This window comes from Diadema setosum, chromosome 16 (assembly GCF_964275005.1).
Source record: "Diadema setosum chromosome 16, eeDiaSeto1, whole genome shotgun sequence".
Lineage (NCBI taxonomy): Eukaryota > Metazoa > Echinodermata > Echinoidea > Diadematoida > Diadematidae > Diadema > Diadema setosum.
Genome location: NC_092700.1, coordinates 15,210,247 through 15,354,425, shown reverse-complemented (window position 1 = coordinate 15,354,425; position 144,179 = coordinate 15,210,247). Strand labels below are relative to the sequence as shown.

Below are 144,179 nucleotides of genomic sequence, written 5' to 3'. Positions count from 1 at the left end.
AGAACAAGCTGGACAACGCTAATACGGAGGATGTGGGGAGACCGCCATGCCATTGGTCGACCGGAGTCCGTTATGAAAATAAATTTATGACAATCAAATAGGATTCATGTTCTATGGACACGCTCGGCTGGGCTTGCTTCGCTCGTCCGTTATAGCTATCATACAGCGATAAGAGGGTCTTGACAAAAGGCTAGCTTTGAATGAGAGCGTGTGAATTACCTCGCTGCAAAGTATCCTGTGAATGGGTTTATAGAAGGAAAGGCAACTAATCTTCAACTTGTAAAAAAAAGAAGTGCACTTTGCGACGAGAAAAATAATAACACACCATGTGTGTTTAAATACACTGACATGTGGAAGCTGTTCGATTGGTTCCATAAACTTTACAAGTGGAAGAAAATTCGGTCGAACTTATCAAGATTCGGCAAATCCGATCGTTTGCCCCATTTCATTCCGTGCAGGGGATTTCGGCGTTATCTTTTATAAGTTATTTGCTTGGGCTGCACTATTATATTTTCCTTTTTCCCTGTTTTTCGGGCCACCAAATTCCAACGTCAGGAAACCAAAATGAAATTTAATTTCATGATTTTGGGACATCAAAAAAAAAAAAAAAGATTTCATTTGCGTTTTAGTTTTTCATTCGACATGACTGTGTAATTTACGGCGTACGCTATATAACGTTCTTGTTACGTTTCCGTTCATATGGCGCTAACATTTTGCAGTTATAATGGAACGATAGTAAATGAACCGAGGGAGAAACGCACAATGCCTATTGCACCCATTCAAAACAAGGACTACAATGCTTCCATTACCATGAAAATTTGGAGAAGAAGAAGAAGAAGAAAAAGAAGAATAAAACGGAAACAGATAATGAATAAGAGATTGGCAGGTACAGGGGAATGACCTCAACGACAGGTTATTGTCATGAATGTAAATAGAATACTTGTAGCAAAGCAAAGTAAGTTGAGAGACGTGGATTTTTTTTCTTAATCTCAGGCTGCTACCAAGACCATTCTATTGATTCACGCGTACAAAATAAAACTAACCACATGAGAAGACAGAGACCTGTCCCCTGGTCGACCGTTTATCGCGTGATAAAATGATTGCATAATACATGAGGTGGTGTAATCGCTCTAAAGCGCTAATCGCTGTAAAGGCAATATTTACCATTTGCAGATGAAACAAAAACTCTGTACCTTTTTGAACATAATGAAAATACCGTGCGTCTTATTAATTGTGATTCAAAATACTGAGCATTGACCGGATGAATGTAAAGCATTTAATCACATAGGTACATGAAGCTTAATGTCAACAACATCATATGAGACATATATAGGCCTATATGTACGTTGCTGAAGACCGGAATCATGGCGAATATAAGCTTCCAATCAAAGCAAAAAGGCAGAGATGGGTACACTATCTATTCCACATATATATTATGTATGTATATATATATATATATATATATATATATATATATATATATATATACCCACATGTATATTGCGAAAGAAGCTAAGCACCAATTTCTCCTTCCTTTCTCATATCTCACATATAAATATAAATATATCAGGTCTGCACTCATGTCTGCTTCATTAAATGGATCTGCCGGTATAATGCACCTCAGCAAAATATTTGGGTCGGCAGTGACGCTAACTTTCGAGAGAAAATTTATTGTTATTTTGATGTAACAATTCATGATTTAGTTTCCTCTCCGTCTCACTTCTAATTCATTTCATTCAAATTTAATTCATTTATTCTGTTTCATTCTACTTATCTTAATCATTCTGGATTACATGATTACATGATTTGTGTGACTTTGCGACGTTGCAACTGTGCAACTGTAGGCCTACCAATTTCTGTTCAAAGAATGATTTTTGATTTAACCCTAAAATTACAAGGGCGAAATCCCCCTCTCCCTCCCTTGGATATAGATTATGTTAAAACAGATGTACAAACTGGAAAATTATAGATGCTCAATGCTTTTTTTAACAGGCTAAAATAAGGTGTCGGATTGATTTGCATAATTAATGAATTTAAATAAGAAATTTATTATTTCAACACTTCTAATACAGAATCTTGATCCCCCCCCCCCTCAAAAAAAAAAAAAAAAATCCCTGCCTGATTAGGGTTAAGCAGCCCGTCAACCTCAAACACACTGAGCAAGGAGAGTTCATAAGTAAGTAAATCTAGCGGTCAAACTACAGAATCAATGTATACTCACATAAGAAACTAATCAAGCGAATATCTACGGTATTAACATACACATACTCGTACATATCTGGTGTTGACCCACTCTACAGGATAATTATCATTACATTGTATGTTATGATTTCTTGAAAATAGCAGAAAAGGTTGCAAAGTTTATCCATTTTTCTTATATCAACAGACTGTGAAATATATATATATTCACACTGTGTGAACTCAGTGTGACACATTATCATTAATTACACTGATTCACGTGTGATTCACAGTATAAACACAATGTGAACACAATGTAAACACAACGTGAATCATACTGTGAACATTACATCCTAGTGTTCTAACAGTGTGAACATGATCACACTGTTTAAAATGCTCAAATTTAACACTGTAATCATTATATCCACCACACTTTCAGCAACCTTATTGTAAAATATTTTACACTGAACTCGAACACACTGTGAAATACCCACTTCACGGTGAAACTCATTCACATCATGAAATATTCACCCCATAATGCAATACACACTGTAGACCACATTGTGAAAGACAAATACCACACTCCGAAATGTACAACGCACTGTGAAACATCCAGCACATAGTGAAAAAAATATAGGCCTATACCACATTTTTGGCACCCAGGAAACTCTGAAATATTTCAATAACACAGTGAATCCTCCAGGTGAACAAAAAGAAAAAAAAATGCAATATTACTTTCAACTCGGTTCGGACTGGTCGCAGTTGCATCCCATCCAGTCGCAGGGAAATTCACGTTGGTGAGGTCCTTTTCAAATGTCACCTTCCCTTCGGTTTTGTCACGTAAAAAACTCGCTTGAAATGACGGGGAAACTTGATTTAATTCTATCCCGCAAAAGTAAGCACCCACTTCTTATCCAGAGTCGATGTCATTGTTAATAGAACTTTCATACGGTTGAAGTTTAGAAATTAAACGTTGATACGATCCAGTGAAACCATTTGTGAGCTCTACGATGAAAGCAGATGCACCGATCAGGACAAATACAAGCGTAGGCCAACGTACTCCATGGAGGCGTATTGTGCGCTGTTATCTATGGCAGTTCAAGGTGCCGGGTATCGTTGTTTATACCCGAAGCTGTTATGTAACAAAACTCATTGTTTGCTCCTGAAAGACGCCGAGGTTAAAAGGGGTCAAATCATGGCTACAATAAAGGAACTATTAATAGCAAGGATTTTAGCTAAAGACAATAATGGGTTTTTGTTTTTGTTTCTTCGTCTGCAATGGCAGTCTCTTTTTAATGTTCTGGTTGTATGACCAGAGATTGTTGGAGTGTTGACCACTATCTCTTCGCTCATTATGAAATCAAGTTGAAACTTTGATGTGGCATTATCGTTGATTGTATTTTAATAACGAACAGATATATTGTAGCCCATGTCATAAAAGTTTCTCCCATTGTTGGCAATGAGAGAATGATAGTTTTTGATATATTGATGTCTGCTTTGTTGCCGTGTTATGATTCATTTTCTTATTTGTCATGATAGATCTCATTTTCTTTGTGTTCGTATATGATAATGTCAGACAGCACATACCGAACAAATACTAATCATCGTCATAACAATAACAGTCTTAGATAGCCATTGTCATGGTGTGAGAGAAATGTCCATACTAGCTTTACTCAATTGCTCACTATGAATTTTGTCGTTCACTTTGTGATCAAGTAGCCACGAGGTGGTCAGTCACATTCTGAAATATATGATAATAGCATGGACACTCTGTGATATGATAAGGCAGTGCAGACCACAAGGTGGTTTGTCACACTGTGAAACACTTTTCGCAGAGTGGCCACATTGTGAAAATGAATTATCTTCACGTTGTGACTGAGTAGATTTACACTGTGAAATCGAACATCATTTTGTGAATACTCTGTGGTAAACCACCCTTTCAAAGAGTTCACACTGTGAACACAATGTATTCACAGACTGTGAAAACATTGTGAACAAGCTGTGAACACACTGTGGGAGACTGTGAGACACTGTGCAGAAGGGCGTAACATCAAACCCCTTGATGTGCGTGTAAGACTCTTGGAGCTTAATTTACCATTGGCTGTATGACTCGTGACCTACAATTCTGTCCACGACCTTTGGCCAGTGGCTAATGTACTCCATTAATAACAGTGCACTTTGGGCATGAACAGAAAAGGTCATTGGTGCAATTAGGTATGCTAGTTTTTTTGTTTTTTTTTGTTTTGTTTTGTTTTTCTAATTCACTGAGATAAGCGTCCGTTATGTTATGATAATTTGTGTATCACAAATTGTGCATGGAAGCACATCCACAAGACGGCCGTACAGTTTTGGTTGAGACGTAATTTCAGGTTTCTGACTTTTTTTTTGGTGAGATAATAAGAAACCTCTTATAAAATGAAGCATGTATTTCTATGAGGAATTCAACGTTTATTTGATTATAATTATTTTTGAAATGACTGAGATATCAAAAAATAGCGATTCTAGTAACTACGATCGCTTTGTTTTACTTTGTTGTTGGATGTTTCAGTCATTCCAAACCCGATTTTCATCAAATGAACTTTGAACTTAAAATGGTATGTTCTGTATTATATCATAAGTATTTTCTTGGTATCTCTCAAAAAGTTAAAGTTAATTATCATCTCCACCAATACTGTACCATCCCTTTAAGGCTGGTATTTGGCAATGTTAATGGAAAAGAGGTTGTCAAAACAGGCAGCTCAAAACAGTGAACTGAATGCCTGCCGAAGTGTCACTCTGCGGACTATTATACTTATCACCTGATTTATACGTAATTTGATATATATATATATATATATATATATATTTCGTTTTGCATAACTTCCATGAATTGTTATGCCGGGCGAGTTTTTGTTTTTATTTCAAAACAAAACAAAACAAAACAAAACAAAACAAAAATCGAATGAAATGAAAGCTTAGCCAATCTAAAAAAAAAAAAAAGAAAACAAAAAAAAAGGTCATTTGTTTCGATGTACCCATGAACTGATTGTGAACTAGCTTATTTGACGTGGATACTCGGCAAGTGGTTCCAGCTGTATCCGCTTTAATAGGCTTGTGTGAGGCGTAAGACTTAATTGTGTATAAACATGAGTGCGGAGGCGGGGACGTGGTGAGCGCTCCGGTCAAAATTCAGTGAGTGCAGTAACGTACGAATAAGTAGAATTTTAACCGTTTTTAGTTACTCACCTGGGGTTAATCATTGCAGTATTGCCTAGTTGATGGTGAGAATGTAATAAAGCTATTGTAAGTAACTATTGTTCTTACGTTCTATGTATGGTTCAAATATTCTTGAAACAAAATTGATTCGAAGTCAATGTGTATTTTGGGCAAAACCATTGAAATCGCTGGTTTACTGTATAATTATACGCATCTTCTATGAACACATTCCTTATCATAATCTCAGCTCATTTTGTACAAATCTATTACTGTATATCTCTACAACTTACCATGTGCTTGTACAATCGCTGTTATTTATACCTGATATACAAAATATCTAAAGGAAAGTGCCACTGAATATTCAAGGGCCTAACTTGGCAAACAATATCACGCACAAATGCGCGCGGAAGATGGTTAAAATTAACTTTTTGTGAGGCACCAATTCAAAGTAATTCAAAGTTTATTTCATTTTTCGAAAAACATATATGTTTCACTTCGTTTGTTAATAGGACATGGTGTAATGAAAAGCCTGTACAATAATTGAGGACCTTATGGTTATCATACATTGCAGTAAAAAAAAAAAAAAGAAACAGGAGTGATCGAAATGAAGTACATGTATAACCTTGCTTAAAGTGCGAAAAATGGAGGGACACACTAAAAAGACAGAGAGACTAATAATTCCTTTTCCAATCCTAGGGTAATGATAACAAGAAGATTCGAAGAAAAAAAAATGAACAGATTTGTTCCGTATCATTATTACCAGCAACCTTCATACATAATGTCAACATTTCCTCTAAAAAACAACCCATCCATTGTCACGCTATGTTAGAACTTCCGAATAAATTTGCACAAATTTCACAGATTTCACTCCTTCTCTCTACACCTCCCTGGTCTGACCAAACAAACAGACACTACAGCAAACATTCCCAACATAGCTCCTCAGTCGAGAGTCTCTCTCTCTCCTTAGTCTGGCTTCCAGACCCTCTGCCCGTACTATTTCGCTATTCAGGATATTGACGCCCTTAACGTCGAAAACTAGTATAGTTATAAGGTGGCTTTGTCCTTCGGCAAAGGCGGCGGCAAAGGCGGCGACTTCGTCGCCGCGGAGTCCAGTTGGCAAAGGGTCTGGAAACCAGACTACTCTCTCCTCGACTGTTGTACAACCGTTGACTTCCTCCCTCCGCTGTTGACCAACGCTTACACTGCTCAAAGACCGGATGCTGAAACCCCTACGACAACTTATCGCGGAAAAATGAAACAAGGTCACGTTCAATCAACTGTCTGATGTTGCCAGCAAAGTGACTAAACTTTGTTATTAAAAAGGTGCACAAAAAACTCTCTCCCTCTATCTCCCTCTCTGCACACATCTTTCTCTTCCATGACTGGAGTTTTAATTCCATGCATATTTTAACGAAACGTTTTGATGGTTCATCACTCGTTAGATATCTGGAACGTTGGAGATTACTCGTGTCACAAATATGATGTTTGGTAAAAGTATAGCAAAAAAAAAAAGGTAGTTTAGAATGATTCAATTTGAGTGCTCGCTTTTACAAGCAGCGTAAATTCAATAAGTTTTTACAGTTCCAAAATCCTCTGGATGACACATTCTATGCAGATAGGTCCTTACAAATCTAAACTTCGGGATAAAGATATTGAGATATCATGTCGGACGATTCTCGTTCCCTTTCTTTAGATGACTTTTACACAAATATACTGCTTGTACCATTTATGTACCTTCTATATTCAAACTGTGTGCTGAGAATAAAAATTAATGTTGGTGGCACAGCATTACACTATCATTGTTTGCTGTTATACTTTCATAATCCTTACATTCAATTTTTCTTTATTTTCATTCGCTACAAAGAGTGTACAAAAAAGTGTACAAAATAGCGTGAAAAACCCCCAATATACATATATTTTTACATACATCGAAATCTAATTTAAACACAATAAACTGAGGAAGAAATAGATTCATGCTATACTGCATGTAATGTTGAAAATATTCAAAAATGAGAGGAATATAAGAACCGAAATTATAATATACATTACCCTAAAAGCCATTATTACTAAAGTGTGAAAATGTATACGTATTAGAGGTATTGATTGATAATGCGATGATGAAATCAATTTGATTTTGCTGCCTAAAAGTCACTCTCCTTTGTGTAAATGGAAGAAAACAAGAAAGGAAACACTCTGCAAATAGAACGCACAAAAAGAGAACTTCGTTATTCATTCTTCACTTCTTTATAAACAAAATCAATGGCATAAGACACTAACTACAATTACGATGAAAATCTATTTCAGTGAAACCTGTAGATCCGATTTCCGTATTGTACTCAATGCAATAAAAAAAAAACAACAATACAGGTGATTTTCAACGAATTCGAAAATCTGAGTGTGGACTTTCCAGGCGAGATATACAATTGGTAGAATTAAGTTCTTTTAAGCAGGATTGCAGTAATTTATGATTAACAATTTACACAGTAGTTTTCTGTTGTAGAAAGAAACTTAATTCTTGTTTGATTCTTCTCAGAAAATATTCATTCTTCTGCTGGTAGAACTGCACTCTTTCTTTTCGAAATAACCTTTGATCTTTATCAAGCGAATTGCCCTTTTAAGTGAGAGACAAGTTTTGCAGCTCTAAGTTTGTACATGCGAAAAAAAACCCGGGAAAACAAATTATTTAGATATTTCTTATGTGTTTAAAGCGAATCGATATAATTATCATGTGTACATTATAAACATATATATACTGCTTTCTTATTTCTGTAACTTATTCGTCTATAGACAGAAAACTTCTTTATAGTATACAATATGAAGCACGGTATAATAACAAAGAAGTGTACAAAGTAAGTCTGGTGAAACGATAAAATATTTCAAATCTGAGTAAGATGACCATTGACATTTTGTTTTTAATATGCACTGCATGTATGAGTTCCATTCTAGATGCTATCAATAAAAGACATAATCGCCAAAAATAACACAGTTATGTAATACCTCTACTGTGCTAATCAAAAGTTTACTTTAAGATTTTCCATTGTGTTACATAGATAATTGATCTGCATGCGGTAAAATGGGACAAAATAAGTTTATTAACAAGATAAACGATAAATTTATTTACTTGAAACAATGTTTTCATTCTATGTTCTCACGTAGCAGAGTCCGAGTGTAAATTTAGACTGATTAGGCCTACAATTATCGTGTAATGTTGTATCAAACTACAAACTCAATTACAATCTCCAGGTTTTGAGACGATTATGTGATAATAATCTATTATTTTTTGAATCTATTATTTTTTGAATACTAAAAACAGAAGGGGTACAAAATATCAAGCCTTGCGATACACCACGCCAAATTCACTAGATGAAGGGCAATTACGAAATAGTGTACATTTATAACAATGATTCAACAGAACTAACAAAACGTCTTTAACCCGAATTTTACTGCGACTGCTCTGAACAATCTACTGGAAAAAATGTGTGTTGCAGGTATCATGGAAAAGATAAGACTGGTATCATGTCCAGAGACATTAACATTTATTCCACCTTAACTTTATAGATGTGACACAAAATAAGAACACTGGAGATTGGAACAAAACCGGCAGTAAAATAAGTCCGTTCTCCCTTGGAGAACACCAGAAATGCCTGACTGTTAAAATTCAAACCTCCCAAGAGGCTTTATTGGCCCTGACAACATCCAATACTTGTTCAAGATTCTTTATGAAACTGTCCGCTTTTTCTTAAAGAGTTGCTGCAATACCACATACAGTATGTGGGGAAACAAACCCAAGGTCTTCTTTAAAATTTGACATCATCTGTTCATCTAAATATCATAAAGGTAATATCTCCCTTAACGCTATCACCCTATAACACTATCTCCTATAGCTGCAAAGATCTAAACTTCTATGCTCTTCTATACAAGTCAACCTGAATCACTGTCAAGATTGTAATTTCACGCTTTTTTTTGGGGGGGGGGTAGTGAAATATCATTGTGATTACGCTAAAATCTTCATAACCGGTAGGGCTGGGTTGGCATTGATATCATGTTGACTCCATGATGGCAATGTGTAAATATACATCTTAGAGATGGCGCCTCAGTACGCGGTACCCCGGGATACCGCGTGGTGCATCGTATCCTTATCGCTTACAGAATATTGCAAGTTGATTTCAAGTCATGAAATAGAATATAATGGAACATGTCTGCAGGTCACTTGGAGCCTTTTAACGTCATGACATCATTTTCATCTCATTTGCAGATGTCTTTTTCTTTCATTACTAATGACCCGTTTGCGAAAACATGTGCATCTTAAGAATTCTTCCACATATCATACGTTTGATATTTCAGATCTCTGCCACAATGTGCAGTTCATTACAGCTTTCTCACTATTTAATCAGTGAGCGGAGTAATGGTCCTGAAGGTGGAGCATTTTGTTATTTTCACGACTTGACGGAGAGTTTTGTTATGTTCTCCTGCTGGAACATATTTTTCTTGTCTTATTAACAAAATTAATGACATACGACACAAACACCAAACTATGACTACCCCTCCTCCTCCCCTTTTTTACATTGGAAATTGTAGATGTTGGAAGTGATATTTTCAATTAATATCAAGGCAACAATAATTGTATTAAGTGTACATTTTTCTCTCTTTTTCCACTTGGTGTGATGTCCCAGATAGATAAGTAATTGATTTTGTTGGTACACTGTAAAAACATCGGTGTTAGCTTTAACACCATGGGTGTTAAATCTAACATCGATCAAACTTCAATATAGGACCACACCCACAGGTGTAGAAAATGTATTGTGACGGTGTTAAAAAGTGTTCGCTTGGCACTTCGTGGTGTTAATTTGACACTGTGGCTGGTGATATTTTTGACACTGCGCTAGAGTTAATTCAATAATGACACCGCATGGTGTTGATTTGATATTGGTGGTGTTAATTTCAATGGTATAACACCCGTCCAGCTTCAATAGGTGACCACACCAACTGGTGTTACTGTGGTGTAAATGTATTTACAGATATTTTCAAAAATCAAGTACTTTATCGGAAAATTCTTTATCGTCTTGTTGAAGTTCTAAATTAACAAGAAGTGCAGTAACTAAGAAACTATTCAAAAAACAATTCTAAATTTTGAAATGACACCCGGAGGTGTTAATCTAACACCATGAATGACCACCGGAAATTTAACACCAGCTCGGTGTTTCATATTTAACACCGGACTTTTTGCAGTGTAGAAAATATTGGCTTATTTAATAACCAAAGGTAATATGAATGCATTTCTTCTCATTATTCTTAGTCGTTTTCTGCGCTGCGGGCAGATGTATGAATGTGAATGTTTTGCTGGGTTTTCAACTTGCCGAAATAAAAGTACTTAACACAACCACCATCAAAATTTAATATCCGTAATTGTTTCGTAATAACTCGTTCTGGTGGACCTAATTACAAGATGCTCCTATCACTGCAATTGAGACTTCTTTTTCATCGTCTGTGGATGCTTGGCGCTTTCTCTCGACGACAACGGCAGTAAACATGAAAAACCCTTGTAGGAGGACAAATGCAGCAAGAACCCAAAACGCCTTGTCGTAAGACTGCGTCCTGTCGTAGATGGTGCCTATTGTTGATGACGAACACGAAAATAATGAAGAACAGAGAACAGAGTGAACTGATGTCATCGGAGTGGTCTGGCTTAAATACCGTTAAACAGAAACAGCTTGATCTACGACACCGTAGATAGTATTCATATCGTGTTTTATACACTTACACATATGTATACATACATTTGTAACATACATGTTACATACAGTATATTCAGATGTAACTGATCGTAAGTCGTTGCAATTGTCACTTTTAAATTCCCTCAGTGTTCGGTTGTATTTTAGCTTACTGCCGGCTCTCAATTCACTCCACTGTGGGAGGAGTCAGTGTCTTTGAATCAACGTTTTTCCTGAGACCTAACATTATTTTCCTTCTTTCTGGGGGATTGCAGAGTTGAGCAATTTCTGCTCATTGAAACTTAATTTTGATGACAATTCCATATTAAGGGGATTTGCTTGATGAATTTCTCTGAAATTTATCAAACTTATCCCAGTTATCTTTCTTCAATTTACTGAGTGGCCCATATTTCTACAAGCTTGTCTTGTACGTGGGCCTCTCTTTCCAATACGCAACGATCTTTGAACAATCAGTTTCATACATGCATCTATATTGTTGTAATACATTGCACGTTTGTTTTCCTTGAACTTGTATCGACCACAAAAAAAAAATACATGTATTACTAGTATTGGAAACAAAATTTCATATGAATTGAATTGAATTGAAAGATAGGAAGAGGCATCAGGCAAACTATACTGAGGAACTTACACAAAAAACACAACACGCACATTGTTATCGAGTTCAATCAAAGTAATACTCAAAATATTCAAAATATTTTGAATGATATTCTGATCTGAATTAACATCGTGTATTCGTTAGATTCCAATCTGTTGCAGAAATCATATATGTGACTGTGCACCTCAAAACGAACATAAAGTCGCACACACTGATTTTGCGTGAGGACTGAAAATAAGTGAAATGGGTCAACCTAGCCGAAATTTACTTTTTCATATTTTCTGAAAGAACGGGTCTTCTTTTACATTATGCTAAAATTTGGTATCATAAAACGGGCAGGAAAGTGTGTTTTTTTAGCAGTTTATCTCGAACATTTTTGGTAGAATAGTGTAGTTATGTGTGTCTTTAGGATCTTTTTTTCATTTCTGAAAAACCTTGTCCACACTCTTCACTTTCAACTCTAATAACTTTTGAAAGGATAATGCTACTGCTTTGAAAGTTGGCATTGATTATGGACAGAATGTGTTAATGAGGCATGCTTAATTTCACCTCAATCTGATAATCCCTTCATTGTTGTTACTCTGGTGGTTTACTTCCTGTTTTTTGTCCCATTCATCGCACAGCCAGCACGGTTTAGTAAAGATTAAGCGCTTGAATAGACACTGTACTTCAGAGCCTCTTTTCTCAGTTCACACTTTTCCTGAGTTTGTGCTTTCTTTCCAATATTTAGATAGGTTAGGAGAGTCCATTTGATTTGAGTTATACATCATTTTAAAGCTTAAAGTCTGCTCTTTCAGAATATGGACTTAAATAAAAATTCATGTCTGGCGACTTTTTGTTTGTTTTGAGGTGCACTGTCACATATATATATATATATATATATATATATATTGGTAAATTTTGTTATTTGTAAATATTATATATTACTGCTTTTCACTAGAATTGCATTATTGTAATGAATAACTAACCGTTATTGAAGCCGTAACATAAAGAACCATTCCAACAAGTGAAGTTTGTTTGTTTGTTGTTTTCATCCTTTTTTTTTTAGTTCCTTCTTCCTGTTAGAGCTCTTTTCCTTTCCCTGTATCAATAATCGCAAATTAGCCAATCAAAGATGGTCTTGTTGTTATCGTCACATTATTTTTTAACTGTCTTTGCAGTTCTTTGAATTATATTGAAGTGTATCAAAAGGTTATTACAAAAGGTTTGACTAAGATAATATTCATAGATTATCACGTCAGTGCCTTACCGAATAGGGCCCCGCTAATTGGTGCTCCTAGGCCAAGGGCGAAAAAAGCCACAGCAACGGACGATTCATACTGATTCGTTCCCAAAAGTACTTTCAATACGATAAACAGGCCTGACACCATAGCACCGTAGCAGAGTCCGCATGTGAAGAAGACAGCAGCGACAGACAACAACGATGACGTCAGAGAGTTGACAAACATGGCGGCCGTTAGGAAGATGCATGTAGTGAGATACACAATCTCCACGCGCACGTTCTTGTGGGAAGTGAAAATTGCGAAGCCTAACCGACCAAGGGCATCTCCGATGCCTTCGGTCAGAGAGACATACACGGAAAGGCCTCCCAACCCTTTGGCTCGGGCGTTCGGAATAATAAAAAGAGTAAGCGCGTTGTAAGTCATACCGAAGAGAATGGTCCCAATGAATGCAATTAGAAAAGAAGGGAACTTATCCTTGAATAACTGAAGGTGGAAAAAACCAGCTACACGCCTAAGGCAACCGATTATGTTTGTTATATTTCCCTTACGTCTTTCAGATACCGTTGTCTCTGTCGATTCTGCTTTGTGAGAATCGTCTTTCGTCGTTTTTGAATTGCTATCGACAGATGGGCAAGTTTCATTTTCTTCCTCGACGAGTACAGTTTCTTGAGTGGAATGGGATTGATCAGTATCCTTTCTTGTAGAAATTTGTCCAGAACTCTCTGATACCCAGATAACGTTTATTCTTGGTTTTCGTTCCGATGCACTATCTTCAATTGTGCTGACTCCAATTTGTTCGTCATCTTCGTAGCCAGGATTTGTATTTCCAGTAGAAGCATCATTTCTCTTTCCCGAAGTCCCCGGAAGTTCCTGCAGCTTGATCTTGTCAACTGGAGTGTCATGTGTAGATGTTAAGTTATTTGCAATGCCTTCCTTTCTTTCACATGTCTGTCCAGACAGTGGCCGGAGCAAAGCGCCAAAGGACACTGAATGGAAATTCACTGCTCCAAGAAGCAAGAGGGCGCCCCTCCAACCGTAAGCCTGTTTCTGTTTCTCCATTATTACAGGCAGGACCAACACTCCAATCGCACCGCCCGACACGGTTATCCCAGCAGCCACCTCGAAAAAATCCGGGAAGTACATTGCAGGAACTGAGTATGAAATCACGATGACATTGCAGAAACCTAAACCTAGAAGCAACGAAAAACGTTGAAACTATATTTTAGGATCATCTTCTCCTTAATTGTTGTCAATTTCTATTTACACACTGACAAGCAGAAGCTTAATTTTGTTGACACTTTGCTATCGAATTTCTCTACAAGGGAAAGTCAGTAACCGACTGAATTGCCTTAGCTTGCTTTATCAGACATAATGGTTTGTAGTTGACAAAGATGGCAAAATAAAATCATTTTAGCATGATAAGTAATCAAACTTCAAGTGGGCTTCAGTTTAGATAATTTTTGATAAGTCGGATATTTTTAATATTTCTCGAATTCGAATTTCTCTCATCCTATTTGTCGTTTTTGAAGATTTCGACTTCTCAGTCTTTGATAAAGAATTTCGTATTTTAACACCAGGTGATACTTTCATTCTGGCAAATTGATTTCAGTAATGAAACATTTTGCTTGTCAAGCAAATGTTGATTTTTTTTCTAGATTTTTACCAAGGGTTATTTACCCTTTGTGGGTATAATTATAATTATTATATGGGCATAATAGTGCACTTTTCTAGTTATGAATATAAATTATATGTACCATAAAGAGTGAACGCTGCAGCAAATTGACCTCCATTCTGAGCGAAAGACGATAGCACCAGTCCAAGCGTTGACAGAGCCCCACCGAACATGACCAGCTGTCGAGGACTAAACTTCCGCAAGAGAGGCGTGACGAATATTGCTGCAGATTAATAACCCCGATTATAATCATGTCAGTCATAGATGGAAACAGCGCCCTCTTTGCCGACATTTCTCTCCTGAGGGTGATTTAGATTTTATTGGTTAATTCTTATGGTTCCAAATATTCCATTCTTATCCATATTGTCATGTCTAATACATGTGTCATGCTCTTCGGTATATACATACATTGTACATGGAGGGACATCAAAATTTTATCCATCCCTTTAAAGATCTATAATGGTGTCTGTGCAGTCGTACGCATAGAACTCTGCGTGTGTGTGTGTGTTACATTACGCATGTTTGTGCTTCATATGGTTTGCAAAGATTTATGCTCATATTTTGGAGGTGAATGTGGTTTCGTTCTGACAACATGAACGCAAAGAGAGAGAGAGAGAGAGAGGGAAAGAGGGAGAGAGACTGCCAAGAACCGAATGAACGGTTGACTGATATCATGCAACGTTGGCACCTAGAAGAGAATAAAAAATAATGCGTTAGTCTGCTCCTTGGAGTGCTAGACTTTGTACCTCCCAGCGCACGTATGCCTTCACCTTAAACATCCATGGTGATACACAGAACGAGATCTTCCCTCCCCATTGTCACCGTTTAAGTGTTTTTTTTTTCTCCACAGGAAGTAGGACTTCTTTTTCTTTTCTTTTTTTTTCTTTCCCATAGATAAATAAGTTTAGCAGGAAACATCGAAGCATTCATGCACTCCATTTACATTTTCCGTCACGACGCTTTTACCGTTGGAATTGCTGCATACACCTTTTAGCTGCGAATGAATTAAAACAATTCAACACAATGCGTGTTCAAACGAACCCATTTGGCTCATACGTCTCTCACGCAGAATAGTGTTTATATTGCCTTCCATGTACTTTACAGTTAAAAACGAAAACACAATAAGACTCAGATAGAGAATGATTTGCCCTTGAAACAGTAACGCAAATGATATGTCATGTTGCTCTATATCCTGAATGAGGACATGTTAACTTCATTCTGATCTTTTATGATTGTTACAATTAGATAAAATTGACTGATGATGTCTAACACGCCTACATTCATCAATAACACTGATGATCATTAAACCGGGACATCTTGGCAGACAGAGCCATTTCACTTCTCAAATTTCACATTTCCCTGCTCTAGGATGTGATCACCGTTCGGTAAAAACGCAATGAACGACTTAATTCGTTTTCGATATCTGATGTAACCATTTTTAACACACCCTCTCACTGTCTACTGTTTTATTCTAATGTATCAAAACCAACTTTACAACAACGGGCATTGACATTTATCAGTTTGTTTGAGTAGGGCACTTGTTGCCAAATTGAGACACTCTCTTACCCAGAGAAAACATGAGACCAGCGGATACCGATATCACCGTTCCCGTAAACGCTGTTGAGACTCCCAGCTCAGCAGTTGCATCGTTGATAATGACGCCCATAGCCCTGACGTTCCCAACTTCGAGGAACGTAACGAACCAAGCGCTGAGCAATATGATCCATCTCCTCACACCTTTGCTACAACAGGCCCTTCGCTGGGATTCCTCTTTACTGTGCCTTCCCGCCATCTTAGAGTGTATCTCACACTATGAGTCAATTAACAGAGGAGAGAACTAAAACTGTGAACCCGTCCATCATCATAATTCAACAAAAATTCTCACTTTTCTCCATTGTTTGAGTCTTAGAGCAGCTTTCAACCTCCTCTTTTTTTTTTTTGAAAATCAATCAAAAATATTCATCTCCAGGGCAGACAACCAATATTCTCTTTTTGTGTTTTTGTTGTTGTTGCTGCTGCTGCTGTTGTTCATTTACTGCTGAACATTGCTGACATACTGTATATTTCTAAACGTAGAAAACCGTCTATAGAAATCTCTAAGGTGATAAAGCAAGGACTATCAAACTGTGTTATCCATAGGTATTGCTTTGTACCATCCATAGGCAAAGTAAGTAGCCATTCTTTACTTACTTTTAAAGAGAAGGTAGCTCACGCTATGGACAACTTTGAACGTACAATTGAAGTTTGTTGGGTTTTTTTTTTTTTTTAGATTTTTCAAAAGCTTTCGACATGATAGACCATGAAAAATCTTCATAAATCGTGTCATTATGGGATCCGTAAGAGACACTACTACTACTACCAATAATAATAATAATAATAATAATAATAATAATAATAATAATAATAATAATAATGATGATGATAATGATAATGATGATAATAAGGTCTTATTTACCCAGGGTATAGCCTCTTCAGTGTTGCCACTGTTCTACCAAAGAGCCCTGTTATCATTATTACCCTAGATTTGCTAGATATTCATTTCTACACCTGGTTCGAGAAGGACATAGTGGGTAAAAACATCTTCTCCAAGGGCGTAAGCACTGGGCGGGATTCGAACTCGGGTCCTCCGTCGGGAATCGGGAGTCTTATCCACTATGTCACAGCGCCCACACAAGAGACCCTTAGAATGATTAAACAACTACTTATTGAACAGACAGAGAGCAATTTGTTAAGATTAATGGCTATAGAGCGACAGTTAAAATCAACTTTGTGTGGGATCTCACAGGATTTCCTTTTGGCCCATCTTTTGATTATCTTATACATAAACGGTCTTCAAAAAATGATCGCGAATGTTATCATTTATTTGTTTTGCTGATGACACATTTTTTCCACAAAGACTCTGATGTATCAATTGAAATGATAAACAGTGGGCTTGGATTTGTGCAATCTTGGATTTATGCGAACGAATTATCTTTTATATAGAATATAGAAAACTCATAGTTTGGTATTCAGTATTTCGTTCAATGTCCTTCCACGTGTTCCAGATCCTGTCAAAATAAATGATATAATATGTTTAACACAGGTTGATAACCCAAAGCTTTTAGAGCTTTGGATTGACAGGGAATTATCATGGAAAGCGTACACTAATCTTGTAAGTAAAATTTTGTCCAGAAATACCGGAATTCTAAATTAACTTAGTTTTTTTTTTTTTTCCAAGTCAAATCTTGCAGAGCGTATACTCTACCTTTATATCTGTACATATTAATCATGGAAATGAGGCGTTGGGAAAAGCAATCAACTCATTCAGTTATTATTAGAGTCTTTCTCGTATTCAAAAACGTGCTAAAAGAATCATAAACTAGGAAGTATATCTATCACATTCAAACTAGAGTTTTTTGTTTTGTTTTTTGTGGTTTTTTTTGTCACCAAAACAGAATCCTGAAAATCTGAGATCTATTTTACTATAATCTTGAAATTTCGATTTACAAACTATCAACCGATGAATTACCAGTAGTTTTTATTCACATATTCAGAAGTAAAAGCTTTATTCATTGTTATCCCACCAACCTGAGTGACGCTTATCACCTTTCCTGTACTCGTACCACCTTCGCTAGGAAAACAATTATGTTTACTGATTGCAGATACTGAAATGATCTTTCTCAAGAGATTAATTCTTCCTTATCCTTATTCTTCTTTAAACGCAGACTATTTAAAAGCAATTACTACTTGGTGAATACACCCTATATACCAGCAACTTAATAACGTTCCCAGTCTCTTGCACTCGTTCTATGTGTTAAGTTACCCAAGAATGGTGGACCCTCTGATCATAGTTCCCAAATGTTTATCATTATTAATTTTCCTTGTCATTGACTATTTCTGAGGCTGTGTCAGCTGTTCTCTGCTCTCCGCATAAGTATTTCACATAAGTGATTTCACATTGCATTATTGTGTCACTACTACGCTATAACTCAATGGTTCTACTATACACCCTTTCAATATTACCTTGTTTTTTATATGCACTGATCTCTGAGTAATGGTATTACATAGTATTTTTTCAAACATTACAAAGCAACATGTGTTTCATTATTTCATTCTTTGGTTTTTATTTCAGTGAATGCAACTAATTGAAACACATGTTGCTTTGTAATGTTGCAAAAAGCTATGTAAACTACCATTACTCAGAGAGCTAGTGACCATATAAAAAAAACAAGATATATAGAAGGGTGTCTAGTAGACACACATTGAGTTATAGAGTAGTAGTACGATATATATACATTTATATATTAAAAAAACATGATTCATAAACATAGACAGTTAACATTTGTGCGGAGAGAACTATGTAAATGCACAACCATGTCTGTAGATTCAAACTATTTCAAGACTCGTCATTAGCGGCAGTGTGGCCGGTGGTCCATGGCCACTAACAATATGATCCACCACTTTTTCTTTAAGAAAATACAATTATACTTCAGCTTTTATGTTTCGTGACAAATGTTAATATATAGTCTTTAATAGACAGACGTGGGACCAACCGTTCAGTGCTTGATATCTGCACAATTACAATTGTGTCATCATTTTAGCTGTCGCGATCAGGGTGGCCAGATCGCCAATCATCATTGCCAAACTTTATATCCCAGATTGGACAAATTATATCTATCCAGTATTAGAAGAAGATATAGCATCATCTGAAATGGAATCATTTCGTGAGCATTGATACTATGTAAACTTATGTTTCCGACCCAATTTGATATGCTATGGTAAACAAGAGAGGTTTGTCACAATAGGCTACAGTATCTGCCAATATTCATTTCATTATCATGATTTGTTTAATCAGTCCAATACTTACTTGATTTTACTTCAGTTTTTGATGTTCTTCTTCTTTCTTCTCAGCCATATTTAAAGCTTTTAGTCGTAGCTGGCATTTCTAACGTAACTGTCGTTTTGGGGGTATTTTTCAACTCATAATGTGCCATTGTCGACAATCCGCGACCTTAGTCTTGACGCGACATTAGAAGAAAATCACTGGTCATAAAAGATTAAGTATATTAACTGATCATGCTCTCGTATGTGATACTTTTAACATTTTTTTTCTCCTTTCTGGGGCCACCGGATTTCGCTGCCTCTAAACTGAGATGAAATTCCATGATTTATATGGCCCAATGGGCCACCAAAATGATCTGATTTGCATGTTAGTTTATCGTTCGACATGTGTAAGATACGCTACCATGACGTTAATGTTATATGTTTATGTTTATAGGTATTTATGGTACTGAAATTTTGCGGTAATAATAGAACGATAGCAAATTAAAAGAGGGAGAAACCCACAACAATTCTCAACTAATGCCTAAGGCAATTATCAAAAAAAAAAAGAAAAAAAAACCACCTAGAATACTTGCATTGCCATGCAAGTTTTGAGAAGAAGAAGAAGACGAAGAAGAAAACTGAAACAATGAAGTGGAATAAGAGATTGGCAAATACACGACATGACCTCAACGAAAGTTTACTGTCATGAATGTACTGATAGTTAGAATATTCACAACAAAGCAAATTCAGTTGAGAGAAACAGATTTATCTTGTTTCAGTCACTGAAATGTTAACGAGTAAGACAAAACGCAAAGTGCAATGCAATTGTTGAGTTACATAGCAAAGGCTGTCCCTTTCTGATCCTTGCTCGAAAGAACTAATCAACATTCCGTGGTGGATCACAAAATACGCCCTCGAAAAAGTTAATTGATAGAAACTTAATTAAGATAAGTTTTCCTTATATCATGATTATTACGAGTCATAATAGCTGAAAGTATCATGCGAAGCGCACAAATATTGCGATTTGATAGACTGCCGAGTTCAACCTGATTTTTCTCAAAGGAATGCTGGCGGGGAATGGGGCTAGAGATCTGGCAAGGTTTTGCACTTTTCTGTAACACCTTGTAGGGGCGTTCTGGTGTTTGTGTGAGTTTTCTTTCCGACAGCGAACACTATCTCTTGCTCAAAATAACATGCTAAAATTTTGGCGATAATCAGAACAAAAACAAGCAAAAGAGTCCATGACCAATTAAAATTAGGAAGACTTACCTTTACTTTTGTAAACGACACGGTGGCACTAACGAATACCAGTTATGACAGGAATAACACCCCAGGGTGTTTTCTTTTTCAGTCAAGAGCAATCTACCCATTTGTGATATCACACTCGTTGAATAAGAGTATATATAATGTTGAATGCATATGGATTGTCATGCATGAATATTATTTATTATTAACGCGACTGGTTCACGATTATGCGTGAGTGGGTGTGTGTGTATGTGTCAATTTTTTCCTGTTCTTTCTTTTCTTTTCTTTTCTTTTCTTTTCTTGATTCCTTCTTTTGTTTTCTTTTCGGGGGTGGGATCGAACGTAAACCCATAAAAGTCATTCTCTCAATACACGTGTGTGAAAACTTAAAATAAAACTAACCACATGAAGAGACAGGTGATAAATGGTTGCATAGTACATGAGGTGGTGTAATCGCATGTAGCTTAGAGACAAAACAACAACATCACATTAGATATACGTTGCTGAAGGCCACAAGCATGGCGAATAAATTCTCACAATCAAAATAAAAAGGGGAAGGTGAGTACACTATTTTTTTCCACATAATAATGAGCATATATTATGAAGAGTTTATTTTCCAAAAGGCGCTAAATCCATTAAAAATGATGGATTTAACGTTTATTCGATGAAAATTGGTATTCAAATGGCTGAGATATCCACAAAAAAAAAGTGATGATAATAATAACAGGCGACAGGCCACGCCTTTTATTAGGATCTCTTTGTTTCACCTTGTTTTTGGATATCTCAGCCATTTCAAAACCATCAAATAAACTTTTGATACCCATTAGAATTGCATGCTCTTTGACATCTCATAGAGTGGTTTCTGAATTTCTCTCAAAACGTTAAAAGCTAGATCTTCACCTTAACCAGAACTGTACACACCCTTTAATATCATTTCGTGTGTGTGTGTGTGTGTGTAAATGAATTCCATGAATTGTCATCCCGAGAAAACTTTTGTGTAAAATAAAAAAAAAAAAATCGAATGAAATGAAGTACCAGACCAATCTCAGAAGAAAACAAAAAGTCACTTGTACCGATGAACCGATGAACGCATGAGCCAATTGTGAACTCGCTTATTTGACGCACGTGGATACTCAGCACGTGGCTCCGGCTGGATACGCTTTAATGGGTTTGTGCAATGCATGGCATTTTTGTACTGTATTAAACATCGGGGGATGTTGTGAGTGGTTGGGTCAAAATTAATGAGTGCAGCAGCATACTCACAAATTCGTGGAATTTCAACTGTTTTTAGTTTCTACTTTAGTTCAGACGTACTACGCAGACAACACCCCCACCCTACGCCCCCCCCCCCTTCCCTCGGATGAAGTTGATGGTAACTATTGCTCATTTGTTATATGTATAGTATACAAATAATGAATGTTTATGAGTGCAACTGACAGAATATTTCATTAGGTGAAAGATGAAATGATCCATTCAACGAGGCGCAGCCGAGTTGAATGGATCGAACATTTCATCTTTCACCGAATGAAATATTCTGTCCATTGCACGAATAAAAAACATTTATTATTTGTTTTATATAACGGCTGAAAGAGATCCTTGTCCTTTCATGTTTTATTAATTTAGAAACAAGAGAGAATCTGAGATCGCGAGGGTGCTCACTGAGTGCTTTAGCCTTTACGCTATTATCAGTAGCGCGCTGTCGCATACATACACTGCAACACGTACACGCAAGCGTATACGCGTAGTAAGCCGGGCTCGCAGTGGTGAGAGTCGGCTTGTGCCGAAAGGGTGGGCTTGGTGGTGGTGCGTCGCGTTAATGGGAACACCACCCTTCGTCCAAAGCCCCCCCCCCCCCCCCCCCGGTTTTGCCGAAAGGGTGCGTTGGTACTTTTTCTCATGTAATATTAAAAGACGAGTTTTCAATTGATATTTAACCTTCCGAGATTGTAAAGCTCGATGCGCCAAAAACAGCCCCCCGCTTCCGCGGCCCCTGAGATTTACAAATTCAAACATCTACAATTAATAAGAAACACATTCTTGATATTGGATTTCATTGGCGAAAAACATCTTCTTACCCATAAAGGTGAGCAATTCCCTCACACACATTACCAAGTTATCAGTATTGATTGAATATGATGCGTAGTCCCACATGTGCAAGTTAATGTCTTTATGTTATGCTTTGTTTTATGCCTACTGATATAACCAGATATCGGCTATAACGAGGAAGACGATTCGGTCCCGACCATCTCGTTATATCGAGTTTCCCCTGTAGAAGTTTGGAAGCCCCCATCGAGTCAGAGAAAACAATTAGAATGTGATACCAAAAAAGCTAAAATCAGTCACACTGCTACAAAGTCACATGACCTTTTGCAAGCTGAGGTCAGTTTGGAAGAGAAAATAATGTTTTTCTCTGCAAACATACAAACATACACACCTGAGAAGCATAAAGTAAACAAACAAAAAAGTAACTTTCTTCAACTTTTAGAACTTTTTTTTTTCAAATAAGCTAAAATCAGTCATACTGCTACCAAGTCACATGACCTTTTGCAAGCAGATGTCAGTTTGGAAGAGAAACTAATGTTTTGCAAACATACACACCTGAGAACTATAAAGTTAAAAAAGTAACTTTCTTCCTCAACTTTTACTACTTTTTTTTTTCAAATGAGCTAAAATCAGTCATACTGCTACAAAGTCACATGACCTTTGCAATCTGATGTCAGTTTGGAAGAGAAACTAATGTTTTACACACCTGAGAAGCATAAAGTGAACAAAGTAACCTTCTTCCTCAAGTTGTACATTGCTTCTTTTTTTAATTCCAAATAAACTAAAAAGTCACATGAGGTTTCATAACATGCTAGCCAGGAAGAAAAACTTCTTTTTCTCTGTGAACCAAAAGTCGTGCAAGTATTAACGAGGAAACCCCCAAACAAGTTGCTATTTTACACACACACACGCAAATCTTGTCCAGAAGAAGTATTTTTCACACATAAGTTAAGCGGCACGATGATCTTATAACATCCCACTTGATCACATTCACATGCTCTTCAAAATGCATACAGGTAAGAACTCTGAAGGAAATTAAAAACACTTTAACAAATAGCATTCAAAAACTGTCTGTCTCTTATCTGATGTTTGATTCAAATACATCACCTTGCACGTACAACATAACCTGATACTGTCCGGTGTTTTTCACACAAAAGTTGTGTTCCGCGTTCTATCGATATGGAAATACACTGCCACATAATATGAATTTTTGCATTTGCAATGTCATCATCTTTGTTCAATGCGTTTTGTAATGAGATTTGAACACATCATTAATCCTCTTCCTGATAGCTACACATTTCTGAACACTGTACCAGATGTAATCAATTCATGTACTTTTCAGGCACAAAATTCTGAAAATCGTCTGCAACACCCGTTTAGCATTAAGACTGAATTTTCAGCACGGGTAAAATCTGACACAGGATTACTTATGTGATCCCATGGTATGCGTGGGAATGTAGGCTGAGGCAATACTGTACAAATTACTTTCTGAATGGCAGATGTACCAGTCCAGTACTCCATTTCTTTGCAGTGTATTTTTCAATGCAGTCGCATTTCAATAAGCACACACCCATCTGTCATAATTATTTCTGAAGAAAATAAACACTAGTCGACTATATATCCAAACAACAACGATAGTGGATAACTAAAACTATTCAAATGAATACCATGATACATACTTCTACATCAAGAGAAGCATACCAATTTTATAGGAAAGCGATAACTTTTCTCAGTACAGAAATTGTCTTTAGTTGTTACCTGTACTTAAGGTTTTCGCATCACAAAATGACCTGTCACTATGCATTGATAAAAAAGAAAAATGATATCAATGTTGATTGCCACAGGCGAGGTCTGATAAGCACACCTCTTTTTCAAAGTAAAATACAAGAATGGTAAACCATAGTATCTGTAACATACAAAAGCTGTCCTTCAAATGAGAAAATGCCCCTCATTTTCAACATCTGATTAAATCATTCACATAGTCCTTCTTACATGTGGTAGCTTCTATATGTGATCTTTATCTCGATCAAATCATGTTGTAAACTAAAGAGGCCAGAAAGTAAACTTGTAGCTATATTATAGCACACAAAAAGCTTTCGACACCAATTGCTACCAAGGTACATACATGTATTTTGAAGGCTGGCTATGTACATATAAGTGTATGAACATAATGTTGTTGGTATTTGCAAAATTTCTCTCAAGAACAAAAATTTAAGCAAACCTCTCACTTCAGTTTTATTTCTTTTTTCTTTAACTATCAAACAACAATGTCCTTTAGCATACAATCTCGGTCAGATGAGCAGTAATCTGATTCAATATTTTTATTTAAGATTGTCCTACAAAGCTTATGCAAAAAAAAGGGAACAAAAAAGAACACTGTCATAATCTCCATTTCAACATTTACATCTGCTTGCCAGAGTATCTCCCTATTGTAATTTCTTCAAAGCCACATGTATGTTAATGGAAGCTTAGGCCAAAGTTGCGTAGTTTAGTGAGATGCTCTTCACAGAGCTGTTCTTTCACTTCATTATACAGTAAGATGTCCTTTATTTGAGTGATGGGATATCTCCTGCAAACACAATCCATCTTCATATGATAATATGTAGGCACCAGGGACTGACTTCTTTTCATTTCTCCAGTGTTCTTATCCACCCACTCTCTGAAATCTAGTTTCCTTAGGATAAGGTCCCTTGGGGGAAGATTCATCTGTTCACTAAATTTCTGCATACATCCGTAGCATCTGCTGATAAGTCCAACTTTCCTCGCCACCGTAAAGGGTTGGTGAGTTTGTGGCATTCTTATTACATTCTTGACCTCGCAAGCAGTAGTATTATTTGCTCCCCTCCTTTTTGTTGCTTGTTTCTTTCCACTACCCCGACACTGCTGCTGTAAGGCCTTGTTTACGAGACTTACTGTGGAGGCACGTTTCCTGGCATTGATTGTTACAAGAAAATCAGCTAGTACACCTCTATGCTCGGCTACTGCCAAGCATTGTTCACAAAAGAGCCTCTCATGAAAACTGAATGACTTGCACTTCTCCTCGCAGATAAATTTTGCCATGTCTTCCTTTTGTGTCACAGTGAAGTTTGATATTTCACTAAAACACACTGTTATTTTGTAGTTGTTGGGAGCATTCACAATGTTTCCAGGTGACTGGAGAATTAGTCCAGCTTTATGCCAAACATCTTGTAGCTGTTCTGAAGTGAAGCCACATACTGAGCTCTCATCACGCCCTTTTGACAACTCTGCATGCACTTCAGGTATCAAATGAGCCTGTTGGAGGACTTCCTTGTGTTCTTCTTTTTACATGTTTCGCCATTGTACCGTTGTTTTGTGTTTTTTTTTTTGGAGATGCTTGTGTTGGTGATCTAGTTTGCATTGATCCACTCCCCTTTTCATGACAAAATTATACACTCTTCACAAAAACTCCTTTCAAATTCATCTTAAAAAGATCAGTAAAATCAGAGCTCTTAGCTTTCACAGAACCATGGCGATACACCTGCTTCCTATCCCTTGGTACAGAGGCAAACGAGTGCAGGTAACTTCCTCCTTCTTTCTCATAGTACTCATCAACAACTTTCTGGGCTGAGGAGCAATGTGAAGACTTCAAGTTTTGAAGAAGTTCCTTCTTAGATCTGATATATGGTCGTTCAGAGTGTTTCTCATTACCATGGGGACTGATGATTAGCTCGGTTTTTTCACCTTTTCACTCGTATCTGACCATGCATATTGGGTGCATAGTGCCCTCCTCTGCATCATGCAGTTCATACAGCATTCTTTGAAAGTTAGGAGTGTCCCTGTGCTTATAGTACTTACGAACAAAATGTATTTTTATGTTACTTTTTGTTTTAATTATTCATTCTTGGAAATCTTTCTTTCCTTTTGTTTTAGCAAAAACCACAATGTTACACATATATACTATTACAGTAGAACTTGTTACCGGTATTAATTGATTGAACCCACATATTGACTACAAAAATCAGTTGTGCATATTACACATCAAGAGTACACGCAAAATACTTTTTATTAAGTAAATATCTGGCACATTTGATTTCTGTTGTCAGTGAATGCACACGCTGGAAATTGTGCAGTCATTTAATGTTTGCAACTTGGCAACTGAGACTGCAAGTATCGCATGTATGGCAGCATTATTCCATAGAAGGTATGGAGCATTGCATTTCTCCTCTGTATCACACCACTAAAGGTTGCATTTGGAGTGTGAAGGTATGTCACATTTGGATAAAATTTATGCTACCAAATCATTTTTTTTTTTTGGGGGGGGGATGGTGTAGAGGAGGAGCCTTTCATTTTTTTCATCTACGGTAAAATACACATACTATTCTGTCACATAAAATTCAGGTATGTTTTTCAACTACCAACCAGTAGGTGCATTATGGGTGCAGACATTTCAGTAGATTGCATGGCTTGGACATGAGAGGCTACTTATTATTTGCCGATTCTCATGAACTGTTTCAATGAGCACCACCGTGACCTTCAAAAATGGCCATTTTATACATTAAATCTAGCAATTTAGACATCACTTGCTTGAAAAACAATATCCCCCCTCAATGGCTTTTGAGCCTTCCCTTATCTAAGATGACAACAAGCTGCCCCTAATTACAGACGCAAGTCTGTCGCGACGGTGCTCAATGCACCAGTTCACTTATTCTCTCATTAACATTTCAAAATGGTCCCCCCCCCCCCCCAACGAGCGCTGCAAATATACATGGATCCACATCATATTTTCTTAGGTTTTTACCACCAGCAGCAGTTCTACAGACACATGTATTGTCCAATAGTTGTGACTTGTAGACAGCTCAGGCTTTTTCTATAACATCTATAGTAGCACTGTTACATGTAATACCTCACCCCTGCCAATAATTTAAATTTAATGTGGTCACATGTGGTTGAGGTGACAAAACTGTACATAATTTATCAAACTCATCATTTGAAAATCAGCAAATACACCACATTATCATCAGGCACAGAGAGTCTCACTTTGTCAACTTACTCTTTATGAGCAGTGACCCCAGATGCCCCCTCTTCTTCCTCAGAAGAGATGACTATTACCCTAAAATAGAATAAAAAGAAAGAAAAGGAGATGATTCCAGTTTACTGGAGGAAAATCAAGGTAAATAGACGAGACCTTTTGCTCATCTTTCTAAAAAGTAGAAATTTAAGGCTTCCACTTCAAAAGTACATTATACATGTGGTCATGTGTCATGAGTTGGCCCCCTTTTGCATTACAAGGTGATAGCAAAAGTATACACTTCCAGATAGGAAAAAACTAAAGCACTATGATGGGGGACCTGTCCGAGTACATGTATCCCCGGAACCCGTCACACATCCCCCATTCGGATAAATTTAGTGACTGCAGCAGGGAGTCCCTAAAATCTGATTTTTCACATCATGTTTTACTGCAACTAAATGCCAAGTTTCGTAGCAATCTGGTAAAAACTGGTTCTAGAATATTTCGAACAAAAAATGTTACCATGGTAACGAAGACTCTACCCATACCAAAAACAATAGGTGTCTTTGCCTTACCATAATGCACCTTTATGCCAAGTTTGAAAATGATCCGAGAAGAACTGCAGCCAGTAGAGTGCTCTCAAGAAAATCTTTACTATTTTCACAAAGTGCTACCATGGAAGCGATGACCCCGCCCACACCAAAAACAGTAGGCTTCTTTACTTTACCTTCTGATATCACTTCTCTGTGCCAAATTTCAAGACAATCAGGGTAAAAACAGCAGAAGTTACAGGTTCTAGAACATTCCAGAAAAAAAGAACATGGTTACCATGGCAACGATGACTACGCCCACATAAAAAATGACAGGCTTCTTCGTCTTACCATTTTGCACCTTCATGCCACATTTGAAGATGATCCAAGAAGAGCTGCGATCGGTAGAGATTTTTGTTATCTTACTGTTTTCATCAGAACTTTTTCTGATGCCCTTCTATGGCAATAAAAAATGGTGTACTTTCGGAAAACTGATTCAGATCCTTACAACGGTGAATAACTGTCTAGGGTTTATGATTGTGTAATAATGAAAAAATCTCAAAACATACACAAACATTCAAAAATAGACAAGAGTAGGTGTATATTAAGTGTCACATTAATTATTGGGTGAAAAACAGTAAAAAAGAGTAAAATGGCTTTAATTTGATGCCTACTTTGTAGTCATTTGCCAAATTTTGACAGAAATATCAACATTCTTCCAGAAATAGCACTAAAATGTGCATTTTCCCATTGACTTCGTGCAGGTAGCACCCCTGGTCTTCTAACTTTAGAATGTTATAACTCCAGATCTATATATCCTACTTCGATGAAATGTTACAGGCAAATGGCATGGTAATACATCTTCAAAATGATACAAAATTTGTTTGAATAGTTGTAATGATTTTGAAGAAAATCTAACATTACTTCAACATGAAACCAAAAAGTGTAAGAGCACCACCATTTTGGGGGGACCAGTTCATGACACATGACCACATATGTGACAGGTTTGAAGTTCTTATCTCCAACCGTTCTTAAGTTATTGAAAGTACAGTGTATGGTCAGGTACATAATGACCCCTTTGCCCTTTGACCTCATGACCCCATGATTTCAACACATGATTGTCACCTTACCAAGGAAACACTTGCTACTTTTGAAGCTCTATATCTCAAATGACTCTTTTTCAAACAGTTAGTAATTTATCACAAGTACGGTGTATTTCCAAGTACATAAGGACAAGTAAAATTGATTCCTAGTTTCTCATCCGGATTTTTTGAAAATGAGGAGGGGGGTCCATGTTATTTGATGTGTGATATTTTTCGGATACACAAAAATGCTATTGGGTCAATCTCAACACATTTTTCACAGATTTAATTTCATTTGTACATGCACTAAAGAGGCTCAAAACAAGGTATAATTGCATCATATTAATGGTTTTGGTATTCCATTGTCTATATGTCGTCATATACTTATTTACATAATTTCAGAACAGAAATATCATATAATACAAAAAAAAAAATTGAGGCGGCCAGAAAAAAAAAAAACGGAGGAGGAGGGGACGAGAAACTAGAAATCATTCTTATTTGGCCTATTGACTTCTGTGAACTTTGGACTCTTGAAAGTATGTAACTTGCCAGGTTTGGTGTTACTAAAGTTATCTCGAGGTTATATACCCTGTCATCTCATCATCAATATGATGCCATGCTTCACACCCATAGAAGCTCTTCAATTCTGTATTTCTTTTGAATCAATATTTTGTTTGTTTGTCTTTTATAAATGCTAAAAATGAGAATTTTTAATACCCACTGCCATACTGTATTCATTTATGGCACTGCCAGTTAGTATCAGACTAAATGTGGCAAGGCTGTCAACATGGTGAAAGTGGAGAATGGAAAGCTTCACTGAAAAATTTACAGTAAAGACTCTACCATAGCACTGATAAAAACAAAACTTACTCAGTTGCCATGGTAGTGATGGTATCACTGATATCACTGGTGTGCTCTGGTATCACTGGTATGCTCTAATGAACTCAATCTGCCTCTAGTCATCAGGTCATGCACATACCACTGTTGAAGAATCTTAAAAAAGTAAACATTAAGTAAACAAAGTAAACAATCAGAAACAAAATCTTCTGTCAAATCTCTCTGGTATGCTCTGGTATGGTTGCCATGGTATCACTGGTAATGTATGCTCTAATGAACTCCGGCTCTGGTCATCAGATCATGCACATGCCACCGTTGAAGAATCTAAAAAAATAAAAGAAAAATAACAATGACAAGTCCAAGAGAATGCATATGATTTTGAGAATTTTATCAGTTTTCATTGACAACAAGCGATGAAAATATCCCCCCCCCCCCCAACATCATCCATGGACCCCTTAGAAGAACAGCTTGTAGCTGAAAAAGGGTGTTTTCCTTCCCATATGTGGAGAACAAATAAATAAATAAATAAAATATGAAAAAAATCTATTCTCAGCTTTCTTTAGCACAAGCAGGTTAATAAGGCTCTATTTTCATGTATCTGTAGAGTTTAGGTAAGTTTATGAAACATAAAACACTGTGCCATAGATGAGAAAGTCACTGCCAGAAGAATTTCATGAGGTAAACATATGTATTAATGGTGCGTAAGATTACATAATTGTAATCTGTAGGCTTAACTGGCTTTAATAAATAGTAATAAAAGAAATAAATAACTTTTTGATGCTAGTGCAATATATTTTTTTCATATTTCTTAAATTTCTGAAAATTGTTTTTACTCTTTTTTGTTGTTGCTGTAGATAGAAATACACACACACCCATGTCATGTACCTCATGCAACTCATTACCATACTAAACTATGCCTACATTACATGGCAATTGAAATCCTGTTTGGCTCACCTTTCTACAAAGTCAGAAACAAAACCTTCTGCCAAATCTCTCTGGTATGCTAAATTTCTAAGTATTATTTTTACTTTTTTGTTGTTGCTCTTATACACACACATACACACCCATGTCATGTATCTCATGCAACTCATTTCCATACTAAACTACTGTATAACTACATTACATGGCAACTGAAATCATGTTTGGCTCACCTTTCTTCAAAGTCAAAAACAAAATCTTCTGTGAAATCTCTCTGGTATGCTCTGGTATGGTTGCCATGGTATCACTGGTAATGTATTTCATTTCATTTCATTTCATTTCATTCCTTCTTTCTTTTTCGTCAAACATAACACGAAATGAATCAGAAGATATAACATAGGCATGTATTCGACTTTACATGGTAGATAATGGTTAACGAAATTATACATGCATACCGGCAAAATACAAAGTTATGTTTGGAGGGAAAAAAAGAAAGAACTGAGAGGTTCACTGAAAAGCATGCTTGTAAATTGTGAACCACTCAAAGGATTCTTGTGTATACATTAAACTTTTTTTTTTTTTTTTTTTTACAAAGGCAGGAGAGAACAAGACAGTAGAAACACAACGACATTACATGACTTTACAGTAGGGTATACCATGACAGTAATAAAACAAAAAAAAAAGAATAATGGAAAGAAAGGAGAGAAAGAAAAAGGAAATGAAAGGAAAAGCCAACACGCTGAACATCGGGATCAGAAGAGGGAATTGAGGTGTTTCAGCTCGATCAGCCTAGCAAAGTTTATACAAATAAGATAATGTAAAAAATACACAATGATGAAATCAATGATTGACGATGAACCCTTAGGCTGTAAAGACCAGCTAAGTAATGAATCGTATATATCTTAATATGAGTTCAACAACAAAAAAATTAACTTACGCTTAAACGAATTCAAAGACAGAGAATTTTTATATCACAACTTAAAGAATTCCAAAATCTAGGGCCAGTGTATATAAATGTATTTTGAGCCAATAATGTTCTCAGAAGGGGTAAATGAAACTCATTTGATCGCCTGGTGGGATAATTATGAAAAGATTGATTTCGTGGAAACATTGAATCAAAAATGCTGGGAAGTGCATTTGTGTTATAATTAAACATAAACTGACCCAGCTGAAAGAAAAACAAATCTTTGATTTTTAAAATCTTATATCTAACAAATAATGGATCTGCATGGGAACATGGAGAAACGCCACAAACAATACGAAGTGCCTTTTTTTGTAATAACAATAATCTATCTAATAAAGTTTGATGGGCACTACCCCATGCTAAGATTCCATAATTTAAATAAGGTAATATTAATGAAAAATACAACGTCAGCAAAGAAGACAACGGGACATGAGATTTAAGTCTATTAATAATACCAATATTACGCGAAATTATTTTACTGATATTAATAATATGAGGCTTCCACGAAAGTTTATCGTCCACTGTAATACCGAGAAACTTTGTATGAGATACACGCTCTAAGTGAACGTCATCAAAGATGATATCTGTGCGTAAAACTTCTATAGACTTGCTGAATAACATATAGTTAGTTTTCTGAAGATTCAGTGATAATTTATTGGCTCTTATCCATTGAGTCACTTTTTTTAATTCAGAATTAACAGTATCGACAAGAGTGATTGGATTTTGGTGGGAGAAGAAAATATTTGAATCATCGGCAAAAAGTATAAAAGAAAGTATATCAGATGATCTACAAAAATCATTTATGTAAATGATGAAAAGTAAAGGTCCTAATATACTACCCTGAGGGACGCCACATTTAATAACTTCAAGACTAGAGCTGTGCTCGTTCAAAGACACATATTGTTTTCGGTTTTGCAGGTAGCTCCTGAACCACTCCAAGGCCTTCCCTCGTATACCATAATGAGACAATTTATGAAGTAAAATTTCGTGATCAATTGTATCGAAGGCCTTGGAGAAGTCCAGGAAGATACCAACAAGATGGGAGTGGTCATCTATAGTATGTGCGGCGTTATCAATAAACTTCAAAAGAGCATGAATGGTGCTATGTTTTTGACGAAACCCAAATTGAAAATTCGTAAAAACATTAAAATAATTAAAAAATTTAACGGTTCTTGTAAATATCAATTTTTCCAAAACCTTAGATAGGGATGAAAGTAGAGAAATAGGTCTATAATTACTTATATCAAAACTGTCTCCTTTTTTGAATAAAGGACACACCTTAGCAATTTTCATACAATCAGGAAAAACACCATGTATTATGGATTTATTGAAAATATGAGAAAGTGGATCAGCAATAGAAAATATAATTCCCTTTATGATAAAATTATTTATATCATCATAACCGGCACTTCGTTTATCATTCATTGCAGTAACAATGTCTATTATTTCATATTTCGTAGTTGGAGCTAAGAAAATAGAACTGGGATTGGATTGACCTAAAAATTTTGCAAAATGCGTATCGGACTGCGGTACTTCTTTTGCCAGATTCTCTCCAATCATTGAAAAATAAGAATTAAAAATATTTGCTATATCACCAGGATCTTCAACAATTTTATTATCAAATCTTATTTTTGTAATATTCAATTTCTTTTTTTATATATTCATGGCCTGCTTTAATATCTTCCATGTATTCTTCACGTCATGTTTATATTTTTCTATCTGAATGGTATAATATTTCCGCTTTTCAGATCGTATGACCTTAATCAAAATATTCTTATATGATGTATATTTATTTTTTGACTTCTCAGTTTTTTTTTTCATTTTGAATCTATAATACAGCTTATTTTTCCTGTTAATTGAACCGAGGAGAGATTTCGAAATCCATGGAAGTTTAGGTGTTGCTCTAATGAACTCTTATGAACTCTTGCTCTAATGAACTCTGGCTCTGGTCATCAGATCATGCACATGCCACTGTTGAAGAATCTAAAAAAAAAAAAAGAAAAATAACAATGACAAGTCCAAGAGAATGCATATGATTGTGAGAATTTTATCAGTTTTCATTGACAACAAGCGATGAAAATATCCCCCCATACATCATCCATTCTCATCTTTCTTTAGCACAAGCAGGTTGATAAGGCTCTATTTTCATGTATCTGTAGAGGATGGGTCAGTTTATGAAACATAAAACACTGCAAATCACTGTAAATCACTGTAAGAAGAATTTCATGAGGTAAACATATGCATTAATGGTGTGTAAGATTACATAATTGTGATCTGAAGGCTTTATATTCAATATTCAATATTCAACTTTATTTTCACTTCCATCAAATAAACAAAGAAATTATATACATAACAAGTAGTAATAAAGGAAATACTTCAATAAGTAGTAATAAAGGAAATAAATAACTTTTTCAAAGTACTGCAATAGTTCTTCATATTTCTTACATTTCTAAACATTGTTTTCACTTTTTTGTTGTTGTTGCATGTATTCAAACACAAACACACATACGCACACCCATGTTAATAACTTCTTAATACTAGTGCAATATATTTTTTTACCACATTTTACCATATTAAACTATACCTACATTACATGGCAACTGAAATCACGTTTGGCTCACCTTTCTTCAAAGTCAAAAACAGAATCTTCTGTCAAATCTCTGGTATGCTCTGGTACGGTTGCCATGGTATCACTGGTAACCTATGCTCTAATGAACTCTGGCTCTGGTCATCAGATTATGCACATGCCACTGTTGAAGAATCTTAAAAAAAAATGAAATAAAAAAGTAAACAATGACAAGTCCAAGAGAATGTATTTGAATTACAACTGTGATAATTTTGTTAGCTTTTACTGGGAACAAGAGATGGCAGAATGTAATCTCTGTGTCTTACATACTGCCATCGGAGTGTAGAGTGGGTATACAGTGTATGACGTAATAAATCATCGTTTTTTGGTGAGTTTGGTAAGAGCATGAAGAGTGGTGTATAGGTCATAGCATTTGATGAACCAGAAATTGAAAACACTGCATCAGATGAGACTGTCACTGTCACTGCTGTCTGATCTGGAGAATTTGATGAGGCAAACCTGTGCATTTGTGGTGTAACATAGTCATTACATAATCAGATTTGTACTATAGGCTTTCATAAATAGTATTAGTATGGTAGTGTGACCATATTTCGCGCATGTCCTAAGTTCGCACATCGGACAGGGCAATATCTCAAAAACTAACCGTTCGAAAGAATTTCTAAAATCTGATAGCACCAATCGATAGAGGAACCTAAAATTACCTAGGCTAGGGAGGAAATTTTCTTTGAAATTGGGTGAGAAATTCTGAAGATATTGACAAAAAATCGGTAAAATTTGCTGCTTTTTGCGTCCGTTTTTCAAAAATATGAAGTTACCGACAAGGGTCTAGAAATCGTCATTTTGAGAGAAGATGTCATCAAATTAGTAAGTAAAAAATCATACCAAATGATGATGACTTGCCTTTCAAATGATGTAAATAGCTTACCTTTGATGGATTGTTATGTTGGATTAATTAGATGCAAACTCGCGTGCGTGAAATAAGGTCTCGTTGTTTTCATGAACATTTTCAGTTCCATGCGCGTAGCGATCCGACATCGAATTTTGAAATCGCCATATTAGTGGGGCAGATATGTGAAAAAGATGCTCACATCCGGCGGAAAGTATGAAATTTTGCATATAGGGGTATTTTGAGGCGCTGATTTCAAAAATTGCCGCATGCAAGAGATCTGACCACGGGGTCGGCCGCCATTTTGAATTCCAATATGGCCGCCGTCAAAGATCCCTATCTTCAGTTCTGAATGACATTAGCCATTGGAATTTGATATATAAAAGCATGGTGATATGATGACTTCAATAACAGACTTATTTGATATGTCTGACAAGCTGCACGGCAGCCAATTTGAATTTTTATACATATTTGCCATGTTGGAGTGTTGAAAATCTCTATCTCGGGTTTGTAAATTAGGCTACCTGATTGAGCGCGCGTTTGTAACTGATAGAGTGCGCGCTGATGTATTTACATTGTGACGTCAGTGAAAGGTGCATTATGCTTCCTTTTTGCTGCACTTTTTGACATGCCCGTGAATGTTAGTCGTGATATTTGTCTTCGCAGCCACATTGGAATTCAAAATAGCAGGCATTGCGTTTGTCAGACACATCACCTCAGTTAATATTTTAACTCAGTATGTTAAAATACTTGTGTACACCTAATTTCAGGGTCACTCACCACTTAGAAATCGAGATAGGAATTATGAATATTTCGTCGAGGCGGCCATATTGGAATTCAAAATGGCGGCCATTCGATGTTTGTCAGACACTCCGAATCAATCTGTCATCAAATTCAATGTGTCAAAACGCTCATGTGTACAAAATTTTGGTGCCACAGGTCATTCAGAACTGAAGACAGGGATCTTTGCATTTGTTTTGTGATGGCGGCCATATTGGAATTCAAAATGGCGGCCAACCCCGTGGTCAGATCTCTTGGATCCGGCAATATTTGAAATCAGCGCCCCAAAATACCCCTATACGCAAAATTTCATACTTTCCGCCGGATGTGAGCATTTCCACCAGTTTTTGTTACATAATTATTTGCCCTACTATATCTCCGAAATTCTTAGTCGATCAGTTTCCTTCTTGTACACATTTGCAGACTAAAATTTAGGTTTCCATTTGGTATAGGCCTAAATCGTATTGAATAAATTACTGTAGAATATGAGAAATTACAGATCGAATGTCACATTCTTAGAAATTTATGTGCGCGAAATATGGTCACCCCATCATATATAGTAGTAAAAATAAGAAATACCTTTCTACTATAAAACTTAGTTGTTAATGAAGTCACAGACCCACACCCATGTCATGTGCCTCAATTTTACGTATTAATAGACCTAGTATAACTACCGTATGTACCTACAGTTTACAGCGGTAAGGTTTCGAGTACTAACGTTAGAGTCTAGACTACTCCCTCCCTGCACGTACAGCTTGAGTGAGCATTACAGTACAAGCAGAAAATACAATAATATCCATAGTACTTACTGAACTCACCAGGAAGATGAATAAATAAAGACAATTATATCGCATCGAAAGTGGACAATAAGCCATAAAGAGAGTTATATCGCATCGAAAGTGGACAATAAGACATTCTGCTCTGACCGTCAGGGCAGCAGCACCAGCACGTACCATGCAGGCAAATATGCATGCATCACGATATCGTCGCGAGCGCGCCAGTTGCATACAGATGTGGAACTTTACTGATAGTTTCGTAGATGTGAAAATTTATTTTAATTTTGTATGTAATATGAAAGTTCACTGACGAAAAAAAAAAATTCATATGAATTCTGTAGTGTTTTTCAGATTAGAAAATAACTTAACAACTTTTTCAAAAGACGTTAAATTAAAAAAAAAAATAAAAATCATTATGTAACCTTGGCCACCTTATCACAACGCATATATTCGGTGAAAAGCCCCCCGGTTGTGCCATTTGGTAGCGTTATCTGAACTAACGCGCCTACCGCTCCCAACGCACCCTTTCGGCAAAACCGGGGGGAGGGGGGGGGGGGGGGCTTTGGACGAAGGGTGGTGTTCCCATTAACGCGACGCGCCACCACCCAACCCACCCTTTCGGCACAAGCCGTGAGCGTGTAATGGAGCAGATCGTATGGATCCAAAATTGCACGGTAAATGGAACCACAATTGCACGGATGATGACGTCATAGTGAAATGGGCCGAATAATCAATGTCTAACAACCAATCAGATGACAAGGATCTCTTCAGTCGTTATACAATACTTCATTTTTTATGATTTTTAAGTGTAGGTGTAGAAACATACTGAAATGAAGTGACATGAAGTGAAACAAAATTGATTCGAAGTCAAAGGTACTTTGAGTAAATTGATTGAAATTGCTACCTTAGTGTGTATACGCATCTTCCATGTACACAATCCCAATCTTGGCTTTTTTTTTTTTTTGTACAAATCCATTACTGTATATGTCGCCCCAATTCACCATGTACTTATTAAAAGTACAACCGCTATCAATAAGTTATCCCATTTTACTGTACATCTATAGGGCTCACACCCGTAAATACAAGGGAATGCCCCAGGCCCCTTCACAAATTCGTACCAAAGATACCAAAATAAATGAAGAAAAAAATTGATTAAAAATCAATGATGTAGTTTGGCAAAAAACTGAATAGCTGTAGATATTGAGTATGAATTCCTCTACAAATTACATTTTGGTTGGAAGATGAAAGCTTTTCTGGTGGAATTTGAGGGGACTATATTTCATTGGGTATGTGTACGGAAAACGGGTGATTTTTTGAGTGATAAGAACTCGTAGTCTGGCTTTGCGGACCCCTGGACAGAATTTGAACTGAAATATCCACCCTGAGAATTTGATGGATGAAAGGGTATATCTAACTTATCCAGGTTAGTGAAGCTGAAACACCTCATTTCTCCCAGCTGTTTTACAGAATTTTTTGAAATTTGATTTTTAACACACATCCCTATGGGGAAATATTTATGCGTGTGAGCCCTATAGCTGGTGCGACACTTGGCGCCCCATACAGCTCACAGCAGCTCGCAAGCTCAGGTCGCACAGTGGACATTGGACTTTAGCCTGTGACAGTTTGAGCTCACCTGACTCGATCGTATCCACAGGCCTTTTGGAGCTCAACCAACGTTGACACTGCTCAAAGGCGACTTATCGCGGAAAAAGAAATGTAACACGGTCACCTTCAATCAACTGCCTGATGTTGCCAGCAAAGGCCAAACATTGCTAAAAGTGTACAAGAAATAAAGTGTTGATGGCAGGGCATTACAATATCATTGTTTGGTACTTATCCTTACATTTCATTTTCATTTATTTTCATTCTTAACAATGAGTGTCAGTGTACGAAAAGAATAACATGAAGAAAGAAACAATGATATACATATTTCACATATATCAAAAAATATGAATTGAAGACAGTGAATTGAGGGAGAAAATGATGCATGTCATACTGCAGAGACATAAAATGTAGAAAATGTTGAAAATGGAGGGGAAGCTGAAAGCGAGAGTGTAATGTACATTACCCTAAAAGCCATTATTGATAAAGTACTAAAAATGTACGTACAACAGCTTGTGTTTTGCAATGCGAAAGATTGCTCGCTGGAGCATGATTCCGAAACACTGTGTAAATAGAACGCTAAAAAGAGAGCTTTGTTACTGAAAGCTATCGGCAATTGAAATTATTTGCAGTCAGGTTTTCTTTGAACCAGGTTCGCAATCCAGGAAACCTCATTCTTTCACCTATTTATATCTGGCTATTATTCAAACAGGATCAATAGTTGATTTTAACGATCAGTCCGAAAACAATGCATATCGTGAATTTCTAAGAATTCATGGTACTGATTTTAACCTTCGGTGACAGTATTCATGAAAGCCACATGTCATAGATAATAATGATTGGACCGTATGCGTAACATGCAAACTACTGAATAATAGCTGGATATCCTTGGAGTACAGTTTTACACCATATTAACACACAAGGGTCTATCAAATAAAGAAGACAAAATTACTAATGGAATAGGCAAAACAAAAAGGGAAAAATGTTATACTATATACAACGATGGCTTTCTTGCGGAGACGGTAGCTCTTGCTGTAGATTACATGCTAACCTTTTTCTTTCATCACAATACAAGTGTACACGTATGCACAGATCAATGTGACGTTTAGGAGGTTTGTAAGTTGATTACAAAGTTTGACTATCATATGGTTCAAGAGGTCTGGGATAAGGTAGGCAATGGTAGGTGCTGTGTTTTGCGTACAGGAGGACCCTCCATATTCACTCACCATCTTTGTACCGCAACTTGGTGTACCCTAGGATATTCTGTATCCAATTGTTTTGTTTTCGGATGCAAGAGGTTACGTATTCTACTTAAGGTTGCGGAGTAATTATCATTATTATTATTATTATTATTATTATTATTATTTCGTTTTATTTATACAGGGTGGCCCCGTCAGTAATCAAGTACTGTTTTCCAGGGGGCCCTGTAAACACATACATACAAGGTAACAATCACAACAAATAACATTTACATAACTCCGAATAGTACATCAAACAGAAGAGAACTGATCATAACATTGGGAAAATGAAGAATGAGACTATATCAGTTTGCAACCGGGATGGAAAAAAAATGCAACTTACTGTCTGAGTTTATAAAGAAAAATGCACCCCCTATAATGAATATAAATATATCATATATATCAAAATATACATGCCTGAGAAAAAAAAGAATTATACAACCATTAAATTTTTTCTATCAATTTACCAAATCAAAAACTATTATCTACACTAAACTCTTCATTCACTTATACATTACTATTCTGTACATCAAAATTCAACATTCATTTCTAACAACAAAAATCAACTATACTCAACATTAATCATCATACAATATCAAACAACAACATACAATCTGCTTCTTCTTCTACCCTCCGCTACAACGTGAGTCAACATCCCGCGAGAAAAAAAAAATGATAAACTTATTTCCCAGAACACAATTTCAAATACTGTGAACAAAAAACGTTCTTACTTTGGGGATTTCGCACTTGGGGTGGCAGGCTATTTCATAGCAGAGCACCGTCAACTGAAAAGGATCGTTTACCACATTCTGTTCTTACTCTTGGAATAATAACACCAAAATTCTCCGAACTTCGTGTTCGATATCCATGAGTGCGGGTTGACAATGTGATTATGTCACATAAATAAGAGGGTGCGCTGTCATTCATGATATCAAACAATAGTTTGCTTTTCTGGAACTCCCATCTTTTTTCCATGTCAATCCATTTCAAGGTACGGAACATGTCGGAAGTAGAAGTGAGCATGTTTGTTTTAAGGACAATTCTTGCCATCTGCTTATGTTGCTTAATCAGGATATCTTTTGTTCCTTTACTGCAGTTGCTCCATGAGATACTGCAATAGTCATAATAAGGGAGAATGAGAGAATTGGCGAGCAGTTTGGCACTATCTGTGGTAAGGTACTTTCTCACTCTGCGCAATAGGGCCAGCCTAGAACCAATTTTGCTTGAAATGTACTTTACATGATCCTGCCAAGTCATGTGCTGGTCCAGCCAGACTCCCAAATATTTAACACTGTTAACCTGGTTTATCGATACATCAGACACATTGATTTTGATTGGTGGGTGTTGCAATTTTGATAATTTTTGTGGTGTTCCAAACATCATGAAACATGTTTTTTCGGTATTCAGTGTGAGGTGGTTTCTTTCCAACCACATTCTCACGCGATTCAGATCGTGATTAAGACATGTTTCAATGTCCCTTGGATTGGAAGCACAGTACATAAGAGCAGTGTCATCTGCATACATGATTATTTTACCATGGTCAATGACAGACGGGAGATCGTTCATAAACAGAGAAAAAAGAAGAGGCCCCAATATCGATCCTTGGGGGACTCCTGATTTTAACATCAGCACATCAGACGTTTTACCAGCAAAGGATGTACATTGTGTCCTGTTACAAAGGTAAGAGATGAACCAGGATAAGGCTTGATCCTTTATGCCATACATTTGTAACTTATCCAATAACAGTGTATGATCGACAGAGTCAAATGCTTTTCTTATGTCAAGAAATACCATTCCAGTCAGCATACCTCTATCCATATTGCTCAACAAGTTATTACTTAAATACGCAAGAACAGTGTTGGTGGAATAACCTTTTCTAAATCCAGATTGGTGAGGGGTTAGGACATGATTATCTGACAAATAATCATGAAGCTGCATGTTAACTGCCTTTTCCAAGATTTTCATAATGGTCGGTATAACTGTTATGGGACGGTAGTTGTTAACATTGCCCTGATCTCCCCCCTTATGAATGGGAGTTACTCGACCTTGTTTCCATTCCGCTGGTATACGGCTGGTTTGGAGGGAAAGATTACGCAGGTAAGTAATATGTGTACTGATAACTGGTGCCGCCAACTTCATGAGGCGTGCGCTAACACCCCTCTAGGCCAGTTGCCTTGTTAACTTGTATTGATTGCAGCTCTCTTCGTACAAAATCCTCATATATGTTGTCAAATCGAAATACAGAGCGACTAGTATCCCTCTGAAATGACAGGTTCATTAGATCAACAGTGGGAAGATTGGCAGCAAGCTGTCTACCAATAGAAGTAAAATACTCAAATCACTAAATTCACACAATTGACATCTAGGTTCAATGGATTGGTAACTTTCTTGGACGCAATCATTATCTCTGAAAAAATGATATTTTCGGCGCAATACATTCTTATGATACGTTCCAGTCTTCCTCCAACTGTCTCCTATTGTCCCCAGCCGAGATAGGCGGCTGTGGTGGTCTAGTGCCACTAAGACAAGTCGGGGCCAAGTCTCTCCCGACGATGATTCCAATATTTATACCGTTGCCTGCCACGAATGATGTCATCGTTCTCAACTTGGACTGTTATTAACTCCTTCATTTATTCGTTCGTCTATTCACTCATTCATTCACGTTTATTTTCATTTCCGAGCAATCAAGCGTGTTGCAAACGATGAAATAACAGTACATTCAGCCCCACATAGAAACTCGTCTTGTTTTGTAGATGACTGAAAGTGAAAGGGGACGCAATCAAAAAGTGAACTTGCATGATACGTAGGCCTACATTACTACGATACATAATGCAAATTAAAATGCAAATTAATGCAAATTAAACAAACTAACTCAACATAATGTAACAGTGAATAGAAAAATACTCTTTATCATTACTGGTAACATGGTGCAAAAAACGCGAACACACACCATCAGCGCAGAACAACACCAACAGAAATCAAAGAAAGACGAAAGGGTGCTGTCACCAATTAAGTAAGGAACGCTATTAAAGGAGAGCGAGGGACGGAAATCGAGTAGAGAGAGAGAAGGAGAGAGAGGACAAAGAATGAGTAATGAGTAAGGCCACGGTCACCCCCACCCGTAAAAAACAAAAACAAAAAATACCAGCCTCCTCGACGGCCATAAGGTGAGTTTTTGGCCAATTTCGGCCGGGCACCGACCGGGCACCACTGAATTTTAGGGCGTCGCTTGGTCGCCTCTGAAGTTTTACCGCGGAGTTCAAATTCCTGCGGTGACTAGCTGCCCAGTTTTCACTCGCCGCCCAAACTCCGCTCGGTGTCCTGGCGGCAACCGCCCAGGCACCGGCCTATCCTGCTATCGCCGTCGAGCGACTTTACAGGAACAAAAGTGACAAAAGCACAAAAGAAAACCAAGGGACCATAAGAGGGGGAAGAGGAGCCATGGCTGTCTGAAAGGCTATTGGAGCTCGGCGAGCATCACTGTTCAGTGGCGCACATGTATGAAGCCACGTCGGCCATTTTGAGATTCCAAATCCCACCACAGTGATTCAATTCAATTCAATTTTAAGTTTATCTATTTTTTTTTTGACAAAAACTAGATTTCACCCTCTTTAGTAAAGAACAATAAGGTAAACAAAATGTTGTACACTGAAAAAAAAAAATCAAATTATTGTGGAACCTAATAGTAATTTCATACATTGTCATGAAAACCGAAGTGGTCGAAATGAAGTGATTCCCACCATTCCCTCGAGTTCTGCCGAACTCAGAAGTTCGCTACGCCCGCTTCTATACTCCAGTCTACACCGTTAACAGAAATGAGCGGGGCCAGCACGCTCATTTCTTGGTATGGGAGCCCGGTAGGGAAGTCTCAAACTGGCGTAGAGATGTTAGTGCAGTGGAATCTCTTTGCAATTTGCACAAAATTATATGTATTTTCTATAGCATGACAATTGGATGCTTAGTGTTTCACTGTTTTTTGTTTTTTTTTTTCTTAGTTCATGCTCCAAGGAGCTCTTCCATAGACTTTGGATATGTTAACCAAAGAAAGATTCTTTATTTTAACCATTTCAAGCTGTATTTAATTTCAATGGAAGTGTTGGAATCCTGTATTGAACTTAGTGGTACAGTAATGTAGGAAGACCTAGAAATAACTTGTGCTTTGATCAGTTGATCATTGTTGATGAAAGCGAGGAGCTACAGTGTCCTGCACATCAGCTCTTTCATGTTTCCCTTTTTTCATCTACATATATTCTTTATATAAATGTGTTGACGTATTTAGAGCTCCAAGAAGGATAACCTAAGGAAAATTATTTGATGTGAACAGAAAATTAGATGGTTTAGTTCAATTCATTTATTTATCCATTCTTTTCCCAACAAAACATAACACAGAATGAATCAGGAATTATATCATAAGCATACATTCGACTGTGCAAAGGACACATGATACAGATAAAGATATGCAGATATACGAGACCGACACCCACGAGTCATACAGAACACGAGTATAAACACAGCCCACAAGTCATACAGCCTACGAGCCATACAGCCCACTAGTTATACAGCCAACAAATTCGACACTAAGTGAACAAAGCCTACGAGTTCAACATCAACTAAAATAGGCCCACGAGTCATTCAGCCCATGAGTTCGACACCAGGCAATTAAAGCGTATGACGCTGTAACACTCTAGCAACTCCCCTTTCCCATCACTCATTTCTTCTTTATGCAACTATTAGGACACTCTATACAATTACGTACTCTTATTTGGTTTGTAGCTGGAGTGGTTCGTCCTGTTGGCCTTAATTGCCGGGGTCATCCCACAAGACCGACACCCACGAGTCATACAGCCCACGAGTTCGACATTGAAAACAGGTTCAGGAGTCATACAGCTCGCGAGTCATACATCCCATGAGTACGACACTATAGATAAAATCAGCCCACGAGTTCGACAGATACAACACGGGGCTTAGTGTGTCGGTCTCGTGGGCCTTGTTAGCTTAGTGTCGAACTAATGGGCTGTATGACTTGTGAGCTGTATAACTCATGGGCTGTATGACTCGTGAGCTGTATAACTCATGGGCTGTATGACTTGTGGGTGTTGATCTCGTGACGTGCACCCTTCTTTGCCTATAGTGTCGGTCTCTTTTAGAGGCTGTCTGGCATGATGTCGGTCTCGTGAGCCTCTTTTGCGTAGTGTTGAATTTAAGGGCTTCATTTGTAAAGTGTCGAACTCATTTCTTTTTTTTTTATATAATAATGTCACCTGCTTATGAAAACATCTGAAACTTCGAATTTCCACAACTTATTGATGTTACGCTCGATTTTTATTACATCTCTACCACTATGTGCAATTATCATTCATTACAGCTAGTCTAGTATTCATTTTTTTTCGTCTTTTATAAACAGAACTAATGGCACAAGACACAAACACCAACGATAAAAAGTTAATTCAATGAAACCTGTAGAACCGATTCCCGTATTGTACTCAATGCAATAAAAAAGAAAAAAAAAATCAAGACAGGTGATTTTTAACGTATTCAAAAATCTGAGTATTGTATTCCCAGGTGAGATATACAATCAGTAGAATGAAGTTGATTTAAGCAGGACTGCAACAATTTACAATTAACAATTTCCGCAACAGCTTCCTGCAGTAAAAAAGAAATAGTGGAAAAATCATATACAATAATGTACTGACTATAATATGGCCATTACGATCACGGTATCTATCGCATTTGTTATGTTCATTTCAGTGAATATTCAGGATGAAACTAATTATTTGCAATCAATACCACGGTAATATTAATCATAATGATTATGGTTCCTTCTGTTCTCTGAATGTGTACCATAGGTAACATAACTATTATGGTGTAAACTCAAGGATTATTTTCTTCATTAAATGGAAATATTTATATTGGATCAGAAGACTAGTGTCAACGTACTGCTAATCAAAAGCAAAATGATTGAATTGTTCTATTCGTTACAGGTAGATCAATAATTGGTGATACGATCCGGTTTTGAAAACGTGATTCAGTGTGATTCAATGTTGTGCGAGGTCTCCCACTTAAACACACACAAACACACACACACACACACACACACAAACACACACACACATACTTAACATACCCATCACTTAGCCTTTTAAAATATTGTGCTCCCCTCAAGTCCAGTGATTTACGTACATGACCATTCTATCTGTTTACGATAGTTCTTTTAATGAACTTAAAAAGGCTTTGTATCTTCTGTATATGTTTGGCGCTTTCTTCCAAAGATAATAGCGGCAAAGGTGAATAACCCTTGTAGGAGGACAAATGCAGCAAGAATCCAAAACGCCTTGTCGTAAGACTGCGTCCTGTCGTATATGGTGCCTGTTAAATGACAAAGAAACACGAAAATTATAACTCAGTGAGATAATAACATCGGAGTGCTCTGACTTAAAAATCGTTCAATTCTCATTATAGCGACAACCTGGGACCCACTTCATAAAAGATGTTAGCATGGCAACTCTTGCTGGAATGGCAACTTCCCATGGCAACAGCCAAGCAGGAAGCTGAATTCTTGTTGTTACCATCTAATTGCCATTCCAGCAACAGTTGGTATCATATAAACGCTTAGTAATGGGGCCCTGATCTTTAGCAATATAGTAGAACACATCAGTCAGTGTCAGTGAAAGTTTGAGGAAAAACGTACGGACAATCCGTTCAAAAGTTATGAATTTTTAAGTATCTGCGCAGTCACTGCTGGATGAGTATTAAGACTGCTACAGTGTATGATGTCACATGCGTACAACGGTACAAGGAAAATAAAAAGAGAATTTCACAAAACTTTACTTTTTGAATAAAGTGCACATTTCTTCGATTTGTTACTGACGTATGTTAGGGGTAATATTATTCCCCCTGCCTTCTGAAAGAGAGAAGTCGAGTGTTCTTTTGTTAAGCGAGATTGAAATATGTTGAATTTTCTTTATTCTTTCTTTATATCGTTGTACACATGTGACATCACAAGCTAAAGTAGTCTTTTCATCCAGCCGTGACTGAGCAGAAACTTCAAAAATTCATAACTTTTGAACGGATTGTCCGATTTTCCTCAAACTCTCAATGATGTGTTCTACTAATATTGTTGCATTCACTCAACCCACATGTCTATGAAGGTGAACTTGTCCTTTAACTCCATGTATTGTGTGTATAATGATGTGAGTGTGTGTGTGCGTGCGTGTGTGCATGTATAAATATACAAAAAAGATGTAATATCGAGATCATAACAGTGATATTGCAAAGTTATTTAGTATCGCAGTCCACGTGTTTGTACAATAATATTTACAAAAAATCGGCCTCTTTGCCCTTTGTCAAGTGATTTTACAAATTTTTGTGTCAAAAAACTGTGTGTATTGACAGGATAAGTTTGAGTTCTGTTCTTCTATTTTATATGTGACCCTGCACCACAAACCAACAAAAAGTCGCCAGACATTAATCTTTGGTTAAGGGTAGATTCTGAAAGAGCAGACTTTAAGCTTAAAATGATGCATAACACAACTCAAATAGACTCTCCTAACCTAAATCTTATCTAAATCTAAATCTAAATCTAAACCTAAATCTAGATATTGGAAAGAAAGCACACACTCTGCAACCTGGAAAAGTGTGAACCAAGAAAACGGGCTCTGAAGTACATGGTCTATTTAAAGGGGATGGCTATAGTAACTGATCAGTGGGAATCAGTGGAAATGCTGGGGGATGATTGTTGCAGTTCTTGTGGGAATCATTTAAGAGTACATTATATATCTATTGTTGTGTGAAAATTATTTGCTTCAGAACGGTCTCATATTCAAGTAGTGTGCAGTTTAATACCCCGTCACTGTACAGGCATGCTAACCTGGAAACATTAAACTGCACATTACTTGAATCTGAGACCATTCTGAAGCAAATAATTTTCACACAACAATAGATATATAATGTACTCTTAAATGACTCCCACAAGGATTGGAACAATCATCCCCCAGCATTCCCACTGATTCCCATTGATCAGTTACTAGCCATCCTCTTTAAGCACTTAATCTCTAGTAAGCGGTGCTACCTGTGCGATGAATGGGACAAAGAAAAAACACGATGTAAACCACCATATGAACAACAATGAAGGGATTGTCAGATTAAGCTGAAATTGAGCATGCTCTATCAACACATTCTGTTCATGATCAATGCCAATTTTCTAAGCAGTTGCATTATACTTTCAAAGGTTATCAGAGTTGAAGGGGGAGAGTGTGCAAAGGGTTTGATTACACTGGATCACAGTAGATCACACTAGATCACACTAGATTAGATTACACTACTTTACCAAATAAGGGGTTGTAGAAAAATGCTAAAAAGCCACTTTCCCATTCATTTTATGATCCCAAACTGAAGAATTTGGTAGAAGAGAAGCTCTTTCAGAAAATGTGGAAAACTCAAAATTGACCTGGTCGACATGTTTCACCTTTTTTGAGTCCTCACGTAAAGTCAAGGGGTGCGACTTTTTGTTGGTTTTGTGATGCACGGTCACATGTACATACTTAGGAGAATTGCAGCGTTTAGCAAGTTCTGCACCATGTACTTTCCTTTGTATTTTACATCCATAATCAATAATGCCTTACCGAATAGGACCCCACTAATTGGTGCTCCAATGCCAACCGCGAAAAAAGCCAGAGCAACCGAAGATTCATACTGATGCGTTCCCAAAAGTTCTTTTAATACGATAAAAAGGCCGGACACCATAGCACCGTAGCAAAGTCCGCATATGAAAAAGACAACGGCGAGAGACCACAGCGATGTTGCCAGAGCGTTGATAAACATGGCGCCAGTTAGAATGACGCATGCAGTGAGATACAGGATCTCCACGCGCACGTTCTTGCGCGAGGTGAGAATTGCGAAGCCCAGTCGACCAAGAGCATCTCCGATGGCTTCTGTCAAAGAGACATACACGGAAAGGCCTCCCAACCCTTTGGCTACGGCGTTAGGGATGATGAACAGAGTGAGGGCGTTGTAAGTTGTGCCAAATAGAATCATCCCGATGAATGCAATTGTAAAAGAGGGGAATTCATCCTTGAATACCTGAAAGTGGAAAAAGCGAGCTGCACGCCCAAGGCAGCTGACTGCGCTTGATATTATTTCTTGGCGCCTTTCAGATGCCTTTGTCTTTGTGGATTCTGCGCGGCGAGCGTAATCCTTCGTTGTTTTAGAACTGTCATCAACAGATGGGCAAACTTCATCATCTTCTTTGACGAGTACAGTTCCTGGAGTGGAGCATGGTTGAACAGTTTTCCTTCGTGTTGAAATTTGTCCAGAACTCTCAGATACCCAGATCGCGTTTTTTCTTGGTTTTCTTGCTCCGTCGTCGATCATGCTCTCCTCAATTTGTTCGTCGTCTTCGTAACCAGGATTAGCGTTTCCAGCAGAAGCATCGTCTCTGCTTCCCGAAGTGCTTGGAAGTTCCTGCAGATTGATCACGTCCACTGAAGTGCCATCTGTAGTTGTTTGGCCATTTTCAACGCCGCCTTCTCTTTTGCATATCTGCCCCGACCGTGGTCGAAGCAGAGCACCAAAGGACACTGAATGGAAATTAACTGCCCCAAGAAGCAAGAGGGCGCCCCTCCAACCGTAAGCCTCGTACAGCTTCTCCATCAACACCGGCAGGACCAACACGCCAATCGCACCGCCCGTCACGTTTATCCCAGCAGCAACCTCGAATAAATCCGGAAAGTACATTGCTGGGACTGAGTTTGAAATCACGATGACACTGCAAAAACCTAAACCTGCAAGCAAGCAAGAAAACAGTGAAATCATATATCATATGTTTCTGGCGTTTTTTTTTTTTTTTTCATTTTCATTATTCTCTTTAAACACACGGATAACACTAGATTGATATTACTTACTCTATACCCACATGTTTCTTGTAGTTAGAGTTTGTCTTCAAGACATTTATTTTTAAAAATGATAAGTTTCATTGCGTTCTATATTCAGACGTAATGTTTTAGAATGTCCACATTGCAATAATTCAAAGCAGAAGTTGTTGGTTCCATTGTGGTCGTCCTACGAGCTCGACATCCACGAGTCATACAGCTCGCGAGCTAGACATTGAATTTAGAAAAGGTTCTTCAGTCATTTACACCCACGAGCTAAATACAATGTATCAACAAGTCCATGAGATCGACACTAGGCACAAAAGGCTCATGAACTCGACACTTCAAACGTTACTCCCAGGCATGTGTTGTTGAGGTCGTGGATTTTTCTTTTCTCCTATATAGATGTCGAGTCCGTGGGTCTTGTTTGAGGCTTCTAGCTCGTAGGCGGTACAGTTTAATTCTTGAGTTGTATGGTTTGTGGGTTTTAAGACTCAGAGGTTGCGCTTGTTTTGTTTTTTTTTCATAGGAAAGAGGTGGCAGTTGACAAAGCCTTGAAAAGATGATAACATGTATGTCATATCACATATATTAAATTATATATCTAAATCATATGTAGTATATATAACGCTACTTCCAGCTATAAGGGCAAATGCGGAATAAACGTTAGTTTGGGGAATTTCGATAAAAAGCATGAAATATTCAGAAAGAATGCAAATATTGCCCTTTTGAAAAATCAAGCATTTATAATGGGCTCGATGCAAAATTGAACTGACAAGAGCAAAAAAAAAAAAAAAAAAAAAAAACATCTTATGGCACTAAATTCTGTATGTTTTTTTTTTTTTTTGTTTTTAGAAAAAGCAGATATACCTAAATTCCCCCTATGACCCGGTTTCTATGCACATCGAATATATACACCCATTTTTTTTTTTTTGCATCCCTGCCAATTTCCCCTAAATTCTATCAATGGTACAGTGCTCGATCTATATATACTACGCCATCTGTGCCCTGTAACTGTTGAGTAGTCCTGAGGCCCCAGATCAATGATAAGGCTTTGAAAATCATTGTCATAACCTTGAGGGGAATCAAAAATTTCCCCTTTGGAATGAATTCCCCTTTAGATACCTTGTTTCAAACGTATATTCCACTATGGACGCTTTTATACTAATGTACATGTATGTTTATACTTGTATATATATATATATATATATATATATATATATATATATATATATATATATATATATATACATATATATATATACTGCGTAGTCCATTGCTCATAATACTATGATGAGCAATCCAAAATCACAGAGGTGCAGTTTAGATAATTCTTGATTTACTGTCTCTCCTTATTCGAATTTCTCGCGTCCTGCTTAGCGCTTTTTGTAAATTTGTCATTCAATGGGCAAAATTCAACATGCTCAAGGGAGAAAAAAATGACTAGAGATTTCTGCCAAATTGCTTTATCTAAAGTTATCAACTATTTTGTAGCGTACAATGTACTTAAATAATATATATATATATATATATATATATATATATATATATATATGAAGAGTTTGTTTGCAAAAACCGATAAGTCCATTTTTGAAAATTTTGAAGTTATGGTCAAAAGAAGCAAAAATTTTCTTATTATTCTCTTTATTCTTCTTGACCTTTAATCGCAAATATCTCCATTTGGCAAATATGGACTTATCGGTTTTTGCAAACAAACTCTTCATATATACATATTGTATATATATGTGTGTGTGTTTGTGTGTCTGTGTGTGTGTCTTTGTGTGTGTGTTCAGTGTGATCGCCCAGCTCAACTCCCCCCCCCCCCCAAAAAAAAAGTCGCAGATAAGGAATCTCTGTAATGCAACAAAATGCGTCATTTGGTTTGACCCACTCGAATTTCGAAAGTTTGTCCAACCTCGCAGTGTTATCTTTTCTCTACTTGCTGTCAAAATTTGATAGCTTAAAAACCCACTTTCAAAAAATTTTAGAAAAATTGAGATGTTGGACAGTTTTCTGGACCATTTTGTTTGTTTGTTTGTTTGTTTGTTTTTTGACAGGCGCTTTTTTTCCGGGGAAAGAGTAGATCTTAATTTACAATTCTGCACAGCACACCTGAGTGATCCTAATATCTTGTTTTTTCTCCCTGTTCTCTGAAATTGCATCTTTTAACTCTTCCTTATTTCAGTCACTTTTTGAGTGGGTTTGGTGGACCAGTCTTAACGTGTTATATATCGTTTTAAAGCTTCAAAAGAGCATACTCTTTTAAAGTTGTAGAAAAGTTGAAATTCATTTTAGAATTCTTTTTGTGGGTTATTACATGGGCGATCGTATATGCAATAAATCCTAATCCTAATATTATCTCTGCTTCACATACCGTAAAGAGAGAACGTTGCGGCAAAGTGACCTCCATTCTGAGCGAAAGACGACAGTACCAATCCAAGCGATGACAGAGTCCCACCGAACATGACCAGCTGTCGTGGACTGAACTTCCGCAAGAGAGGAGTGATGAATATTGCTGCAGGTTGATAGTAAGACATGCCAGCAATAGATGAACACAACCTCCGTCATTTTAGAAGCTATCCTTCTTGAGGATGGTGTAGATTTTATTTTTAAAGATTCATATTTATGATTTTCCCGTAATCCCTTCTTAGCCATGGTACGGCCGTATGTGTACTGGTATGATGATTATGTATTTATTATTTCTCCTTGTCGCATAAGATCTGTGGCGTCGTATAATAAAGAACTTGATGAAACTGAATGAAAACTTTTAGTCCAGTGATGAACAATATGTAATTGTTGTTTTAGCGTCTTGTTTTTCTAACTTCGTTTGTTTTTCTGGGATGATTTGGTATCTTTCTCCTCCTGTTTTCTCCATCCCTCTAAACAATGCATTTTCAAAGGAAGGAAAATATCACAACTAACAATCAAGCAATATGAGTGTTATCTCGAAAGCTATACAGTTAGGTATGCTTGCAAGCGGCTCGTTAAACTGGAATCAAAGAGCAGTAAAGCATGCACACTATATTCTGATGGGATCCTTTGGGATTTAGCACCTTTTAGAACAAAACTAATTTTTACCGCCTGATTTCTCCATTTTCTAACAAAATTCTGAGTACTTCACAGAGCGTATTGTAATGGATTACTAAAAATAATTATATGCATTTCCGTTACTGAAAAAAGAAAATCAAATTGAATGGAAAATATATTAAGTACCTTTTTGAAAAGGGACTCTTCATAACGTTTGAAAAATGATGGCAAAGGATGTTGCAGGATGCCAGATTTGTTACTGTCTTAGCCGCTTTATTGTTTGTAAACTTATTTTTTAACAAAACAATGGGAATTCAAAGATTGAGTATTTGCTACCGACGACCAGGGAAAGCAGTAGATGACAAATTCAAATCCCACTGATTTGGCGGGGAAGGGGGGGGGGGTGACATGTTTGGTTTATATATCGGCAGCTTTGATTTTTCAAAATTTTGAGGCTCTCCTCCCCCCTTAAAAAAGTCTGCTGCAGCAAGGAACTACGTACTTCGAAGATCTTATCTTAGCTTTCTTTTTTGTCTGAATAACTTTGTCTATTTGTCATGATGACTTGGAAGGGGGAAAAAATCATCAACCTGTAATAATCCAATGAGAAAACAGGGGCAAATATATTGCACTTATCATTTTCCATTATCAAGAGGAGATAATATGGACTTTTCATTAAAAAAAATGACATTTGTTGAATTCTCTTCGTGTTTTATCTGTATCGTTTTCCGTGCGTGACGTCACGAACTGTCGTAGACCTCTCATCCAACCATGACACTGACGTCACCAAAACTTTAAATATCCATAGCATTTGAATTGACTGTCCGATTTTCCTTCAAACTTTACTTTTGCGTTCTACTAATATTCCCACTTTTACTCAGTCCATCTGTGTTAAAGAGTTTCCAGTTCCCTTCAAGTTCTGTTTCGATAACAAATTTTCACCAAGTTTTCACCTTCTGTCTTTTTGGTTTCTTTTATTTCAATGTATGATAATCATCTCGAATATGAGGTGGCTTTACACTCTTCACTCTTGTTTGACAAGGCGGTCAGTGCAAATTAAGTGGACCACTCTCTTACCCATAGAAAACATGAGACCAGCGGACACGGATATAACCGTTCCCGTAAACGCTGTTGAGATGCGCAGCTCTGCGGTGGAATCGTTGATGATGACGCCAATGGCCCTCACGTTCCCAAGTTCGAGGAATGCGTTGAAACTAGCGCTGAGTAATATGATCCATCTCCTAACACCTTTACTTAAGCAGGAACTGCGCTGAGACTCCTCTCTTCTTCGCCTCGCCGCCATCTTGTTACCCTTTTTACCCTAAAAGACAAGGAAGGGGAGGAGAGAATTACAGGTGTGAAACTATCTATTATCATTCCACAAGAACCGTCTATTTGTATCATTGTTTGAGTCACAGAGCTGCTGTCTGCAGCTTTTAAATTGCCGTTCTGAAATTATTTCAAATAATTAATCTCAAGCGTAGAATAGGAATGTTGTGTTGTTTTCGTTGTTCATTCATTGATGAACATATTGTTATCATCATGAAATAAAGGGCCGCTGTAGCTAACGTGACTAAAATGTATGATGTGTCTCGATAACAGAAACTTTTATATATACTTTTTCACACTCTTAGATGGAAAAACAACAAATCTCAAACTGTCTTTGTGTATAGACATTGCTCTTGGCGAAATCAGGAAAAGATGCCTTCTCTTTTTTTCCTATTTCAAAAGTTGGAGATACACAGGCTCACTTTAGTCGTCATTTACTTTCAGCAAAATACTAATTGTTGCCATTTGGCGATCCATACGGCATTCAGGGAGCCAATAGGTTCATATGAATTTTGTGATTTGATAATCTAAATGTAATTTAATCTAATTTCATTTCTTTGTTTGTCCAAATTATGTATAAAAATGACATGGAAAACTGGTTTTGTCACACATTCATAACCACATATTGATAACAGATAAACAGCAAATTACATTACATATAACATCAAATGAATACTCCAAAAAATGGAACTAAACGTACATCAAAATGAAATAAAATCAAATGAACCCACGAGCTATCAAGACACCAAGTAAACCAAGCCCATGAGCTTGACACTCTAGGCACATGTGGCCTATGAGCTCTACATTATAGATAGATAAGGGCCATGTTCGATATCACTCCCGATAAGTAGAGATTAAAGCATTTATTATTATAATGTATTCATTCAAGATGAAGAACTATATATCGATACAGAAACCAACAGCGCGTACATAGAAGTAACCGTGCACTACGATGTCATCAGTCTTTTTGAGACTTACGTTCTCCATGACGTTTTGATGAACTGTAATTAACGAATTAAAACTGGCAAAAGAAAAAATGGAAAATAAAAAAAGAACATAGGTGAAGTTAAGATGACTATGGGTAATTTCAAATATCATGATCTCACTTCTTACATCTTTTTTTTTTATCAGACATTTTTTTTCAAAGATTTATACTTTGTTGTCTTACAAGCTTTGCTTTTTAGTCAAACACTGTTTTCCGTCGTTATGATTACTTACTTCTTTATTCTTTTATTACCAGGACACTGTGCATTGTTTCTTTTTTCATAACATCACTCGTGCACGCATATACCTCATCAAAATGTCATAATATTGCATTCGAAAAAAAATTGCCCTTACCAGATGAATGAAAGACAAGTCGACAACTTGTATTGCTTTGAATCATGTTTTTTTTTTTCTTTTTTTTTAATGATGGAAAGAAGCAAACTATTCAAACGAATTACATACCGCATTTTATAAATGAGCTAATTCCAAACAGTCAGGCAAACAGAATAGAGAGAGAGAGAGAGACAGACAGACAGAGAAAGACAGACAGACAGACAGACATACAGAGAGACCAGCAGACAGACAGTTAGACAGACAGAGGCGGAGAGAAGTAGAGAAGGTGTTAAGTGAGTGACCTTTATAAACACGTTGTGCCACAATTTGCATTTGTAGACAACATTATTTACGCTGGTTTCTGATATGAAAACAGAGGCGACTCTAACACCGAGTTGATTATCATGGAAATACAAAGGATGATTGACCATAAACAATGGAAAAAGAACACAGAGCAAGCTGATTGATTCGACCGAGGAGAGTGTGTACTCCAGGCTGCCAATTGTTTCCTTTCATTTTCATTTGGTTGCATTTTCCACAAAACATTATTTGAATGCCATATACCGTTATTGATTACGGCAAATGGTGAATAAAGCGCGGGGGTGGGTGACGAAGCAATACTATGCTCACCAGTGCAGTAATCTATTTCATTTCACGAGGGACGTGTAAACAGTATTGGCAACAGCCCGGACAATACAGTTTGTACAGGCAGGTGGGAAATCAACTTCCCTGGTTTGTGTGCAATGCCAAACACACTGAGAGAATGCTGCGGATAGCTATATACCGCGCGCCATTTTCTATTGCTGATCAGTCACTGTTTGGATAATACATTTTCGCATTTTTTCTTTGTTACCAACCGTTTGACGCTGATACTTTACACGCTAAAATAAAGTTCATGTTACGTTGAAAATGGCAGAGAAATCTGTCGGCCCACATGAACGCAGCTTGAAAACGCACAGACACGTGATTAGTCCTAATCACACACCCCATGAAAACAATAATAGATATGAATAAGAAGAAATCATAAAAACAATTTTTAAATACGAGATTGACAAGTGCACGGAACGGTTTCGATGAAATTTCATTGTCGTTAGAATGTGTAGCCAAAATGATGACATCAGAACTGATAGAACTGATCGAGAGATATGGAATCATTTTTTTTTTTTCTCGGTAGGCCCTATACTATATACCAAGACCAGGCATTAAAATGGTTAGCGGGTATAATAAAACTATGTTTATAGGTGTAATATTTCAGAGAATGGCAAATGTCGTTCTAACCCTGACAGGGTATAAATGAAAACTAGTGACAGTTTTAATTGTAATCGAAAGTATCATGCGAAGCATTAGCATCAGATATTGCTTTTCAATGTTTAAATTGCCATGTTGAACCTCAGTGTACACAGTAGAATACCGTCGGTGATTTTGGTTTGAGGCGAGGTCTTGGGACTATAACAGCTCAGAGTTTGAGGATGCCGGATGTGTTTGTGTGTGTGAAGTGTTTGTCTTTCAGACACTACGATGGACATTCTACTAATATTCGATATGACAAGTGATCACAATAATTGTGCAATAAATAATACCCTTCCCCGATGAAAAATAAAAAAAAGAGCGATATTTGGAAGTCTTACCTTCTCTTGCGTGTTGCGCTAACGAATACCTGGTATGACAGAAAATAGCACATGCAGTGTGGTTTTGCACAGTCACTCGGGGCAATCTACTGACGTGATATCATAATCCTTATGATATGGAATATGATCGGTCATGCAAGCCCCTACGGGAGCGGAAGGTGGAGTGTATTCCAAACCGTGTGCGAATAATCGGTGTTCAGAGTGGTCCGCCTCAACTCCAACTGGGACCCATGCGAGAAGACCAGCTAGTGCAATTAGAATATGGGCATCGAGCCATCTTCTCTTATAGAAAAATGATCTGTCGGGTACGGGGTTGTGTGTGTATGTGTGTTCGTATGTTTCAGATTTTGAGATCTGTCGTGGAAGAGAGAGCAAACTCGATCTGACGAAAGACCATTAGATTACTTCAAATGGGCTGCGATATTGTGCGTGCACCAGCCTGAACCGAGACGACAGCCCTTTTATTTGCGACTACTCGTGCAATCGCTGGTAACATAATGGCACTTGAAGTCTAATATTGCTTTTACGAATTATGGTATACTCCATAAAAGTCGCAATGATAAGCAAACATAATTTCTTTTCTGACATTTCCAGTCATCTATGTGTATTTGTACGTGTTTGTAAGTTTGTAGGTGAGGCAGAACTCAACAAAAAATCGTACGTTTGTTTGTTTGTTGATAATAATAATGATAATAACAATAATATTAGTAGTAGTAGTAGTAATAATAATAATGATAATAATAAATAGATAAATAAAACATAATTGCAATTATATGGCGTTTTATACGGGTGTTTCTAAGCGCACTGGTGTTATTTATAAAAAAATAGAAAACACAATAATATAAGGATAATGCAATTGTTGTTTTTTAAGTATTACGTAAGTTCTTGAGTCAACTTGATATAGCGATTATTTGATTTCAAATTCTTCATTCAAATTCTTTCTCGATCCGTCGAATCTCTTTTAATGTCAATGAAATCGAAAAATTCACTTTTTCTAGCATTATGAAAGAGCACTTGATTAACCGCTTTCAGAAAGCAGGGGGAATAATTGCTACCCTTAACATATGTAAGTATCAAGTTGATGGAATTTGTAATTTTCATGAAAAATGAATTTTTCTGGAATTTTCTTTATATTTTCTTTATATTGTTTTTATATTGTTGTCCACTCATACGTCATAACCTCTAGTGGTCTCCTCATCCAGCGGTTCCAAAATCAAAACTTTAAAAATTCATAACTTTTCCATCGATAGTCCGATTTTCTTCAAACTTTCACGAATGTGTTCTACTAATGTTGCTGCTTTCGCTCAATCCACATTGCTCTTTGGGTTTTAATTGGAGTCCTTGGAGGCAGTAAAATTTGGGTTTCTTCTCTTTTTCACACTGTTGGATGGGATTTGCTATCTTCGCAGATTAGACAGTTTCAAGCAGCCCTCTACAAATACCTGTAGTAGTATTTATATAACGCCTGAAGAAATCCCTGTCATTTGATTGCTTGTTTGACATTGATCATTAGGCCCATTTCACTATGACGTCATCACCCGTGCAATTGCGGCTCCATTTACCGTGCAATTTTGGATCGATACGATTTACTCCATTGCACGCTCGCTGAGAGCGGTATACTACGCGTGGTAAACGCTTGCGTAAAGCGCTCAGTGAGCACTCTCGCGATCTCAGATTCTCTTTTGTTTCTAAATTGATAAAACATCAAATGACAAGGATCTATTTTAGGCGTTATATAAAACAAATAATAAATGTTTTCCATCCGTGCAATGGACAGAATATTTCATTCGGTGGAAGATGAAATGTTAGATGTTGAGAAATTACGGTTCTAATTTGCACCCTGGAGGGTGCATATCGTTGTAACACCAGCGGCTCCATTTAGGGTTCTATTTTTGGGGGTGCTTATTTAGCACCCTATATTTAACACCATATATGGTGCATATTTGCACCCCTCCATTGGGTTCCCTTTCTGCTCCCAATAGGGTTCATATCGTTGTAACACCAGCGGCTCCATTTAGGGTTCTATTTTTGGGGGTGCTTATTTAGCACCCTATATTTAACACCATATATGGTGCATATTTGAACCCCTCCATTGGGTTCCCTTTCTGCACCCCATAGGGTGAACAAAAATTCAGGTGCAAATTTGCACCCTTTCTGCTTCATATCGTTGTAACACCAGCGGCTCCATTTAGGGTTCTATTTTTTTTTTGGGGGGTTCTTATTTAGCACCCTATATTCAACACCCTATAAGGTGCAAATATGGACCTCTATTATACAAATGATGCACAGGATAGAGTGTGTTAGTGAAGGTGCGGCGCGCTCGAGAGTATTGACAATGGTGCGACATGCACGAGGCGCAGCCGAGTGCATGTTTGCAACCGTTGTCAATACTCGAGAGCTCGCCGCACCTTCACTAACGCCACGAAATAATCCTGTGCATCATTTGTTTTATAAAATGGGTCGAAAACTAACAGCATTATTCACGTACCTTTGTGGGTCAATACCAGTCAGCTACATGTAGCACTCGCTCAAAAGTCAGATGTCCGAAGATGTTCGTCCCAAACATTTACGCACGTCGCACTCGGAAATCCCGCACATAAGTACTGTACGTACGTGTAAGAGTATACGTACGCCACGTACTGTTATGCACAAGAAAGGCCGCCGGCTGTTGTGGCAGCCCGCGGCCCGAACTAGAAGTTGTTTACAGGATTGACAGCGCGTATAGTAGCGCGTGACGCACTTGTAACAACTGATTGAGTGCGCACCACTAGTGTAAACATTGTGACGTACGTCAGGCCAGGGAGGTGGAAGAGAGACTCTTCTTAGAGTGCATGCCTGAAGAAATTAATGCACGCGCACGTGACTCATTTCAGCGCTTCCAATTGGCTACATTCTTGAACCCATTTTATAAACAGGGTTCCCCTTCTGCACCTCATACCTGCACCCATTATGGTTCATATTGTTATTGTTGTAATTTTGCACCCTATGGGGTGATAAAGTCACTGCAATATAGGATGCAATACAATTTGCATACGTCTCTATATAGGGTTACCTTTCTGAACCCATATGGTGAAAATTATAACTTTTTTTAAAACCAAAATAATTATATACTGGATGCCTTCACTGACTTCACAAACAATTACCTAAGGTAACACTGCGAACATGAAGCAAAATAGCATGCATAGATTTACACACAGTTTCTCAGTCAATTAAACCACAATCTTTCGAAAACTGAAGTCAGAGACTTCAATTCAACAACAAATAGAACATAAACATGATGAATACAGTGCATACTTACATATAAATTATTATCATTTTAATATATGTCTCATGGAACAGGGACAAGTTAACAGCGATTTTCTTTTTCATGGTTTACTTTAAAGTGAACGTCATATATACATTGTATTTCTACAAATTCTAATACGAGATGCATATTGTGTCATAAAAAGGGCAATGTCAATCAAAAATGTATGAAATTTGGTCAGTACATTGAATAAGAAAAAAATATTCGTTCTTTCCATCTTTACTTTTTCTTCTTTTAAAGGAAGTTACCACATTGACAAAAAGCACTAATTCTTTTTATTTAAAAAATCCCTGAAGCTTGTGCAGAGTAATAGTAATCTATGTGACAAATATCTTTCACATGCATTATCCTTCTACTTCTAGAATGGATCATAGATATGTACCTTGAATTTACCGGTACATCTTAAGGTAATCAAAAGCACCTTTATGACGCTCTTAGACATTAACAGCGATATGTCAACTCTGATTTCTCGTACACAAGTTATTGCCAAAAGATTTATGATCATGCATGAGAAATACCTTAAGTGTTGATGTTACAGTCTCACAACTCGTCCAATCATTTTAACACTTAATTTTCACCAAACCTTACACAAATATATCAGCACTTTATACAACCTACTTAAAGAAAGCTCAAAATTATAATCAGAGTTTAATAGAGGGCAAGTCCACTTTCATATAGACCTACATGTGAATTGAGTGAATGCGCAGCAATAAGCCAGTCCGGAGATAGCTCATGTGCACATAGGTACAAATGACCTTTCATTTTTCTCAGTTGGTTAGGCACTTCACTCAATTCAAAGTGACATAATGCAGCAGCTTGCCCATCATAGCCATTCATGGAACTCATATTCAAACAAAGAATGAACCTAACCAGTGTAGATGAAGTGACCAGTATGGTTCGTCAATCAACACTTAGGGAATCATCTATTTTGTTAAGTGCTGTTTTGAATATGTTAACAAACTTTTTTTGTGTGTTAACATTGCCAAACACCAGGCTTGCTGTCAAGTGGATGTACTGGCAGGCACCATTTATAAGGATTCCACGAATAATCCTAGCATTACAGATGCTTATCTCAGTGAAATTAAAAAACCAACCTGTCTCTCGGTACAAATAACCCTTTTCTGCACATGCTCAAACTGGTACCCCGAACTGGCTTATACTATCTGAACACATCAGTTAAAAAATTGAAAAGCGGACATTCAGTTCAAAAGTTAATAATCTTTAAATAATTTGTGCAGTCGCAGCAGAGTGAAAAGAGTACTACAGTTTATGATGTCACATGCGTAGAACAATTCAAGGAAAACCTAAAGAGAATTTCACTTTTTTTTTTCTTTTAGGAAAAACATGCACATTTCCTCGACAAGTCACTGACGTATGTAAGGGCAATGAAAATAGTTTCTGCCTTCTTAAAGAGTGAAGTCAAATGTTCTTTTATATGCAAAAAAAAAAAAAGAAGTAAATATGATATTATGTTGAGTTTTCTCAGGTTTTGGAACAAACTCTATTTTTCAGTCCTTATATACATAAAGGGTTTGTGAGAAAATCATGCTTTTGTCAAGTGTCACAAAGCTACTCCACTTATGACATTGCATTGCCAGAGATTGCCCAAAATTGACATATATTGTGTGGCTGTCTACTACAAAAAACAGCAGGCGACTTATTTTTTTTTTCCCTACTTAAGCAACCAATTCAAAGTGTGCATGTGTTGTTGAAGCACTGAGGCTATTAATGGTGAAGAAATATCTAAAATATGAACAATACAAACTAACCCCATCTAGTATGAAATATAATGGAAAGCATACTTTGAGTATTTCATATCCATTAGCAGATTCATATTTTCATCCATAATCCACCCTCCCCCCCCCCCAAAAAAAAAAAAAAAAAAAGATAAACGTGAATAGAAGTCAAGTTCTATTTATGTCGTGTTTAAATTTGTAATTTGCAAGTTCGTTCTCTTGTATTTTTCACTATTCTTTAGAGTATTTTTGTAAATATTCAAGGCCAGTGCATTCTAAGAAAGGGAATAACCTGACAACAGTTTAGAAGACAGAATAAATAGTCATCGTTATCTATGAAATTAGACATTTTCACATATATTTTGCACAAAAAAAAAATGCTAATCTTCATTTCATGGAGTGGCTTCATGCTCACCCTCGGCTAAAAACAGGGAGGTGATTACTTTCTGGATTAAAATGGAAAGATGTTTCTAGAGCCGTGGTGTTTAGCAATTCTAATGGGGGGGGGGGGGGGGAATTCAATGTGACCCGTCTCAAATTTTATATGGTTTAAACATACGTGACATATAGGAGTCTCATTATTATGCCTCCGCCCTAAATGGTGCCGGAGGCATATGTTTGGTTGCCTGTCTGTCTCCCGGTCTGTACGGATGTATCTACGGAAAAATTGATGGGCTTTCATCAAACCTGGTTCAGGGATACTACATGATGCTGATGATCTTATTGGCTTTTGGACTATATCTGCTAAAAGTCAAAGAAAATTTGAAAATAACTTCTTTGCTACTTCTCTAGTCAGGGAAATCGGTGTACTCGTTTGTACTGGTTGGTTGGCCCATTCAGTTGGGTACAGCAAGGTTTCCTCCTCTGCTTTCACAGGAAAGCCGACTCCCTACTTCTTGCTCTCGTAGTCAAGGTATATCTGCTCCTCTGCTTCAGCAACCTGCAGCTTGGTCTTCATAGCTAATCTCATCTTACGCTGCATAAGTCGAAACTCCTCGAGCTCTAGTTTTTGATGCGTTTCTGTAGCAGCTGCTTCAGTAATAGTAATAGTATGCCCTTCTGGCCATCACTCTCAGAAGAACTGGCATGGCTTCCACACTGACTCAACGAGGAACCAGGATTGACATCCTGAACATCTTCCATCTCCAGCTCTGGCATCCTATATGGCTCACCAGTCTCTCGAGGTTGACCTGTATCACTCATCCTGAAGACCATTATTGAACTTGATGCATAGTGAACTCGATGATAAATAATCAATCACACACAGGTCCCTTTGGCCCAGTATGAGACCAAGCTAACACCATGCATCAGCATGGATCAGCAAGGTTCAACCTGTAAGTGAATAAAATAAAGTTCAGCATACAATCAATATTGGAATATCTACCTGCTAAAGCATGGGATCAAGTAGTTGTACTTCTGAAGTGATTTACCGTTTACATACCTTGTTTGTGTGACTGTCGATTTACCGTTTACATACCTTGTTTGTGTGACTTATTTTATGTCATGTCTAGCACATGCAACTTCTCCAGTGGATATTATCTAAATTCACATATTGTGGCTGCCTCACTTAACACGAGTTGCTAAGTGAGGAGTTTCGGTCGAGTTTGAAGAACGATAGCACTCCAACAGAATTTATTCCAAACAGAGAGATATGAATTTGCGAAAACGAATTTATTGGAATCCAAATCTCCCATGTAGAAGTAGAGTAGATAAAATACTGCAAGAAGAATAGAACAAATAAAGCGAACATTTAGTATGCTAATCAACGAAAAATATTACAAGGAAAACGAATTCATAACAGCGACTAAGTGCGTGTGATATTAAAGAAAAGTGCTTAAAAATAACTCTCATTATACTAAGGTCAACAGATGTGCGTTCACTGAACATAACAGATATAAAACCAAATCAAACCCACATGTACATATCCGAATAGTGAAATGTAGATTATTTCTTAAGCCTTAAATATTACTGAGCATCACAATTCATAAAATGATAAAACAAGTACAGCTCTATCTGTTTTACTAGACTGTTAATCTATACATTGTAAATACACACATGCGAACATATTATTCCAACAATGAATATGACCTTTAGACTATCATTTGAGTTACTAAAATCAGAGAAATAAAGGGAAACAGCATTACAGAAAGTAACTAGCAATAACATGAAAATCTTAACTTTTGTAATGAACTCAGAGTTGATTAGAAATTAAGCATAGTTATTCAGCCTACAATGTACATTAATCTTATACTTGTAAAAACTGATTTCAATTATAACTCTGAGCAAGAAAGCTTCCAAGAATTGAGTTCAGAAATGCTAGAATAGTTTTGGTTATTGAAATTACTAAATACAAATCACCTTATACTGAAATAAAGAACTATTCTTACCAATTGGAGGCTTTGAACTGTTGAACTGGTTTTGGAACGAAGGAACGAACTTCGAAGATACGAGACACGAGATACGAGGTACTAGATATGAGATGCTTTCTCAACGATGATCGAACATGATACTGACTAGTTTGGCTTTCTTGCTGGCTTTCTAAGCCCAAGATGTTGCAAAAGCTAACTTAGTTCCCACGCCAAGGCTACCAGCAGAAGTTGGGTTCAAACAATAGGGGACTACACAATTTGAAAGGGGCCTTTGTTGTGTGCTTGGGAGGTTAAGTTTATGACTAAGATAGGGCCCAAGCGTCCAACTCCTATACATAATAGAGGCTGGACAGGCACAGAAATTAACAATAGTGGCTGTGGGGGCAGTGCTGCAAGCTTCATATCAAACGCCAAGTTGCAGGTATACAGGTGTATGTAAGATACATGTGTAAGTAACTGTATACCAGCTATGCACAAAAATGTCACCATGAGTTATATCACAGTACACAAGTTGCATTCAGAATACTTCTGAGAAATATATACACAAAAAATAGCGATGAAATGGAATGAGAACTCTTATATCTGTTCACTGCATACTGCTGCAGTGACATGGCTCCTTTAACTGCTAACAGGCAGTTACCCAGAAGAAATTTTAACGAACCAGTCATAAATTCAATAAAAATTCAAAAAATGTATAAGTGATCAGACATATAATAACATCCAAAATTGAAATGTCAAGTACAGATATTGAAATGGTAATTACATTGTATCTGCATTAACAATTAATGATGAAAGCAAAGAAGGAAATAAAGAGGGAAGAGAAGAAAGAGAATGAGGACAAAATAGAAAATAGGACAAAGTTTCCTCCTGATATATTATCATCTATACAATATAGATGGACAATAACTAACGATATTCACTATTAACGATTCGAGCAAAGGCAAGAAATATAGAGTGAGAGAAGATTGAAACAAAGATATAAAGAAAGGATTATTTAGGATAGAGTGAAACGAGAAACAGAGACACAAAGCAAAATACATGATTTTGTTCGATTAAATCAAAATTTACTATGTTGGCTCCTTGATGGGGAATCCTATGGTCTTCCCTTTTACTGGGACTCATCTGGCGACAGGAGAAGGACCAACTTGTGAACAGGCCTCTCCATCCTGATGGGCTGCTTGTGGCGTTTGCCTCGGCCGTCCAGCGATGAATCTGCCAGCACGAGTTGCACCTTGCGAATGAGACCGTCGTCGCTGGGGTATACCTCCGACACTCTCCCTAGCGGCCACTGCCCACGATTATCATCTGCCTCTTTGCAGATGACGATGTCGCCGACTCGAAGGTTTTTCTTTGGACGAGTCCACTTCTGGCGGGTTTGCAAGTCAGTCAGGTACTCTTTTCTCCACCTCGTCCAGAACTCGTTGGTGAGATGTTGCACTCGACGCCACCATTTCCTAGCATACAAGTCCGCTCTTTGGAACTTGCCTTGTGGAGGGAGGACTACTTTTGCCTTCATGGTCAAGAGGTGGTTGGGCGTCAGTGGTTCTGGAGCATCAAGCGAGTTCAGGTTCTGTGTTGTGAGAGGCCTTGAATTGACGATTGACTCTGCTTCAGAAAGGAATGTTCTGAAAGCCTCATCATCCTGCTGTTTTCCCGCAGACATTATCAGGGGTTCAAGAGCACGACGAACTGTTTGTATCTGGCGTTCCCACACACCGCCCATATGCGATGCATGGGGTGGATTCATTTTGAAGGGAATCCAGTCTGTGCCATTCTCTGTGAGATAGTGACGAATTTTGTCCTGATCCATCTGTTTTAGAGCTTCTCGCAGCTCGTTTCTCGCACCTACGAATGCAGTTCCTCTGTCCGATCGAATTTGTCGTACTGGGCCACGACGATTTACGAATCTGCGAAGACAGTTGATGAAGGAACTGGTGTCGAGACTGTTAGTAGATTCTAGATGAACAGATCTGGAAGCCATGCAGGTGAACAGCGCTACGTACCGCTTTACTGTGCTTCGTTTCTCCGTGATGGAAAATGGCCCAAAGTAGTCGACAGCACAGTATGTGAAGGGGGGAGCCTGTTCAAATCTGTCTTCAGGCAGGTCTGCCATCTTCTGTTTCTCCAGTGGTCCGCGAAGTCGCTTGCAGGTAACACACTTGGATACGATGGACGAGACTGCAGACGAACCACCTATCACCCAGTAGCCTGCCTGTCGAAGTTGGTTGTGAGTTGCTCCTCTGCCCATGTAATTGACTTCTCCGTGGTGATGACGAATTAGGAGAGTTGTCAAATGAGCATCTTTTGGAACGATGACGGGGTGTCTCACATAGTCTGGGATGTTCGCTCGACGGATGCGACCTCCTACTCTGACGATTCCTTTGTCATCTACAAAGGGGTCCAGTCGATATAACGAGCTTGTGGACTTGATGTCATCATTTCTCCTTTTTGCAGTCTGCCTATCACTGTCATCACGTATGTTGAGGTCAGTGAGGACTCGAAGCTCTCGATCAAAGTGCTCCCTCTGGACACAGCGAAGAAGTTCAGTTTCAGCTTCTTGGAGATCTGCCACGGTCAGAGTTATTCGTGAGACTGGTCGTGTCACTGTCGGGGATTTCTTCAGCTTGACTTCTCTCATTTGTAGACGATGCTTGAACCTCAGGCATATGGCTACTGCTCGCTTGGCCCGATACCAGCTAGAAAGATGCGACAGTCGATTTGCATCAAGGTTGCTGCAGGCTTGTGCCCTCGTCGAGAAGCTGGTCGATTTTTTCACCTCTGGATCAGTCTCTTCTACCGTGAGTTGAAGATGCACAGGGGGAAGAAATTTTCCTTTCTCATGTAGGAAGGATGGACCTGCTAGCCAAGTACTACTATCCACCAGCTCCCTTGCTGTAAGACCACGAGAAGCATCATCTGCAGGGTTCGATGAGGTGTCTACGTAGTGCCATGATGCGGGGTCAGACTCATTGCGTATTTGCTGGACGCGATTTGCCACGTAGACATGAAATCTCCTGGACTCGTTACTAATGTACCCCAACACAATCTTGCTGTCAGTCCAGAAGTATTCGCGAACATCTGGGTATGTGAGTTCATTGCGGAGGAATGCACTCATCTTTGCCGAGATGACAGCAGCAGCTAGTTCGAGTCTTGGGATGGTTTGTTGCTTGAGAGGAGTCACTCTAGACTTTGCAATGACGAGGGAGCATGATACATCATCATTTTCATCAACGAGACGAAGGTATGTACACTGACCATACCCATTCTGGCTTGCATCTGAGAAATGAAACTCAGCATGCTTCACTGATCCAAAGGTGGGAGGCTTGTAGCAGCGAGGAAGCTGGAAGTTTTCGAGTTCACTTATCTCCATCCTCCATTTTTCCCGCTGTGGTCGAATGTCATCAGGAATTGGACTATCCCAGTCGAGTTTGAGCCGGCATAAGCTCTGCAAGATTTGCTTACCCCTCAGTGTCACTGGGCTGGCGAGGCCATTAGGATCGTAGATCGAACAGACGGTTGACAGGATCCCTCTTCTAGTGAAAGGACGATCACGAAGCTCGAGACGAAACTGGAGGCTGTCATTCTCCACGCACCACACTACACCAAGAGCGCGTTCTAGAGGGAGGAGATCCACAGCGAGGTCGAGGTCTGCCACACACTTAGCCCTGTCATCTGTTGCGAATTGTTCGAGCACTTCCTTTCTGTTTGACATGATCTTATGTAGTTTTAGTCCTGCTTTAGAACAGATACCCTGTGCTGACTTCAAGAGTGACACTGCATCTTCAATGGTGGGGACAGACTTTAGGCCATCGTCGACGTAGAACTCCTTTCTGATGTAGTCGGCCGCATCTTTTCCGAATTCTTTCTCACCATCGTCTGCTGCCCTCTTGAGGCCGAAGTTTGCACAACCTGGCGAGCTCGCAGCCCCGAAAAGATGCACCTTCATGCGGTATTCCACCACGTCTTTGCTAGGATTTCCATCTTCCCACCACAGGAAGCGAAGAAGGTCACGGTCTTTCTCTGCAACAAAGAATTGGTGAAACATACTTCTGATGTCCGCCATGACAGCAATGTTCTCCTCCCGGAAGCGACAGAGAATTCCAAGAAGTCCATTTGTGAGGTCAGGGCCTTGAAGAAGATGATCGTTGAGGGAGACACCATCGCATTTGGCCGAACAATCGAACACGACGCGAATTTTGCCTGGTTTACGAGGGTGGTAAACTCCAGTGTGAGGAACATAGTTGATACCATAGTTGACTTCTGGTCTTCAACGGAAAGGGGTTCGCTGATGCCGTCATGCTGGAAGTCAGCCTCTAAAACTTTGAGGATTTTGTCATCAGTGAGAATCTCCTTTGCCTTGGTTGGGTATGCGAGATTCTGGTACAATCCAGCCGCGATTTTGTGACAACTAGCTGAATCTGTGTCAACAGGATCCTTGCAGATGCGACCCACAACTCCCCAACCGAGCAGAGATTTCAGGTCATATGGTTCCTCTTCTCCACCGGAGACGATATCCCGAGGTCGAATCGCACTAGGACAGTCGGTTCCGATGAGGAGAGAAACTTCGACATTCTGATCGTACGGCATCATTTCCTCCGCGACACGAACGAGGTGTGGCCATCTATTTGCGATATCTGCCTTAGGAATTTGCGACCTGGTGGCAGGAATGTCGCTCCGGGTGAAGGCAGTTGAACGCTTTACGATGTTTTCTTTTTTGTGGTCGAGAAGTTCCAGGTTGCGGACCTTGAAAGTTTCTGTGTCCGAGGTGTTGTGCAGCTTTGTAAGCCTGAGATTGGTTTTATGGCCCCGAAGATCAAGTTTTTTGAAAAGTTTTTCCGATACGAAACTAACGTTGGATTGATCTTCCAGAATTGCATATTCAAGGGACTCTTTTGTTGGATCACCAGCATGCCTCACCCAAACTGGCACAATCATAGAGTGGTCCTTCCCTTCGACGTTTTGCAGATGACACACTGAAGTGCACTTTGACGATGCTGCTCCTTCCTGTTTGGTATTCGGCTGCTTCTGCCAAGAATGAAAGCAGGTGAGGTGCCTTCCCTTGCAGACTGCACATGAGCGCTTAGCCTTGCATTGTTTGCTATGATGGTTTGAATGTAGCCCACACCCGAAGCATAGTTTTTCCTCGAAGAAGAATGCTCGGCGCTCTTCGAGGTGGATGTTTTTGAATCCCGAGCAATCTTCGATCAGATGATTTTCACTGCAAAACGGACATGCTTTGTTCTTTGTAGATTCCTGCGTTTGTTTGACCAAAGGCTTGGAACATTTTCCTTCAGTTGCAAAGGTACGGGCATTTTTTCCACTTGGCTTTGTATTGGCTAGCCGTGGCTGCTCCCAAACTGCTGCACTTAGCTCGGGGATGTTGGCTCTGTCTGCTGCTCTCCTCACGAACTCAGCAAAGGCGGAGAAAGGTGGGAATTCCTGTCGTCCATGCTTGTCCTTGAATCGTTCGATTTCATCCCTCCATTTATTTTCAAGATATGGAGGGAGTTTGTCAACAAGTTTGGCGTTTTCCTGAGGGAAGTCTAAAATTCCAAGGCTTTTCACGGATTCCTTTGCTGCGATGACTTTTGAGAGGCAATCTGCGAAATCTTGGAGGCCCGAGGCATCACGACTATGTATTTTCCCCAAGAATTCAGCTTGGAAATGAATGCTGAGCTCACGATTGTTGGATCGCCGTACCGTCTGGTCAGGCTTTCTTGCGCTTGTTGATATGCATCAGGGGATCCAATCAAAACAAAATGCTGCACGATTTCCTTTGGCTTTCCAGATACAGAGTTATGTAGTAGATTGAGCTTGGTCCCATTATCAATGGGTTTGCAGTCCACCACAGAATCAAAGGTGTTTATCCATAGAGGGTAGACAAGTGGATCCCCAGAGAAAATTGGAATGTCCACCTTTGGCAACTGGGTGGAGGCTAGCATTTGCTGATTTATGCGACCTTGTTGAAGAGATGTCTCAGCTAGTTGTAACATACACTTCTCCAGAGACGAGATGGTATTATGCCAGTCCGCTTGCTGTGAATCGGCTTTTGGCTGAGATGTTACTGGAGGCTGTCCGGCTTCTAACGTAGGAGGGGGTGTTCCTTGATTATCTTGCGAGTTAAAGAAGCGATCGATACATTCATCCTTGTCCTCCTTATCAAGCTCTTTGAAAACTGGATTGTCATCCTGTGCTGCTTCACTTTCACAGTCTTCCAACACAGCTTGTTCTGCCTCGATTTCGGCGAGCTCTCGTTTCTTTTGAAGATTTCTTAGCCGAGCTTCCGCTAACCTGGCTTCAGACTCCAGTCTAGCTTCCTCTTCGTCGAATGATAAGGAAGCCCGAAGAGCAGCCTGACGTCTGCGCAGATCCACAGAACTCGCTTTCGAAGATCGGCTGGCTCTGCTCCCACTGGTCTTGTGGCTGGCAACACTAACACTTGTTTCGTCTTTCACGGGATCCATGACGAAATTCCAGTTTAAACAGCGGTCGAAGTGATCAATTCGGTATCAACTTGTTCATTCTTAATTTGTCAATTGTATTTTATTGCGGCTGCCTCACTTAACACGAGTTGCTAAGTGAGGAGTTTTGGTCGAGTTCGAAGAACGATAGCACTCCAACAGAATTTATTCCAAACAGAGAGATATTAATTTGCGAAAACGAATTTATTGGAATCCTACTCTACTTCTACATGGGAGATTTGGATTCCAATAACTTCGTTTTCGCAAATTCATATCTCTCTGTTTGGAATAAATTCTGTTGGAGTGCTATCGTTCTTCGAACTCGACCGAAACTCGTCACTTAGCATCTCGTGTTAAGTGAGGCAGCCACACATATCGTGTATCATTGCTTATGCTCTGTGACTATGGCATTGCTAATTTATAACACACATTCTATTTTCATTGATAGACAACAAGGAGTCAAGACCAACCTAAATTTTCTGACTTCAATCTTCATACATGTCTTAAATTCTCCTAAATGAACCAGGAACACTATTTTTCTTCAATAGGCACATCATACATGCCTATATCGTTCTGTCAACTTCACAGAAACCAATATCCAAACTGAGCCTCAACTCGGCTCAAACGTAATAATTCCCATTAACGAAAATGATGCGACTATATCCGGTCACCTATTTACGTACGTACCTTGGTAACTGCGTCCAGCAGCCCCATACGCATACAGAGCTACCAAATCCCACGCATTCTGCGTGAGACTCAAGCATTTAGGGTCTGTCTCACGATCTCACGCATGGCACCCATTTTTCTCACGCATTGGGCAAAGTCTGCAACTTGGGCCTATAATAAGGAGCATAGCTCAAAAGATTAAAGTGACAGTTGCAACTGAGGGTATATTTCCCTTACGTCTTTCAAAATAAGTAAAAAATGGTCACTTAAGTATGCACCTGATCGCACCATTAAGAGCTAAATACTGAAAAAGCTCCCTACCGTGGGAGGCCACATAGGGAAAAAACCCTCCTACACCCTCGCTTGCGCGCACATTCGCGCGCCAAGATGCCGAGCGATGCCGAGTCATGAAAATGTCACTCATAAAAATTCTTTGAACTTGGCATCCCTGCGCATAGCGTAATTACGCTATGGGTATGGGGCTGCTGGTCGTAGTTAGTACCTTGGTAGAGGCTTTCCGTATCACCGTGCACTTTCATTGACTTATTCGCTGTGCTTTACTGTATGTATGATCGCACTTCTGACATGTTAGTACACATGTACCTCGATACAACTCTTTCGCATCACTCCATCGGTTTTCACCACTCAGCATTCTATGAGCATAATTCACACATATCATCATCGATTACTGTGAAATATTTTCAACGGAATTACAGTACAGTTATCTACTCACAACGTTTGGCTCATCAAAAAGATTAATTCATCATCCCAACCTCACGGTCGTCTGTCCATTCCAAACGAGGAACGTCAGTAGTATGCACGTACGTATACCACGCGACCTACGGCGTGGCGTGCGCATGCGATTTTAGCTTTGCCGTTGACCAAGTGCTCAACGGTCCACGCGTGCACGCATAATACGTGTACTTGTACTCGTTTGCTTTCTCTCTATGATAACGTCATTGAAATGATATTCTTGATCCCGGTGCGAGAAGAAAAGACAAATGTTTAATTCAAGTAGTAATTTTTTAGTACTGTATTACTCTTTAACAACGTGTAGTTATATTTTCAAATAAAAATATACGATATTATCCAAAAATAGTGTGGCATTCCGAACCCTATAAGGTGCCACTTAGTTAGATTTGCTAGTAGGGAGAAAATAAGAACCCTAATAGAACCCTAATTTCTCTGTGTGCAGTATTCCCCTTCAGGATCGGGAATTTTGTGTAATTCAGACGTCATCAACGTCCGTGGTATGTACACTGCATGAATATAGTTCAGGAAGTGGACTACGGTCTGACCAAACAAACCATGACCTCGATCAGTGCAAGCGCAAAAAATTCTATATTATGAGGGACTGCAAACACCACAGCAAACATTCTCAACATGGCTCCACAACCGAGTGTCTCTCTCGTCTTGACTGTCCTGCTAGGCATTGACTTCTTCTCGCCATTATTGGCCGACATCGACACTGCTCAAAGACCGGTTGTCGAAACTCCGACGATTACGTATCGTGGAAAATTCATCGACGTCACGTCCAATCAACTGCCCGATGTCGCCAGCAGAGTAGCCGCCTATACCGGCATTCCATACGCCGAGCCACCGACTGGTGAACTCCGCTTCAAACGCCCAGTCGCTAAAGTCATCAAAGGAGAATTCGACGCAACAGGGGGCTCCAATGCCTGTGCACAGCCCCTATACCCCGGATTCGATATGTCAGCTTTGGAGATTTCTGAGGATTGTCTGTATGTCGATGTTTTTGTTCCAGAGCCAAAGGTACATAATCAAAGTTCAGCTTTGTACACATATGACTCCTTCATAAACTCAGTTTTTATTTCAGCCATATCTTGAAGGGGCATTCCAGGCGGTACATAAATCGACAGTGTCATGTATAAATGAGTAGGATTCATTTGTGGTCCATGACCAGATAAACCAATACTTTGACAACCCAAAACATGATACACTGAATAAGGATGATGACATTTAGAAGGCTCACATATTCCAGTAATGTAGCAATATCATTTCATTTTAACAAGTTCACCTGTTTGGAATCTATATATGCTTTCTTCTCTCCCTGCTGGAAAGAACACAGTGTCCCACAGTGTGTTCACATAGTCGACTATGTGTAAACGCTCGAATTTAACAGTGTGGTGATGATTTCACACTGTGGTTTGGTTTTCACAGAGTGTTCACGTGTTCTGCGTCACATTGTGAATCGCACTGTGGACTGATGATTCACAATGTGTTCACACGATTAAAACGCTCGAAAATTTAACAGCGTGAAGAGATTTCAAAGTGTGTTCACAATGCGTTCACATTGTGTTCACACTGTGTTTCTCACACATGTGGACACTGTGTTCTTTCCAGCAGGGTTTGGTTTGCTTCCTTGAGCTCCCAATCATGCCTTCTAATTTAAACTTCTTTGTCATCATCCTCGTTCACTGTGATTTGTTTTGAAACTTTTTTCCTCATCCTGTATGTAATTACTATAAATACTTAATCTCTGTACCTAGTATAACAAATATGTAATATAGATCTGAGATGTAGAAGACTATTCTCGTCAGAAATTTCGGACAGCTTAAAGGGACTGTACAGTACTGGTTGAGGTGGGGATTCATGTTTTGAACATTCCTAAGTGAGATAATGAAAAGCCTCTTATGAAATATGAAAGAGCATGTAATTTTAAGAAGGATTCAACGTTTATTTGATGAAAATTGGTTTTCAGATGGCTAAGATATCCTAAAAAGTGCTAATAATAAAAGGCGACATGCCACAACTTTATTAGAATCTCTTTGTTTCACCTTATTTTTGGATATCTCAGCCATTTCAAAACCGATTTTCATCGAATAAACTTTTGATACCCCGTAGAACTGCATGCTCTTTGACATCTCATAGAGTGGTTTCTGAATATCTCGCAAAACGTTAAAAGCTAAATCCTCACCCCGACCAGAACTGTACACACCCTTTAATGGTATAATTTCTGCATTTGCAGAGAGTATTTGCAGACAATTTATCAAAAAAAAAAAAGAACTGATTTGAGTAGAAAATAGACATCAACTTGGTCATTAGAGAATACCCGTTATTCAGAAAGCGAACGTCATTATAACCTAAAATAGTGCAGTCTGAAGATACATGACTCTAATTTATATAACACATGTGGGGGAGAAAGGAAACGACGGGGTGTCATAGCGGTTCGATAGAGCCTACTTTTTATGAGACACTTGTTATTAAGAGACGTGAGACCCAGTAACGTGGGGATATGGAGTTGGAAGACTGCCCCGGCTCGGATATAATCGAAAATTCCCGTAAGGAATATTGTGTACAGCGTTATTACTAATATCTGAGTATAATATTGCACAAGCTCTTCTCTTCTTGTCTTTATCCAGATCATCTAATTCACATCCTCTTCATGATTTCCCATACTTTCCTTAAAACTTATGTATATTTTGTGAGATGTGTATGTCGCTTTACTCATGCAAAATTTAAACGGGTGTCATTTTGTCCGTCAGTTCATGTCTATGAGTAAGGTTTACCTCCTTATCCGGCAGCTGAATTACAACAGAATTCAGTAAATTCCAAAATGTAACATGAAGATTGATCGAGAAGATTAATTGCAGCCATATCTGTTCTTTTATGTCAATTTAAAGTAATGTTCTTAACCTGTTTGAACGCGATGAAGACTAGTTCCGAGTATACTCGAGCAGGTGTCTATGGGAAATGTGTGTTGTAGCAAAAATTAGCTCGATCTCATGGGTTAATTGCATTCCAGCACGTTAACAGAAACATTGTGCACTTTAACCTACCTATTTTAAACCTCTGTTTGATTAATTCCATTCCTATACAAGCAGATACTTACGCATATTTGATTAGGACGATTTGGAAAGGACCACCTATTCTTGGGTCCAGATGCCTTTATTCCCAAAAAGCTACGCCATGATATTCGAGGTCTTTCACGGTATTTCAGTAAACTTTATGGTCTCCATGATATATACATTAAAAAAAAAATGAAACGTTGCTCTTTCTGCAGTCTTTCACGAAAATGGTCTTTCAGTGGTTCAAGCAGTCATTCGTCGATTTCTCATGAGCGTTCAAGGGTCTTACTATACATTATTCTTTCAATTATATTCCGGGGTCTCCCAAGAATTGCCACATTTTTTTTTTCTAAAAGATCACTGACAGATTGTTGAGAGATCATTGAGGGATCATTGAAAGATTATCCTCTCAGATATCTTGATTGATCTCTCGAAGATCACACAGAGTATGTCAGATTATCTCTCAGTGATATCTCAATAGTCTTATCAATCTCTCAGTGAGCGTTCGGCGGTCTCCAAGGTCCCACAGAGATCGTTTGAGAAATTTCCTGCAAAACTAGTTTTGGGCCTTTCAGAGTTTATTTTTTTAGAGCCTTTCTACATCTAGTCACTAACTTTTATCTGGTCTTGGAGGCTGCTGAGGGACCTTGATAACTTTAGGTCTCTCGGTGCTTTTTCAAGGTTCTCCATTATGTGGAATGGGAGCTTACAGAAAATGATTGATGATTATCCATCAACTTGGAGCTGAACAGATCGTAGTTCTAGAATGCGTTATCGGTCCCTAGGTTCAAGGTTCAATCATAGTTTATTTCCAATCAACGAAAATCAAAACGTAATACAAAGTATACATATCATAAAATGATATTGTCTACACTTTTACAAAAGGTTCATGTAATATACGAAATAAATTATATACATCAACATATGTACAATAATCAGAAGGAACGATGCGTATACATGTATACTTCGCGAGCTTTCAGAAAATAACTTCAATTTTGGAAAATAGCGATCCACAAAAAAGCTAAGCTTGTAGGACGTGGATCCCTAGATAATTGATGAGTAAGCAATATATTATTCAAGTTTGTTTTATTATTTTCTTACAGCATTCATACTGAATATAGATTACTTAAGTCGTTTGTAAAAAAAAAAAAAAAATATAGCTATATTTGTGGAGGTCCCTCCCTCCACAAGCAACATAAATTCATTAAACTCCTAGAGTTTCTAGTGTCTCTGAATGAAACATTTTATACAGAATGTTCCCATGTACATCCTTACTTTTTGTGAAACATTGCTACATTTCAGATTTTTTTTTTTCCTCGAGAGGACTTGAACATGACCGTCATGTACCGTCAATAATCGTATGATCAAGCTCTTTGATGTGAAAGAAGTTGGAGTGGCATGGAGTTGCAATGATTATGTGATGTATCTGTATATAATTGGGGCAGGGGGAATTTCCGGGTGAGAACCAGGTGTCCTAAGGGGAATCCGTCCTTAGGGCGAAATATTCGATTCCCCTTAGCGTTTTCAATTTTGTTTACGAGAAACTGGGCAAACCCTATATTAGAAATCTGCAATGAATTGTCTTTTTTTTTTGGAGGCAACGGTCTGCAAATTATTTTCAGAGCTGAAGAAATCTCTAAGATATAATACTTGTGGCGCGATACACGTCTATCTAGTGATTGGTTCCGTCCTTGAATTCCCCCAACTGTTTCCAAATCCTCCCCAGCCGAGATCGGCGGCCGTGATGGTCTTTATCCACGGAGGTGGTTTCATAGCCGGGGTTAGATCCCAACCGACGATGTTGCCGATACCCCTGACTGCTATGAATGATGTCATCGTTGTCACCTTGAGCTATCGACTGAACGTCTTTGGCTTTCTCGACACAGGTATAGATTGTACTCCGCAATTGATGATCAATTAAACCATTTATAGAGAGGGTAATGAATAGTTGCTTTTTTGTATAACCTTGATGGAACCCAAGGAAATTTTGTGTTTTGAAGGACTGTATCTTGAATGTATCTATGCAAATTTTTAATCTGTTGTTCTATGTATCTACTACAGACTTGTTCACAAATATCACTTGTATATCTTTTGCAGTATTTAACGTTTAGAGTATTAGAAACAAATAAGATTAAAAGGCAATTTGAAAAAATGGGTATTATGTGAGACTGCTTGTCATGTGTATATGGTTTATGTTATTGATTAAAAAATCAATTAGATAATCTCTGCAGTTATTTGTAGCAACATCAATGTTTCACTTTCTTATTTCTTTGATATGTTTTTCGCTATTTCAATCAAAGGTGACGACAAGATTCCTGGCAATCTTGGATTGTTAGACCAGCGAGAGGCATTGATATGGGTTCGTGACAACATTGCAGGTATGGACTGAGAGCTGTTGCCTTGCTCTTACTAGTCAACGTGAATAATCATGGTGTTGCTGGTGTTGTTCACTCATTAATGCATATTTCTCTGTTGATTTTCAAAACATAACTTCAAAGGAAATTATGGAGCAGTGAGAAGTCAGTCTGAAAAGAAAGAGTAAGATATTCAGTGGTAATTAGTGTCGGTCATTAGTACGTAGTCAATTGTAAAAACGTATGCCATCTGGGCATGTTAGGCAAAATTAAGGACTGCTCACGTGATTGCTCTCAACCAATCATTTGATTAGGATCCATATCACCATTGTATAATCGCAACCCATACAGGTATAAGATCCTGCTTAAATTCATCTCAAAGAGCAGGGTGCATATATCCCGATAAAGTGGTCCCGCCTCACATCGAACTGGATCCCCATGAAAGAGCACTTGATAGCGCAGCTGAATATGGGCTAGGCATCTAGCCATCTTTTCAGATGGAAAATAAAACAATCAGTCAAACAAACAAATAAACAAAAAACAAAATACATAAACAGTGAAAATTGCTTGAAGTATTAGTAACAGTACTCAGCAATATCAGTATATCATTGTGATAAAAGTATCGATGATTATGATGATTAAAGGGAAATATTGATAATAGTAACCACATATTGCAGTTCATTCTATTTTCTCTATAATCTGATAATTCTTACGAGACTTCGGCGGCGATCCCGCTCGGGTGACGATCTTCGGTGAGAGCGCTGGATCGGCGAGCGTAAACTACCACGTCCTCTCCCCCATGAGCGCTGGTCTGTTTTCACGTGGCATTATGCAGGTAAAATGAAAGTGTGAAGCTCGAAAGCTTTTGAAAAATTTGAACGAGGGACATTTTCATGAGTAGCACATTAGCAATGGCAAAATGAAGATAGTAAAGACTCACAGAAATAAACGATACTTAGCTGAAGCATCACTCTGGATGATAATTTACTGTTATGGTTATGTTGTTATGTCTTGGCCAATCGTCTGTGAATTAGTTTTGAATGACTCGTGGTTATTTGATCTTTCTAGTTCCAGTATGCAATTCATCACACACCTTTATCTGCTAAGCCTTTAATTGTATTAATTGTTCATTTTTTTCATTGGTTGCCTTGTTATGTCTTCTAATGATGTTTAATCGATCAAAATCACGGGAATTGAGGTCTTCACAAAGGCATCAAAACAAAAACAAAATCCACATTCACAGAACAATAAGCCAGTTCGGGGTTCCACTTTGAGCATGAGCAGAAAAAGGTCATCTGTACCAGCAGAGCATGGTGGTTTTTAAATTCACTGAGATAAGCATCTGTGATGTAATGATTATTCAAGTGATCCCTATAAGTGGTGCTTGCCAGCACATCCACCTGACAGCAAAAGCGGTGTCCGACAATATCAATAGAAAGAGATTGTTAATACATTCAATGCAAAATAATGAAATGGATGCTTTCCAAAATGCCAATGGAAGGATCATTCTGGTCACCTGGTCTATGCAAGTTCATCCTTTATTTGAACATGACTGATGAATTCCATAAATTGTTACGTTGGGCAAGCTCATGCCTTCTGTCGCTTGAAACTAGTGGAGTGCCTAATCAACTGAGAAAGAAGAAAGGTCATTTGTACCCATGTGCCCATGAGCTAACCCCGAACTGGCTTATTATACTGCCAACCAAATAGGTAGAAACCGTATTAAGATTTTGTTCAACTTTTATTTAAATGATGTCCTTTCGACGTCACTATGTCAATTTGCACGGTCCCCTGATGTAGAGTGGAGCTGCACCTGCTCCCTGGGCTGAGATGACCGCTGAAGTTGCGAAGGAGGTTGCTTTCGGTCTGGCGGCCGCCATGAACTGCAGTGCGACTACTACTGATGAGGTACTAACGTGTTTGAAGGAGACACCAGCCAGTGACATCACAGATTTTCTCTTGCAGGTACACATATCTGGTCAAGAGTAATTATTTTGATTCTTGTGGGCATTTTCGACACCTGCATACACATTGTATCCAACGACGCAGATTATCTACATGAATTATTTAGTTACAAACTTGCTAAACTTGCTAAGTTTGACAAAGTGGTATTGCAGAAGTTAAGTAGATGATTCATTTTTGGGATTGAATTGCTCTCACCTCGCATGTTTTATTCTTTCAATTAATGTTTGTACTTTTAATCTTTGGTTTAGTGATAGTATCCCGTCTCGTAAATGTGTATCTATACTGCCATTTTGTAATCCTGTATGTTGTATTATATTGTATATGGTGTATCTTATATTTGTCAAACTCCGGAAGGGACTGGGAAAAAGTTCAAAGTTCAAAGTTCAAGACGTAGTTTACACCGCGTATACACGTCAAATACATATGTTGTTACAAATACAGTTCCTCACCCTTCGAGGTGCCGGTGAGGGTTTAGATTTGTGCTGGAATGATTTGGCTGGAACGACTTGATGAGAAAAAGGAAATACCGAGGAAATAAAAGGACGTACACAAAAGCGCACAGAAGCGGCTATGTGTAATTTGTCAGATGCAATTCTGTTTACGATATTTTCATATTAAAGTAACGGTCCAGAGAGCATGATGTCTTTGAAGACTCATACAATACCCTTTATTCTATGATTCGATAAAGTGTCAATATTTAGTCAGAATAATTATATTTATAGACATTTCATATGAATAGATATACCTATAATCCTAGGGATACTTCTCTCTCTCTCTCCCTCTCTCTCTCCCTCTCTCTTTCTCTTTTCTTTGATTACCCTTCGTATCTACCAAAATTCGTGTCAATAAAACTTGTCTTTCTTAGATATACGTTTTCCCGTTCATTTTCAAATTTTTTCATTCAATTTAATAGATGTGTGGTTCAATTTCGTCCCGAGAGATCTGGAATATGCCAATCCTAGTTTCAAATCTGTCTTTTGTCGATCATTTTCCAACAAAGTCTATTCAATTTTGTCATTTGTCACACATATTCGTCATTTACAATTCAAATTCGTCCGTCACGCTCGCTGCACACATAACAACAAAAGCAATTTCGCCTGTTACAGATCATGTTCGTCAAATTTTCCTTCAAATTCGTCTCATATCTTTTCTGTTGTGATTTCTTGGTTGTTTCATTTTCCCTGCGACCGTTCACTTTTTCCACATTTAGGAGTAACATACACACACGTATACCATACCCCCGCACACAAAAACACAGACAAACATGCACACACACACACGCACTCACACATACACACACACATAACACAAAACATTGTGTACTGTCAAACAAACGAAAACATGGGTCCACGAATTCCAGACAATTTTACATGTGTGTAAAGTTTAAGCCATTTTAATGTATACAAAAAAGACAAAGGTTTTTTTTTTTTTTTTGTCGTTTATCAATTTAAATAAAATTTGTTTCATGCAATAACATAAAATCAGGAAATGAAAGAGCTCAAGTCCAAAAGTTGTCACGACATGATTAAAGATTGTCTTTACGGCTTTTGATGTTCTGTAATTGCCGTTTATCCTTCAATCTGAGGTGTGTGTGTATACACATTGTCAAGCAACCGGTTTAGGAATAATGTCTTCCGATCCCAATACCGGGGGGAAGTGAGGTAATGCAGGCTTAGAATTAGTTCACCCTCATACTAAGAGACCAATGTTGTCCAACGAATTTGTTTGAAAAACTCATAAAATTGTGCGAACAAAAACGATTTTGATTCTTACATTCTCCAGTCGATGGGCGGCGGGGACAAATTTCAATGACAATCGACGATTTTGAATGCGAATTCTTTGAAAAGGGTTGACGAAAAACGAATTACAATGACAACTGACTAATTGAAGTTAGGATTTGCATTCTATGAGTTTCTCGGGACGAAATTAAATGAAAAATCTTTGATATTGAATTGTAGAAATGCGAAAATGGACGGGAAAACCTATTTTTTTCATCATCTTACAATGTCTGATCATAATTTCACTGTCATCTTATCAATCCCCCACCCCCCCCCCCCCCAAAGAAAAAAGCATACCTTGTCAAGCCATATTTCAAGAGATGTTTTATGTTGTATTAGGATGCCTATAGAGCAACGGCTACGTGACATGTATGGCTTTGAAAGTGTGTTATTGATACTTTCGAGATGCAATTTTGCACTGAGGCTTTGCTACATGTATTAGAGACCCTACACCATTACATGTTCCCAAATAGGATCCAGCGGCAGCCACCCTCATGCCTCGTCCCACGGTGGATGGCCATTTCCTCCCGAGAAGTCCTGTCGACATGGCGGCCGATGGGGAGTTCAACCAGGTCGACATCATAATCGGCTGCCTAACCGAAGAAGGCAACCTGTTTGTGTCGCCGTTCATTCTCGGTCAGCAGGACTCAGCGAAGCCGGTCATGGACAGGACTACAGCACAGGGCGCCCTCACTGGGCATATGTCGCTCATCAAAGATGGCGTCAATCAAGTTGTTCTGGACATGACGACATTCGCGTACACGAGCGAAGCCCAAGTAACTACGAGTGCCATATTAGCTTCCAATGCATTCTCATCATTCGTTCGTACTGTATATTAAGCTTTCTCAACTAAACTTATGGGTAGAAATGTAGGGTTTTCTCTTTCTACTGGGTCACTGGTTAGACCCTTTTTCTTCCTTTTATTTTCTTTTCATTTATTCATTTTACTGAAGAACAGGTTAGATGCTGTCTTGCCAATCGAGGAACATGCGCAAACCTCTCTCATCTGCAGGTGTAGATGCACTTTAATGAGGAATGTGATCACAGAGACATGGAAATATCTTTAAAACCTGCTGAAACGCCTCGGTGTATCAACTTTGCCAACGGCGTGCTATGAATGCCACATCTTCACATTTGCAAATAAAATGATAATTTAATATGTCATTAATTATGATCACGACATGGACACGGCATAAATTAGAACGTTTTTTTTTTCTCTCTCTCTCTCTCTCTTAGTTTCATTTCAACAATTGGAATTACAGATGGTGCATCAATCCTTCTTAAAAATGCAGAATGGCCTTTGAAGAAAATTAAACATGCTTATTCATACTCAAAACGTGCAAACATTGTTTCTAAAATCAAACAACATCCAAATTGAATTTAAAGTTTTTCCGTAGGCACAAAGGACAGTGTGATATCATACTATCAAGTATTTTGTAATATCTCGATAAATAAATCATGGCGCTGTGTATGAGGTAAGAAGTAATATACGTCAGACAATTATTGTATAATTTTTCAAAGATGCGCATTGAAGATGCATAGACATTTCCAATTTGAAACAGAAACAAAACAAAACAAAGAACAACCACAAAAAAAAAAGTGGCAGAGAAAAATATCACGGAAAGAATGACCCTTGAGGAAATGTCTGTGGTCCGTATTAATGTTATACTCCTCTGTTTTCTTGCTTCACTCCTTGTTTCATAGCTTGCTGATCCGGAGAATAATTATCTCGATGTTGTGGCAGGTTACGTCGGGGACAGCTATTTCTTTTGTCCTACCTACACCATGACCGAACACCTATCCGCGGGAGATAACACCGTCTACCAGTATTTCATGAGCCACGCCCCTTCCCGCTCCATGTTCGGCAAAGATGTCACGTGGCTAGGGCCGACTCACGCGGAGGACGTACCTTATGTGTTCGGCTACCCGCTCATGGCAGACCAGCCCGATGACAATGAGATGGGAAGAACCAAATTCACTGACGACGAGGCGTTGTTGTCGGTCCAGATAATGAAATATTTTACAAACTTCGCAAAGACCGGGTATGCTGTTCAGCTGACTATGATGTTCTTCTATCCCTATAAACGTACTTCACTTAATCCTCGTAATACCACGTTTTCAAAAGTGGGGTCCACTTCCGGATTTCATGAGCTAACAAGCAAAAAAAAAAAAAAAAAAAAAAAAAAAAAAGGCCTTCAGCGCATCGGTTGCCACTTCCGGGTTTCTTCAGCTGACCAAAAAAACAAAAAACAAAAAAAATGAAATTAAGGTCTTCAGTGCAATAGCATAGGCCTTACCGCCCTCAAAGGTTCCATTCTATTTTTTTTTTTTATTTGTGTGTGTGTGAGTGTGCCACTTCAGAGGTTAAAAAGTGTGGGGGCCCAAAGTCGTGACACCTTATGTATTCCTATGTACGGGTTCAAAAAAGCGGGGGGGGGGGGGGCGAGCCCCACTCCACCCCCAGTTCCGCCGGCCCAGATGTATAAATATATAATTATATACATGATATACGTATTTCACTATCATTTGAGAGTCCATGAGCATTTTGCCCTACATTCAAGAAATCAATCGATTTCTCCTTTCAATTCTCTCTTTCTTCAAACTCTTTTTCTAACACCTACAATACAATTTTCTTTTCTTCTCCGCTTCCCCAATCGAAATGTCAGCTCTCCCCTTTTTTTTCTCTCTCTCTCTTTGTCTCTCATATCCTCACATTTTTCTAGCCTGATTATTTTTGCAATACAATGTAATAGATTCCGAAGGACTGCAATGAAAAATGCCTATATCTCCATGTTCATACCCCACAGGAATCCCAATCTTTCGTCAAACGAGAATGAATCAGAGATAGATTCGACGTATCCACCTTGGCCACGATTTTCAAAGGACCAGCCAGTGTACAAGAACATCTCGCTTACCTTTAGTAATGGTTTGGGGCATCCTAGAGCAGAAATTTGCTATTTTCATCAAAACATTCTGTCGAAGCTGCATGCAGATTCAGGTATAAGAGTGACTGAATTATTTTGTATTTCTGTTCACCATGCAATCAATGGTGCTGCATGTTCTTTTTTGTGTGTGTATGTGTGTGTGTTTATCTTTTTCTTTAAAGCACCAAGTCACTGTTTTTATTTTCCGTTGTTTTTTTTTTTTAGCAAAATGTGTTTGGTATATAACGTTCAGGTTAAGAGTTTTATGTGTAGGTTTATTGGTGTTGTAATGTATATTAGTATATAAGGGCCTCATCCACGTTAAGCTCTGCTTATGATGACGGTCCCCTGTATTGATTTCTCCTTTGTTCAATACAGTATGCCTTAACATGTTGCTTTGATTTATGCTATTTCAGACTGATGTTGTTATGAAATTGACATTTCTTATATTGATTTGTACATGTATGTTATACTCTCCTTTTTTGCATACTCTGTATCACTTTGTTTTCATTTGTTATTGTATTTGGAGAAAGAAAATGCAGAAATAGATTAAACCAAACCAACCCAAATTTTATTCTGAATCCATAAACCCATATAACGAAGAAGTAACAACTTATGTTATACATGTGTAGGTCTATAATGAAAAGAAAATCAGCACGGTGCGAAGGAAAATCATTTAGAAAAACAAATGATTTGAAGAAGAATTCTAGTAAACATTATTTTCTTTTTTCTTTTTTTTTTAGATCTCTTGGAGACTTGCGACGCAGTGATAGTGTCATCTCATAAAAATTTAATATGATTTTCAAACTTTTTTAAGCTTACAAAGGATTCATCATTGTCATAAAAACTTATGCTGAAAATTCCCGACTTTCCCTGTGTACTTTCGATAGAACTAAGTTTCTGCACTGTTCTACACGAATTTGTCTGAATTTACCATGTGCAATAAAGTCAAGTCGAAAATAGAGTGGAATGTTGCATGATTTGTTAAAGCTTTATTATCTCTCTCCTTTCTATGTTTTCTGTCACAGCCGAGATGATTCGTCTGAAGACCCTGTTGGGAGAGACAGAGAATCCGTAAGCTCTGTAGGATGGCATCTGGAAAATTGGAATTTCCGACATAATGATTATAGCTTTGACTGTCTCTTGAAAGATGTTTAAACCAATGAACACTTCCTGGCAAAATTTAGGCTTTTTTCGCTGCTTCAACAGAACTATATGATGCAAATGATCCTCAACATTACTTATGTCGCCACAAGGACATTTAGATACTTGCCATATTCAAGTATTTTGTTAAATTTTCCACAGTTTTTCTTCATAGTTGTTGGATATATAAAGCAACAACAAAATTCACCTTCCAGACCAAGACTCTGTCAGTGACATCATCTGTCAATCATTGTCAATCATTGCTGCAGCACTGATATGATTCATTATATAGACTATAAAATGCACCTTTCCCTCGACCGAACATTAACTTGCATGGAATGCACATTAATATTTAGATGCTCTTGACAACAGGCCTAAGTGGTGGTCAGGGTATATTATTTTATGATACAAGTCAACATGCATTTGCAATGCATATTTAAAAGTGTTTAAGATGACAGTCCTGTAAGGCTTCCTATAGAAATTGCGGAAACATTTTCTAGCAGAGATTAATACGGGGTGATAATAATGTTGGTACGGAGGATATTATTATTGACAGTGATCACAGTTTAGACACAAGTTTAGTTATCTTTGATTGTAAAGTTGGTATTGCTTCATTTGAATTGCGTGAAATAAAGACTCAAAGAACGCACATTTTGGTCCATTTGTTAATATACTGCATGTGTGTGTGACGAAGAAATCCTTAGCGCTAGTATACAAATATACCAGGCCTGAGAGGCTCTGGTTGAAACTACGGTATGTGCATGAGGTGACTTCAATAAGCACTATTTTCTGAGGGGCGCAGGCCCGATGAAAATAGTGCTTATTGAAGTCACTGAATGCACATAGTTTCAACCGGTGCCTCGAACAATGGCCTGGTATATTTGTTTTATATCCCTCCCAATGAATAGAGTAATTGACTGCTGGTATTCTGTAATTTACCCTTTTTAGAGCATCCTTGACTCACTCTTTTATGAGAAGATTCACAGGTCAATCACTCTTGGGAAAGCAGCAGGAGGGCAGCGCGTATATGCGTATTATGAAGAGACAACTGCGCGCTCAGCCGCAGTGCACTGCTGTACAACGTACTGGTAAACATGCGCAAACTGCAAACTCAGTACGCGCTTCATGCATGCAATACGCCTAGTATGGTTGGGTGTCCATAATATCGGACACCTAACGTTTTTCTATCAATAGAAACGTGAAAAATCTCACAATTTGCCTGAAATTTTACTCACGTGTGGAGAAAATACTCCGGATTCACAAGCGCGCACTGAAAATGCGATCTGAGGTACGCGCTATAGATGGCGGCTTCGAACGCGTGGGGTGTCATTTTTTTCCGCACTCAGTTGCCGGGCTCATATCGACCGACCACCCCGCCCTCTATTGACAATACGTATAAAGCGTACTTAAACGCGTTTTTTTTTTTTTCGACAAGCTGCTGTTTTTTTCTAGTCGTGTGATTCATGTTCTAACGTAGGCCTAGACTCTTAATCTTAGTCTAGCCTAACGTTAGACGAGTCTAACGTTACTCAAATACAGTTTCTATCGGGATCAGATTTATGCGAGAACTAGACTCTACGGTTAGACAGGTAGAAATAGGCTTAGCTAGATTTAACTTACACGAGAAATAATTAAGCAGGCCTAACCTCTTAAATTTGTCTACTACATTATTGTCAACATCTTTTGGGTGGGTCGCTCGAGTTAATGAACTGCGAGACCAAATTTCAAACGGCGAAGCATGAACTCCCCAAATTTACAGGCAGTCCTACACTGGGGTAGGCATAGACACTTACCTCGAATCTAGCATACCGTAGTTAGGGGATCATACTTTCTCATACATGTCCCCAAAACTTTGGAACGACCTGAAACTCATGCGGGTCTTTATGAGGCCAAGATCTACGGTACGTAAAGATCTCTAGAATCTAACGTTAGAGCCCATGTTTGCTAGGCCTAGATCTACGATAACGCCTAGGCTAGTTCTACTCTGTTGTAACGTAATATTCTATTCCACAACGCCATGGGCATCTTTTTAGGTAGAAAGAGAGCTTTATATAAGTCTCTCTGGGTGAGTCTGTTATTCTATTAAACGTTACACGCATCGAGTGTATTGTCTACGGTGTGCCACACTCATTCATTTGTACAATGACAATGACAATGACAATGACAATGAATTTTATTCTTGAACGGCCCCGCCAGGGGGCATGGAAGAATAACAAACAGGTAAATGTTTTATGGCAAAACAAAGCCATAAATAAAGATGTAATACAAAAAGCATATAATTATATACTATGTACATATCATGAACTTCATAAGGCAAACAACGACAGTTAACATAAAAACGATCGAATAAGTGAAACAATCGGTACTTAATGGCAAACAGTGGCAGTAGTATACAATATATACAATGTAAAAGGAAAGTAATGACGAGACATCAAAATCTGGCCATTATGATCTGACAGAAACGTGACAATTTCTTTAAAACTCTTATGTTCTTAGAATGAAAAAGCTGCTTCATTTTCAAGACATTCGGTCGGCGAGCATAATAGGTCTCAATTAAAACTTTCCGATCTGTTTCAAAGAACGGACATTTAAAAGAAAACTGTACTGACATTTTCTAATTGTCTGATAATTCTAATCTACATTTTTTTATGCCTACTACTGGAAAGAGAGGATTGTAAAACCCAGGATAAGCCTGTAATGATTTTTTGAAAAAAATGAAAACGAGCAAGCCATGGAACGATCCACGCAATTTGGCCTACGTCACAGGTGCTCTTTGTGCACAACTCCGACATTAGCAAGACGAACTACATAATGCCAATTTACTGATGAAATCTCACACGAAGCACTCCAAAAGCTGTTATTTAGTATAATTGCAATATGGAGCTATAATAAATATGTTAAACAATATCTATTAATCTTTAAAAGCAAGCTCTTCAACAGCTTTTTATTTAGATAAAACTTGTGGGGAAATTCCAGATATGCAAAATGAAATTGGCATCGTTATCCGAACGTGCTGCCCATAGAAGACCGTGTGTAAGTAACGTTACGCATTGATGATCCGAGCGATGGTTCGCCAGTTCAAACTATCTAACGTAGATGAGGGCTGAGTGAATCTCGAAAATCCAAATGTAGATGGCCCATTCTCAGTAAAAGCGTTCAAATACGGAATTTTGGTGTCGCCGACATTCCATGACAGTTTGCGGTTCCCTGAAACCTATTAGATACTATTTAAATGTTTATAATATATCACGAAGACTTTATTTGTTAAAAATAAACACGATCAAATGCGGTTGTCCGCCTTTTTGTATAAAATTTTGCTGTTAAACTTCGTTAAGACCCCCAAAACGCAGTGTCGCCGGCTATTTCAGAATTATGTTTTATTGCTCCTCTCCGTCCAGAAACACACTTTCCAAATATCATTTTCATGGACGATGAGCATATCATATGTGCTAATCACAATACTCAAAAAGTTCCAAAATTTTTATTGACTTCTTTTTTATAGCCTTTTGAAACCTGTCGCCAAGTTCACCGCCAGATACGTTACCAGTTTCTTTAGTGTTACAGCATTGCGAAAATAACAAGACTATGCAATGACCCTGTGTATATGAAACACTGAGGATATACTTCATACATTGCAAGTACTTAGATTTTTTGTGCAACAGCTCTTTTTTGGGAATACGGTACAATGTTTGAAATATCGGTTTTCTACACTTTTATTTGGATAGATACGTGACATACTTTTCACGCCACCCACTGCGACAGATATTGCAATGTCAGACAAATTGTATATTATACATTACTCCTCGGAATGACGCATCGATTCAACATTAAAGTTTAGTACAAGTGAGAAATATTTGGTAGATATCGCTCTCATAATAATATGATCGACCATATACGTTACCACAGATACGTTACCCCAGATACGTGACCGAATTTTGCTCATTGGTCTTGTGCTTTCTGGGGATCAAATCTGGTCAAAATTCATCCCTACACGTTACATGCTTCGTTTTGTTGGACCTCAGGATTATATTCTTACACCAAAAGGACAGAGAGGTGAAAAAGATCAAGACTTCCACATGATTTTTCTTTCTGCGTCAGTGTCTCACAACTTAATGCCAAGTTTTCCGACAGATACGTCACCACATAATCAAAATGCTGAAAAGAAATTGTAAATGTTTTTACAAACAAATCGTTGTGTGCTCATAAACTCCAAAGTTCTATTCTATAAAACCCAGTCACTTTCATATTCTATGCAACAACTTTGAACGTTTATTTTACAAGACGAAGATAAGATTCAGCATATCAGTTTTTTGCTTTTCAGATTTAGCAGATACGTTACGTATAATTCAGGGCACCCACCGTGACAAATAATGTTATGTAAAACAAAGTGTTCATAAAACAATTCTGCATAGAATGACGCTTCCATAAAAAATTAAAGTTATGTTCAAATGAAGAATATTCAGTAGAAATTGCTTTGTAACTTCACCGACAGATTCATTTACGGTACGCCAGATACGTTACCAAACTTTGAAAGAGTAAAAAGTAGTTTATGAAACGCTTCCGAGAAAAGTTTCAGTGTTCTGTTGCATATTTATTCTAGTGTTTTTCAACATATGAAGAACTACTCAAGATTCATTGATGAGTTGAACAATTATTTATTCATTTTCATTAAAAGGGATGAGCCAAATACGTTACCATAGGTCAAACAACTGTTTAGCATATCGAGTTCATAGAGACTGTACCTACTTCCTTCTAAATGCCTGCAAAAATATATTTTTTAAACCTTGTTTGCATTATCCATCAAAACTTAATGAATATTTATAGTCAGATGGATAAATACATTCAGACGTAAGATGAGAATATTCTGTGAATGAAGAACTCAGCTTTCACATTTAGGGCTCTTTTCCACTACATTTCATAGTTTAAATATTACGTAGAATGTTTAAAATGGTTAATTTGGGCTTACATCATTCATTTTTACATCAATGCATGAGGTAAATAATTAAACAGGTGATATTTATTAATTCATACACAACTAAAATTATTACTTATATCTTACCAGATACGTTAGCAAAGGTGATTCGATGTTTTTCAATAGTTATTTCCCTAGGAAAGCAATTCATATTTGTTCCCTGTGAAATTCCAAATTGGATCGTTCCCTTTGCATGATTTGTGGGATTCGAAACTTTATTTGTAAGCGAAATTTGCTAAAAATACAAAGTGAATCTTAAGGTTATATTTCATTTCAGCAAAAAGCATATTTCAACCTACCACACAGAAATAATTTCTACCAATTAGCAAGGGATGACAACATCATTACCTCTTGAAAAACCCCAATATCTTTAGGGGGGACAGATGTCTTTTCCTAAACAGAAATTGGATCAAAACAATAAATTTAATTCAGAGTTAGGAGTCCATTAAACATGTAAATTTGCGGTAACGTATCTGATTGGTGATCAAAAATCATATATGATGCTCTATTTCAATTCATTTTTACTCAATGAATGCATGGCCATCATTTAGAATGTTCCACTTTTTGTTTCGTATTTCACCGGTTTTGAAGTTTCCGAAAACACATCTTTGAATGTATTACTTTGTGGTTGATTTTTCGGTTTTACTCACATGGAATTGAACACTTAATCTGAGAATGGCCCAGATATAGACTCTCTTCAACGGCACGCACGATTTTCGCTTAGTGAGATGAAAACGGTACCCAGTACACATAGACTCTGAAATACTAGAACTAGGACTAGGACTACTGAGCAGTCATCAAGGAGTAGGTTCTACGTGGCAGTCCAAGTTTTGATGAGTAGGCCCTACACTCACTCACCGTCGACATTGCAGCTGTAGGCCCTATGTGCACAGCGCTAAGGCACAGCGTAACGTTACATACCCTGCTGCCAAAACTTGAAGAAAGTCCAGACGAAAGTCCAGACCCCAGATCTAGATCTGGACCCTTGTCCTGCAGGCACTGTTGTTCCTGTGCTGAATTTTTCAGGTAAGGTATCTGCTTTATGGATTTCCGATGTTTTGTAGTCGAGTAAATCTCATAGTGGTGTTCTTTGCACCAAGGACTAATGTTAGATCTAACAGTTTGTTTCAGTAGGCCTACTAGGACCCATATCTCGGAAGAGTGGCCTGACCACGTAGATTCTAACACAGTGTCGCCGCTTCGCGATCCCAGCGCTGGTGTAGGTATAGTGCTAGCGTACTTCCGTATCCATGTAGATATCTCAAAATTCACCTTGCCAAATGGCACCAAACTCACAGGAAGTACTTTATGATTCATATCCAACAGCACACATTAATTGGAAACAAATCACATGTCGGGAAGCGTAAGTGTAGATGTCGACTTTCCTGTCGGCGTCGCTAAAAATAATCTGCTCTAGGCCTACGACTAACATGAGTGATTGCGGCCAGGCCCTACCTACCTGCAGCTGCGCACGCACAGACTGAAGTTAGCCATTTAATATCATGAGACAAATCTTTCAAGTAATCGGGGGCAATAAATAAATTTACAAATCATTTGTGGTAAGTTCAATGAAAAATGTCGTTCCTATATCACACAAGTCGCAAAAATCATTACACTTTTGAGTTTAGTTCTCGCGTAAATTCCCCGTTCGCACAGTACTAGTCGGCTAACTTCAGTTCTAGATTGTGCATCTTGCGTTCGCCAAGATCTCTCGCGAAGAGTGATTTTTTTTTTGAGTGACGACTTGAAAGTCGGCGTCAGTATTGATACTTCTCGATTACTGATTTCGTTCAAATATAAGAGAATACTTTGAAATATGCTATGAAGTATATCCTGTAATTTTGGTGCGATTTGGTTTAGTGAAATTTGAGATATCTACATGGATAGAACAGTACACAAGCGCCGCCTGCTAGCTAAATTAGGCCTAAGCGTCGTCTGCTACTCGATACGAATTAACGCACGCGTATGCAAGCACTTGTAATCAGTAATAGTGAGAGCACCTGTGACATCATAACATCCAGGCTCGTCATCTCATTAGCATAATACTCACCTAAAAAGTTCCATTTTTAACATTAAATTACGGACTGAATCGTTATGAAATTTTGATTCTGTTTGCACCGCTGGGTCTTTTAGAATTAAAAGAACAACATATAAAAAAAAAAAACCGGTAAAATGCCCTTTTAAACAAAAAATGAAACTCGTCACCTGGATCATTCATTTTACACAAGGTGCAGGATTTGACTTCTTGATTAGGGAGATAACGTCCCTCACTAACAGGTAATCTGTGATTTCCACATCTAAATCTACATAACGCTAACCATTCCAAATAATCAAGTTTAATCAAATATTCCTCAAAAATGTAGCTTTCTTTAAATATCCTATAGTTAGTGATCACTGACTGTGCGGTTCTCGCGAAGTGAAGGCGCCGCGATACCATTCATTTGTACATGAAATCTCTCGCGAAGCGAAGGTTCTGCGATACCCATTCATTTACACGTGAAATATTTCACGTCTCGACGAAAGCGAAAAAAGGCGCGAAATTCACCAGCGTGATATAGTTTTTTTTTTTTTTACTATTTCCCTAGGGAGAATAGCGAGACGCAGATTTGTATGGTAGAAATATGTTTTGTCGTTTTCAGTGGCTTCGACCAATCAGAGGACGAGAAGGAATCTATGTGGGATATAATAAGCAAATAATCAACGTTGGTGAAGGTGATGGGACAAAGTCGCACTATCACTTCCGAGGCGATCTGGATGTAGCTATCTTTCCGTAGCGCAGCTGAGGAAAGATAGCGTACACATTCAGATCGCCGAAGTAGTGATAATTTGGCTCATTGCCTGAAACTAAAAGTTGATTATTTGCTTTATATTCCACATCTAGGGTCCTAGAAAAACCCATTTTATTCCACATCTGAAACCGTTTTGGCTGTCTTTACGTATCCTTTAGGGCTTAAATAGGCTACGTGTGCGCGTAGATGACAAAACAATGAATTTGCTGCGCGCACCGCGCGGCACTGAAGTGAAAGTGCGTTGCACTGTGTACTATCAAGTGACCTAGTTAAATGATAGTCCACAGTGCAACGCACTTTTATGTCGCGCGTGCTCATCTCGCGTTAAGACTGTATGGACTGCCAGAGATCAGCAAAACAAATAGTAGGGCAGATATGTAACAAAAATTGGTCGAAATGCTCACATCCGGCGGAAAGTATGAAATTTTGCATATAGGGGTATTTTGGGGCGCTGATGTCAAATATTGCCGAATCAAAGAAATCTGACCACGGGGTCGGCCGCCATTTTGAATTCCAATATGGCCGCCATCACAAAACAAATTCAAAGATCCCTATCTTCAGTTCTGAATGACCTGTGGCACCAAAATTTGGTACACATGAGCGTTTTGACATATTGAATTTGATGACAGATTGATTCGGAGTGTCTGACAAACATCGAATGGCCGCCATTTTGAATTCCAATATGGCCGCCTCGACGAACTATTCAAAATTCCTATCTCGATTTCTAAGTGATGAGTGACCCTGAAATTAGGTGTAAACAAGTATTTTAACATACTGAGTTAAAATATTAACTGATGTGATGCGTCTGACAAACGCATTGCCTGCTATTTTGAATTCCAATGTGGCTACGAAGACAAACATCACGACTAACATTCACGGGCATGTCAAAAAGTGCAGCAAAAAGGAAGCATAATGCACCTTTCACTGACGTCACAATGTAAATACATCAGCGCGCACTCTATAAGTTACAAACGCGCGCTCAATCAGGTAGCCTAATTTACAAACCCGAGATAGAGATTTTCAACACTCCACCATGGCAAATATGTATAAAAATTCAAATTGGCTGGTGTGCAGCTTGTCAGACATATCAAAGAAGTCTGTTATTGAAGTCATCATATCACCATGCTTTTATATATCAAATTGCAATGGCTAATGTCATTCAGAACTGAAGATAGGGATCTTTGACGGCGGCCATATTGGAATTCAAAATGGCGGCCGACCCCGTGGTCAGATCTGTTGGATCCGGCAATTTTTGAAATCAGCACCTCAAAATACCACTATATGCAAAATTTCATACTTTCCGTCGGGTGTGAGCATCTTTTTCACATATCTGCCCCACTAAAACAGCTGTCTTTACCGACCGATTCGGGTTCGTTGAGGGCAGCAGACATTTTATGGCACACGGCGCAGCCATGAGCTCAAATTGCGGTGTCTCAGCCGACCCCCCCCCCCCCCCTGCTCTCCCCCACCCCACGGGCAACATGTTTATCGCGCACTTGTAACAAAGGTTCCCGGACTAAGCAAGCATTCGCGCACTCAGTACGAGACGCCCATTGGCTAAAGCAACCATGCATCAGTCTTTCATTCTGCGCGCGTGCTAATGTAGGGAGAGGGGTGGGGAGTGGGAAGGGGGGGGGGTCGGCTGAGACACCGCGTAATGGCGCTGCCCATGCAAAAAATACACATAGCGCGTCACAGAATCGGTCAATAGATGACAAAACAATGAATTTGCTGCGCGCACCGCGCGACACTGAAGGGAAAGTGCGTTGCACTGTGTACTATCAAGTGACCTAGTTCTTCTCAGGTGATGTGATGGGCAAAACTACGCTTTATCACGTGATCAGCTCTTGACCAATCCTATAGCAAGATTCTTAGTATGTGGAATCTTATAATCCACTATAGTGGAAGTTCATGTAAACGTGTGTGTGTGTGTGTGTGTGTGTGTGTGTGTGTGTGTGTAATGAACATTGATATAGAATTGAATTTACATGTACATGTAATTTAGCTGATGCATAGTTTCAGATTGCTTCGAACTCTGGATTAACGCGTCACTGTGTGCGTGTTTGTGTGTGGTGGTGATGGTGGTGGTGGAGGGGGGGGGGGTATAATGCTCCCTAAAGTTCCAGAAGTTGAATATAAACCAAATCACAGTGTATTTTATATGTTTATGTGCTAATTCAAATATTTCAACTTTACTGGGAGCGTTTTCAAATTGGCAAACATCCAGGTCTGACATATAAATCGCAAACAAGGATTCTAGACATGAACATGACCACAAAACTATGCTTCCCGATATTATAGGAGACGTGGGTACGTTAACGTTAGAATAATCACTGGCATTCACACTGTTAAATCTCCATGATGTTAATTTTGCATTTCACAATATACATACATCACTTTTCTAGGTGCGGTTCATATTCGCGTGACAGCATACCTTTGTAGCATGCATTAGATTCTGTTAAAAACAAACAAACAAACTCATGGATGTTTTCATTGAAGGAAAACTATACTTCTTCACTTGACTCTAATTATCAGCTGTGGAGAAGACTTTTTTACTTCAACAATACATGTATAGGTGCACAAAAGGCTGGACATACGGCAAAGAATTAAACGGTCATCAATTTTTCATCAATTTTTAAGTTTAATACGTATCCGCGGAAGGTGTAATCTAGTAGTTATTCACCTTTGCACATAGAAATGAATTGGAAGCGGTTGTGTTGTCTCCCTGTTGGTTAGTACATTAAAATGATGCATGTTTTTTTGTGTGTGTGTCAATAATCAAGACTTCAGTATCCCCCATACAGTTTTTAGTTTCTAAATCTTTACAACTCACTGATAATTTGATGTATGAGATATCTCTTATTTTGTGGGACATATTTGAGTTCTAATCATTCACTAATAAGATGCGAAATTCGTTCATTCAAGCGTATATCACAAAGAGCTTGGTTGATACCGTTTGCTGACTATTGATGCAAGAGGTAGCAGAGTATTTTCTTGTACAACATTTGAGTCTTCAAACAGACTGTGACGAGGTTGCCCACAAATAAAACACCCCGGCATTTTTAAACTTTTTAAGGAAGACCTCTAGCAGAAAGAACAAATTGAAATCTTTCCAGATACCTATTTTGTTGCATAACAATAAAGATCTATTCTTGGAGTTGTGAGATAAAAACATCCCAAAAGTATTATTTGTCCTGTGTTTTAGCAGGTTTTAGAATCGATATAATAATTATCATAATAATGATAATAATAATAATAATAATAATAATAATAATAATAATAATAATAATATCAATAATAATAATGATAAAAGTAATAATAATAATAATAATAATAATAATAATGATAATAATAATAATAATAATACTAATAATAATAATAATAATAATATATCAATTTATAAAGCGCAAAACCTATAGACATTATATTCTTCTGCGCTGCAAAAGCTTCTGATGCGCTTGATAATAACGAACAGTTAAATGAAAAGATGTATTTTGAGTTGTGATTTAAAGACTGCTACAGATGGGGATTTCCGGACTTCTTCTTGTTGATCATTCCAGAGTTTGGGAGCTGCACAGGCAAATGCTCTGTCTCGGCCCAATTTTACTTTTGTTTTACATGTTGGAATCTGTAAAAGTAGAGTGTCCTTCAGAACTGCGCAAATTATGAGTATGTCGATGAGATTTAAACACTAATAATTCGGATATGTAACTGGGGGCTTGACCGCTAAGTGACTTATATACAATCAACAAGATCTTAAACAATATTCGTTTACGAATCGGAAGCCAGTGTAAATCTTTCAGAAGAGGAGTAATCCTTGAAAACCTAGGTTTGTTACAAATAAGCCTTGCACAGGAGTTTTGGACTCGCTGCAGGCGCCCAACTTGAGAATCGAATCAGGGAGTCCATATATTATCACAAATTGACAAGAATAATACCCGAAGTAGAATTGAACAAGGCGTCAATTTATCCGTAACATATTTCCCCTCTACCTGTCTCTACTCCCCTTCCCCTACCTCCCTCTCTCCCTATCTCTGTCTGTCTGTCTGTCTGTCTCTGTCTCTCTCTCTCTCTCCCTCTCATTCTCTCTCTCCCCCTCCCTCTTTTTCGGCGCGGCTGTCATTGTTTCACTCCATAGCGGGTGCGATTCACGTAAAATCTGTGCGATTCACGTAAAATCTATACGTCTACCATGTTTTTTTTTTCCTTCATCTCTCTCTCTCTCTCTCTCTCTCTCTCATTTCCGCGTTCGTAATTGCATGGTGTTATTTTCGCTATTATGTGTATCAATGCGCTTATGTGTCTAATTGTGTGGTAAAAAAAAATTCTGTGTGTCCTTCCTTATTTGAAAATAACCTGCACTCACGAATACATGTATTATCATATCTGTGCTGTTATCGTCTGTTATTCGAATTCAAACGGCTTATGACGTGACAACTCCGAAAGAATGGGACTTTTTCTTGGTCATTATTCATGTCTTTTTTCTTTTTTCTCTCACATGAAGTTAATAACAGTAAGAGAAAACTAAGAAGTTGACACAGCAAATCATTGATATGATGATGATGGTGATGATAATAAAGCTAGTTTTGTATTATATGGGACTTTTTCTTGCTTGGTCATTATTCATGTCTTTTTTCTTTTTTCTTTTTTCTCTCACATGAAGTTAATAACAGTAAGAGAAAACTAAGAAGTTGACACAGCAAATCATTGATATGATGATGATGGTGATGATAATAAAGCTAGTTTTGTATTATGATAACAGTATAGTGATGATAACAACCAGAAAATATGGTTGTATATGATTACAAATGTACTGGTTTCCTTTCCTGTATTGATTTTCCACATTTGCCAGGTCATTTACATACAGGTAGTCATTTACATACGGTCATGCACTGTGTATGTTTGGAGGAAGCGGAGAAGGAAAAGTATGACAAACAATGTTTTAGGCCCATCGCTGTGTTTGTGAATGGTGAATAAATACTTGGTGCTTGGCCTATTTGCCAAGTGACGTAACTCCTTGTTTCCTTACTTTAGTCTTAACTAGTTATTATCATAGTTAATAATTGATTGAATAATTGACGTAAAACTTCCGACATATCATGGTCATGTATTTAACGAGAAAAAAAATGGAAAAATGCATAAAGACGTCATATGACGTCATCATTCTGCTATCGGGGAAGTCACTAATATATGACGCAGTACGTCGCGAAAATTGATAAATACGTCGCTTATATTATGACGTGATAAATACGCTGCAAAACTGACGTGAAATTTATGTCAGAAATACATGGCTAATATGATGTGATGAACACGTCACAAAACTAACGTGAATTATACGTCATAAATACGTCGCTAATATGACGTGATGAATAGTCACAAAAACGTGAAATTTACGTCATAAATACCGCGCTAACATGACGTGATAAATACGTCGCAAAACTGACGTGAAATTTACGTCATAAGACGTCGCTAACATGACATGATAAAATACGTCGCAAAACTGACCTGAAATTTACGTCATAAGACGTCGCTAACATGACATGATATAATACGTCGCAAAACTGACGTGAAATTTACGTCATAAATACGCCGCCAATATGACGTAATGAACAAAACTGACGCACTACAGTGCGAAATCGAATTATCGAAAAACGGCATTGAATGACTATCTTGATGGCGCTGTCTTCTTGCACGATTTTGTATGACCCGATTATTAAATTGAATGACAGATGTACGAACATGCATGACTGCTAAATCTAAATTCAATATGAAAGAAATTTTGGGATTTATGAACAAAAGAGCAGAAGAAATGCCATCAGTACCAAAGGGTAATAGCATCATGTCATTCCCCCTTTAGGCTTCAGCTACAATTGGGGTCCTTGAAGGCAGTAAATGTTTGGTTTCTTCTCTTTTCACACTGTTAAAAGGGATTTGTTATCTGCGCAGGTGAAGACAGTTTCGAGTGGCACTTAACAAATAGTATTATATAACAAATTTAGCGGTCTGACCAAACAAACCACGACTTCAGTGCAAGCCCCACGAACCCTCGATGTGGGACGGCAGACATCACAGCAAACATTATTCCTAACATGGCTCCACAACTGAGTGTCTCTCTCGTCTTGACTGTCCTACTAGGCGTTGGTTTCTTCTCGCCGTTAATGGCCGACGTCGACACGGCTCAAATACCGGTTGTCGAAACTGCTACGACAACGTATCGCGGAAAATTCATCGACGTCACGTCCAATCAACTGCCCGATGTCGCCAGCCGAGTAGCCGCCTACACCGGCATTCCCTACGCCGAGCCACCGATTGGTGAGCTCCGCTTCAAACGCCCGGTCGCAAAAGCCGTCAGGGGGGAGTTTGACGCCACAGGGGGCTCCAATGCCTGTGCACAGCCCCTATACCCCGGATTCGATATGTCAGTTTTGGAGGTTTCGGAGGATTGTCTGTACATCGATGTTTTTGTTCCCGAGCGTAAGGTATTTAATCAAAGTAAATGTCTGTACACATCTGACTCCTTCAATTAAGTTCCAGTTTTCCTTTCATCCGTATTTTAAGATGGAGCATTCCAGAGAAATATCACATCTATGTAAATCAAGAGTACCATGTAAAATGAATTGACTTTATCGAGGACCTGGTTCTTGACCAGATAAACAAATTCACTGAAAAGGATGAGTGACAGAGGAGGCTCATATATTTCAATGATGTAGCTATGTCATTTTTATTCCAATACTATTTGTTCAGCAAGGTCACTCGTCTTCTTTTGGTCTGCTTCTATGTATATATATCTCTGTATCAGGCATCCTTTTTTTTTTTTTTTTTTTACTTCTATGTCATCATGCTCGGTCTTTGTCGAAGTGGCATTAGGTTGCAATGATTGAACATAACATAAACATGAAATAGATATAGATATATGAGGAGGTGATTTCTTACGTTCATAAAGATGTCTCACTGGAACATCTGTTGACCACAGAAGCTACATTACTTTGTTTTTACATAATTATGCAAAGCAACGCTCACCGTATACCACAAACAAAATACTCATATCACGGAAAAGAGCAAAACTATGTGTGGTGTCTAAGAGCGATGGACCAAATAAAATCAACGTTTGTAAAATCATGCAGGGACTTGCACTGCAGTCAGCTTTTTTCGAAGTGGTTTCCCAATTTAAGAAATCTTATTCATCAAGTTTGGATATTCAAACTGTTTCAATAGACGAGACAAAAATAGGTGAAAAAACTTCACAACCATTAACATGCATTGCATGTAATTCGTGAAACATGTATCGTTTTTTATGTTATTGATATCCCAGTTTTTGTATGTTAACATAATTGTGTTATGCCGTCTGGTAATAATATTCTGGTAGAAGCCACATTGGCCATGTCAATGATGGTAATTGGACTGCATGGACTACAAATTACCGAACAATAGCCAAACATCCTTGAAGTACAGTCTCATTTCACGTTCATGTTGGGTCTAGTAAATGAAAGTCAAAGCAGACAAACAGATTAGAAAAAAAAATGGAATTGGACAAAAGTAAGGTTTTGGAATATTATAGTTTTACTTGATACTGATTACCAACAAATGAATAGCCACCGATGATTTTGCAAATAAAATATATAGTTTGAAAAGCTGATACAAGGAATATGTTACAAAACTGGGAAGTAGGTGTTTTAGATCACGGTCGCCCTTCTATTAAAAACTCCCTATTTAGTCCCCGCCGTAATTTGGTATACCCTACTGGAAATCTGAAGGGCATCGTCTGTTTATTCCGGATGCATCGGGTTACAAATTATTTCAAAATTGTAGATGCCCCTAGGAAATAATATTTGTGACGCAATATTTGCCTATGATTGATTCCGTCCTTGAATTCCCCCAAATGTTTCCGAATCCTCCCCAGCCGAGGTCGGCGGCCGTGATGGTCTTCATCCACGGAGGTGGTTTCCAACTCGGGGCGAGATCCCTCCCGACAATGATGCCGACACCCCTAGCTGCTATGAACGACGTCATCGTTGTCACCATGAGCTATCGACTGGGCGTTTTTGGCTTTCTCGACACAGGTGTAGATTGGACTCCACAATTGATGATCAATTGTGACCCTGCATCAGAAAACCAACAAAACGTTGCCAGACATGGATTTTAGTAAATTAAATATTCTAGAAGAGCAGACTGTAAGCTTTAAAATGATGTATAGCTCAAATCAAACGAACTCTCCTAACCTATCTAAATATTGGAAGGAAAGCATACACTCCAGACAAGTGTGAACTGAGAAAAGGGGCTCTGAAGCACAGGGTCAATTCAATCGCTTAATCTTTACCAAGCCGTGCTACCTGTTCAATGAGTGGGGGAAAAAAGACAGGATGTAAACCACCGGAGTAACCATAATGAAAGGATTATCAAATTAAGCTGAAATTGAGCATATTCTATTAACACATTCTGTCCATGATAAATATCAACTTTCAAAGCAGTTGCATCATCCTTTCTAAAGTTTTTTAGAGTTGAAAGTGAAGAGTGTATGCAGAGATTTTAAGAAATGAAAATGGGACTTTAAAGACACATCTAATCACACTATTATAAAAAAAAAAGGTTTTTGATATAAACTGAAACTGCTGAAAAACACACTCTCCTGTTCGATTTAGGATCCCAAATTTTAGCACAACATATATAGAAGAAGACTCGCTCTTTCAGACAATATAAGTAACTGCGTACCATGTGTGTATGGTTAACATAATTGATAAAAACGATTAGAATAAAAATGTCTTTTTAACTTTGCAATTATTTGTAGCAACTTTGTTGTTTCACTTTCTTATTTCTTTGATTTGTTATTTCTCAATTGTTCAATTAAAGGTGATGACAAGATTCCTGGCAATCTTGGATTGCTAGACCAGCGGCAGGCATTGATATGGATTCGTGACAACATTGCAGGTACGGGCTAACTGTTGCCTTGCGCAGTCTATAGTCAAAGTGTATAATGATGGTGTTGTTGGTGTTGTACACTCATTGATGCGTCTTTCTCTGTAGATGATAATTATTTAAAGCATGTCTTCAAAGAGAATTCCAGACTCGTGAGAAGTCAGTTTGAAAAGAAAGAGTAAGATTTTAGCTGTATCCATAGTAAATGCTGGTAATTGGGAGGCGGTAAATGGTAAAAAACAAACAAACAAACAAACAAACAAAACAAAACAAAAACTTATGCCTTCTGGGCATGTTAGGAAAAAAATGAAAGACTGGTCACGTGATCACTCCCAGGCAATCATTTCATTAGGATCCATATCAATATTTTACAATTGCAACTCATACACGTATACGATCCTGCTTAAATTCATCGCAAAGTGCAGAGTGCATTTCCCGATAAAGTGGTCCCGCCTCACACCGATCTGGATCCCCATGAAAAAGCATTTGATAGTGCAGCTGAATATGGGCTATCTAGCCTTTTTTTTTTTCAGATGGAAAATTAAACAATCAATCCCATAAACAAACAAACAAACAAAATACAACAGTGAAAATCGTTTTAACATTTATTATTGATAGTACTCAGCAATATCAGTATATCAATGTGATAAAAGTATCAATGATTATGATGATTAAAGCAAAATAATGATAATAGTATCATCATGATCACCACATATTGCTGTTCATTCTATTTTCTCTATAATTCTTACGAGACTTTGGAGGCGATCCCGCTCGGGTGACGATCTTCGGCGAGAGCGCTGGATCTGCGAGCGTAAACTACCACGTCCTCTCCCCCATGAGCGCTGGTCTCTTTTCACGCGCCATTATGCAGGTAAAATCCAAGTTTGAAGCTTGAAAGCTTTGAAAAATTTTGAACGAGGTAAATTATCATGAATAGCACGTTAGTTTACAGCAATAATTATGACGATAGTAGAGACTCACTGAAAAACCGATACCACCCTGAAGCAGCCATCCTGGATGACTATTTAATACTGCTATGATTATTACTATCACCTGACTATGTTTTCTCCAATGATATTGGAGAAAACATTATGTCTTTAGTCTCGTATGTGACTCCTAGTTATTTCATTTACTATGGATCCAGTATATATGCAAGTCATAACAGGACGTTATCTGCGTATACTAAGTTTGTAAATGTACATTTTTTAACATTTGGTTACCTCGTTATGTTTTATAATTGATGTTTACTCAATCAAAGCTACAGGGTACTGATAGGAACATGTAGAAGTCTCTGCAAAGGCATTACGAAAAAAAAAAAATCAAATTCCCCGGACAACAAAAATACCAACCAAATCGAAAGAAATTCTATTAATTCTAGAAATTCTATTCTTTTCTTAAAACCCTTTTTAAATCAAAATGATGGTCCTATAACGTCATGATGTCAATTTATACCCCCCCCCCCCTCCCCATGTAGAGCGGAGCTGCGCCTGCTCCCTGGGCTGAGATGACGGCCGAAGTTGCGCAGGAGATGGCTTTCGGTCTGGCGGCCGCGATGAATTGCAGTGCGACTACTACTGATGAGGTACTAACGTGTTTGAAGGAGAGGCCGGCCAGTGACATCACAGAGTTTCTCGTGCAGGTACACATATCGGGTCAAGAGTATTTGATTCTGCATACACATTGTATAGAGGGTTACAGCGACATAAAAATCAGGTCACAAAATTGTCGGCTCTATGTTTGTTGGTTTTTTTTTTTGGTTTTTTTTTTTTTTTTTTTTGGTTATAACAAAATTTCGATATTATAACGAAAAAAAAAAAAACTGCTGGTCTCGAGGACTTCGTTGCAAAGAGAGTCCACTGATACAACGACGCAGAATATTTATATGAATTATTAAGTTCCAAGAGCATTTTTAATGCCTAAATTTGCTACGTTTAGCAAAGGGATTTTGCAGAAGTTGGTAGATAATTAATTTTGAAATGAAACGCACAAATAACGTAATTCCCTAGTACTCCTTAAAGATTGATCTAGAAGAAATCTTGCGCACCACTCTTTTACCACATTCTTATTATTTCTTGATGCCTGTCACCCATGTATACTTGTCAAACCAAAATATAACTATTATCACACTCTTACCTTTAAGGTCAATCAGTTTAAATTTTGACTTTACATCAGTTCAGTTATACACAATAGCTATCTCTCATATTCTCTATCTTTACTAGTGCTTGAACATTGAAGGAAATACCGAAGAAATGAAAGGACGTGCACAAAGGCGTATAGAAGCTGCTATGTGTAATTTGTCACATAGTGCATTCATATTCACGATGTTTTCATAAACTAATGATTGTCCAATATGATGTCTTTGACAATTTTGAATGCCCGACCCTTTATTGATGATTTTTATAACGTGTCAATATCTAGTTAGAGTATGCAGACATTTCATATGAATAGATATAGTTCTATCTTTAATCCTAGGGATATTTTTTTTTCTTTCGGTCTCTTTTTTTTTTTTTTTTTTTTCCGTTGGTTACTCTTCATATCCATCAAAGTTATTGCCAAGGCAATAAACCTTGTCTTTCTTATTTTCTTCAAGTTATTATCATTTTACTGCCATCTTATTACTTTTATTTAAAAAGAATTCATACCTTGTCAAGCCACATTTCAAGAGATGTTTTCTGTTGTATAGAGATGCCTATAAAACAACGGTTACAGAACATGCATGGCTGTAAAACTGAGATAGCAGCTGTAATTGACTCTTTCAAGTATTATGATTTTGCACTATAGATTTTGCTGTTATAGACCCTACACAATTACAATCATGTTCCCGAATAGGATCCAGCTGCGGCAGCCACCCTCATGCCTCGTCCCACGGTGGACGGCTATTTCCTCCCTAGAAGTCCCGCCGACATGGCGGCCGAGGGGGAGTTCAACCAAGTGGACATCATAATCGGCTGCCTGACCGAAGAAGGCAACCTGTTTGTGTCGCCGTTACTTGCCGGGTTGGAGGGCTCGGACAAGCCGGTCATGGACAGGACGACAGCACAGGACGCCCTCACCGGGCATATGTCGCTCATCAAGGACGGCGTCAACCAACTCGTTCTGGATATGACTACATTCGCGTATACGAGCGAAGACCAAGTAACTATGAATGTTATGTTAGCTTCCAATGTAATTGCGTGCAAAGTTTTACCTAATAAACGTCTGGGTATTAGTGTAGGGATTTCTTATTTCAACCCCTACTGAGTCAATTAATAGACCTATTCCTTTCTTTTATATTCTTTTGTTTGTTTTTATTGAAGAGCAGGTTTAGTTAGAAGTTGTCTTGGCAATGAAGACCATGAGTTAACTTTTGTAGGCGTAGATGCACTTTATTGAAAAAAAGTGATCAAAGAGACATGGACATACCATGAAAAGCTGCTGAAACTCCTCGGTGTATCAACCTTGCCAATAGCATTCTATTAATGCCAATATTCACATTTGATACAAATAAAATGATATGCCATATGATTACGACGTTGGCACTGGATGAATTATTTTAAAATATTTTTCTTCTTTCTCTCTCGTTTCATTTCAATAATTGGAATTACAGATGGTGAATCAATCCTTTCTAAAAAATGCAATATAGCTAGCCGTTGAAGAAAAAATAACATTTATTCATATCTAAAAACGTGCAAGCATTGTTACTAAAATTAAACAACATCTCAAGAAAATTTAAGATGTTCCTGATGGCGCAAAGGAGAGTGTGATATCATACTGTCAAATATTTCGTTATATCTCTGCAAATATATCATTACGCTGTGTTTGAGATAAGTAGTCATATACCAGAGACAATTACTTTATAATTCTTCAAATATGCGCATGAAGATGCATCGGGGCATTTCAAATTTCAAACAGAACACAAAAATGAACCAAACAAAATAAAAAAAAAACCAAAAACAAAAACAGAGAAGAATTTCCCTTGGGAAAATGTATGTGGTTCGTGTATATTAATATAGTATATTCTTCTTCTTTTTTTCTTGTTTCACTCCTTCCTTGATAGCTTGCTGACCCGGAGAATGATTACGTCGATATTGTGACTGGATACATTGGGGACAGTTATTTCTTTTGTCCGACCTACACGATGACCGAGCACCTGTCTGCCGGTGGTAACACTGTCTACCAGTATATCATGAGCCACGCCCCTTCCCGCTCCATGTTTGACAAAAATGCCACGTGGTTAGGGCCGACGCACGGAGAGGACATACCTTATGTGTTCGGCTACCCGCTCATGGCAGACCAGCCCGATGACGATGAGATGGGAAGAACCAAATTCACCGACGACGAGGCGTTGATGTCGGTCCAGATAATGAAATATTTTTCAAACTTCGCAAAGACCGGGTATGCTGTTCAGATAACTGTACATACTTCTGACCCTATATATATACTTCTCTTGTTCCTTGTAATCCTATTCACATATACATATTTTTTTTTATAAATTTTTTTCACTCTCGTCTGCGAGTCCTTTAGCAATTTACCCTACATTCAAGAACCCACTCGTTGTTGTTTTTTTTTTTCAATTCTATTCTCTCTTTCTTCAAAATCTTTTTCTACTGCCAACAATTACCGTTTCTTCTCTGTTTCCTCCATCGAAATTTAAGCTCTCCCGATTTTCTTTCCCTCTCTGTCATATCCTCACATTTTCAGGGCTGATTACTTTTACAATAATTTGATAGATTCCGAATTGCTGCATTGAAAATGATTATACCTTGTATCTCCATGTTCATACCCCACAGTAATCCCAATCTTTCGTCAAACGAGAATGAATCGGAGATAGATTCGACGTACCCGCATTGGCCACGATTTTCAAAGGACCAGCCGGCGTACAAGAATATCTCGCTCACTTTTAGCAATGGTTCAGGGCATCCGCGAGCCGAAATTTGCTATTTTCATCAAAATATTCTGTCAAAGCTTCATGCAGAATCAGGTAAGAGTGACTGAATCAATTAGTATCCCTCTCCATCAACAGTAATTATTATTTTGACAGTTAAGCCAATAATGAAGGAGGAACAATATATCCTATAAAGGGCTTTAAAAACCCACCAAGTTGGGAAGGAAAATGATTAAAAGAAAAACCAACAAATCATTTAATAAAGACTATAATAGTAAACATTTTTTAAGATCTATTGGAGATTTTCGAGGCAATGATATATTATCTACTAAGAATTTAATTTGATTTTCGTACTTCTTTAAGGTTGCAAACAAATCGTTGTTTCATAAAAACATAGGAAATGATGCCAAGAATTTCAAACTTTCACTACGTATGTTCCATTAGAATAAACTTTTACAGTTCTACACGTATTTGTCCGAATTTACCATGGACATCAAGCAGTGTGTTGCGGATTTTAAAAGAGTTTATTATCATCTTCTTTCTATGTTTTCTGTCACAGCCGAGATGATTCGTCTGAAAGCCATGTTGGGAGAGACAGAGAGTCCGTAAGCTCTGCAGGATGGCATCTGGAACCTTGGAATTTCCGACATCCCGTCATAGCTTTGACTGTCTCTTGAATGATGTTTAAATCAATGAACACTTCCTGGCATAGTTTAGGCTCTTTTTTCGCTGCTTAAAAGAAGTATGTGATGCAACTGCATACAAATACTTTCCATATATTTTTGTTAAATTTTCTGCAGTTTTTCTTCAGTTTTCTCGGATATGGAAATAAAGCCGCAAAAAAAAAAAAAAAATACACCGTTTAAATCAAAATTTTGTCAATGACATCATCTGTCAATCATTGCTAAAGCACTGATATGATTCAATATAGACACTGGTTTGCATCTTTCCTCGACCGAGCGTAAACTTGCATGAAATGCAAAATATTCTTTAGATATGCTTTCGGCAACAGGCCTCAAAGATTGGTCAGGGTATTATGAAGTCAACATGCATTTGCAAATTGCACATTTAATATGGAAATCCTGTAAGGGTTCCTAGAAAAATTGCAGAGACATTTTCTAGCAGATGTAACTATGAGAAGATAATTAAACTAATACGGAGGATGCTGTTGACAGTGAACAGAGTCTAGACACATTTTTTATTGTAAAGCTGGTACAGCTGTATAGCTTTATTTGAATTGCGTGAAATAAAGACACTCATGGACGTCCATTTTTTGGTCCATTTGTTAAGTACTGTGTAACGAAGAAGCCCTTAGCGCGTGTGTGCGCGCGCGCCTGTGTGTGTAATACAACATTAATGTACAATTGGATGTGCATGTGCTATAGCTGATGCATAGTTTTAGATTGTTTCAAATTCTAGATTAACGAGTCATTGTGTGCGTGTCTGTGGGGGAGGGGGAGGGGTATAATGTTCTTTAAAGTTCCAGAAGTTGAATATAAACTAAATCACATATATATTTATTTGCTGACCCAATCATTTCAACTTAACTTAGCTGTCGTTTTTAAATTTGCGAACATCCTAGTCTGACATGTAAATCGCAAACAAAGCCATGCTTCCAAATTTGTAAAGGAGACTGAAGAACCGTTTAAAGGGTAGAAAATATTCACTGGCTTTCACACTGTTATGAAATGTCCGTGATGTTATTTTTGCATCTCACAATACACGCATAATTTTTCTCGGACGGTGCCCTTCGCATCACGTGACAGAAGCTTTGTAGCGTACATTAGATTCTGTTACAATGACTCATTGATGTCTTCATAGAAGGAAAACTATACTTCGTCTCCAACTTGACTATATCAGGTGTGAAGAAGGCTTTTCTTTTACTCCAACAATAATAAGTTCCCATAAGGCCGGGCAAAGACTTATCGTACAAACGATAATCTTTTTTATTTTCTTTTTATTAATACTTTCAAGTTTAAAGGGCATCAGCTGATTTGTTGGTTTGTGTGTGTGTGTGTGTGTGTTTTAGTTTCTAAATCGTTACAATTCAACAATGATTTGATGAAAGAGATGTTATTTTTTTCTGGGGCATGAGTTCTAAACAACTTCGGCCTATGATGCGAGATTCGTTCATTTAAGCGTATGGCACAATATTTTTGGTTGATACAGTTTGCCGACTATTGATGCAAGGGATATCTGTCTGGTCTGTTTGATATTGCTCTGCATGTGAAAAGATTGATCGCAAATATTAAAAAAAAACAAAAATCCGCCATTTTTCTTTTTTACATTCTTAAAGTAAGACCATTATCAGAAAGAACAAATTGAAATCAGTCCCATAATACGTTATTTGTTGCATAACAAGGGAAATTCATGGGGTGGTGAAATAGAATATCCCCAAAGTCTTATTTGTCGTGTGTTTTAGGTTTTGGGATCGAAAATATCGCAAATTGACAAGAATGATACCCGAAATGGCATTGAACAAGGCGTCGCTTTATCTATAACACACTTCCTCTCTGCCTGTCTCTACCCCCCCCCCTTTCTCTCTCTCTCTCTCTCTCTCTCTCTCTCTCTCACCCTCTCTCTCCCTCTCTCTCTCTCTCCCTCTCCCTCTTCTTCGGGCGGCTAGTATTTTCATTCTCCAGCGGGTGTGATTTCAGTCCTACAAATATTCGTCTACCATGTTGTTTTTCTTTTTCTTCTCTCTCTCTCTCCCTCTCTCTCATTTCCGCGTTCGTAAATACACGGTGTTATTTTCGCTATCATGTGTATCAATGCGCTCGTGTGTCTGATTGTCAGTTAAAGGGATGGTACAGTATTTGTGGAGATGAGAATTCGGCTTTTAACTTTTTGCGAGATACTAAGAAAACACTTATGAAATATTACAAAGCATACCATTTTAAGAGGAATTCAAAGTTTACTTGATGAAAATCGGGTTTGGAATGACTGAAACATCCAAAAACAAAGTAAAACAAAGCAATTGCAATAAAGTGTGGGTCCCACACTTATTAGAATCGCTCTGTTTTGGATATCTCAGCCATTTCAAAACTAATTTTCATCAAATAAACATTGAATTCCTCATGGAATTACATGCTCTTTCACATTTCATAAGGGGTTTCTCATTATCTCACCAAAAAAATGTTAGAAACCTGAAATTAGGTCTCAACCAAAACTATACTATCCCTTTAAAACAGATTCTGTTTGCGCTTCCTTATTTCAACATAAACTGCATTCACGTATTTCTATAATGTCTGTTCTGTTATCAATTGCAATTCGAATTCAAACGGCTCAAGACGTGACAACTCGAAAAGGATGGGACTTTTTAAAATCATATTTCATGTATTCTTGTTCTTTTCTTACCAAGTCGTCGTTCATAAATTCATAACAGTAGGGGAAAACTTAATAAGGCGACACAGCACCATCGTTATAGATAATGATAAAGATAATGACGACGATAATACAAATAAATGATAATGTTGCCTATAATTATAATTACAACAGCATAATGACGACAACAAGAAAAATTTATATCTGTAACGTGAAAATGTGCATGATTATGAACATTCTTGTTGTCTTATCATTTATTGATTTTCCACATTTGCCAGATCTGGTAGTAATGCACTATGCATGTTCAGCCGAGGTGGAGAAGGAAAAATACGACAAACTTTCTCTGTCTTTGTGAATTAAGAGTAAATATTTGGCGCTTGGCTTATTACCTAGTGACGTAATTCCTTGTTTCCTTGCTATTTTGATCTTTTTCTGTATGCTTTTCCCGTTTTCCTTGATCACATTTTTTTCTGCTTGTTTTGCTTTCTATCGAGGAAGAAAAAGTCTGTGAGCGCTGTAAAATGCTTAGCTGAAACACCTTTTTGCCAACAACTGTAAAAAAAAACGTCAAAATGTTCAGGGAAAAAAAAAAGTTAACGAAAAACAATGAAGTCGAGTTCATATCTTCCTTGAGTACATGTATTAATGCCATCTTGTAAAAAGTTAAAGTAAGAGTAGCTGGGGGGAAAAAAAAATCAGAGAGACAGAGCCAGAATCACAGAAGGACGTATCATTGATAACAACTTGTCAAAAAAGATAATTTTTATTCGCATATTGTGTTTTGTCTAGAGATAGGTGAGACCTTGAGAGTTAAGATTACTGCTACTTATTCCATGGAACCGTATAGCACATGTACGTATGAATTTTCTGGTCTTAATAGTTTCTGCATTTGCAGCTCTGTATTCTTAAACGTAACTTTTACTCTCTACTTTAATCACAGATTCATTAAAAGCAGGTAGTAAAGGTAGTAACTAGTGCATAAAATGTAATTGCATGAATTATTTTCATTCTTCAGGACAGGATTCCGGGTCTTCGCAGCTCTTCTCGCTGTCAGCCGAGACTTTCTCCTCCAGTAACCCCTTAAGGCGGTTCAGCTCAACTGGAAAATGATTGAAAATAAGAACAAATTACATTGCGAGCTACTTTGAAATAAGCAGAGGATCTCATCTAGAAAAAAAAAAAAATCTTGAAATATTTGCACACAACAGCTTTCTTGAATCATAATGGTCAAAAGAATGTGACTGCAAAATTAAAGAATTATTTTGTTTCTAATCGGTAATAGAGGATGCAATCAAAGTCCCTCAGTTTGATGCATGACGTCTTCTGAAACTGAAGACAGTAACTATCTGGGATATTGTACCTTGAGGCCCCCACAGTATTCTTTTCATGTTGAAATGAGATTAGACATCGCTGTTTTGCAGTGTGTGTAGGTGTGTAGGTGTCTGTGTGCGTGTGCGTGTGCTTGTGTGTGCGCGCGTGTGTTGTTTGTTTCATTGTACCAACCTGCATTGTCCAACATTTTGGGGAAGATATCCATAACGAAGTGGCATTGTTTCTGGTGCGGAGGCTCTGGGATGTTCTCAAAGGTTAAAGAGAGATCTTTGATTGTTGGAGCCTCTTCGGAGAAAGTCGGCCAGGTCGGGTACTTTGTTTCCAGCTCACCATCCTTGCTGGCAGTATTTGGGTTCCTGCACAAAGGTCATAGTAATCATAACATCAGTAATGACATTGATAATGAAAAACTGCAATATGTAATGATTTCACAAAATCAATGACAAATGCTGCTATGATTAAAAAGAAAATCAATAGTGTTGATATCGTGATGATAATCAAAATATAAAACGATTAAGCAGTCAGTGGTTAATTACGATGATAGTGATAATGAGTATGATTGCTATTGCAGGGTTCGACACTTTTTTCTTCTTCTTATGGCACGTTTCGATCAGTGAAGAAAAAAAGAAAAAAGAGATGCTGACCGATGATGGCCCGAAAGAATATGTAGTAAGCAATGAAAAATGGAAACATAGCGATTATCTTTTAGACTAAGTCGTCCGATAAGGTCACCAATAGTTATGTTTTTGAAAGTTTAGTGACCCGACGCCAATTTTGTCCACGGGGCCACCACCAATGTCGAGCCATGTTTCAGAGAATCACGTTAAAAAACAAACAAACAAACAAACAAACCACCGAAGCCTACTAGAGTATTTCATAGTCGCCAGTGTACCATAAGTTGTTACTCCATTCGTAACCCCTAATTTTTCACCCTTGATGCAATACGTTATACGGCGGGAATACTAGAATTTATAAAAAGAAAAACAAAACCAAAACTATAATCTAAAGGTTAAACATTTTATCATATTACCAAAACACACACACACACACACACACACACACACACACACACACACACACACACACACACACAACTTTGCAGGATTAGTTACTGAACTGGTTTCCTTTGGACATTTCATTCAATATTTTGAGAATGCTTGTCTAGGTGATCATTCAAGCCTTTTATTCTTGGTGAATGCAAACCGTCCATCAATGAAATTATTAAATAGACCTTACTTATGTACATGTGGTCAGTAAAGTCACTAAGTATGAGGTAACAGAAATAGTCCGCGACAACATTTTACAGAGACACAGTCTGCAAAATCTTTTTTCTTGTCTCTGTTTTGTTTTGTTGTTGTTGTTGTTGTTGTTGTTGTTGTTTTGTTCCTGCTAAAGACATCAATACTCACCCAGTCTTGGCAAAGTTGGTCCAGTACTTCATAATTTGCCGTGACATTTCAACCTCCTCGTCAGTGAATCGCCCAGACATGAACGACTCGTCGTCATCTGCCGCTCGCATGAGGGCGCTCCCAAAAACGTAGGGAATATCTTCACCGTGGGTGGCGCCCATCCATTTTATATCCTTGTTCCAAATGGAGGCGGAGGGGGCGTGTGTCATGAGATACACGTAAGTGGGGTTGACCGATGAGTACTTCGTTGCGAAATGCATAGTTGGGCACAACATCAAGAAATCGGAGGTTGAATCGATAACACTGTCCGCGTGGTCACTTTCTGGGTGCGCGAGCTTCGGAATACAAGAAAACAGTGACAAATGATCATAGACATTTTCGAAGTACAGTACAAGTATTCAGTGAATTCTCGGAGGGTTAACAAGGTTGAACTTTGACATAGTATGAACTTGAAAGACAGCAATGATAAATTATACTTTTTTCCAGGCTTGAGTGTCACATGGAGGAACAATGGATGTTTCACTGAATGGATGAAATATATAGAATAGATGTCAATGAAAGTGGCCAAATAAATAGGCCAGCCTGTAGGAATGCAGGTTCGTGTTTAGGGTTTGTGTTTAGGGTTTCTTCTAACATTTTATGATCCATAACCTTTTAACATGGCCACCTGTCCGATAACTTGGTCACTCTTACAACGGCCAACCCACACAGTCAATTTTCTCTGTTCATATTCAACACATAGCTCGTAGAGACAAACCATGTCTTATATATGAAGAGAGAAATGGACAATGGGTTTGCCTTTGTGGTAGTTACCAAGTTATTGACAACGTGGCCATGTTGAAGGTAATGGATCATAAAAGGTTAGAAGAAATCCTAGACACAAATGTGCAATCGTGCAGGCTGTCCTGTTACTTCGATCACTTTCACTGACAGATCTCATTCATTCAGTGAGACATTCATTGTTCCTTCATGACAACTCTCAAACTCGAGAAAAAGTGCAAGTTATCATTGTTGTCTTTAAAGTTCATGTGGGCAGTCATGCATGATATCTGTCAACATGATTAGGTATCATTGGAAAGAGGAAGAGTTCCCCTTTCCTCACAGCTAACATTTTACTCTATTGCTGACAATTAAGAAAAAGTAGCTTTCCAAAGTTGGATTACATTTTTTGATACGCACTGTATACTAATTAAGCGTATAACTCCTTGTGGGCATATTGAAAAGAAAAGTTCGCATTCAGACGCTGATCCCTAAGGGGAAAATAAAAACAAAAGAATGGTTTAAAAAAAAGACAGTAATAGTACTACAACAGAGAAAGCAAGCTATCAAAGAAGTGTAAAAAGTGCATGTTTGCCGGTAGCATTACCTGTTCTTTGGTAGAGTATACAAACATGGACGTTTCCACTATTGTAGGATCAGGCGGCACGTTCGGAAACATCGTCATAAGGAATAAACTCAGCTTCTCACTGAACTCTGTTCGGTTCAGAACGGGTTTCCCCTTTTCCTCCAGGCCGGCAAGATAGGGTGAGACGAATACCGCTCCTTCGGCATCGGTGCACCCCACCATGATATCAACCTTGTTTAATCCGCCCTCAGTGAACGTGTTGTAAAAGTCAAGAGGCAGGAAAGAGTCGCCGTACACGGGCCGAGGTGTCACTGTCATCATCATCGCTGGGTCCTGTTACAATCACAATGCACACAGATATGTATGTCGCTATACAAAATCTGCTTTGAGATAATGTGCTTTAGATTGCAGTTTTCATCTTCAAATATTAATGCCGAGATTCTCGAATACATGAAAGCAAATTTGGAGATTAAATTTATGACTCGTGATTCGTTGCAGTGAGTTGAATTAGGTATGAACATCTACCTTTGTCGCGAAACGTAAGGCATAGGCGTTAATGTACTATTCAAAATTAATTGAGCAATCAAGCCTTTTTCTGCATACATGTAATTGTGAAGCTGTTATGAATTTAAGCAAGGATTTAGCTTATGATGGTCTGGTGCGAATTATATATATATATATATATATATATATATATATATATATTTCATTGTCGGCGTTGCAAGTCTTTTTAACCTCCATTTTCCAAACACTTTTCAAAGCACTTAGAGCTTGGTTCATTTGATTCAAAATAATATACATGTACTTACTACCGAAACCTATTTTAATCAATTGCTCTTCGTGTTCATAAATTATTACATTTTTGTGTTGTATTTCTGTGATATTTGGCTGGCAGTATCTCAATCGATGAGAATTCAGTAATCCCGATGTTCCTGGTTCAAATTCCCAGACTGCAGCGGTGGCACTATCAGCGCTCAGTCCTTCCGATCGGAAGTAAAGGCTTTTGCCTTATGGTGGATTGCTTACAATCAGACATTGTTATTTCCTGAGCAGTCGTGATCAAACACAAATCAAATCAATCCTTCAGGCTTTCCGTGTACACGAATCTTTCCGATAAAAAAAAAAAAAAACGAAAAGGGAAGGGGCAGAAGAAAGCTCAAAGTACCATATCATGTATGGTGAAACGCTATGATAGAAGTGAATCGGATATAAGGAACTGAGTGAATGATATTAAAAGTTTATCAGCTTCAGTGAATTACGCCTCCAGCAAAGCATATCTGAAAGTCTAGTAAAAGGCGCCCTGTACAACAGTCCCCTTGTCCGCCAATTGCCCGATGGGTGTATTACATGAGATCATGGGTAGTATGTAATTACGCATTTATACGGAATAAATGTTGTATATCAATAATTGATATTATTGATATGTAAAGGTGTTACTCTTACATCCTGAAACAGTTTCACAAGCTCTTCCGCTGACTTAGTTCGGAGGCATGCCGCCAGCTCGGCACTCGTCCCGGTGCAGTTCAATACGGTGCCCAAGGCGAACGTCCCCTGAACTATTTCATCCATTTTGACGAGAGCTATGCCCGAGGTCACTCCACTCTGAGAACAAGAACAGCAAGCATTCGATCAGTAATGATACTTAGCTATGGCTACGTCTAGTTTCTTCTTCTTTTTTTGCTCCCATGAACATTGTGTATCATCATGCATGCATGTATTGTTAGTAACTCCCTTGTTGTTCACGTAATACAATATACGTATACGTATGGGAAATAGCTACGGTATGGTGCCTGCATAGTCAAGAACGGGTTAACGAGAAAAGGCCAAACACTAAAACCATAGATGTAAGTATTCTAGACTGAAATACCTAAGCAAGCTTTCTCTTTGTCGGTTTTGCCACAGATACTGAAAGAAGTTGTCGGAGCAGTGTGCCCACGTATTTTACATTATATTTTATCATGATTGCAAAATATTGCCGAAGAAAGAGAAACATTTATTACAGCTGGATTCCTACAATTTCAAGGGTTTAGATGTGTAATGCTTTAAAGAATGCTTATTATTCAGCATGATCAAATGTGTGTGTCGTTGTTGTTGTTGTTGTTGTGTTTTTTCTACAGAAAATAAACTAAGAAGACTATTCCAGTTGGTATACGCAAAATTTTCCGAATACTGAAATATGTTTGAGCTGCTACATACATGCTCCAGATTTTCTATAAAAAGAAAACTCAATATACCCTTTTTACGACTTTAATGTGGTTAATTGTGAACCATCGCATATATATATGCAATATTGCTTTCTATGTAATATAAATAACTACCTTGTTGCTGCAAGCGCTGGTTGCCTACCCCATTATGATGTAGTCTCATCTTTTCTCTTTGAATTTTGAGATATCTATTGACAAGTTGTTGCTCGTATATACTTCAAAATGGGTCGACACCGATGATTACGTCGTGAATGTCTAAAGTTTCGTGATCAATGATTACCTGCATGATGGCGCCAGAGAAGAGACCGGCGCTCATCGTCGACATCACATGTAAGCTAACACTCATACTCCCGGCGCTCTCACCGAAGATCGTCACGCGACTTGGGTCCCCGCCAAAGGCTGCGGAGAGAATCAAGATTCAATTTGACATCAGGCCTTACAGTGTGTAGACAAGTCCATTGCATAACAAAAATATCTATATAACGTACTGTGTTTACTGCATTGAAATGTGATAGTTATGAGAAATCTGGCGATAACATTGTCGGTGCTTAGGTAGCTTTAACTTTTTATGTTACATGGCGATTAAGGGCACACGAAATACGTAATGGTATTGAAGACTGACATTGCATCTGACATTGCAAATCCATAACCTCATCTACATTCCTATGCAGCGCCTAAACAAATAACGCAACTGTAAATATTGACTAAGATGCGGTTCCCTCCCCCCCCCCCCACACACACACACAGAAGGAAGTAAACGCTGATTTAGAGAAAGCATAGCAGAGTTGTGTTGAGCGAAGGAGTGACGATTGTCTTTTTCTTCCCTCATGCAAAGTCGTTGTCGAACAGGTAGTTTGGGACAGAGACTCCCGCGCACACGAAATAAAGTCGTTATACTCCGTCACACAGAGAGAACAGCAAGCAAGACAAGTTGGCAAAATTATTTCCCCTCTTCCATTCTTTATGTATTCTCATGAAAATGTGTCCTATCATGTCTGCCTGACAATCCAAGTACGACAACGCGTTGGACTTGAAAATAATTCCGGACACTACTATAATAATAATAATAATAATAATAATAATAATAATAATAATAATAATAATAATAATAATAATAGTAATAACAATAATGATAATAATAATAATAATAGTAATAACAATAATAATAATAATAATAATAATAATAATAATAATAATAATAATAATAATAATAATAATAATAATGATAATAATATTCATACGTCGGAGTGTTGCCACTGCTCTACCAGAGGGCCCTGCTATTACTATTACCCTAGCGTTGCCAGGTACCCATTTACACACCTGGGTCGAGAGGGACAGAGTGGGTAAAATCATCTTGTCCAAGGACGTAAGCACTGGGCGGGATTCGAACTCGGGTCCTCCGATCGGGAGTCGGGAGTCGTATCCACTATGCCACTGCGCCCCCACACTATGGTCATCTCTGACAATGTCATCTCACTGTAATTTAGGAAAGACGAGATTTGTGATCTGCTGTTTCAAGCTACATACCAGCAATGTTTTCTTGGACCCACAAGAGAACCTGACGCTGATCTAGAAGACCCAGGTTGGCCGGAATCTCATCGTCACCTGTAAGAATGCAATGGTAATACGCACTGTCGACATATTTTGTCACATTATCCCATACTATTGATTGATATCATTTTCCATGTGCAAGAAAAAACGAGAATCGTGAGTCAATGAAATCATCAACTCTCATGGCACATCTGACATCGAAGTTGCCGTTGTGATTGCAACCGATACTTCTGTTGAAATCATGCGACATTTGACATTGAATGACAATACACTTCACGCCGAAGTAAACTGAAATTTCTATGCTGCTCAAGTTTACCCACAAGCATTACATCCATGTTAAACTTGAGTTCACCGCAGAGTAGGTCCTACACCCATTCATTCCGGTTTTCTTTTAACAATGGATATAAGACAAGTTTGCCACACGCTGTTTATCATACAATGCACTGCGTGGTGCAGGTCATGACATAAAAAAGATATAGCATACTGTGAAAAGAACTTTGAACGCTGAGCATCGAATCTCATCAACCCAGGATAAATCACACTGAATGGCAGTCGGGGCCCGATGACGTGTATGAAATCTTTACTGGGGAGACAGTTCAAAACTCTTCGCCGGACATTCCTACTCCGGACAGTTTCCGGAGCAGACGGAGGGTCCCTTGGCAGTGGTACATTATACTCTTGTAATGGAAATTAACCCTAATAGGAATTTTCAGGACAAGTGAAGGGCTTTGAGGTTTGAGTTTGATAAGACATTTACTCTAGATATATTTTCATTGGTAGTATTCGCTGTCCCGGACTGTCCCAGAAATGTAAAAAAAATATATATATAAAAAAAATAAAAAAATAAAAAATAAAAAATCATGGCAGCAGAGTCAAACAGGTTTAAAAGAGGAAACAAGCAAAAGAAAAAAACAAGTAACAATAATGAATTTTGCTTGCATGCAACGGTTTGTATAATTTGAGAATTTAGCTGATTTGACATGTTTTGCGCAACATCATGAAATATCAATCATTTCCTTTTCTTCAAAATTATTCACTTCTATAAAGTTGAGTTGAGTGTTTAGAATCAAAACCAGAAATGTGCAATATGCAAAGGTATCATGAAGTTGTGTACATTTATTTTTTTCTCATTGTTCGTGTAAGCTGTATATGAAGTTCATTTCGAATGTCAAGAAAGCAAAACTTGACAATTTAATCATTCTATCAAATATATGATGTTGTTTTACAAAGAGTTGATCCCATTATACATGTGCTTTTTGATCGTCTCACCCGTTGCCAAGAAACCGAAGACATTGAGACGGTAGTTGCACGTGATCACTATGACGTCATTCAGGGCAGCCAGGGGAATGGGGAGGGAGTTGGGAACTGAGCCTGCCCCGCCCTGGAATCCCCCACCGTGGATCCACACCAGGACTGCAGCTGAGGAGGGCTAGAAGGAGACAGACGGATAGATGGATATTATGATGCGGGGATTTCTGAGCTTGGCGACAGAGGAATTGTGGATACATGGCTTGAGATAGACAAAATCAATAAGGGTGGAACAATTTTTATGTCCTTTGTAGTAAAATGCTAGCAGAGACAGTCTTGATGAATTGACCGTACGCCAAATGTGGGAATAATCCAAACTCTTTTTATTCCCTTTAAACCAACCACACATTATACTTAGTTTGTGCCGCTCATCAGCACTATTAGTGCCCTGCGCAGTGTATACATTTTCCATATTATCGTATCTTGTTGTTACTGGACCGCTCCTTGTGCCATTATACCAGCACTTTTTAAGATGCCAGAGCTTAGAAGTGTAATATCCGGCCAATTATTATAATATTCTCAATTGGAAGCTGTTCGTAAATTGTGTACATCATGGTGTAGATTTGCTTTGCATTTTACGCTAGCAAATTAATTCAACTAAAATCTAATGCAGTCATACTCTTGTATTTGCGATGCGATTATGAATTATCATCAGCAATAACCATCTTCAACAAACAAAATAACTACCAAGCCATTAATTGAAGAATATATTGACGAGTATGGGCCTACATTTCCACGTGGAAGTTGCATTGATTATTAGGCTAATTACCTTTGTCGAAGGCACGAACACGTCTAGATAGAGACAGTCCTCGGACATTTCATCGAACCCAAAGTCAAGGCTGGGAAAGAGAGCCTGAGAGCACGCCAAGCTGGCCCTGGTTGCGTCATAAGTTCCCTCGATGACCTTGGGCACAGGACGCTTGAAGCGCAGTTCTCCCACCGGAGGCTCTGCATAAGGGATGCGGGTGTAGGCGTCCACGCCCCCTTGAAAGTCGGGCAATTGTGGATGGCTCACCGGCACTCGCTTCCCCCGAAACGTCGCAGTCGATGTCGAAACAACCGGTTCCTCTACATCGCCCTCAGCGTACACGAGTACGACACCGATGGAAATGGAAATCAAGAAAGAGAGCGCCAAACGCGACCTACACCCCGCCATGTTTTTGTCACCGATCTACCCCGAAGTCCGGAAACACTGATACCATACACTACGAAGCAGCCGTCGTTCGCGGCGATTTATATCGGTTCATACTGCGCGATCGTTGCGTAATATATGTTAATGAGCTTATTGATAAAATGCACGTGCTTGTTTGCACCGGAGCTCAGGAACGAGACCCAACAGGGTACAAATCAAACGACTATCACGTCGCGAGCAGTTTCCTATACAAGCAACTCAAGGTCGATATCTTTAATAGTGCTGTGAAGTGCTTCAACGCTCGTATGCAGTACATAGTCCGTCGATGACTGCATGTATTATCATAATGTGCATTGTGACATGGAACGGATGCGGATTTTATCACCATATATGGCTATTTCATTCTCTCACTGAGGATCCCCCTTCACCTCCCCTCTCTCTCTCTCTCTCCCTCGATCTCTTTCTTTCTTTCTCCATTCAGCCATATTTTTATCTACCTATCACTGACATTTCATCACTTAATTTCCAGCTACAAATCTCTCAATGTCTCTCTCTCTTTCCCTTTTAATATTGTTGTCTGACACCCGTACCGTTTCTCTCTCTCGCTCGCGCGCACACACAGACACACACACAGACACACACACACACACACACTCTCTCTCTCTTTAATTATCCAATAAATATTTTTCTATGTTCTCTATCTTTGCTATATTGGTTACCACGCCTTTCTTCTCGCTCACAATAAGGATTTATATATATGCATGTATGCAACATATGATATATAGCCTATATAAATATATATATATATATGTATATACGTATATATACACAATGTATATAATAAATAAATAAATATATATATATATGTATATATATATACACAATGTATATAATAAATAAATATATATGAATTTGCTGCATGTTCTGGTTGTAAAATGAACATTTCAAAAACAGAAGCAATTTGGATTGGGGCAAAAAAGGGGTCCCAAAATTTTCCAAATGCTGATAAAGGCTTAACTTGGAAAACTGATACTTTTAAAACTCTTGGAATATATTTTTCGTTGCAGTTAAAAAGAATGTATGATCTTAATTATAAAGTTAAACTGAAACAAATTGAAGGAAATTTGAACTGCTGGAGAGCCAGAAACCTATCTCTTATTGGGAAGACTTGTGTTATTAAAACTTTGATTTTGCCACAATTATTATATTTATTCTCAGTTTTATGTATAAAGATTCCACAACAGTTCTTTAAAGAACTTGATAAGATGTTTTATAAATTCATTTGGAATGGTGGCAACGACAGAGTAAAGAGGCAGCGTTTATGTAATGATTATTCTTTGTGTGGTCTTCGTATGATTAACCCCTACATTTTTTCACTGTCTCAAAAATTGCAATGGGTTAAACTGCTTTTAGATGATAATTATGATAGTTTGTGGAAAAAAATTGAGTTATATGCATTAGATAAATTCAACAAGAGAAGAGATATTTTGTGGAAAGCTCATGCTCCTGAAACTGTTCTGAATAGACTCGATTGTACTCAACTAGCTGATTCATTGAGAACTTGGTACTTTTTTAGAGAGAAGTTTGTAAAGAAAGAATATAATAATGATTTCTTATATTTGGGATCATTTCAATGTATTTGGTATAATAGAAACATAAGATCTAGGTCAAAGCAATTCTTTTATTATGAAGAATGGTTCAGGAATGGCATTATTTTTATTCATGATCTTCTTAATCCCCCTCATCCAGGTTATAAACTTTTTGAAGAGTTAGTACTCGATTTCCAAATTTCTCCTCATGATAGAAGAAAATATAATTTCTTGTTGAAGAACATTCCTTCTCCTTGGTTGGATGGACTTAATGTACATGATCTTGATATACATGGAAAGATTGTTGATAAGCTTGTACAAACCGTAAAAGTACCTAAATACGCATATTCTATTATGATTGATGAGTGTTTTCCTGAAAACTGTATCACTTTTTGGGAAGGATTAGGTGTGGACCGTGAAAATTTGAATTGGGAGAAAGTCCACTTGAGAAACTTTAAGTGTACTATTAATACACGGCTTCGTTCTTTTTATTTCAAAGTTTTTCATAAAGCAATTGCGTTGAATGATTTTTTGTTTAAGATTAAAAGAAAAGATTCGCCAAATTGCTCTTTATGTAACAAGACGCCAGAGACGATTGTTCATTTATTCCTTCACTGTGAGAAAATAAAGCCAATTTGGAATGAGGTTATCAGTATTATTAATCAGAAAGAAGGTACAAATAGAATCGTCTCAGATTTTGAAAAAATGTTTGGTATACATGAGGATAAATTTTTAACTTATATTTTTCTTCTCGTAAAATATTATATTTATATTTGTAAATTTCAGGGTACTACCCCAGAGTTCATGGGATTGAAAGCTTGTCTTAAGACTAACAAGGATTTAGAGTATTTTTTGGCAAAGAAAAAGGGTACGCTTGCTTTACATTTTCGGAAATGGAGACTGGATTTTTAACTTATTTATGTAGTTGAACCCGGAGTCCCGGATGTGTCACTTATTTTGTTGGTCCCCTTTTATTGTTTGTTTTTGTATCTTGATAGACTACGGACCTGATGAAGCAAAGGGTTAATGGTAAAAATATGTTCCTAAAAACCTCGTTATATAACACTGTTTTATTTGATAGAATGTATACTGTTTAGTAATTCATAATGGACATGATTGGTTTTTGTATGCTGCCTTTTCTTATTTTTGTTTTCTTTTTTTTTTGTTTATTTCTATTTGTATAATCATGTTTTTGATCTCTGTAATTTTGTTTGATGTTCTTTAATAAAAAAAATTGAAAGATAAAAAAAAAATATATATATATATATATATATGTATATGTATATATATATATGTTTATAAATATAATATGTGTGTGTGTGTGTGTGTGTGGTGTGTAGTCCATGTGAATTGCATAATGCGATGCATAGTCGCCATGTTCAATGAATTCAGTTCCCTTATTATACTGACAAGTACATCGCTTTTAATGCCCTTGGAATTGTTCGGAATTTTGAATATTGCACATTGTACATGTACACAATCATGATTATATCTATGTCAAATCGACCATTACTTTCTCTATCATATTATAGTTCTTATGTTCGCCTTGTGGAATCCAAGGAACACCTTCAGTCCTCAAAAGTAGAGTGTATATTATTTTTTTTCTTTTTATGTATGCCTACGATGAAAACACATACATAATGCATGAAAATTACATGAAGCCCACGGCAGCTGCAAACAAACTAGATTGGCAAGTGAGTGTGTTTGTTTTTGAGAGCTCAGCAGGAAGGAACTGACATAGTGTAAAAGGATGTAACCTCAAAGTGTATTCAAGCATGGACCTATTATAGGTGCTTGGTTCAAGGGAGAAATCAGGAGAAGAAAGAAATACTGTTCCAGTGGACTCAGTGACATCATAGGCTTGTATGAATTCAACGGGTTTATGGGTGAGTAGGCTATACAACATTTTAAATGACTGAGAGTCTGGTCGCTGTCATTGCTTTATTGAAAACATAGACAAAAGTTATCACATTAAATCGTCTATCGATATTGCTCTATTCTGTTTTTAATTTTCCTCTTTATTTTGCACATTCATTTTTTCAATATGATTTCTTCTAGAGTCTTAGAAGAAAATTATTACTTCCGTCGTGAAAATATGTTATGATGTAGTTTCGTTCGTATACCTAACATACTAGATTCGAAAGTAAATGTGATGCTCAAAGTGCTCAAAGAATGAAGGGTGTGACAACCTAAGCGTCAAGATCAGCTCAGATAAGATACTTCATGAATGTGTCAAATAAACGTCACTTTATCGAACTTATTGTATAACAATGTACCAACATGTCTTGTGCCGTGGATAGGGTGCAGGAAATTTCAGCGTGTAGGAACATTTTTCACAATTATACATAATGATTTTGGCTAAAAAGGAAATAAAAGGGTTTTAGTAACTATAGAATTCATGGTAAAAACCAAACAAACAAACCTTTGCTCTCAATCAAGAGTAAAGATCAACTTGATGAAAAACCCGATCGCTTATGTCGGTACAATGTCGGTATAATGTTAAATATAGGGAGTCACTACACATGAAAACAAAATCAAAGTAAAATGCCATGTCGCGTCCTTAAATTGAGTCCCAAAAAGCAACAACAACTCAAACCAAATGCTAGGGGTGTCACATTTGTATAAATTTATGACATTATGGCACATGTTTTCAAACGACAGTATAATCGTTTATCACATAACAACGAAACTTGAACAAGGTTACCATCAGCATTGTACTGACAACAAATTGTATGATAATGGTTACAATAACGATTATGATAATAATGATAATAATGATAACAACAACAATAATCATGATTATAATAGTAATGATAGTAATGATAATAATAACAATAATAATAAGAAGAATAGCCTAGGTAAGATGCTTGTTTAGAATGAATAACAATGATGAAGATAATGATGGGGATTACTATTGTCATTACGACTTTGGTCTACGATGTCACGTATGCATGTACAACGATATGAAGATTATGTTATAATAAGAATTCAACATAATTTCCATATTTCTGGCAAAAAGAGCGCTTGATTTAAGCCTCTGTCAGAGAGCAGGGGAAACAATATTATTCGTATCAAGTCTATTAGTCGAGCGAATAACGTACGTTTCATTTGAAAAAAAAAAAGTGGAATTCTCTTTTATTTTTTTTCTTATATTGTTGTACATAAACAACACATATTGTAGTGGTCTTCTCAACGGATGGCTGTGTAAAAAAAAATAAATAAAAATCCATAACTTTTGAACGAATTTGTCGATCTTCCTCAAACCCTCACTGATGTGTCCGACTATTATTGCTGAAGCTGCATTAATTTAATCCACACATAATCATATTTAGGTGAACTTGTCTTTTGATAATTATTATTATTCTTCCGGACAGGATCCCGGGTCTTCGCAGCTCTTCTCGCTATCAGTAGAGACTTTTTCCTCCAGCAGGGCTTTGAGGCCGTTCAGCTCAGCTGGATGATATAAAACAATAGATAATACATTCGATAGATAAAGCAATATTTCATTTTAAAAAAGCCACATAAAAAGACGATCTTTTGTTAAGATAATGATGACTGTCATTATCGCAAGTATAACTATGCCAATCATAAGAAGGACTGTAGTAAAGGTTCTAATCATTTGATTTAATTCAAAGAAAATCATACTTTTTTTTTCTATCCATCAAAAGATAAGACATAACTCAAAGTAATCATTTGACAAGTTGTCTTGTTTAAGAAATTTGTAAGAAGTACAAATCATAAAGATTAATACAAAATATTATGCAAGAATGAATGATCTTGAACAATGAGTGAAACAAAACATTATTCACAATGAAGGCAAAGATCATTAAAGTTACAATCATGATTCATGATACTAATGATAGTCATGATAAATATGAAAATAATAATAGTGATAATGGTAACAAATCCATACAAGGAAATCACCTTAATTACGCTGGATGTAGTTTTAGCAGTTCTATAAGTGTGTAATGATTGCGGCCCGTCATTATTCTTACACCTTATACGACTGCGTCATAAACGACTTGTATAAGGATGTACACATCTGACCTGATTTCCTTGTTTATTCTCATGTTTACTGAAACGGTTTCTTTTCACTAAATATTGGCTTACTCGGTCATAACTCGGTCATTTCCATAAAGGATGTTGGTGAATAACGCTTGTTACAGTTGTATTAGCCATGATCTACGATTTGACACAGTGTTTTGAAGGACATAATATCCTCAAGTTCTTCTGGAGTTGAAGTAGATACCCTGCAATTTCTAAATTAACCTGGAAAATATCATGCACATAACACGAAAATACATAATCACACTTCGTCGCATGCCCGGCAGAAGGACCCTAGCCAATATTCCCGGCAGAAGGGCCTTTACACTAAATTGCCTATAACTTGATAACCATTGTCTGTTTTCACATGAAATCAAAGTAACGTGATGGTTTAGGCCCTTTTGTCAGTCTGTCAAGTGCAAATATCAAATAAGGCAATATTTCTCAAAATAGAGCAAGTTTATATAGTTAAGGCCCTTCTGCCGGGAACATCGGCTAGGGCCCTTCTGCCGGGCATGCGACGACTTTGAATCAGTTAGTTGTCGCGGATCAGAATGCAACTTACCGTGATTAGTGCAACCCTTCGGTTGAATCTGAACAACTATTGTTATCGTGCGATTGTGAGAAAGAAAAAAGCGTCCCACTGGGGCTGCAGTTTAGAGTCTTGAAGTAATAAAGGCATGCCAGACTGATGTATTCATTCATAAACCTTCTACATCCCATGTTGAAGTAACTGCCTGGTGTATGTTATCACATGAATACATGCTTCATTGCTTGGCAATGAAGTGATGATGTTCCTTAATAAATTAATAGTAATGATGATGATGATGATGATGATATTAATAATAATAATAATGATAATGATAATGATAATAATAATGATAATAATAATAATGATAATAATGATAATAAGAATGATCATAGTGAATAGCGGGCGCAGTTTTACTATTGTTTTTAGGCAAAAGTTGTCATCCTGACAAGTTACCGGTATCAGTCTCCGACAATTACCGCAATAAAAGTCAGTTACCAGAGCTTCTCAATCAAAATCAAGGATTTTACTGAAATCGTCAAAGACTGACAATTTGTCAGGGCTGATATCTATCATGAAACGGCACCAAAAGCTATCTTAACAGAGTTTGATCAACTCTGCTGCGGAAGGTGGGTACATGATTCTTTGTTGTACATAAATATATGCAACAAAGGAATATACGCCATGTTGCGGCAGCTGAACCCGAGGTGGCCAAACTCTGTGTGGATATCTTTTGGTTGCCTCGAAAGTTTCGTTTGCACCCACCTGCATTGGCGATCATTTTCGGGAAAATATTTGCGACGAAGTGACATTCTTTCCGATGAGGCGGCGTGGGGATGTTCTCGAGAGTCAGGGAGATGTCTTTCATTGTTGGAAACTCATTGGAAAAAGCTGGCCAGACTGAATACGTTGTTTCTGCCTCTCCATCCTCAGTTGCTATATTTGGGTTCCTGCAACAACGTAAAAAATTGCAATGTGAAGTTGATGATGGTTATGATGATGATAATTATGAAGATGATGAAGATTATGGTGATGATAACAACACAACATACCATCGTCTAAGCATTGTCTGATACCTATTGTGAGATAGAGTATCTATCATTAATGTATTGTCTTGGGATGTTTGGAATACTGTGCTAGATTCTAACTCTTGTTATACCCTATAAAAGAGCCAAGAAACTTACTCAGCCAACTTGATACTCAAACAATTATACTTCGGATAATTCTACATGCCGTATGTATGCTACCAATGACCTTGACTGTATTTGCCTAGGGAGTGTATACTAACCAGGGTGAGATATATAATCTTATACCTCCTTGGTATGTGCATTTCTTCTTTAATTTCAGAGGCGTGACTGTACATGGGGTGGGTGCATGGGGAAAGAGGGGTGAGACTTCTTTTGCATACAAGACAGATATCTAATACAGACCCAGTCTTGGCGAAGTTGGCCCAGTACTTCATAACTTGGCGAGACAGCTCCACCTCTTCGTTGGTGAATCGCCCAGCGATGAATGAATTGTCGTTGTCCGCATCTTGCATGAGAGGAGTACCGAAGACATAGGGAATGTCCTCGCCGTGAGTGGCGCCCAACCAGTCTATATCCTCGCCCCACATGGAGACGGAAGGAACGTGTGTCATGAGGTAGGCGTAGGTGGGATGGCCCACTGAGGATGCTTTCTCCGCAAAGGAAAAGGTCGGGCACAATATCACAAAATCGGATGTTGAATCGATAACGGCATCGGTGTGATCGGATTCTGGGTGTTCGAGCTTTGCAGAAAGAAGAAATTTGAGCAGTTAAAGAAAAGGAGCAATGAAAATGTCTTGAGAGTGTAAAATGCCTTCTCTGATGGATGACTCTGTAGCAGACCTCTATTATTTTTTTTTTTTTTTTGGTGATCTCTGGTATTATCTTTGATTTCATTGTATTATGTAAATGCCAGCTTATGTCATCTTATCCTTAAAGCTGAACTCAACAGTTTCGAAAATGACTGCGACTTGTGGGTATAATAAACACATTTGAAGAGAAACTAAGAAGAAGAAGAAGGAAAAAAAGTTGATTCATCCTTTCCAACTCATAATATTTTACTAACCTGCTCGCGGAAATGTAATAGTTAGGTCAGCCAACGTAATTTTTCTTTATTTTTTTTTTCGGAAATGGTAAAGACAGGCTTGAATGAGGAGATTTTTTGTATCAGAGTGTTTAAACTGCTTCTCGTTTATCTCGTTCAATGACATAGCAGCGTCTACCAAATTAGTGGCAAGACCATGTGTTCCTAGCCTAAACGGATCCTTTTTCATCTGCCTTCATTTTGTTCCAATCGATTCAAATCCTTAAATAACCTTCTTTTTTTTTTTTGGTACAGGTTGCTGACGAACCGATCCAGCTGCTGGCAAAGGAGCAAAGATAATTCATCTCACATTTTGCTTTGTTTATTTTTTTAAAGGATCATTTCGTCTTGATTCTGCTAAAAGAAAATCTCAGAGTTACAATTTCCAGCGTTCTTCAGAAGAGAGGTTGATTTCTTCATATTTTTTTTTTTTTTTTTTGCTATTTGGTTTTTAGTGTACTGGTCGACTTAAAACCAGGCATTTATCCTCTAATATGAACTCATTACCTTTTCTGCAGACAACAAATTTTCGAGAAAACATCATTTTATGTTGTGCTAAATGTTCCAGGTGCTAACCTGAAATAATTCTGTGAATGTGGCCATTCTTCAAAGACTCATTTCGTAAAATTTTAAAGATGCACCCTCAATCTGCTTTGATAATAACCTCCACAATCATGAACGTGAATCAGACGAGATTCAGTTCAGCAGACAAACGTAGAAACAAAAAAAAAATCATAAACAAGTATAAACATGCTTATAATGACATATAGGCACTTCACCTTCATTAGGCATTTTTCCGTGTTTAAATACTGGTTAATCTACGTCTCCTATATAACACTTTGTATAACTACGTTGGTGTCTTTTGCCTATCTGTTGTGTTGATATTTAATGCGCTTTGCCTACCACTGCGGCACAGTCTGTACTCTAATAGCACAGTCAAGTCCGCTAAAGAATAAAAAAAAAAATAAAAATCTAACCCTAAACCAAGACTCTTTGCTATAGGATTATAAAATAAATATTGAGACACTGGTCCTTCCAGGGTTTGAACTTTGCTACGGAGTGTTTGTCTTTCATTTTCCCTGCTTGCTAGTACTGCAACCGCTTTGGAATGAAGCTCATAAGATTGTCACGATTGTAGTATCTCTGCAATGATTGTTCTCCTTTCGGGCAGAGTAGACGTATATCTACCAATGTCGGGTACCAAAGTCAGGTGTGAAGGTCAACAAAAGTTGCAAACTAAAAAAAAAAAAAAAAAAAAAAAAAAAAAAAAAAAAAAATGCGTTATTCCAAACAGTGCAAGCGTCTTTTCTTAGACCAGGGAAGTTTCGTCTCACCTCCCTGTTTAGACTGCATATGTACGGAAATGGTTGGCTTCAATTGCGCAATTTGCAATGCGCAATATTTTTCTAGATTTCGCTTAAACCTCAATATTATTTGTAGACATGAACTGCAAAACTGATATTTTGCATTAAATGCAGATTCTCTGTAACTACGGTCGAGCACGAAAAGAAATAGCGTATAATATATGCATGGTATGGCAAATATAATTCGTGAAAGTTTATACTCCATTCTTATTTTGAGCATGTCGCGTGTGCATGTATCACTAAAAAGATCCTTTACGTGAAAGTAACCTGTCCCCGCATATAGAGATTCTGAAACTAGCACCGACTGCTTACTGGACCCACAAGAGGATCCTGCAGGATTTGGAAAAAATAACAGCCTCATAACTTACATGGATAATAAAGATGCTAATGCCATAGCAAAGAGGTGACGCTTTTAACATTTCACTGCTTTTATGGGTTTGTTTGTTTGTTAGTATGCTTGTTTGTTTGTTTGTTGTTGCTTTTTTATCGATGATGCTGTTGTTTTTTTTTTTGTTTTTTTTTTGCATTTTAGGGGTTTTGTTTCTTTTTGTTTTGTTTCTTATTTGATTGTTTGTTTGTTTGCTTGTTTGTTTGTTTGTGTTTTTAATAGCGTGCCTCATAAGAGTAAGCCGTTCACATCGCAAAAAGGCGAAATTGACATGGGTTCAAGTGAAATTAATGACTTGAAAAGTGTGGAAGGCAACCACATTTCCTGATAGCACAGACGGAGACCGCGTCTGCACAACTAAAAAGGCGAATTCAATTAACCCACCTGTTCCGAAGTAGAGTACACAAACATGGTTGTCTCCAATGTTACAGGATCTAGTGCTGCGCCTGGAGACATCATGGAATAGAGAATTGCGTACAACGTGTTCTGGAAATCTGTTCTGTTCATGACGGGCTTTCCCTTGTAGTCAAACCCGGCGAACCACGGCGATATTAGTATCGACCATTCGTCCTCGGTGCAGCCCAGCATGACGTTAACCTTGTTGATCTCGCCCTCAGCAAACGCCGTGTCCAAATCGTGAGGGAGGAACTCGTCTCCATAGACCGGACTAGGACTAACTTTCATCATCATCATAGGATTCTGTAAAGGCAGGGCAACCGCTGATGTTGTCATTAAGAGATCAGTGTCTAGGAGTACAGTACAGTCTTTCCTTCGAAATTAGCTTATGGTTCTGATCATCAGGTGATTAGGAGATTAGCTAGTTCCGATTGGATTGCAACTTAGAATGCAAAGAAGCTCTAGAAATTGATGTGGCTTAACGACAAAAGCAGTATAAAGTATCCCAAGCTATAGTTATTTTCGATTCTGTTTTTCCCTGTGAGGTCACTGAGGTGCCAACGTAGTACAAGCACAGTCTTTTGAGTGGGTACCTCCACTTTTTTTTTTTTTTGCAGAATGTCTAAATAATATGTTTGAATTGAAAAATGCCTTACTTTGTGATGACTACTGACAAAATGCTATTCTTGGCTATCTATGTATCATTCCTTCAAACGCATGTCGGACTTATACTTTTTGTATATTCTGTTGAAAGTAGTGAAAATAAAACATTTGAATTGAAATGAATTGAATTGATTATTTTCCAACTACAGTGTTACAGACGATTGATAGCTCAATCTTGATTCTCCATGCATTAATGTAAGATTGGTGCTTAGGGTGGGATTTCACGGAGCACGCGAACGATTTGCGAAGGACGCGAATGACAAAATCCAGCATTCGGAAAAGTTTTTCTCCGAATGTTTTCCGACAATGAAGCCGAAAACTATTCTAGCGCAATTTGTGCGAAGTTTCCGCGACGTATGTGCGAATGTCGTGTGTATCATTGCTAAAGTACAGCATGTTACGTACGCGAAGAACACGCGACGGAAATGCAAACAACGAAAAACTTTCAATAATCATGGGAGAAAATGTACCCAAGGAGAGGTGGAAGCTGTCTTGAGTTGAATTTTTTTTTTCCTCTTTTTCTCCTTTCTTTTTTCTCTCATTTTTCTATTGTGTGCTTGCCTACATTTTTTTCCCTAGAGCGTATCTCCACTAGTAAAGCATATGATCTTTTTTTTTTTGCAGTTCCTCCAACACATAATCTCTATACTTCAAATGAAATTTTACATACTTTAGATTAATTTTAATTGTATTCTGCGATTTTTTTTTTGTATATCAAACATTTCTTTCTCTTTGCTAGTCTTTCATTTCTTTTGTTACTATAGTTGTTCATAATTGTTTGATGTTTAGGTGTATGCTACGATTTTTATTTGTAGAAAACGTATAGGTCATACATCCCCCAAACGTGCGCTAAACGTTCGGGAGAATGTCTCAAAAGGTACGCGAACAGTTTGCGATTACGTCGTAAAATGATCGGAAAAACTTCGCAGATTTCGCATAACATACGCGAGACATTCTCCAAAGTTTCGGAATCTGTTTGGGGTTTCACGAACATTTTGCGAACATCGCGCGTGTCTTGCGAAGGTCTTGCGCATATGACGAGGCTTTAAAGACACTTTCGAGAACAATTCACGAGCAAATCATGACCAAGTGTGCGGGAAAGGTTCGCAGAAAATTTCAAACTTTTTTGAAATTCTCGCCGAAGTAAAAACGACATTCGCGAACAATGACGACGCTTCCGAACCCTCACGTTCGTTTGGCGATCTTTTGCAGACCAAAATGCGAATGCTGGATTTTGCCATTCGCGTCCTTCGCAAATCGTTCGCGTGCTCCGTGAAATCCCACCCTAAGTAGGATTCCTGTCGACGCTACGGTATGATTTGTTTGAAAGATTTTATTTGGAAGATCAATTTCTTCATATAAGTTCTGAATATAATATCCTTCAGGAAGGATGTGTTATATTACATTATTTTTGCAACTGATTGACAAATTGCCCTACATCGACGTAAATAAGCACTGAATTGATCAGTGTTTTAGTAGTAGCCATGATACAAAATCATGGGCGTACATACTCGAGCAGGATTCGAACCCACGACCTCTTGATCACCGGACAGGCGTCATCTCCACTAGACCACCGAGCTTTCGCCCGAAAGCAAGTGTTGGTTCTAATCCTTATAGCATGCAGCGGGTACTGCTTTTGTTATTCAAATTTATGAAGTTCTTCCGTCGAGATGTTTTCATTGCAACTGATTGACAAATTGCCCTATTTACGTCGATGTAGGGCAATTTGTCAATCAGTTGCAATGAAAACATCTCGACGGAAGAACTTCATAAATTTGAATACATTATTTTTGTTCATAAAAGTGGAATTCCACTCAGATATCTATATACGCCTTTTTTTTTCTTGGCTGCATTTATAAAACGAATATGCATATGCCTCTTGGGTTTTTAGGTTCGTTTGATAAAGGATTAAATACATTGTCAAAACATGTATGATTGTGACATCCATGAGAAATTGCTTTTTCCCATTAAATTGGTGCATGTGAAGACATTATAACACTGTATAAAATCGTTCTTTCTGTCAATGTTATTGTTCAGTCACTACAACTTGCTTAATTTCAATAAAGTTCCAAACTCTTACATGACCAAGAAGCGTAATTACTCAGCCCCCTTATCCGTTTCTCGCCTGAGGGATCTGAAGACAATGAATATATATCTATATCTATATTTATGAATATATATCTACAAATACATATTTGTTATGAATCTTATTAGTTTCGTTGAAAACACTCATACTTCTTTAAAAGGTTGAATGATCTCGTCTGGTGACTTGGTCCGGAGGCAAGCAGTCAGTTCCGCACTAGTGGTCTCACTGCAATTCATCATGGCGCCGAGGGTGAATGTCCCCTTGACCATTTCGTCTAGGGTTAGGAAGGAGAGCTGGGAGACCGCTCCACTCTAAGAACAACAACAGTAACAACAAAAGGAAACATGTATTCACTATTGACTCCACCTAGCAATATACCATTTACATACATGGTATTAACAGTAGCAGAAATAGAAAGCATGTATTCACTAAAAATGCTATTACTCTCATTTGCATGCATGAATATTAATCATCTGAACTACATACATGCAAAGATCAAAATGTATGACAGTGAGGCTGAATTTGTCCTCCCTTCAGGCCCAGAATGAGATACTAGTATTCCCACATTTTGTATGATCAATTTGGGTTTTCTGGAATGTCGATGAGCTTTTCTTTTATAATCTTGCTTCATTGTGGTTTGTGATAATTAAAGGGCACGAACTATGGACGCGCCGTTATTGTCTATTTCTCTTCCTCTCTCTCTCTCTCTGTTTTCATACTTTCAAAAAGTACTACGTATATGCAGTGAATGTTGGGATTTTTTTTATTTGTGTGAACTATTAGTTAGCACTTGAACTATTCAGATTTATTCTAGAAACATCCCCTTACTTTTGAGATATTGAGATCGTAAATGTTTTAATGTCTATTACAGCTACCAAGACTCCATGCACTGATAACTCTTGTTACGTGGTGTTGTTATCCTGTTGGTAGGAATGCTGACTCAAGTTTCTACACTGGACCTCCCTTAAAGGGAAGGTAAACCCAAAGAGCAATGTGGATTGAGTGAAAGCAACATTAGTAGAACACATCAGTGAAAGTTTGAGAAAAATCGGACAATCGATGCAAAAGTTATGAATTTTTAAAGTTTTGGTGTTGGAACCGCTGGATGAGGAGACTACTAGAGGATATGACGTATGAGTGGACAACAATACAAAAAAAATATAAAGGATATTCAACAAAAATTCACTTTTCTAGAATTATGAAAGAGCAGTGGACCAACCGCTTTCAGAAAGCAGGGGGAATAATTGCTACCCTTAACATATGTCAATATCAAGTTGATGGAATTTGTAATTTTCATGAAAAATGGATTTTTGTAGTATTTTCTTTATATTTTCTTGATATTGTAGTCCACTCATACGTCATAACCTCTAGTAGTCTCCTCATCCAGCGGTTCCAACACCAAAACTTTAAAAATTCATAACTTTTGCATCGATTGTCCGATTTTCTTCAAACTTTCACTGATGTGTTCTACTAATGTTGCTGCTTTCACTCAATCCACATTGTTCTTGGGGTTTATCTTCCCTTTAATGTGGGATTGCTTGTTTAAACAATCGTTGTGTACACCGCAGGCATTGGCAAATTGTTGCCACTTGTCTTCGTACTCCGTGCTGTATTTGAAGTACTAGTTATCCGCTGCTAAGGATATTTATGTAATATTTACTCTCCTCGAGGGAGATACCAGAAAATATTGCCCAAACTGAAAGAATTATTGTCGAAGACGAGGGCAATATCCTTTCAGTGCGGGCAATATTTATCTGGTATCTCCCTCAAGGTCAGTCAATATCATAATTATTACCTATCCCCTATTGAGGTAAATGAGGAAAATATGTGAATACGGCTATACACATTTCATCACCAACATGCCGACGTCGAATAATTGAAAAAAAAAAATGTTCATCAATGTACTAGTATATCATTCAACTCCAACCTCCAAGATACATATGTAGTTGTAACAGGCGAACATCAAACATCTGAATGTTTACACACTTTATTTTTTGCTTCTGTTTCAATTTGGAGAGTTTTAATAACTGGTGGTCACTGTGCACAAATGGACTAGTCATTGTTTGACGCGTTGTGCTGCTGGAAGTGCTCGACCTTGTAATAGTTGATTTATCGGCGTTCTTCTGCGGTGCATGTAACCGACACACAGCGACGTTCTTGAATATTTTCTCTTTGTGGTCGACCGGAATGTTTACATGTAAAGTGAATGGCGAAGCCCGGAAGAAGCAAAATACCAACGAATATTGACTGCTGACCTCCACGACCCTGCAAAATACCAAGTGCAATTGCCTCGCAAAACTACCTCGCGTAGGTAATATTTATTATAAAGTATAAGAACATTCATTGTTGTTTTCCTCACCATTATAATCATATTGTCATGGTAACATAAATATGTGATAGGTCTCACATTGTCATCGTATTTTTCCTAATTATTGATAAAGAGTTATTTTTGTACTGAGCTGCTCAATTGATAACATTAAAGGGTGTGTACAGCTCTGGTCGAGGTGGAGATTTAGCTTTTAACGTTTTAACGTAACGCGAGATATTCAGAAACCAGTCTATGAGATGTCAAAGAGCATGCAATTCTAAGGGGTATCAAAAGTTTATTTGATGAAAATCGGTCTTGAAGTGGCCGAGATATCCAAAAACAAGGTGAAACAAAGAGATCCCAATAAAGCTGTGGCCTAGGGTCTTTTATTATTATCATTTTTTTTTTTATATCTCAGCCATTGGGAAACCAATTTTCATCAAATAAACATAGAATCCTTCTTAAAATTACATGCCCTTTCATATTTCATGAGAGGTTTCCCATTATCTCACTTAGGAATGTAAAAAAAAAAAAAAACATGAATCCCCTCCTCAACCAGTACTGTACATCCCCTTTAATACGATATACGAATTTCAATTTCAATCAAATTTCAGATTTGATTCCAATTATGAGATTACTACCTGCATGATGGCACCAGAAAAGAGACCGGCGCTCATCGGCGATATCACATGTAAGCTAACGCTCATGCCTCCAGCGCTCTCACCGAAGATCGTCACGCGGCTTGGGTCCCCGCCAAAAGCTGTAATAAACATCCAGTTTTCACAATCATACACATGCAGAAAACAAAACAAAAAAGCACAACAAAACAAACCAGAAACCTCACTTCCGTGTCTGCCTAGGATATCAAACTATTCGAAACTATGGTCCCTTGGCCTCAATGGAAAATAATAGCTGAGGTTATAATGATTCAAGAAGGTATATTTATGGCACAGAACAGTATGACATAAATATATAGAATAGTGTGAAATTTGTCGAAGATGTAAAAAAGAAAAAGAAATCATCGAAGCCCACGACATCCCCAACTCCCCCCCCCCCCAAAAAAAAAAGACTTTAACTCTTTATGTGCCACGTTCGCACGTCCGACTCAGTCGACGGCGTGCCAACTTCGCATATTCTGCTCAACAAACAAAGCCGCCAAAACCGATCGATAAATCGCTAATCACTGCTATTCCCGCGGCACAATGAAAGCGTTTCTCGTGCTTTTGTTCCTCTCATATACAGCTTGCATTCTATGTGGTGATTGACTATCAAGCGGTATTCCCAACTAGATTTGCTCGTACATTCTAAGTTTCTGTCACTGTTTTATGTGCAAAAGTCATGCCTTTACAGTAATGTAGCAACTGGTCATTCAAAAGAAAAATTGAAAACAGATTCGTCATACAATTTATATCGAAACAAAGCTTGGCATTCCTCGTTAACTTTGCCTACTACTATGCCCATCTTAACAGAAAGTTGTAGAAGTTATACAAATTGGAAAAACAGAATTCTTTCTCAAAGCATGACTACCTTCGTGTCTCAGAATAACGTGGCACACAGGGGGTTTCCACCATGGCACATAAAGAGTTAAGAAAATGTAAAAATTAAAACTAAACTTTTAGCTAATCATGTATCGCGAGATACATATATATATATATATATATAAGCGAACCCCTTGTGCCCGAGGTTATGACTACAACCGAGTGGCGAGCCCTTTCAGACAACAACGTTTTTGAGTTAAATTGAGAGTTAAAGGCTTGTGCTGCATTATTTAATGCGACATACCTGCAATATTTTCCTGAACCCACATGAGCACCTGACGCTGATCTAAAAGACCCAGGTTTGCTGGTATCTCCTCGTCTCCTGTTAGTATACAATGACACTTATAATATTTTCATTCTTTCGGTAATGAGAGTAATAGTAAACATAAGAATGATGATGATCATCATAATAATAACATTCATATGCTATCTTCTCGTATGCTATATTTGCTCTCTATCTCTATTATTTACATCCTATCTATCATATTGCTATCTTAAAAGGTGTCCCCAAGACAATTGATAGGCTTTTGTGGTTACCGAGTGAGAGTAGTCTCTGTTTTCTGTGGTTCCTATTATCTGGTTTTGGAATGGTTGTCATAAATATGTCTGCCAAGTAGAGGTATTCCTTGATTATCTTTATCTTTTGTGTACGTTCATAATATTGCGTTTGTCCTTGCATAAAAAAGTGAAACTTTACGTGTAACTTTAACTTTTACCTTCATATTGTTTGCTAATAATATACTTCAGTGAATGTATACAATATATTGTACAAAAGCCTTTAGTAGCGAGCAGACCCCTACCAGTGACCCTTCAGAAGACTGACTGCATGGAAGATAATTCCTTGTCAAGTTTGATAATCATTTAACGGTTAGACTTTAAATCTTTTAACTACTGTTGAATCCCATTTTGTTGCTGTTGGCATCCATTCGTCTCGAGAAACGATGGCGTAGCACTAGCTAGGCAAGAAGTTTGCACTGCCTTGAGTGGCTGTAAAGCCCCACTCTTGAGTGGCAATCCTTAGAGCACTTGCAGCAGATGAAGTCTGTTGGGGCCAATACTAAGACTGCCCGTGCCTTTCTCTTAGCTCTCCTGTCGGTCTGCTGTACGTGCCTTACAGCTTCAGCTCTCTGAACGCCCTCCCTGACGGTGCCTCTCCATAGCGGACGATCTACAGCTACACCTTCCCATATGTTGGTGTTGATGTCCATCGTCTTCATGTCACGTTTGCACACATCTTTGAAGCGGAGATGCGGCCTTCTCATGGGACGAGACCCCTCGCTTAGCTCTCCATACAGCATGTCCTTCGGGATGCGACCTGGTTCCATTCGTCGCACATGACCCAACCACTTCAGGCGTCTCTGGCTGAGGAGTGAAAACATGCTTGGAATGCCGGCACGCTGGAGGACCTCTGCATTTGTCACCCTGTCCTGCCATTTTATGTGCAGGAGTCGTCTGAGGCAACGGAGGTGAAAGGTGTTGAGCCTCTTCTCCTGGCCAGCATATGTTGCCCAGGACTCAGAGCCGTATAGCAGGGTGCTGAGGACGCAGGCTTGGTAAACGCAGAGCTTGGTGTTCTTGGTCAGCTGACTGTTGTTCCATACGGGCCTGTTCAGTTTGGCCATGACTGCAGTAGCTTTCCCTATCCTATTGCTTATCTCATTGTCAAGGGAGAGGGAACTGGAGACTGCTGAACCAAGGTAGGTGAAAGAGTCCACTTCTTCCAGATGTGTGACATTAATGGAGATGTCTGGAGGAGAGTCAGTGCCTTGGGTCAAGATCTTAGTCTTTTTCAGACTGATGGTTAGTCCAAATTCGTTACAGGCATGGGACAGACAATCAACAAGCCTCTGCAATCCCGCTTCTGTGTGCGATACCAGAGCAGCGTCGTCAGCGAACAGCATTTCTTGGATAAGAACCTCTCTAACTTTGGTTCTGGCATGCAGTCGGGCGATGTTGAATAGCTTCCCATCCGCTCTGGTACGGATGTAGATTCCCTCTGTGCAGTCAACAAAGGCGTACTGAAGGAGCATGGAGAAGAAGATTCCGAAAAGTGTCGGTGCGAGGACACGGCCTTGCTTCACACCGCTGTTCACAGGGAAGGCATCAGAAGTTCTCCCGTTGTAGCAGACTGTACTTTGCATGTTCTCGTGAAAGGAAATGATAATTTGGAGCAGTCTCGCGGGGCATCCAATCTTCTGCAGGAGACTAAAGAGTCCACTTCGGCTGACCAGGTCAAAGGCTTTCGTCAGGTCTATGAAGGCAATGTACAGCGGCTTTTGCTGCTCACGGCACTTCTCCTGCAGCTGGCGTAGTGAGAAGATCATGTCTACTGTAGATCGGCCTGCCCTGAAGCCGCACTGTGACTCTGGATACACCCGGGAGGCAAGACTCTGCAGGCGTGCCAGAACTACACGTGCGAAGACTTTTCCCACAACACTTAGGAGAGAGATGCCTCTATAGTTGTTGCAGTCGCTGCGGTCTCCCCTGTTCTTGTAGACAGTGACGATACTGGCATCACGCATATCTTGGGGTACGTGGCCTTTTTCCCAGCAAAGACACAAGAGCTCATGGAGGTGTTGCAGTAGTACTGGCTTGCCGCTCTTTAGAACTTCTGGTGGGATACCATCATTTCCAGGAGCCTTCCCGCAGGATAGACGGTCAATGGCTTTGCTGAGTTCTTCTTTTGTAGGCAGGGCATCCAGCTCCTCCATGATTGAAAGGCTAGGTAAGGTGTCCAAGGCAGCATCTGTTACCTTATTTTGGGCTGCATAAAGTTCCAGGTAATGTTCTACCCAGAGTTCAAGCTGCTTACATTGATCTGTGATGGCTTCTCCAGTCTTTGTCTTCAATGGTGCAGTCTTGATGGCGGTGGGACCGATTGCAGCTTTAATGCTGTTGTACATGTCCCTGGTATTTCCGCTGACTGCAGCTGTCTGAATTCTGCGGCACAGGTTCAACCAGTAGTCATTAGCACAACGGCGCGCAGTCTGTTGAACCTTGTTGCGAGCAGTTCTTAGGACATCGTGTGTGCTAGAGATGGGGTTCTGCTTGTATGCCAGCAGGGCTTTCCTCTTGGCTTCAACATCTGATTGCATCACATCCCAGTGAGTTTCGTACCAGTCTTCGCTCCGACGTTCCTTCTTCCCGAACACAGAGAAGGCTGAGGAGTAGATAGTATCCCTAAGGTGGCACCATTTACTATCAATATCATTGTCATTTGGAATTGAAGTGATCATTTTCTCACTGAACGTATCATGAAATCGTCGACAGCTCTCGAGGTCGTTGATACAACAGGTGTTGATGCGTGGGAGACCTTTGGTTTTGGTTCGATGTATTTTCTTTGTCATCAATCTCACTTTACTGCTGACGAGGGAGTGATCCGAGTCGCAGTCTGCACTGTGGATAGCTCCGTGTGTGGAGAACACTGCTAAGGTCTGTACGCTTGGTGATGACAAGATCCCAAGATCCCATTTTAGATTAGAATATACAGTATGTTTCCTGTTTTGCCGATATCATCCAGCACACTGACCTGGTATACATGAATAAATACTTTGAATATAAACACATTGTCTCACAGAAAGAGTCTCTCCTCAGTGTGTTAGCGAAAGTTTATCAAAAATAGGCTTGCTATCACACGAAATGGTACATGTACATTGCTTATGTGTCCTATTACGTTACATCTACATTCAGGTTTTACTTTTAATTCAAGTATTAGTCGATAAGCGAATACATTGTTATCATATATTAAGATGCCCTCTGCCCTATAACCTTTGTATCCACTTAGAACACTGTCTGTTGAATGTAGCCATGCTTGCCAATCTTTATATTCTCTATCTCTATAATCTCTGTATGTCTAAGAGAACATGTTTATAATAGGTTAACTGTGATTAAATTGTATCAAAGAAAAGTTTATGGATACTATAGGGAACAGATGAAAAGCAGGGCTTTTGAAAATACTGTCCCTAAAGAGCAAAAACTAAAAGTAATGGGAAAACAAGGCTATAAGACAAATTGCTTGAAAAAAAAAGATGAAGACAGGGAAAAGAAAACGACAACGACATAAAACAAACACACACACAAACACACACACACAAACGCACACAAACATAATTATACGAAGCAGCTCTCTTTTTGAAACTTTACTATCACTAGCATCTGATGGGCCTTTCATCACATCTATTGTTCTACCCCTCGGGACATCACAACTCTCACGAAGCAGCGTGACTGCCCCTGAAGTCACAATCCATAACAATAAGATCATATTCTACTAGTAGTTTGTTAATGTAAATTAGAAAGTGATTACAGATTCTTTTATACAATCGGGATCACCTTTTCGTCAACAACTGTATACACAAACACTCCAATTTAGGTAACTTTTCAAACTTTTGTAGATCGAATTGTTCAAATTCACGTTTGCTCAAATTAGAATGTTAGACGAGGTATCATCAAACCTGATACATATGTTTCTCTCCCCCCCCCCCCCTCTCTCTCTCTCTCTCTCTCTCTTTGTTTATGTCTGTTAATGTACTTGTCATCTTTTAAAGCTTGCAATTTTTCATAAAAGGTAATGTCATTACCCACCCCCCCCCCCCTTATCTCTTCCACCCCCCCCCCCCCTCTCCCAAGACGTTGTGCATATTGTGCGATCATCTCACCGGTAGCCAGGAATCCGAAGGCATTAACTCGGTAGTTGCATGTGACGACGATGACGTCATTCAGGGCAGCCAGAGGGATGGGAAGACCGAATGGGATCGATCCTGCCCCGCCCTGAAACCCACCACCGTGAATCCATACGAGGACTGCTGATGAGGACGACTAGTGGGATCGAGGTTAGAAATTAATTACTGGTAGAAACAAAGGAAAAGAGATATAGCAGAATGTATCATTGTGAATAGAATCAGCTAATCATCTCAGACTCTACCATGCTATATATGGCATTTTATTCTCGCGTGAACATGCGGTTAATAAGAGAGGGCATCGGATGTTTGCAAACTGTTTCTCCTTCCGTTTTTTCCCTCTCTCTCTCTCTCTCTCTCTTTCCCCATCTCCAATAAAATGTGGCCATTATCAATGTTTTGGTATCATACTGCTACTCCTAATGACAGTGTGACCATAAACCTGTCCAAAAAAAAAAAATGACCACTGTGAAATATAGCTGGCAGAAGAGGTGTTCAACAGAAATGATTTACAATCTATTCTCACACATAAAGATCGACACACATCGATTTTGAAGGCTACATGTACAGGCCTTGGTTATGTTTTCAAATCTACGCAGTGATACTTCAGCTTTACCTTCGTTGCAGGCACAAAAACGTCTAGATAGAGACAGTCCTCCGACATTTCCAACCCAAAATCCATTCTGGGGAAAGCAGCCTGAAAACAAGCCACGCTCTCCCTTCTGGCATCAAAGCTCCCTTCGATGACTTTGGGTACAGGACGCTTGAAGCGCAGATCTCCCACCGGAGGCTCTGCATAAGGGATGCGGGTGTAGGCGTCCACACCTCCATGAAAGTCTGGCAATTGTGGATGGCTCACAGGAACTCGCTTCCCCCGAAACGTCGCAGTCGACGTCGAAACAACTGGTTCCTCTACATCGCCTTCAGCGCACACGAGTAGGACACCGACGACCAAAATGGAAACCCAGGAAGACATCGCTAGTCTTGTCTTGCACTCTGCCATTCTTTCCGCCACTAAAAAAATCTGTGCTATGATATTCAAGACGCTTGGAAATGAGTGCGTGCCTGTGTTTGTACACGCGTACAGGTTTCTGTGCGATCGCGGCTTCACGTAATCTTTTCATGGATTTATGATATAAATATTGCTCAGTCTGCTTGCGATCTCGATAGGCACTCAAGAGTTTTCGGAGAAGAAGTTGGTTAGATAGTGCCCAAAGAGTACAAGGTCCGTTTCATATTGGAGACAGGGGGAGGAGTTAATATTGGTAAATACATGTAGTTGATATCAACTTGGCATACGTGCAGCTCAGGACAATGTACTTTAATTCATTCTTCACTCACAACGCATCTCTTCGCTATCAGCCTATCATTGCGTCACTATATATACGAGACGAATGTTCATGACAATAGGGCCTACTATTTCAATGACACTTTCTCTCAACGGGTATGTTGCTTTTGTTTCATATTAATAACTTCAGTGTCTAAACTCAAATCACCGTCTACACCGCAGGTCAAATACATCTTTGCAATAAAATATTTTTTTGTGCGTAATGTTGTACGTAAAATTTGTGTCCATAATCTGTAATATCATTTTATTATATTTCACATGTATTGTTGATATTTGTGAGTCAATATCATTTTTTTTTTGGGGGGGGGGTGGGGGCGTCAGGTTTTTTTTTTCTTTGTCTTTTTTGTATGATACATTTCGCCCTTCGGTTGAACTATGATATGGCGTTTCAACTGCATGTTATTGCTTTGAGTTCTATCAAGATTTCACTTTCAAAATACATAATAATAATAATAATAGCTGGTTTT

General features: G+C 38.2%; 6 protein-coding genes across 6 annotated transcripts; 2 read left to right on the top strand and 4 right to left on the bottom strand.

Annotated features, from left to right (window-relative positions):
- Positions 1-47,906: 47,906 nt before the first annotated feature.
- On the bottom strand, positions 47,907-55,064 carry LOC140239604 (monocarboxylate transporter 7-like). The gene is made up of 5 exons (XM_072319434.1): positions 55,056-55,064; positions 53,826-54,069; positions 52,096-52,236; positions 48,477-49,634; positions 47,907-47,923 (listed from the first exon to the last, which is right to left on the bottom strand). The coding sequence occupies exons 1-5, from the start codon at positions 55,062-55,064 to the stop codon at positions 47,907-47,909; spliced, it is 1,569 nt and encodes a 522-aa protein (XP_072175535.1).
- Positions 55,065-65,539: 10,475 nt separating this feature from the next.
- Positions 65,540-68,377, bottom strand: LOC140239603 (uncharacterized). Its single transcript, XM_072319433.1, has one exon. The coding sequence runs from the start codon at positions 68,375-68,377 to the stop codon at positions 65,540-65,542; it is 2,838 nt and encodes a 945-aa protein (XP_072175534.1).
- Positions 68,378-72,941: 4,564 nt separating this feature from the next.
- LOC140239975 (cholinesterase 1-like) lies at positions 72,942-85,466 on the top strand. Its single transcript, XM_072319787.1, has 9 exons — positions 72,942-73,331; positions 77,094-77,253; positions 77,668-77,745; positions 78,438-78,556; positions 79,522-79,686; positions 81,938-82,240; positions 83,169-83,506; positions 84,272-84,462; positions 85,417-85,466. The coding sequence occupies exons 1-9, from the start codon at positions 72,942-72,944 to the stop codon at positions 85,464-85,466; spliced, it is 1,794 nt and encodes a 597-aa protein (XP_072175888.1).
- Positions 85,467-99,381: 13,915 nt separating this feature from the next.
- On the top strand, positions 99,382-107,763 carry LOC140240031 (cholinesterase 1-like). Its single transcript, XM_072319842.1, has 9 exons — positions 99,382-99,771; positions 101,193-101,352; positions 102,140-102,217; positions 102,958-103,076; positions 103,680-103,844; positions 105,035-105,340; positions 106,242-106,579; positions 106,975-107,165; positions 107,629-107,763. Exons 1-9 carry the CDS (start codon positions 99,382-99,384, stop codon positions 107,676-107,678), a joined length of 1,797 nt encoding a protein of 598 aa, XP_072175943.1. The 3' UTR covers positions 107,679-107,763.
- Positions 107,764-110,517: 2,754 nt separating this feature from the next.
- Positions 110,518-120,742, bottom strand: LOC140240032 (acetylcholinesterase-like). The gene is made up of 9 exons (XM_072319843.1): positions 120,312-120,742; positions 119,504-119,663; positions 118,211-118,288; positions 116,964-117,082; positions 115,923-116,081; positions 114,501-114,812; positions 113,135-113,469; positions 111,897-112,081; positions 110,518-111,492 (listed from the first exon to the last, which is right to left on the bottom strand). Exons 1-9 carry the CDS (start codon positions 120,696-120,698, stop codon positions 111,398-111,400), a joined length of 1,830 nt encoding a protein of 609 aa, XP_072175944.1. The 5' UTR covers positions 120,699-120,742; the 3' UTR covers positions 110,518-111,397.
- A 4,879-nt stretch (positions 120,743-125,621) lies between these two features.
- LOC140240033 (acetylcholinesterase-like) lies at positions 125,622-143,367 on the bottom strand. Its single transcript, XM_072319844.1, has 9 exons — positions 142,981-143,367; positions 142,344-142,503; positions 137,933-138,010; positions 136,792-136,910; positions 133,992-134,153; positions 131,082-131,396; positions 128,267-128,604; positions 127,602-127,786; positions 125,622-125,716 (listed from the first exon to the last, which is right to left on the bottom strand). The coding sequence occupies exons 1-9, from the start codon at positions 143,365-143,367 to the stop codon at positions 125,622-125,624; spliced, it is 1,839 nt and encodes a 612-aa protein (XP_072175945.1).
- Positions 143,368-144,179: the final 812 nt, after the last annotated feature.

Coding starts and splice junctions, on each gene's coding strand:
- LOC140240033 (XM_072319844.1), bottom strand. CDS start 143,367: ATGGCAGAGTGCAAGACAAGACTAGCGATGTCTTCCTGGGTTTCCATT. Junction 131,397..133,991: donor TCATTCAACCTTTTAAAGAA/GTATGAGTGTTT, acceptor CTGCCTTTACAG/AATCCTATGATGATGATGAA. Junction 125,717..127,601: donor GAAAATGATCGCCAATGCAG/GTGGGTGCAAAC, acceptor TATATCATCCAG/CTGAGCTGAACGGCCTCAAA.
- LOC140239604 (XM_072319434.1), bottom strand. Junction 52,237..53,825: donor TGGTCTCATGTTTTCTATGG/GTAAGAGAGTGG, acceptor ATCAACCTGCAG/CAATATTCATCACTCCTCTC. Junction 49,635..52,095: donor CGCAACGTTCTCTCTTTACG/GTATGTGAAGCA, acceptor GCTTGCTTGCAG/GTTTAGGTTTTTGCAGTGTC.
- LOC140239603 (XM_072319433.1), bottom strand. CDS start 68,377: ATGAAGGTGCATCTTTTCGGGGCTGCGAGCTCGCCAGGTTGTGCAAAC.
- LOC140240031 (XM_072319842.1), top strand. CDS start 99,382: ATGGCTCCACAACTGAGTGTCTCTCTCGTCTTGACTGTCCTACTAGGC. Junction 103,845..105,034: donor TCACAGAGTTTCTCGTGCAG/GTACACATATCG, acceptor GTTCCCGAATAG/GATCCAGCTGCGGCAGCCAC. Junction 106,580..106,974: donor TCAAACTTCGCAAAGACCGG/GTATGCTGTTCA, acceptor CATACCCCACAG/TAATCCCAATCTTTCGTCAA.
- LOC140240032 (XM_072319843.1), bottom strand. CDS start 120,698: ATGGCGGGGTGTAGGTCGCGTTTGGCGCTCTCTTTCTTGATTTCCATT. Junction 117,083..118,210: donor GGTCCAAGAAAACATTGCTG/GTATGTAGCTTG, acceptor TTCTCTCCGCAG/CCTTTGGCGGGGACCCAAGT. Junction 112,082..113,134: donor ACCAACTTTGCCAAGACTGG/GTGAGTATTGAT, acceptor ACCTTTGTGCAG/GAACCCAAATACTGCCAGCA.
- LOC140239975 (XM_072319787.1), top strand. CDS start 72,942: ATGGCTCCACAACCGAGTGTCTCTCTCGTCTTGACTGTCCTGCTAGGC. Junction 77,254..77,667: donor CTTTGGCTTTCTCGACACAG/GTATAGATTGTA, acceptor TTTCAATCAAAG/GTGACGACAAGATTCCTGGC. Junction 82,241..83,168: donor CGTACACGAGCGAAGCCCAA/GTAACTACGAGT, acceptor CTTGTTTCATAG/CTTGCTGATCCGGAGAATAA.